Here is a 144179-nt window from a genome sequence, read left to right on the forward strand (position 1 = left end):
CAAGGTCACGATTGGGGTTAAGGTCAGTTTGGGGTCAGGGTTGGGGTCAAGGTCACGATTGGGGTCACGGTCAGTTTGGGGTCAGGGTACCTGCCCAACCAATGCAGACCATTCAGGGGAAACCATCCAGCAGAGGGGTACGGGACCTTCCAGAATGTTCTGTGTCTGCAGATTCTTCACAACACGTACAGTTCACGTTGGAACTGCAACCCCTGCCCGGGCGTTCGTGCCCCACAGCAACAGACCCAGGGGGAGACTTGACATTTCCTGTTGCCATTCTCAGAAAGAAGGAGATGTCGACACAATGCTGGAGTAACTCATCCCCCCCACGGCCTCACAGCTCCACACACCCGGGATCGATCCTGACTACGGGAGCCGTCTGTGTGGATTTTACATATTCTCCCCGTGACCAGCTGGATTTTCTCCTACACCCCAAAGTCATGCAGTTTCTGGGTTAATTGGCTTCTGTAAATTATCCCTCGTGTGTAGGGAGTGGTCAATGTTCAGCATACGCTTAGCGGGCCGAAGGGCCTTTACCATACTATCTCTAAACTAAGCACATGTTTGAAGGATTTTGGAATGGAGGGAGTGGCATGGAGAGGAGGTGAGGCGTGGGGCAGGTGGACAGGTGTGTGGGTGATGGGTCATATTGAACATGGGGTAGGTGGGTGTGTGGTGTTGTCTTTGTAGAGCTAGATCGTTACGTTGACCCCGACTGTACATTCACCGCTGGGCTGCCCCAACGTTTCTTCTCCCACGGTTACAAATCACCTGCTTAACCCAGGATTCATTAAACTGGTTTTAATCTCTCTCCCACATTGCTGGAACACGGCAGACGTCAGTGTACAGTTCACAAATTACTGTAATAATCCCTCGGGCTGCAACAAATAATCCTCCACATCTCTCGTTACAAAGGCTGCCTGCCCGATGCACCATTTGATATATTGTGTATAGATATTCACAATGTTCCATTGCCTACAGCCATTCTTAAACCGGTCTAAACCCCACACTAATCACGTGCCCCACTTTGCCCATTCATTTATTCTTTCTACAAACCCGTCAGGTTTTACGGCCAGCTACATTCGTCACTCCTATCCCATTAACACCTTTCACAAACCTGGCTGTGTCACACTCTCTCTTTCTGATATTTAATTCTTTAATAAATAATTTGAATGGTTCCTCTCCACAGTTGCCTGAGAAAGGCCACATCTCTTTATTTCAGATTTAGTACAGGCACATTATCCTCAACAACTGGCCCTGACCTGATAATCAATCTCCGGACAAGACAACTTGACCAGGCACTAAATCTCCACCATTCCTTCACAGATGTTACATCCTTCGATGCCCTTGAGAATCCGTGAAGAGAGATGATTCTCCAGGACTACCTTCTGGTGCGTGTAGTTGTAGAAACATAGAAGCACAGAAACATAGACAATAGGTGCAGGAAGAGGCTATTCGGCCCTTCGAGCCAGCACCACCACTCAATACGATCATGGCTGATCGTCCCCAATCAATAACCCGTTCCTGCTTTCTCCCCAGATCCCTTCATCCCGTTAGCCCTCGGAGCTGCTGTTGTGGTGACAGACCCAGAGGTCACAAGGAACAGAGGTCAAGTTAAAGTCAGGCTGGTTCAGGTTCATCATTGAATTCTCCCAATTTTGCTGATGGCATGAACGTTGAATTCTCCCAATTTTGCCAGCCCTTGCTGTCTCCTCCCCTTCCTTTACCCTCGAGCTGTCTCCTCCATCCCCCCCGCCCCCGCACTTTGGCTCCTCCTCCTCCCCTTTTCCTTCTTCTTCTCCCCCCCCCACCCCCCATCAGTCTGAAGAGGGGTTTCGGCCCGAAACGTCGCCTATTTCCTTCGCTCCATAGATGCTGCTGCACCCGCTGAGTTTCTCCAGCAATTTTGTGTACTCCTTATGGATAGGTGATGTTGAGTTAGGACCCTTCTTCAGATTTCTTCAGTCTGAGGAAGGGTCCCGGCTCGAAACATCACCCATTCCTTTTCTACATAGATGCTGCCCGACCTGCTGAGTTACTCCAGCATTTTGTGTCTTTCTGTGGTTTAAAACAGCATCTGCAGTTCCTTTTTATTACCCACTGTTTACCTTCTGGAATGGTCTTACAACTTGTATTGCGAGATATTCTTCCAACAACCAGAAAGTTCACTTTTGGAAATGGTCTTTTACGGACCGAGTATACACTGGTGGAACTCCCTCCACCTGTACTAAATAAGGACACTAATATCTATCTGAAGGCACAAGATTGACTTACCCCTTCTCCCCAGGGACTGGGTGTTACAGTTTCACTTGTCTTTAGACATTCAGACGGTTGGGACAGCTTTTGTTAGAACGTGAAGCGTTGCGGAGAATGAACCAGAATTGACGGGGGGAAGTGAAATCTTCAGCAAGTTGTTGCAATCTTCTATTTGAAACAGAACAACAGCCCTTTGCCTCTCCCAATAGCACCGAGGCCAGGCTAGTCTATGCGTGTTGGTCTTCAATCATTTATTCAATCGCTCCACTCGTTTAAACCTCGACTCCAACAGCAGCATTGTTTACTTCACTGTACTTCCTGTATCTGTGCCAATCTCTGTGACCACGTGGGTTTTCTCCAGGTGTTCCAGTTTCTCACACTACAAAAACGTGCAGGTTTGTAGGTTAATTGGCTTCTGTAAATTGTTCCTAGTGAGTAGGATAGCACTAGAGTATGGGTGATTGTAGGTCAGCACGGACTCAGTGGGCCGAAGGGCCTGTTTCCATGCTGAATCTCAAAACTAAACTAAAAATAAAACTAACCTTGCCATTCTTAAAGAAACAGCCCTGGGTTCCATTTCAGTGGTCAGTGGGAAGGGCATTTGTCCAGGCCCTCATGGACTCTGCAATCTGGACAATCACAACAGCACGGGCCGACTTTCACACCTAACCCCTCTCTGGCCTCGGTCAGTCGGTCAGTCAGTTCCCTGATGGTGGGGAAGCAGTCAGTGGGTGGGTGATGGGTGAATGCAGAGGTTGGTGAAACAAGGACTGGTGACAATCCTGAATGGGAGTTGAGCTGGAGTCAGTCTAACCCCTTCAACATGTGCCCACAACTCACATCAAATTAACGCGTTAAGGCAGAAAAGCCTCTTCCATTTAGTTAATTGAAAAGAATAACATTGAAAATCCGGTGTGACAATCAGACATTACTAACTGCTCCATTATATCAGGCTTTAACCTCTGTGTTGGAATCAATAACATAATGTTACAGGTTTGATTTGCTTTCAGATATTCTGGGACATTGGCCTAGTTTCCTCTGCAATTTAATGATTATTGCCGTGTGGAGATTGAACGGGTGCCTGGAGCTAACAGACAGAAGCTGGGAGCAAATCCAGTCAATGTTATCTCTTGTACTCACTGTATCCTCCAACTGTGCATGGCTGGATTGTATTCATTCATTCTCCCTCCCTCTTCCCCCTCTCCCATCATGTACAGTCTCTCATGTTTCCCACTTTAATATTTCCCATTGAAAAGAGATTACTTATTTGGGGTTCATCACTAACTGCCCCAGTGGGGCTGAGAACTGCAGATTACACCAGCAATTAATCTCCATCACCCAGGTTGCAACAAGGGCAATGATTTGTGGCAGCTCCACTCTGACGTAAACTAATATTTCTCGTTACATTACTGACTCATTTTAGTGCTATTGATTTTCTTCCAAACCCACCGCGAAAAGAACTACTTCAATATTATTAAAAATGTCTCGATTGCCAAGGCTAACTCAACTCTGCCATGGCCCACCCGCTATAAACTCTCCTGACCAAACTCTGGGCCATCTCACATGCCTGGTGCTAGACATTCCTATCAAGGGCCATGGGAAGTTTTGCTCTGCCTCAGGCGCTATGTAAATGCAGGTTGTTGATCGTTACACCGGCTACAGAAGAGTTTTTCCTCCATCAGTTTGGACCACACCCTCAGCACCAGAGGTGAAAGGTCAACAAGTAACCATGGCACCTGTCCAGCTGGTCAGTGTGGGGTGGATTTAACATGGTGGCACATGGTGGACATCTATCCAAGGCCTCTACTTCCTCAGAAGACTTGTGAAGTTCGGCATGTCCCCAACAACCCTCACCAACCTCTACAGATGTACCATAGAAACCATTTTATCGGGACACATCACAGCTTGGTTTGGGAACTGCTCCACCACAAGAAATTGTGGACGCAGCCCAGACCAACCTCCCTTCCATCGCCTCCATCTACACCTCACGCTGCCTCGCCAAGGCCAGCAGCATCATCAAGGACCAGTCTCACCCCGGTCACTCCCTCTTCTCCCCTCTCCCATTGGGCAAGAGGTACAGAAGTGTGAAAACACTCACCTCCAGATTCAGGGACAGTTTCTTCCCGGCTGTTATCAGGCAACTGAACCGTCCTCTCACTAACTAGAGAATGGTCCTGACCTCCCATCTACCTCATTGGTGACCCAGGGACTATCTTTAATTGTACTTTCTTTATCTTGCACACCCTTATGTAATCATGTATAGATAGCAACAACAAAATATACTTCAGTAAACGTGATCACAATAAACAAAACTCAATCTAGAATAGCCATAATCTGCCAACCAACATTTAGTTCGTGGAGTTTGTCGCAACAGCAAAATGTTTTATTTCTTCAACATCAGGAGAGATTACTGCGAGTTTCAGTCCTGATTATTTTGGGGCAATACACAAGACAAGTTGGTCTGTCTCCCACCCGTGGCATCTGTCCATGGTTACAAGGAGAGTTTGGACAAACATGGACTGGGTTCTCTGGAGCTTCAGAGGCTGAGAAGAAACTCGACTGGTTGACAAAATTATGAAAGACATGGATAGGGTGGAAGGTCAGAACCTCTTAACCCCCAGGATACAAAGGTCAAAGGCTAGAGGGCATGACTAGAAGGGGAAAAGTTAATGTGTGGAGCAAGATGTTTAAAACAGTGAATGTGGTGCCTGGATCACACTGTGGTGCAAACAGACATGGTGGAAACTTTAATGAGGCTTGTAGACAGAGGGTTGAGGGTCACAGACCACGTGCAGGCAGCTGGGATCTGTTTAAACTGACATCATGGTTAGCACAGAAATACTGGGCCGAAGGGCCTGTTCATGTGCTAGCTGTGATATGTTCCATGTCCAACATTGTCATGGAATGACTGGACTCTATGAGTTGACACACTGGGCTTTGTTCCATGTCTCAGGAGCAGGATGAGAAGTATTCTTGTGAACAGCAGCCTGTTGCTGACATGAAGATGCAGTCTGCAACACAAGGGTGTGGACCACACATTTCACAGAGAGATAGCAAGAGCAACTTCTGCATTCACATGCATACATGAGATAAAACAGAATAACTCTGCGCCCCAAATACACACTGATAGCTGACCCTCCCCCCTCTTTCCACTGAGAGGTTTCTGCAGAAAAGCATTGCTGCTGTTCTCATCACTGCCACTGGCCTATGCCAGGCTAGTAAATGATACACCATGGGTAAAGGTGCAATGAAACAACTGCAGGTGTGACAGGACAAATAGCTGGCAGGGGAAGTGTGACAAGAAAGTACAACGGAACTGGGAAAGACCAACAAAGGCAAAGACAAAATTATAATGAAAGGTAAAGAAAAGCGAAGAGCAAGGTGTACCAAGGTTGTTTGTGTGTAATCCAGCTAAAGATAGACTGGACATGAATCTAACCAAGCCGCCCACAGATGAAGGGTGAAAGCCACAACATTTTGTGCAAACTTATAACAATAGTCCAATTAACAGTTCAAAGGTCTCCAAAGAGGTAGATGGGAAGTCAGGATTGCATATAATTAGATATTACAGTACAATATATAATAGATGATACTAGAATATAATTGTGGAAATATAAAATGATACAGTCATTTTCAAGTGGTCGACATCACAAGATGCCCTGATGCTGGAGGTAAATTAGAGACTTTAAATAAATCATCACTTTTAGAGGCTAAAGCTCTGGTCGACTGACTGCATCTTCACAAGATAGCAAAGGCAATATCATACATATTTAATTAGCCAATGTTTGTGTCAGAGTTCTGAGGGAGAGATAGTGAGGTTCCAGTGAACTACAGACCAGTCAACTTAACACTGGACAAGCTACAGATGGGTAAACGGACAAGGCATTGGAAAGACACAGAGTGCTGGAGTAACTCAGCGGGTAAACAGGCAGCATCTGTGGAGAACATGGATAGGTGACGTTTCACAGAGTGCTGGAGTAACTCAGCGGGTCAGGCAGCATCTGTGGAGAACATGGATAGGTGACGGTTCACAGAGTGCTGGAGTAACTCAGCGGGTCAGGCAGCATCTGTGGAGAACATGGATAGGTGACGTTTCACAGAGTGCTGGAGTAACTCAGCGGGTCAGGCAGCATCTGTGGGGAACATGTATCGGTGATGTTTCGGGTCAGACTGAAGCAGGGTCCCGAGCTGAAACGTCACCGATCCATGTTCTCCAGAGATGCTGCATTCAGCACTGGACCAGAACTGCCCCGAGTATCGACATGCGGCCGAACTAATCTCCCCATCACAATCCCCAAGCATCAACGTGTGAGTCTATGACTCTGAGCACCGATCTATCCCCGTCCACTCATTCAGGGTAGGGTGGAAAATGCCATTCTTTCATTTTATTAACAGATCCCCCCCATTTCCTACAAATGCCACAAGCTCCATGAACATGAATCTGAACATTGCCGCATGTTACTCCACAGGAAACATTACACAACCCTGTCCACATTTCAGTCCAGTTCCTCTCTGCAACATCATTTCTCTGTTGGTCAACATAAGTTTAACTCTTGCTTCGTTAATTGAGGAGAGCTAAAGAGCACATTTCACCAGGATTTATTCTGCGTATTACAACCTGCAACCTTGAGGCACATCATTAAATACTGTAGGTACACAAAAAAGCTGGAGAAACTCAACGGGTGCAGCAGCATCTATGGAGCGAAGGAAATAGGCAATGGCAGTATCATTAAATACTGTGCCGGCACAAACCTCAGGACAATGCAAAGATCAGAGTTTCTGTGCAGACCAGGATTCACCACAGACAGATTCCAGATGGAGATACAGGCGGGAACTCATTTATCCACTGCCTGGGTTTTATAAAATCTTTAAATGTGGAACAGAATGACCTTGCAGTGACACACTGTGCTGTACAAGTCCTCACCTCTGGGAATAATGTGCGTCTCATGGATATTACCCCAAAGAAAACCCAATGCAATAAAGCAAGTCTAGTGATCCAAGAGGAACAGAAATGGAATGTGGTGTAGGAAGGAAGAGCGGAGCACGTCGAACCGCAGTGGGGCAGTAACATGTGCCTGTAGTAAAACAATGACTGAATGTAGCCCACAACCCAAATAATGATACAAAATAAAATGTAACACTCCAGTAACACAGGGCAGGCACTATACAATGCAGACACAACATGCTGGAGTAACTCAGCGGGTCAGGCAGCATCTCTGGAGAGAAGGAATGGGTGATGTTTTGGGTCGAGACCCTTCTTCAGACTGATTTAAACCAGCATCTGCAGTTCTTTCCTACATTATACAGTGTGTTACACCCCGGTAAAAGTGTATTGTTACACCAGGTGTGTAACACTCCAGTACCAGTGTGTTGTACACTAGGTGTGTAACACTCCAGTACCAATGTGTTGTTGTCCAGTACCAGTGTTGTACACTAGGTGTGTAACACTCCAGTACCAGTGTGTTGTACACTAGGTGTGTAACACTCCAGTACCAGTGTGTTGTACCAGTGTGTTGTACACTAGGTGTGTAACACTCCAGTACCAGTGTGTTGTACACTAGGTGTGTAACACTCCAGTACCAGTGTGTTGTACACTAGGTGTGTAACACTCCAGTACCAGTGTGTTGTACACTAGGTGTGTAACACTCCAGTACCAGTGTGTTGTACACTAGGTGTGTAACACTCCAGTACCAGTGTGTTGTACACTAGGTGTGTAACACTCCAGTACCAGTGTGTTGTACACTAGGTGTGTACACTCCAGTACCAGTGTGTTGTACACTAGGTGTGTAACACTCCAGTACCAGTGTGTTGTACACTAGGTGTGTAACACTCCAGTACCAGTGTGCACACTCTACAACTTACACGTGTGTATTATGTTGCAGCTCCACATCACGAGCAATTGTCCAATTACAGAGATGGCAGGCACGCGTGTCAACATCCAGCTGCACGGTGCTGTAGGGCACGTAGACATGAGGCCCAGTGACTGTGAACTTATCACATAGACACTGTCCTCCTGCAGTATCATCAGAGACCTTCTGCAGACACTCCCAAACCCATCACATTCTTGATCAACCTTGCTCCTCCCGACTCCCTGAATGATCAATTACACACAGCCAAATCACACGGATGTGTGAATCTCTCTTCACTGTTTCTCTCAAATAAGGTGACTAACTGACTAAACAAGGTGACCTGGATAGTGAATGCAGAAGGTGTGGCCATAATACCACCCGCTCCTTGTGCAAGTCGACATCAGATACAGAACTCTGCTCAACCACCCCCCCCCCCCCCCCCCCTCCCCCCCCCCACCACCCCCCCCATCCCCTCGTCCCCAACTTGTTCCCCCTGAAGTTGGAATTGATTAGCAAGGTGCCTCTCAATGGGAAGGAGAGTCAGAGCCGACTTCACCACCACAATCATCATCAGCTCATCTTTACTGGTAGCGAGATTTGTAGATACCATAATTATTGCCATAATGGACTCTCAGTTCTTGCACAACATTCATCTGCTGAAGTATAAGCAAATTGTGTAGATTCTGGGCAGATTGTAACAGTTTTGTACCGTCTCACAGAACTGGCCTTTCTTAATGAATCACCCATGGTCATAGAATAAGCTGCTGCCCAGCCCACTTAATTCAGTCCATTTAATTAAAGTGTTTTGTTTGGGGAATCTCTCTTCCAGCGGTTACCTGTCCCATCTCCAGGGTTAGGAGTCTGAGCGGCATTGACACAAATGATCTACGTCACAATAACTCTGTGGTCACAGATGTCGGTCACGCTGCCTGCTCCGTCCACCCGTCACGCTGATCATTGCAAATTCCATTCATCAAGCAGACGAGAATAAACCTGCAGACATCTGTCACTGTGCGACAGGCACAAGGGACTGGAATCTCCAGCAAAGGGTCTGGGCTTCAAAGGACCCTAACCCAATGCTGACAAAGGATTGCCACACTTCAGCAATCTCCAGACACATTGTGAATAATAACACAAGGTCTGGAAGAAAAAGGCCATTGGACTGAGCTTGCCTTCAGCTACTAATTGCTGCGCACAAACTGACCTTTGCCAAGTTATTCCTGGAAGTAGCAATTGGTTTTATCTGGTTTTTAGTTCCATGTGATTATGAAATGTAACCATCACTTTGGTAAAGTACAAATATTCTACTTCAGGCAAGAACGGATTAAAACAACAAGCCACGATGAATCGACCCACAAGGTACACTGTAGGAGTTACAGCAGCATTGATAATGAACAACATAGGGACAGGCAGAAGGGAGATTTACCCCCAAGCAGAGCCCTGCTCTGAAGCAGCTGCTCTACAATACGTTCATCAAATGAAGGCAGGTCTGTCTGTATGTTATTGGTGGGGAGAGAGTGAGAATTATTCTTAATTCGAGGCAATATTTACACCAAATGTAAGCTCTTACAGACAAAAGCAACTGACCAAATGACCGAAACACACAACACATCTCAACAACTCAATCTTGGCCAATTCGGTAACGAATCCTAATCCGAATGAAAACCATCAACAAATACACTTTACATTTTTTTGATGATACTTAAACCAAAATATGATGACATCCTGTGGGAATGTTGCAAATTAAATTGAGTGACACACTTGCCCCCAAAACATTAACAATTCCATTCAAATCACATTTTTTCATTTCAGGAGCCGGTCATCCGTTGTTGTCCAATATTAATCAATTGGATATACTGCCGATAGTTCTGGGCAGTTCTCGAATAGTTGCAGATGCACAAGAATCTGTCGGGCTTTTCATGGCCATCCTAACATGGCTCATTGACGTTCACAGAATCAGTCATATAGCATGGAAACAGGCCCTTCGGCCCAACTCGTCCATGCTGACCAAGATGCCCCATCTAAACTAATTTAATTTGCCAGCATTAGGTCCATATCTCTCTAAACCTTTCCTATCCATGTACCTGTCCAAGTGTATTTTATATGTCGTGTTGTACCTCACGACCTCCTCATTCCATACATCCACTACCCTCCGTGTGACCCCCCCCCATTAGACACTCTGTGACAACACTCCACTGTAATAACAATCTACAATTCAGAGGTCCCCAAATTAACCAAGAGTGAAACAAGGACAAACTATATTCAACATCTGTCGTATGAGATTGTCATCAGGTTGAAATTCTCTAGTACATCTTCACCCGGGAATATGCTTCAATAACTCAAACAGTGAGAGAGATATGGAAATATCTCCAATGAAAGCCAGAGTATTGTCCGATTCACCTCGACCCCTTTGCGGACATTGGACTTTGTCTGTGGAACTGATGCACTACAATGCTGAGAACTATATTCTGCACTCTGTATCTACCCCTTTGCTCCACCTGTTGGACCTGAGTTTTAACTGAATTCTCTGTATGGTACATCTGATCTGTTTGGATAAACAAAGCCTCGATACATGAAACCTAATAACAACTTCACGCATTTTATGCCAACTACAGGTTCCCGATCGCCCTTCGGCCCACAATGTCATTCTGTGCCCCCTGAACCGGGACTTGAATGGAATTGTTGATGTCATGTTGTACACGCCAATTGATTTCACAGGATGTTCAGGTATTTTATAAAACAGTTTTAAATATCACGTTTCCAAATTGAAAATGTAACGGCGTATTTGACGTAAGCGGTCGGGGCGAATTATTCGTCATTCTCCTCCAGAGATGCTGCTGCAACGCGCACGTTAGTAAAAGCGACGATTTACCTCCATATAACACCTCGCTTTATCAATGCCGCTTTAACAAATCACAACGGGCTTTCTTTACAAAAATACATTTTCCTGCAGAAATTCTCGCCAAAGTAAATGAAACGTCAAGTTGTAAATGTACAATTTACCAATAGTCGCCCCAGAGCCGGGCTGTCAGTAATCGGATACAAACCACAGGGACACACAATGTGTAGAAAGAAACCGCAGATGCTGGTTTAAATCAAAGATAGACACAAAATGCTGGAGTAACTCAGCGGGACAGGCAGCGTCTCTGGAGAGAAGGAATGGGTGACGTTTCGGGTCGACACCCTTCTTCAGACTGGTAGATAGACTAGTTATTCGCTGTCCAACAAAGGCTGAGCCTGGAGCGGGGATGGATGCGTCTGCATGATGTCTGCATGATCACCAGGCGTTGCATCAACCCGGCACACACCGGGACATCTATCTCTCTGTGGCATCGTCAATGTTCACAATGCACCAGGTGCTGCAAAAGCTCACGCTCGCAAAGGTACCGACAGCAAACGGTCTTTAAAAAAATGCGTCCAGCGTCCTGTAGTTTTCCTTAATAAATGTCCGCACAGATTGAGAAATAAGGCTCGTAATGGCAACCTCACCTGCAGATGCGTCGCCTGTTAAATCATCGCCCGTCTCACAGTCACAGTCACAGTCTCCCCTTCAGCAGCAATGCGGCGGCTGCAGCATCCCCGGGCAGTGTGTGTGTGTGTGTGTGTTGGGCGGGGCCGGGTTGTGCCGGGCGGGGCCGGGTTGTGCCGGGCGGGGCCGGGTTGTGCCGGGCGGGGCCGGGTTGTGCCGGGTTGTGCCGGGCGGGGCGGGGGGGCGGGTTGTGCCGGGCGGGCGGGGCCGGGTTGCCGTGCCGGGCCGGGTTGTGCCGGGCGGGGCGGGTTGTGCCGGGCCGGGCGGGGCCGGGTTGTGCCGGGCGGGGCCGGGTTGTGCCGGGCCGGGCGGGGGCCGGGCCGGGCCGGGTTTGCCGGCCGGGCGGGGCCGGGCGGGGTTGTGCCGGGCGGGGGCCGGGTTGTGCCGGGCCGGGCCGGGCCGGGCCGGGTTGTGCCGGGCGGGGCCGGGCGGGTTGTGCCGGGCGGGCGGGCCGGGTTGTGCCGGGTTGTGCCGGGCCGGGCGGGGCCGGGTTGTGCCGGGCGGGGCCGGGTTGTGCCGGGCGGGGCCGGGGGTTCGCTGCAGCTTCAGCGCCGCCGACAACACAAAGGCTCCGGGACCCGAGTGTTTACATCAGACGCCCGGCGTTGCCGCGGCCCCGGGACCGGCGCTCCCTCTGCTGGCGGGCGCGGGGAATCACTGAGGGTGGATCAGGGCATCGGCTTCCAGGGCGACGCCTTCACCGCCTTCCCTCATCTCCCCCCCCCCCCCCCCCCCCCTCCCCCCCCCCCCTCCCCCTCTCCCTCCCTCCCCCCCCCCTCCCCCCCCCCATCCCCCCCCCCCCCCCCCCCCCTCCCCCCCCCTTTCTTCACCCCCCCCTCCCTCTTTAAATTAATCTAACGCCAACTTTATCAACAAAACACTCGACCTCCCGCGCCGACCAGCGTTCACGGAAAGTCTCTAAAGTCCCCGTGGACACCGTGTGTTCCCTCTCCAGGGACACGGACATAAGCCCGGATAAAGGGTCAGGCGGTCAACCCCGGTGCGGCCATCGACTACCCGCCGTCTGGACGCGCGAATGGTCATCTTGGCCAAAGGATCTTGGCCAGGCCCAGAAGCAGACGGACAGGGAGATCCCAAATATATAAGTAAGGGGTGGGATGGGATGAGGGATGTGATGCCACTGAGAATAAAACGTTGGACTAATGTTCAATGGGCATTTGAAAGAGGAACTGCTTCAGTGGTAAATCTCGCTATAAATGTGTACAATCCCAGCATGTAATTTGTGGGTAAAACTTTGAAACAAATATCAGCAGCATTTTATATTCATTACAATATGTAACGAAACTTACAAAATTCTTAAGGGGTTGGACAGGCTAGATGCAGGAAGATTATTGGTGGCCGATTGGGAAAGGGGAAGATGCAGCGAGACCTGGGTGTCATGGTACACCAGTCGTTGAAGGTAGGCATGCAGGTGCAGCAGGCAGTAAAGAAAGCGAATGGTATGTTAGCTTTCATTTCAAAAGGATTTGAGTATAGGAGCAGGGAGGTTCTACTGCAGTTGTACAGGGTCTTGGTGAGACCACACCTGGAGTATTGCGTACAGGTTTGGTCTCCAAATCTGAGGAAGGACATTATTGCCATAGAGGGAGTGCAGAGATGGTTCACCAGACTGATTCCTGGGATGTCAGGACTGTCTTATGAAGAAAGACTGGATAGACTTGGTTTATACTCTCTAGAATTTAGGAGTTTGAGAGGGGATCTTATAGAAACTTACAAAATTCTTAAGGGGTTGGATAGGCTAGATGCAGGAAGATTGTTCCCGATGTTAGGGAAGTCCAGGACAAGGGGTCACAGCTTAAGGAGAAGGGGGAAATCCTTTAAAACTGAGATGAGAAGAACTTTTTTCACACAGAGAGTGGTGAATCTCTGGAACTCTCTGCCACAGAGGGTAGTTGAGGCCAGTTCATTGGCTATATTTAAGAGGGAGTTAGATGTGGCCCTTGTGGCTAAGGGGATCAGGGGGTATGGAGAGAAGGCAGGTACGGGATACTGAGTTGGATGATCAGCCATGATCATATTGAATGGCGGTGCAGGCTCGAAGGGCCGAATGGCCTACTCCTGCACCTAATTTCTATGTTTCTAATATAAAGGTGAAAAGTAGAAACCACAAAAAATATACAAAACCCCAAACCGCAAGAATAAACTATGGCAAAATGTTATGTGTCGGAAAGAACTGCAGGTGCTGATTTAAATTGAAAGTAGACATGAAATGCTGGAGTAAGTCAGCGGGACAGGCAGCATCTCTGGAGAGAAGGAATGGGTGACGTTTCGGTCGAGACCCTTCTTCACTACGGCAACTATATTTCCTGACAGTACAAAACATTCAAACTACACAGATTAAAGTGCAACTCGCAAGATAACTGGTCAACACAGGGTGCATAGATACTGGAATCTTCAGCAAAGCACAAAGAGCTGGAGGAGTTTGGTGAGTTCAGGCTGCATTGGTTGCTCCATGGAAGTTGTGAATAGTAGCTTCTTTACATTTACAAGGTATCATCTCAGCATCGATGTAAAGGTGTAGCAGTTTTGTATCCAGACGGCAGGAATTGGTCTTCATGAAACAAGGCGTCAGCCACACAACGTAACTGAAATAGTTGCAAACTTCATTTCTCTTTATTTGAAGTAGTGAACTTGATCTTTGGCACTAGTGAAAGTTTAGAATACCATTGCTTAATGTACAGAGGCATAGTGCAGAAAAAGGTGGCAAGAAGAGGTTTACACTTTATAAAATTTGCAAGACTTTGCTTTAAAAGCAAATGTGAAAGACAGGAATTATTTCAGTGTATAATTTAAAGTCACTTTTTCTAAATTATTCATTAAAAGACATTTTCTTAAAGAATAAATGTCGGTTTTCTTCTTCGCTAGGGACTGAGGATTGCAGACGTCCAGTCTGTCTGGAGATGCAGGGGCCTGCCAGACAGGTAGGTGAAGGTTTAGTTTAGTTTATTAAAGTCACTTGTAGCGACGTACAAAGCTTTTGTGTTGCGTTTTATTTTCTTTGGTCGAATGGGAATATTTACAACATCTTCCATATTTAATATGAAGATCATTGAAACAACACATTAGAAAGAAACATAGAAATTAGGTGCAGGAGTAGGCCATTCGGCCCTTCGAGCCTGCACCGTCATTCAATATGATCATGGCTGATCATATATGATCATGGCTGAACATAACCAACATAATCCAACTAAATGACGTTTTTCCGACAGCCCCAACAATGAGTGTTGATGCTCTTGGCACGCACGTCTATATCAGGTAGACCTCAGTGGGTCATAATTCGCTGCCAACCTACTCATTTCTTCCATTCTCCACCCACAAGCTCCAAAGAGCCCTGCAAATCCTCCACTTAAATTAATTATTCGCATCTCCTAAATGTTGCCATTGAGTGCGTATCGATGAGGTTACAGCTCTGTGCAAGTTTCCTCCACTATCTCCCACAGGACGAGGTGCTTTTTCCTGATGAGAGATGCAAGTATCTGCAGTCAGGGTTAGGATCAGGGGTCAACAGAGGGTTAAAAGTGGCAACTTCCACTATACATTTATGGACCATCCATTTGTCGTTTACTCATTTTGAAACTTCTGTTAAACCTCCCAAATCTCCTCAGAATCCTTCAATATTCCTCAGTGTCCACGTGACAAATTATTGATCAAAGTTGTGACTGAATGCAACCTTGTTTTCACTCCATGTCTGCTCTTCCTTTGTGGTCCCCCCTCCCCTCTGTTCCACAACCCCCACCACTACTAAACTCAGTAACGGGAACAAAACTTAAGCCACTAGTTTGTTATTTTCTGATAGGTCATACTTTGAATCTAAAGATATTATGCAAAGATGACAAAACAAGTTCAAACCAAAATTATTTGATTAAACACAATTTAAATGTCAAACAAATCATGCATGTACTACAAAATGAATGAATTATTTATTTTAATGTTGCACAACTAACATTTACAGTTAAGTCACTTGCAATTTATTCATTTAATCCAGATATTTTCCACCATTCATATCAGTTGTTTTAGGATCTGTAACAAAATTAAGATTAGAACGTTAGATAAAGGATGGTAGGTTGTAAACCACTAGGAGGCATCATTCACTGACAAATGCTACTATCATGGAGATTTCTCAAATCTAAAGCATAAACAACAGATAATATGATAGAAACTTAACTCCAATTGCTTGTGATCTCTGCATGCGCCGTAGAAAACCGATCAGGATGCATCACAGCCTGAGTGGGGAACAGCTCCATCCAAGACCTCAAGAAATTGCAGGCATAACCCAAACCAACCTCCCTTCCATTGACCCCATCTACACTTCACGCTGCCTCGGCAAGGCCACCAACATACTCAAGGACAAGTCTCACCCCAATCACTCCCTCTTCTCCCCTCTCCCATCAGGCAAGAGGTACAGAAATGTGAAATCACACACCTCCAGATTCAGGAACAGCTTCTTCCCAGCTGTTATCAGGCAACTGAACCATCCTATCACCAGCTAGAGCATGGACCTGACCAATCTACTTCATCGGAGACCTTTAAACTAACTATAATCAGACTTTATCTTGAACTAGATGGGTCAGGCAGCATCTCTTGAAACCATAGATAAGGCAATGTTTCAAGATAGGATAGACACAAAATGCTGGAGTAACTCAGCGGGACAGGCAGCATCTCTGGAGAGAAGGAACGGGTGACATTTTTGGTCGGGACCCTTCTTCAGACCTTGAACCGAAATGTCATCCATTCCTTTCCTCCGGAGATGCTGCCTGCCCCGCTAAGTTACTCCAGCATTTTGTGTCTAACTCCGGTGGAAACCAGCATCTGCAGTTCCTGCCTACATGTTCAGGCTAGGACCTTTCTTAAGAAAACAGTTGAAATAGGCTGCAAGGAGGAATGTTATGGAATTGTAAAGTGGGTGGTTGAGGAAGAAAACTGATCCAAAACGTCACCTATCCATGTTCTTCAGCGATGCTGCCTGACCCACTAAGTTTGTCCAGCATTAGATTATGAAGTTTAGTTCTCCATTGAAAGAAAAAGCTGAGCCCTCTCAGAATCTTATACATTTTAATGAGAATCCCTTTGATTCAAACCTACATAAACTGTACTAATCATTCCAGTTGATCAACTCCCTGGAAATCTACCACTCCCCTCCGGTTCACTGACTCCAAGAAAATGTATACCTTGCCACAGACAAGGAATCGCATCATTACTCTAGGTGTGGTCCCGAAGCCTATGTAATGAATGTCAGGCTCCTGCAGGGCTTGATTTCCAAATTCCATTGTCTATTTTCTTTGACTCAATTATAAGGAAGCTCTTTCAGTGGGTTTTCATTCCCTCAAAGTGGCTATTTTACACGTCACCACTGTATATTCCATCTGCCGCCCACCCCCGTAAAGACTGGTCTTTACAACCTCAAACATTTCTCCTCAGTTTACTTTGTGCAGAATGTTCTTTCTTTTACACTTTTCCAATGCAGTAAGTGACTCTATTGAAAGAATTTGCAAATAACTGATTCCAGACACTGACTTTTATGGCACTCCAACAGTTCTACCCTGCTATGTAATTGCTAGAGTTTCCTCCAATATAGAGATACTGAATTTTTTGCACTCATTGTAATTATCCAAATCATTTTGCCCCAATATCTTCTTGTAAGGCATTTTTTATAATAAATACAATGTTGTTATTGGATGCCACTACTAGTGAAGATCATAAAATACTAAGTTACCAGTTTTTGGTATTAATAATTCAGGTATCATTGGACACTGAGCAGAACTAAATAAAATATCTTCCATTTATGAATAACCAGAGTAATCTTTGTCTAATCTTTCCAACAATATTCAGGCCAGCACTGTCTAACATAGAACACACAACAGTGCAGCAGAACAGGCTCTTCCCCTACAACATATATGCAAAACATGAGGCCAAAATAATCTCTTATCTATCTGTGCATAATCCATATCAATATGCCTATCGAAAACCTCTTAAATACAACCGCCTCCACCACATTCCAGGCACTCGCCACCCTGGGTAACAACAGTTTGCATTAGGCACGTCTTCTTCAAACTTCTTTAAACCCTCTCACCTTAAACCATCTACCCTCTCATAATTTTATATACTTGTATCAGGTCTCCCCATAATCTCTGGGGGTGTTCTAGAGAAAACAATCTAAATCCGTCCAACCCCGCCCTGTAGCCAATTCCGCATATTTGTGGCAACATTCTGGTAAACATCCTTGTCACACTTTTTAAAGCCTCCACATCCTTCCTGTAACGAGTTGCTTTTATTGAAGACAGCCTTCATGGTTTTGGTACATATGACGATTATACTTGTCACCTGAATGGATTTTTCCCAATGATTATTTCAGTAGTCCTGCCTTGAATCGAGTAAATAAACGTAGCTGTATTGGATACAATCAGATACAATCACTTTTTGTATCATCTTTTCCAGATGCGAAGATGGATATTTAAGCAACTGGTGGATTTGAAACTAAGAAGTCAGGTGCTCATCATTAAGGGACTATTCCAAGGTTCGACCTCAACCCAATATTCTAAAACTTAAAGATAGATAAAAAAGTTGGAAAGATATATATAATATGGAAAGATACATAATATAGCTGGTAGACAAAAATGCTGGAGAAACTCAGCAGGTGAGGCAGCATCGATGGAGCAAAGGAATAGGTGCCGTTTCGGGTCGAAACCTTTCTTCAGACTGAAGCTTAATGTCATTCTAAAGTCTAATGTCACCAAAGTTCTTTTCAATGCTCCAATGATGTGTGGGGCTGGGGAGCTGCTCACCTTGTGCTAGTCCAGACTTAATCTGATTGCTACATTAGAACCAGATCCTTCATTTGCTTGGAATATCTGAAATGAAATTAGAACATGAAATGAATTAGAACATGTACAACATTGCCCCAGGTACTACAATGAACAGAAGTCATTCAACCCAAGTGGTCTTTGCTGGTTCTCATCCTCCCACACAGACTACATTAAACACTTAATACACAGAACTTTAGTTTAGAGAAACTTAGTCCCACCTTTCCACAATGCTAGTTAAACAAATCCATGTGGTCTGAATTCTAACCACATATAGGATTTGATTGCAAGGTACAACATAAAACAGGCCCTTCAGCCCACCATATCCCTACCGATCATTGATCACTTGTTCACACTATGTCTATGTTATTTCACTTTCTCATCCATAGAAACATAGAAACATAGAAAATTAGGTGCAGGAGTAGGCCATTCGGCCCTTCGAGCCTGCACCGCCATTCAATATGATCATGGCTGATCATCCAACTCAGTATCCCGTACCTGCCTTCTCTCCATACCCCCTGATCCCCTTAGCCACAAGGGCCACATCTAACTCCCTCTTAAATATAGCCAATGAACTGGCCTCAACTACCCTCTGTGGCAGAGAGTTCCAGAGATTCACCACTCTCTGTGTGAAAAAAGTTCTTCTCATCTCGGTTTTAAAGGATTTCCCCTTTATCCTTAAGCTGTGACCCCTTGTCCTGGACTTCCCCAACATCGGGAACAATCTTCCTGCATCTAGCCTGTCCAACCCCTTAAGAATTTTGTAAGTTTCTATAAGATCCCCTCTCAATCTTCTAAATTCTAGAGAGTATAAACCAAGTCTATCCAGTCTTTCTTCATAAGACAGTCCTGACATCCCAGGAATCAGTCTGGTGAACCGTCTCTGCACTCCCTCTATGGCAATAATGTCCTTCCTCAGATTTGGAGACCAAACCTGTACGCAATACTCCAGGTGTGGTCTCACCAAGACCCTGTACAACTGCAGTAGAACCTCCCTGCTCCTATACTCAAATCCTTTTGCAATGAAAGCTAACATACCATTCGCTTTCTTTACTGCCTGCTGCACCTGCATGCCTACCTTCAATGACTGGTGTACCACGACACCCAGGTCTCGCTGCATCTCCCCCTTTCCCAATCGGCCACCATTTAGATAATAGTCTGCTTTCCCGTTTTTGCCACCAAAATGGATAACCTCACATTTATCCACATTATACTGCATCTGCCAAACATTTGCCCACTCACCCAGCCTATCCAAGTCACCTTGCAGTCTCCTAGCATCCTCCTCACAGCTAACACTGCCCCCCAGCTTAGTGTCATCTGCAAACTTGGAGATATTACCTTCAATTCCCTCATCCAGATCATTAATTTATATTGTAAATAGCTGGGGTCCCAGCACTGAGCCTTGGGGTACCCCACTAGTCACTGCCTGCCATTGTGAAAAGGACCCGTTTACTCCTACTCTTTGCTTCCTGTTTGCCAGCCAGTTCTCTATCCACATCAATACTGAACCCCCAATGCCTTGTGCTTTAACACTCCTTACACACTATGGGCAATTTACAGAGGCTAATAAACCCACAAACAAATATGTAATTTGGATGTGGGAGGAAACTCTCTTAGTCACAGGGAGGACGTGAAAACACCACTCAGACAGCACCAGAGTTCAGGATTGAACAGCTTCAGGCAGCAACTCCACCTCTTCTGGGTGAAGAGGTTTTCTTGTTGAATTAAGCAATAGCATTTGTAAAGCAGTGGGGAAAAGGCTGAAGAGCCAGCATGAACATAACAAGTTGTCCGACCTCCCTCTGTGTTAATTAAAAACGAATGATGCTGGGCAAATAGGAAAGAGTTAGTGAATGGTACTAATTCTGCAAAGAGCTAGCATGGATTCAAAGGGCTGAATGGTCCCGTGCTGTAATGATTCCACTTTATGAAGATTATTGAGTTTTTCTCCAATCTCAGAAATGATGTCCCTTTTCTCAATCAACGAATCCATCAATTAATACTTTCAAAAAGTTACTATTTCACATAAGTTTAAACCAGGAACAAACCAACAGTGCTACATATATCAAAACATTTTAAACACATGGATTTGAAGTTACCGATATTATAAATTCATGGTCATGCTTCCTGTTTATTATTTTTTTCTTTTCCCACTTGGTCAATTAAATGTACACTGTACATGCGTGTCCAAAATACACATCATTTTAAATATAGACATTATAGGCAAATATAGGTTTGCAAAATAGGAAAAAAATAGATGTAGTATTAAATACATCACCAAGCTGTCATCATGTAGTTGGACAATTCCAAGAAAGGGCATGACTCCATTATCCCAAACATCGTGTGTATCTTCATAAACCAAGGGCTGGAGGTGACTTTGCACCTGGTCCTCTTGTTGGTGGGGCAGATGCATAGCAAGGTTGCTTCCTGATGGTACATTGTTCACCAACAACTGTGACTCCCCCAAGTTAGGAAGTAGTGAATTATTGTTATTGTCTGCAATCTGTTGTCCCAAAAGTAACAGATATTATGTCACAATATTGTCAAAGACAAATCTATATTTGAATCAAGCAGTGCAGAAACAGACACTTTAATAGAAACTTGACTACTAAGATTCCCTATTTAAGCTTGTCCCATTTGTTTACATTTGGCCCTTATCCCTCCACCTATTTCCAAACGGAATAGAGAAATACAAAGGATTAGAACAGACAACTTGGAAGAAAAAACCCTTTTAATAATGAAGATCTCTTTAACACTTCATATACAAGTTCTTTATTAGCAGAACACACAGAGCAAGTATACATGACTGTTGTAGGTTTGATCTCCTGGATGATGTAAGGTGTTCCTTATCTCTCCACATCACTGTCTATATCTCTCAGTTCCCTTATCCCTAACCAGTCTGAAGAAGGGCTCGACCTGAAACGTCACCCATTCCTTCTCTCCAGAGATGCTGCCTGTCCCGCTGAGTTACGCCAGCATGTTGTGTCTGTCTTTGGTTTAATCCAGCATCTGCAGTTTCTTCTTACATAGACTGATAAATAATGTTGTCATCTTATAGATTCCTTTTATTTACCCATGGAGGACATTGCTGGCCATTTCTTGTTTCTTGGGAACTTTTCAAGAAATACTATACATCTTTATTTTGTGAATAAACAGTTTGAAATAAGGATTATTTGGCTGGCGACAGATAGCACAATGGGCTAAGAGTTCGGCTGGTGACCGGAAGGTAGCCGGTTCAAATCCCGCTTGGAGTGCATACTGTCGTTGTGTCCTTGGGCAAGACACTTCACCCACCTTTGCCTGTAATGGAATGTACGGCGGCAGGCGCGGGCACACCGCGACGCCCTGTGTCTCCCTTTCAAGGGAGATGCTAAAAATGCATTTCGTTGTCTCTGTACTGTACACTGACAATGACAATAAATTGAATCATTTCATTTCATTTTTTTTTTTGAAGCAGACCACAAACGCCATATTCAACTTCACTTCTCATAACCATAGTTCAAAATCATCATTGGTTGTGCAAAGGCCTTGCAACATACAAGCTCAAAGTCTCTGCATCTTTCTCCATATAGGAAATGTTTAGGGGTTTTGAAGTATATGGGCCAAATGCAAGCAGCTGGGACCAGCGTAGATGGGGCATTTCTGTCAGCATGGGGCAAGTTGTACAACTACTCAATTCCATAAGTGAAGAAAGGTACAAATAAAGCCGATAATCCTTACTTCAGTACCTCCGGACTCCTCCAAAATGATATGTAGCAGGCGAATGTATTCTGAAGCAGCTCTGAGCACATGAACTTTGCTTGGTTTTCGATCTTTAGCAATCAAGGGCACAACACTCTTGAGCATTGAAAAACCACCATTTATGCTCTGGATCTGAAATGATTACATATTTTCTCAGAAACTGCACACCAAGAACATTACAGCCTTTACATTTGAGGTTTTCACTAATAATTTAAAGGATAAAATATAATCAAATAGCAAAGTCAGCTATGGTTACTTCCTTGCAGTGAATTTCAATGTGCTACTAGTTTAAATAATATTTAGTGGATATGGCAACTTTTAACTGCTCAAAACATTTTGCTTCCAGGATGAAGAACATTTGAAAACTTCCACTTTACATGCAAAAAAAAAATCAAAATGTAATTGCAGTATTCAAATCTGGACAATTATGTCTCTTTTTGATCAAATCTACACTAACCCCAAAATAATTCATAACCACTCAGATAATAAACAATTTTAAGATTTAAGTTTTTTCCATTTATCCAAATGAGTTTTCGGGATTGAGTTCTGGACATTGATCTAGAAATGCAAGTTCCAATCTCACTCTATCAAAGGACTTTAAAGTCAAATAATGAAATGACTATGGATGTTCTTTAAAATTTTGGAACCTGTAGTTTGAAAAGACTCTTTAATGGGATTAGCAGACTGTCTTTGTAAAGCCCACATTCTGAAACCACAAAAAATTACCAGAGAAACACCTTGCCAATTTAAATACTCGCATCCAATTCACGTGGGTTCCAGGACTTAATTACACGAGCCTCCCCCTACCCAACTTGCTTTTCCTATTCTAATTGTTTGTCACAGTTAGCACACCCAGAACCACCCGCAAAAGGAATTAAATCAAATACCAAGTATAAACTGAGTGTATAATAAGCATGACTGCATCGTTGCTTTCCAATAATCCCATTGGTAGGTTCCTGGCAGTTTCTTATGTACTTCAACTGTAATATAAAAACTGTTACATCTAAGTATTTACTAACTTCTATACAAATTGTTAATACATAAGAGAGGCATTAATAATTATAGAATTAGAATTAGATCCTTTATTTGTCATTCAGACTTTACGGTCTGAACGAGATGTCGTTACCTGCAGCCATACATACAATAAACAACAGAACAGACAGTAAACACAAATTAACATTCACAACAGTGAGTCCACCAAACCTCCTCATTGTGATGGAGGCAAAAATCTTAGGGCTGCAGTCTCTTCACTCCTCTTCTCTCTCTGCGCTGAGGTGATACCCCACCGGGCGATGGTAACCCGAGCTCCGCAAACAGGGCGGTTCAAACTCTGCGGCCCGAGGCGGTCGAAGCTGCCGCCCTCCAGTCCAGCGAACGCAGATGTTGACGATGTCGATGGCCGAACCCCGGATTCAGGCAGCCGCCTGCAAGAATGCCGTCTCAGCCACCGGAGCACCGTTCCAGCCCCGAGCTGGGTCGCCCTCACGGGAGCGTCTCAGCCGTTACCCTCGAGCTGGGCAGCCCTCATGGGAGCGAGCCCAGGGCGAGGCCTGACAGGCTCTGCCTCCGGAGCCTCGAGGTCGCCAGCTCCGCCATTAGGCCTCAGCGCAGACGGAGGCAGAGAAGGGGGATACGACAAGAAAGTTGCATTCCCCCGAAGGGAGAGACAGAAAGCCCTGTTTCAACCCCCCCCACACATAACACAAACCTAAAAACCAAAAACTTAACTAAACAAGACGAAAAAAACAACACAAAAAAGTAAAAACAAACGGACTGCAGGCGAGCCGCAGCCACCACAACACCGCCAGAACATGTTATAGAAGTTAACAGAATATTTTGCCTGTGAACAGCTACTAATCCAGCTATATTATATGTTTAAGAAAGAACTACAGATGCTGAAAAAATCAAAGGTAGACAAAAATGCTGGAGAGACTCCAATTCAAAGTCTGAAGAAGGGTTTCGGCCCAAAACTTTGCCTATTTCCTTTGCTCCATAGATGCTGCTGCAGCCGCTGAGTTTCTCCAGCACTTTTGTCGACCTTCTTACACCCTGCTGGAGAAACTCAGCGGGTGAGGCAGCATCTATGGAGCAAAGGAATAGGCGACGTTTCAGGTCGAGGCCCTTCTTCAGACTGATATCGGTGGGGGGGGGGTAAAAGAAAGGAAGAGGCGGAGACAGTGGGCTGTGGGAGAGCTGAGAAGGGGAGGGGAAGGAGGGAGAAAGCAAGGACTATCTGAAATTGGAGGTCAATGTTCATACCGCTGGGGTGTAAACTACCCAAGCAAAATATGAGGTGCTGCTTTTCCAATTTGCGGTGGGACTCACTCTGACCATGGATGAGACCCAGGACAGAGAGGTCGGATTTGGAAAAGGAGGGGAAGTTGAAGTGCTGAGCCACCAGGAAATCAGGTTGGTTAATGCAAACTGAGCGGGGAGGTGTTGGGCGAAGCGATCACCAAGCCTGCACTTGGTCTCACCGATATAGAGCAGTTGACACCTGGAACAGCAGATGCAATAGATGAGGTTGGAGGAGGTGCAGGTGAACCTCTGCCTCACCTGGAAAGACTTTGGATGGAGTCGGGGGTGGGGGGTAAAGCGACAAGTGTAGCATTTCCAGAGGTTGCAAGGGAAAGTAACAGGGGAGGGGGTGGTTTGGGTGGGAAGGGACAAATTTACCAGGGAGTTACGGAGGGAACGGTCTCTGCGGAAAGCAGAAAGTGGGGGAGATGGGAAGATGTGGCCAGTGGTGGGATCTCGTTGGAGGTGGCGAAAATATAGGATTATATGTTGTATGCGACGGCTGGTAGGGTGGAAGGTGAGGACAAGGGGGACTCTGTCCTTGTTACGAGTGGGGGGGTGGGAATGGGGAGTGTGAGCGAGAGCAGAGCTACTGGATATAGAGGAGACCCTGGTGAGAGCCTCTTCTATAATCAACGAGTGGAACCGAAATGTCACCTATTCCTTCATTCCATAGATGTTGCCTCTCCCGCTGAGTTTCTCCAGCATTTTTGTCTACCAGCTATATTATATATCTTTCCAATTGAGGACACATTTAAGCCATAAATCATTCAGGCATCTCATAATTTTCAAACTTCAAAATTATAGCTCAAGAATAGATAAACTAAAACTAAATTATTGGGGGGAAATAATACTTTTTTTTTGCTCTTCTCACCCTACTGCGCTCTCTTGCATTAGCTGCTCGCCTCTTGCCAAACAAGTCCTGCACATCTTTACTTGTGTAATGGCCAGAGGATTGTCTTTTGAATTTCCTCACAGGAGCCAAAAGAGGCAATGGGCCAAAAGTTTCACCGAGCACCTCATTCATCCTTTCTGCCTCAGGCACAAGAATCAGCTGTGGGCAAACACCTTCTACTGCCTCCTCCTGATGGAGTAGTTCACAGTCTTGCAACTTCTTGAAAGCAACCTGATAACAACTATGCTTCATATCTTTCCCTCTCTCCATTCCAACATCTACCATTCACTGCACATACACTTTTATTCCAGGGCAAAGCCCAGCCTCAAGGAATCCTTTTCATTTGAGTTCATCATTGCCACAGGTGCGCTGATTGAGAGCGCATGGCATTGTGGTAGTTGTAGTCCCATGCAGCGCATCTCCCATACACGAGATAGATAATGGAAACTACATTTCCCATCAGGCAATCTGGTAAGGAGAGCCGGTCTTTGCACACATGCGCACTAAGGCGCGGGGAGCCGGCTCTCGCACGCATGCGTAGTGAGGAGGTGGAGTATGTGTAGTGAGTTCGATTCCGGTTGACGGCGAAAGGCTTTGGATTCCTAGAAAAAGTGTTAAATTAAAACAGAAGGTGCAAAAGTTAACAAAGGAAGCATTAGTAAGTTGAAAGATCGGCTTTATGTGCAGTGAGGCTCTGTGGGGTTGAAGCTGCTCATGGTGTGGGAGGATTGGGTAGAAACAGACAGGACTCACTCACTTTAATCACCATCTGCAACTGAATCATCTTAACCAAGTCGGTCCTTCCATCTGCTTTTACTGCGACAACTTTACAAAAACATCTTGAAGATAGACACAAAAAGCTGGAGTAACTCAGCGGGACGGGCAGCATCTGTGGAGAGAAGGAGTGGGTGACCCTGGCCATCCTGGGATAACCTGCCGTTGTTCCTAGCTGCTCCAGGGTGGTGTTTAGTTGACTCTTTCCCTCTCTCCAAGTGTTCAGTCTTTCACCATGACAACCTATCAAATAATAAACATGAACTCTAGAAATAATCCACTTCAGTTGTCTATTGTCTGTTCTTCCTCCTGAAGTCTCCAACTACATTTACCTTTGACCAGTGGCGGACTGGGTCTAAAAATATTGGTTGCCAGGAGACAAAGGGGGCCCACTTGCCATCGGGCAAGCTGACACCCTGGCCAGTCCGCCACTGCCTTTGACCGTTTGCGTGGTGGACACAGATGGCAAATACTCATTTAAGATCTTGCCGATGTCTGTCCACTTGCACCATCCTCTTTGCTACCAGCTGCCTGACATGCTGAGTATCATCACTGTCACCTTTTCTTGTTTCTTGGTCCTCCAAGATATTCCAAATGGAATTTAAACTGGATGTGGTGGAGGGAAGACTTAAGCCGGAAAGGGTTTTTGGGAAGAAAGAGCTACTTTAAATTTAGTTGTATCTGGTTGGGTAACTATGGTAGGGTGAAGATTATTCCATGCTTTAATTGTGCGGGGGAAGAACGAATTGCTGTACACATCTGTCTTTGTAGGTGGAATTGGTTTGGGTTTGGTGTAGGTTTTGTAATCTATGTCGAGCTGATCATTTAACATTTTGTAAAAACAGGCCAAACGGTGAGCTTCACGTCTGTCTTGGAGAAGGTTCCACCCCAGTGAATTCAGAAGTTTGGTAACACTCGCTTCTCTCTCATTAGTAACAAATCGAGCTGCCTGTCTTTGGGCACGTTCGGTGGAAGAAATGTTTTTATTTGCATATGGGTCCCATGCTGCAACTGCGTAGTCCAAATGTGCAATGTTTGTTTGTGTGAATCAGTGCTGAACGAAGTGACATTTTATTTTGATAAAATGTCTTACCTAATATTAAGCTTCAATTTGTGATTGAAAGTACATATCGGAATCAGAGAAATAGTTTAGAAGTTTAGGAATAGTACTGTACCTTAGGGCGTTTTGAGTTGCTGCAATGCTCTTGACTTGATATAAACTTGACTTGACTTGACTTGACTTGACTTGCTCTCGACCCAAAACGTCACGCATTCCTTCTCTACAGAGATGCTGCCTGTCCCGCTGAGTTACTCCAGCTTTTTGTGTCTGTCTCAAGATTTATGCTTGTCAGGTGATTTAATTTTTGGCTTTCCAAAATATTTGAACTTAAAAAATGCACATAAATACAGCATTGAAAATATGTGGGGTACTGGAAAAAAGTAATTATAAAGTGGATGAGAACAAGAAATAATAGACTAGTCGGCTTCATATTCCTTATTAATCTTGCTTTTCAGTCCCAATAATTTCTCCACTACTAATCTTACTGATGCTGATTTCTTTGAACTTATTCACTCCAGAATTGCAGTTTTCCACTATTTCAGTAGAGACAAATATATCTATTTATTTATTTAATTTATTTGCCTTTCTATTTCCTAGTATAATTTTTCATGCGTCAATCAGTAAAGGACCCTCATTCACTTTTGCAAAAACGTTTTATTTTATATATCGTTAAAAATGTATGCAGTTTGTCTCATCTTCTTTTTGCCTTCTACACTTGCAATTTACTTTCTCTTTCTGCTACCTACACAACCCTCAGGTTTATGTTATTTTGGCAACAATGTAAGCTTTTCTTTTGTTTTAATGCAATGTGAAACTTCTCTTTATCTACGCTGGATCACTTTTCATGTTGGTTTCCTTGATCCTAAAAAGATAAAAACATCATGTAAACTGCATGTTAATCTTTTAGACATTGACCTTTGATCACTATCATATAATCAGTTCATATCTTCTACCTTTATCCTTGTTTGCTTTATCCATACATAAGTTTACAATTGTACAAAATCACTTTCAATTTAAATATATTACATTAAAAAAATGTAAATGTTATAACATAATGATCACTGTAAAACAATTTGTTCTGATGTCCTGAGTTAATTATTTTTTTCTTGAATTATCAAGTGTCATTCTTCCATTCGGGATAAGAATGTCTAAAAGTGTAGCACCAGATGTCCTCGGTGAGCTATTGTACATTGAAAGATGACACCCGATAATATTCTGCTGAACATTAGAAGGTAAGAAACAAAAGCATGTGCTGATCATTTGGCCTTTAGAGCCTGCTGCGTATTTTAACAAATCTTCACCAACTCTACCTCAGACATTATTTTCCTTGATTATTTTTATATTACAAAAGAATAACATAAAACTAGGGTACGGGGATCGATCATCAGCATTGACACGATGGCCCGAAGGGCCTGTTTCCGCGCTGTATCTCTAAACGAAATGCATTGAATCAAGGCAATAACTGTACAGGCATCTGGGGTTAGCAAATTTCAGACTTCACCAGCTCCTGAATGAAGATGTTTCTCCTCATTTCAATCCAGCCGCTTGCTTTACAACTGCTTTCTTAATTCCTTATCCAAATCTGTTTCAACGAAGCCACCTATCAATTGCCTAAAGTGAAGGATATAGAGAGATCCAGCCTTGGTGAAGTCATGAATCAGACCTGGCATTTCAGGATCCCAGTCGGTGAACCTATGCAGCAGTTACTCTACATATAGTTAAGAATCCAGAGGTCTACATCGGTGTAGGATCTGCAGGATCTTGTAGAGGCCTTGAAGATTCTCTGTATATTTGCCCTTCCTAACTGCCTGCTGGATTCCGCAGTGGCGTAGCATGGGGGGGGCAGAGGGGTGGTTGCCCCGGCGCTAAATTTTTAGGGGCACAAAAAAATTGTTGGATAATTCTTTTTTATAAAATGGCAAAAAGATTTGTTCTAAAGGCACGCTGCACCTCTTTGGCAGCATTCCCCTGAATTATTGTAATAAAATGTAAACATTTTTGCATTTTATAATTTTTTTTATCCAACAATTTTAACCAACCAGCGATCTCCGCACACAAACTTGGGACAATTTACACTTATACCAAGCCAATTAGCCTACTGCCTACAAACCAGTACATCTTTGGAGTGTGGGAGGCAACCGAAGATCTCGGAGAAAACCCACGTGGTCATGGGGAGAACGTACAAACTCCATACAGACAGCACCCGTAGTCAGAATATATCTCAGCCATAATGTCTAAAAGAAAGGAATCTGGTGCCCAGGGCAGGAAAAGACGAAAAACAGAACAAGAACAGCTTGCTAAACTAACTGGAAGTCTTGACAGATTTATTGTGAACACTGCTGATAGCACCAGTAATGAAGTAGTACACCAGAATCTGTATGTCCAGGTAATCCACTGCCTGTAAACTGTTCACTTTCTGCTTTAGAAGCAGAGACGGCTTTGCCTGAACATGCTTCAACATCTGGGCAGTCAAGTGCTCTTTCAGAGCATATTGATATGAAAGTTTTCACTGATATTGGTTATTGGCCAGAAAATGTAGATAAAACTTTGAAAAATGAACTTGTTAAGAGAGGGACGTCTGAACTACAGAATAAAGATGCATTTTTTCCAAGAGATAATAATGGCAGATCATTCTCTAAGGATTGGTTTTATATTAATTTAGATAATGGTGAGAGTTTTAAGGACATGGTTGCTGTATTCTCTGGTGAAATGTGCTGTATATTGCTTTCCTTGCATGCTTTTTCAAAAAAATAAAGGAAGAAGTTATTTTGCACAGACAGATGGATTTAAAACATGGAAAAAGCTAAACCCCAGAGTTAGATCATGAAAAAAGTTGCCATCATGTCGAAGCATTTGAAAAGTGGAAAGAACTTGAAATGCGATTACAGAAATGTGAAACAATCGATGCTGCTGTTCAGATAGAACAACAGAAGTCATTTGAGAAATGGAAAGCTGTATTATCAAGAATTCTAGATAGTGTGCTGTATTTAGCCAGACAATCCTTACCCTTGCGTGGTCACTCAGAAGATCTAAGTGCAAGTGATAACTGTGGAAATTTCCTTGAAGTGAAGATGTTTTTTCAAGTTACTTGCCAAATATGACCCAGTTGCTAATCAACATCTTCACAAAGTTCAACAAACAGATGGCTATGTCGTGTCTTATCTTTCTCCACAGAGCCAAAATGAGTTCATTCAACTACTTGGTGATCACATCCAAACAGATATCTTTCAAAGAATTTTAAAGGCCAAGTATTACTCTATCATGTTTGATAGAACACCAGATATTTTGCATACCGACCAAAATAGTACACCAGATTATACCGACCAAATGTCTCAAGTAATTCGGTATGTGCATATTGAAGATACAGAAGTCACAGTTGAGGAGTCCTTTATCGACTTCATTCAGTTACATGGGAAATCGGCTAATGAAATTACAGAACAAATTTGTGACAAGTTGCAAGCAGATGGTCTAAAACTTGAATACTGCTATGGACAAGGATATGATAATGCTGCAACTATGGCTGGCCACATACATGGTGTTCAGAAACGTATTCTAGATGTAAACCCCAAAGCAGTGTTTGTGTCATGTAACAATCACTCACTTAATCTTGCTGGTGTACATGCAGCTAGTGTTGGAACAAAATCTGTGACTTTTTTTGGCACTGTGCAAAAAGTGTACACATTTGTCTCAAGCTCTACACACAGGTGGGATGTTCTTAAAGAACATGTGCCAGTTAATGTGAAGCGATCCTGTGACACAAGATGGAGATCAAAGCATGAAGCTGTACACGTTCTTGCTGAGTACACTGAAAAAATAATAGAAGCTTTGGAAGTCTTGAGGGATGGATTAGAAGAAACCTCAGAAACCAAAGGAGATGCAGGCAGTTTGTTAGTTTGCATTATGACCTATCCTTTCTTTGCATTCCTTTATTTTTGGAGCCCAGTGCTTACTGAAGTGAATGACGCTCAGATATACCTACAACAAAGAGGACTTTGACTTGATCAATGTGTTCAAAAGCTAAAAGCATTGACTCTATTTTGTGAGGAAAAGCGTGATTCTCTAGTCACAGAGGCAGCTGAGAGAGCTATGCAGATATGCAATACAGATGATATTTATACAGAAAGAAGAATTGGAAGACGAAAGAAGATGTCAGGTGGAAAAAGTAGTGATTCTGGCTTGTTTAATTCAGGAAACACGTCGGGAACAACTTGAGGCAGTAGATAAGCTAACAGCTGAAATTACAAAACGTACAGTACAGATGAATACACTTCATGAGCTATTTGCTTTTCTGCAAATTCAAATATTGTTAGATGCAGAAAAAGATGACTTAATTGTTCGACACATTCAGCATTTATGTGTGAAATATTCTGACTTGAATGCTACAGCTATGACTGCTGAAGTACATCGTATTAGACGCCATATTGCTTTATTTAAAGAAGTTCATCCAGAAGAGAGCATTTCTACATGGACAGCTTTAGATTTGCTTTGCTGGATAATTAAGTGGAAGCTGCAAGAAAGTTTAACTAACATTGTTGTGGAACTGAGAATTTTTTTTAACATTTACTGTGTCCAATGCTAATTGTGAAAGGGGTTTCTCCAAATTAAAGTTAATAAAGACATATCAGCGATCAACAATGAGCCAGGAAAGATTAAGTAACCTTGCAATTTTGTCTATTGAGAGAAATTTTCATGTAAATTTTGATAGTGTAATTGAAAAATTTGCAAGAATAAAATCCAGAAGATTTTAAATAAATGCAATATACTGACAATGTCTAACATTTAATGTGTTCTGTTTCCCTATTATTCGAACACTTTGTAATACTTTGGAACCTGTAAAATGTTGTTACAATTTTGAAATAAATATTAATAGCTGCAAATAAGTAATTTTATTTTATAAATAAATAAATAAATGTTATGCAAGTGTAATTATAGTAACAAGTAACAAGTAGCTTTTATTGTCATTCAGACCTTGTGGTCTGAAAGAAATTGTGTTGCCTTGCAGTCCTACATATAGTAAAAATGACAAAACACACAATAAACACAAATTAACATCCACCACAGTGAGTTCACCAGGCACCTCCTCACTATTTTGCTCTACCATAGCTGACCAGTTAATATTTTTCAACACTGTACGCCATCTGCCACTTCTGCCCAGTCACGGCTTGCGTTTAATTCCTTTGAAGTTTCTCAACGGCCTCCTTGCTACCTTTATTTCTGCTTAGTTTTGAGTGAGTAGCAAACTTACAAATGTTACATCTGGTCTCCTGATGTTGATTGTGATTAATAGACACAAAGTACTGGAACTCAACGGGTCAGGCAGCATCTTTGGAGAACATGGATTGGTGACATATTGGTTCAGGACCCTTCCTCAGACATCACCTATCCATGTTCTCCACAGATGCTGCCTGACCCGCTGAGTTACTCCAGCACTCTGTGAAACGTCACCTATCCATGTTCTCCACAGATGCTGCCTGACCCGCTGAGTTACTCCAGCACTCTGTGAAACGTCACCTATCCATGTTCTCCACAGATGCTGCCTGACCCGCTGAGTTACTCCAGCAATTTTTTGTGTCTACATTGGTTGTGATTGGTTGGACTGTGAGAAAGAAATTAATACTCAAGAACCAGAGAGCAAAAATACACAGCGTAGCGTTTTTTGGCTGGTTTAAACAACTTTTTTTTCATTTTGATGGAATATTTCAGCCAGCTCTTGAATAACAACTGGAACTGGTATTATTTTGAAGAGCAATCATTGTTTTGTAGACAAATATAACAGTCTGTAACTGCAATGAGATAAATGATGTCCAATGATAAGCAGAACTTCCTGTTCTTTTACAGAGATACAGTTGATTTAGCATACACCCTTTACAATTTGTTGCTCATTACTGCCGTGGAACATTGGCCTAGATAATGTACTGATATCTGAAAGTGGGGCTTGGATGTAACTTATCGCCACTAACTGAACTAATCTGGTGTTATTAGTAACAACACTATCAAAACAAACTGAGAACCTCATTCAATGTTTGTGTGTTTCATCTGATAGCTTGATTTATTTTCTTGAAATGTATTCAATTATATTTACATTTCCTGAACAACGTCTGAACTTTCCCTTGATCTCTCAACATGTTTGGAGTAAATTTATCACAGTCAGTCAACCAGGCTAATTGTTTACTGATCAAACACCCAATGATGATGTATCATTGCTCATTTTTCATTCCTGTCATCAACATCAGCTGCCTCAAAAAGAACAAACTAGTTGACCTGCACTACACCGATTATTGACACATCGTCAGAGATGAAATGGAATGAATAGATTTTATGGTAATACCTTTTATGTTATTGAAACAGTTGCATCACTAATACCTTTGAAGATACTGAAAGAGTTTGATAGCTTGGGCAAAGTGAAAATATTGCCCAAAAAGGGGAGAGAATTCATAAATCGGAGGTGCAAAGGGACTTGGAAGTGGTGGTGCTGGATTCCCATAAAGTTAATTTGCCAGTCGGATCAATAGTTAGGAAGGCAAATTCAATGCTAGCATTTATTTTGAGAGGACTAGGACGCATTCCCCCCTACATCCATTTTTAAAGTGTTAATGTACATGTCCAAACCTTTGTTACTAGTAATCCAATGGACCCTGTCAAAGGCCATACTGAAATCCATGTAGACTGCATCAAAGACATTGCATCATCAATACATTTTCTCGCTTCCACAAATAAAATTAAAAATCAAACTTTTCACCAGGTACCTCCCTTAACAAAGCAAAGACTATATTTGCCCTTTCCCAAATGGCAATGAATCCTCTCCCTCAGAATTCTTTCCATCTCGTTCTTACCCCTGTCGTTAGACTCAGACCCTCTATGAATGAACTGCTGCATGTGACAGTGAGTGACTGGGGCCTGAGACGTATAGATGGGAGCAGTAGTGGAGTCAGATTTAACTGAAGCATTCAAATGGGTTAGGGTTAGGGAGCTGGATAAGTATCTGAAATGAATGTATTTATGCAACAATGCAGGAGTGGAGGTGTGGGATTGGTAGGTTTATGCTCATAGGGTTGGTACAGACTCAATGGGCCATGTGGACTCTGTGCTTATGAAGACATGAGTAGATGTGAGAGGGATTTGTGGGTAAAGCATTAAACAAGCAGTGAGATTTAGTTTGGATGTGTCCCATATGTCAAACGGTTAGCATTTTAACTGATTAAAATATGGAAATTAAAACAGCAAAAAGAGTTGTAATAAATGGTGGATTCATTATTCAATACAGAGATAAAAGATTAAGGAAGAGATGAAAAGGGAATGAGGATCAAGATGGATTGGTAGGTGACTAATGGGGAGGCACAATGGCAGACCTGGTAGAGAGAGACCCGGGTGTCATCTGTCTGTGGAGAGGGAGGTTGAGAGTTACTTGTTGTGATGTGAAGCTAGGCAGTTAACCATGTTGGGGAGAATTGGGGGAAATGAGTGAGTCCAATATAAATGTCCACAGAAGATTGACTGTGAAGAGTATTAAATATCACAATTACAAAAACAGTTGTTCTAAATAATAAATAAGTTATGGCCTGTGAACATGTGTTGTGGCTGAACAATAAAGAACATGACTTTAATTAAATCTACCATCTAGCATTGTATGAAAATTCACAATATATTTATTCAAACTGTCAAGCTAAGCAGAATCATCTGTTTTAAAAAGAGAAGGTCAGACCATGTCTTAGATTTGTCATGAAATTGAGTTAGCTTCTGTTGTGAAGAAGCTGTGGATTGTGGGCTCCATCGATTTAGATCAATGTGTTGAAGTTCAGCTTGAGTTAGTACCTGAACTGTGTTGTATTCAACAGTGAATATTCATTTGCTGCTGATTTTCCTGGAAAGGTTAGTCATAATGCAAATGAATCATTGTGTTGGGCTAATGTTACCCAAAGATCCTATGCTATAAGATCTTTGATGTTACCGGCATAGTTGTGGATCAAGTTAAACTCTTGAACTTTTCTTTAGTTTCTCTCAAAGTTCTCCTTTGGGAATTACATCACTTTTTTGGTGAGTGGCTGCCCACTTCACCCAAACTAGTTTCTGATCTAATCTTGATAAACAGACATGGAACATACTTCCATGACTGAAGTGTGTAAGAAGGAACTACAGATGCTGGTTTACTCTGAAGAAGACACAAAATGCTGGAGGAGGAGTGAAGTTCTATATCGGTCTCTATTACACCTCTGCATTCATTAAAGAGGTAAGTCTGGCAGAACCTGTTTTGCACAGGGTATTGGCAGCACTCATGTCAATGGCTGATGTTTTGTATACAATTGTGAATGAATGAATCTCTTTATTGTCATTGCACATGGTACAACAAAATTTAAAAGTCAATCCCACGGTGCGATTCACAAGAGCAATTTTAAATATATAAGAAAAGGTAAAAATATATACATATAAAAAAAAATTACAGATAAATAACAATAGCAGCTGAGGTAACCATTCAGTTGAATGTGAGTGTTATTTCTTATTTTGCATTCTTAAGTTCACGTACGGCTATGGGGTAGAAACTGTCTCTGAGTCTGTTTGTGCGAGTTTTGAAAGACCTGGACCGTCTGCCAGAGGGCAGCAGGTGGAACGGGTTGTGTCCAGGGTGGGAAGGGTCCTTCAGGATGTTGGCTGTCCTGCCAAGGCAGCGAGAGCTGAAGATGTCCTTCAGGGAGGGCAGTGGGCAGCCAGTGATTATTTGTGCGGTGTTGATGACCCTTTGAAGGGCTCTCCTGTCCACTGCAGAGCAGCTGGCATACCATGTGGTTATACAGTACGCCAGCACACTCTCGATGGAGCAGCGGTAGAAGGACACCAGCAGCTTCTCCTCCAGGTTGTTTTTCCTGAGGATCCTCAGAAAGTACAGTAGCTGCTGGGCCTTCTTGACTGCTGTGGTGGTGTTTGTAGTCCAGGAGAGATCCTCCGTAATTTGTGTGCCCAGGAATCTGAAGTCTGAGACCCTTTCCACACATTCCCCATTGATGAATAGGGGTTTGGGGGCTGCACTGTTCTTACGGAAGTCTATGATAATTTACTTTGTTTTTGTGGTGTTTAGGATGAGGTTGTTGTCTGAACACCACGCTGCCAGTCTTTGGACTCATCTCCTCCTGAGATACGTCCAACCACAGTCGTGTCATCCGCAAATTTGACAATGGTGTTGGTGGAGTGGGCGGGGGCACAATCGTGGGTGTAGAGAGCGTAGAGGAGGGGGCTCTGACGGTCTGGGGGCGGTTAGACAGAAAGTCCTTGATCCAGAGGCAGATGGGTTGGGAGAGTCCTAAATCCATGAGTTTGGTGACCAGTCTGCTGGGGATGATGGTATTGAAGGCTCCCCTGGTGTTCGAGGTGGGTCAGTGCAGTGTGAAGAGCAGTGGCGATGGCATCTTCAGTGGACCTATTTGCTCTGTAGGCAAACTGGTGTGGATCGAAGGTGGGCGGGAGGCTGGCTTTGATGTGCTGCTGGACCAGCCTCTCGAAACACTTCATGATGACTGGTGTGAGAGCGACCGGTCGGTAGTCGTTAAGGCCGCTGATAACAGGCTTTTTTGGTAGTGGGATGATTGTGGCAGACTTCAGGCACGGTGGGATGATGGATTTGGACAGGGACAGGTTGAAGATTTTCGTGAAGACCTCGGAGAGCTGGTCTGCACATTCCTTCAGAACCCTTCCTGTCACGCCATCTGGGCCGGCAGCCTTCCTCGGGTTCACCGCCCTGAGCACCCGCCTCACTTCATGCCCCTGCACAATGAGGGTGTAGTTGTTGTTGTTAGGGGCTGGTGGGAGAATGGTGACAAACTCTTCTGGTTCTGCCTCGAAGCGAGCAAAGAAGCAGTTCAGCTCCTCTGCCAGTGAGGCGTAGCTGTCGGCCGTCGTGCTGTTGCTGGGCTTGTAGTTGGTGATGTGCTGGATGCCCTGCCACACCCGCCGTGGATCGTTGTTGTTAAAGTGGTCCTCTATCTTCCTCTTGTGAGCCGCTTTAGCATCCCTGATGCCTTTGGCTCTAGCAGCGCTGCACAGGGCTCTGTCGCCAGACCTGAAGGCAGTGTTGTGGTCCTTGAGGAGAGTTTGGATCTCTTTTGTCATCCACGGCTTCTGGTTGTGAAGTGTGTTCGACACTGGAGCCATGTTTCAGCAAGAAATCAATCATTTGGAACTTCACCTGGTTTTAACACACAATCAATCTGAAGAAGGGACTCGACCTGAAACGTTATATATTCTTTCACTCGATAGATGCTGCCTCACCCGCTGAGTTTCTCCAGCATTTTCTATCTAACTTTAATATTTTATGTGCAGTTTCTAGATTGCTGATTTAAAAAAACCTATTCATGCAACATGTCTTGTGCAACATGTCTTTTTTCTGATCAAGAGTTGAATGGCACGATTGTAATCGTGTATTGTCTTTCCGCTGGCCGGTTGGCATGCAACAAAATCTTTTCACGGTACCTCGGTACACATGACAATAAACTAAACTGAAGATTTGCGTCTCAGATGTGATTGTGGCAGCTGTTTATTGTCCATCCTTCATTACCCTGAGAAGGTGGTGGTATTGGTTTGTGAACCTTAGCTGTGCTCATGATGAAGATGCTCTAACGTTGATAGTTTGGGAGAGGATTCCATGACTCTGACCTAAGGAACACAATTGACTGAATTCCGGGTTTAATGTGCGCGATGGAGCAAATGATGTCCCTGCATCTGTCATTGTTATTTTCAGCTGGGGCACAAACAGATATGAAGAACATTTGCCCCAATTTCTGTTCTATTCAAGAGAGGGACTGGTATATAGCAGATTGTACTTGATTTGGAGGCACATTCCAATCACAGCAGCTGAACAATTTAAAATAAAATATTTAAACAAATAAAAGCCTTGTATCAGCAGTGGTGACCATGAATCTACAGACTGTTATAAAACTAATCTAGTTCACTGATGTCCTTCAGGAAAGGAAATGTTCCATCCTTACATGTTTGGTTCATGCACTAATCCCATTTCATTCTCCCCACATTGTCATCAAGTACAAGTTATCTGAGCACCATGGGTGATCTACAGTGGACTATTCATTTACAAACCTATATGTCTTTAGAAAATGGGAATGATTCAGAGCACCTGGGGGGAACCAACAAAGTCACAGTGTGGAAACAGGCTCTTTAGCCCAACCTGCCCGCACCGACCAACATACCCCACTAGTCCCACCTGCCAGTGTTTGGCCAACTGTTCAAGATCCTGCTATAATCTTTGACATCCATCTTCACTATCTACAATGCCACCCACTTCAGTGTCATCTGCAAACTTACTGACCATGCCATGTACGTTCTCATCCAAATCATTGATATAGATGACAAACAACAATGGGCCCAGCACCAAACCCTGAGGCACACACCAGTCACAGGCCTCCAGTCCGAAAAGCAACCTTCCACCATCACCCTCTGCTTCTTCCATGAAGCCAATTTTCTATCCATTCAGCTATGTCACCTAGGCCCGATGCATTCTAATCTTCCAGAACAACCTACCGTGTGAGCATCAGAAGATGAAGACAATGGCCTGGATTTGGAGAGCACAGTGAAGCAACTGAACTTAAAGCAAAGGCACCAAAGAGATGCTGCATTCCTGCAGTGTGAGGTTTAGCAGGTGAGGTTGGCTGACATCAGCAGGTTTCAGAAGATCCCAGCATCCATGAAGGTGCTTTCACATCAAACATTTCTGGTATTTACATATTGTGCTTTTTACCTCCAACATGATATTATGGAATAAAAGATGAAATTTGAGATTAATGTTAGGCTGATCTTTTAATTTTAATTTATGTTCCATTTTAATTTTAACGTGTATCATTTTGAATTTAAAAAAACTGCAAATTGCTGGATATCTAAAATAGAAGCAGATACTGGAGCTACCCATCTAATCAGCTTGGTGTCCACGGAAATATCAATGACCCATCATCGTGTGGGGGGGGGGGGGGGAAGGCAGGCATAGGGGGGAGGGAGGGTAGGGAGGAGGGGCAGAAAGGGGGGGCAGAGGGCATGGTGGGGGGGGGGGGGGGGGGGGGGGTGGTGGGCGTGGGAGGGGGGGATAGGGTGGGAGGAAGGCGGATGGGGGGGAGGAAAGAGGGGGGAGGCAGCTGGGGGGAGGCCTGCTGAGAATTTCAAGCATTTTGGTTTTATTCTATTTTGAGATCTTTTCCATCGAATCGTAGCACGTCATCCTGTAAATAGTCATCACTAATAAGTATCTACTCTTGTCATCAGTCCAACATTCATAACTTGGACTTGTGGCAACTATCCATAAAAGACAAGGATTTTAATCAATTTGCCATATTCTGGACAGGCATTGTTCCCTTGATATTAATATTTGCATTTGCATGTTTAATTGTAAATATGCAATAATTTGGCAGTGTAATGATACTGAATATTAATATTTTGCAATTTTACCAAATCTCAGACTGCCGTTATCATCTGCCAATCTTCAGACATAGTCCATGAGTCATAGAGTACAGATACAGGCCCTTTGGCCAACTAGTCTCTGCCAACCAAGGTGTTCCATCTAAGCTCTATCCACATCTGCTTTGGCACATATCCCTCCGTTATCCCATCCCCATGCTGTTCCTCATTGTCTATATATCCATTTCCCTTAAGATCACATTGTCTTTCCCATTTTCCTTCTCCCATCTGTGCTTCCTACCTCAGAGGAACTTTGGATCAGAAATGGACCAGAATATTGTCAAAAACAAATTGAACTCTGGATGTGGAAGATATGAAGTTGAGAAAACATTGGCAATGCTCAGCAGGTGAAGCAGCACCAGTGGAGAGTGCTAAAAATAAACATTGGCTTTTAATTACAACTACTTGCTTAGTCCCACGAGCCACATGAACATTGATCATGGTTGATGTGTGACTCAGTGCCATTATTGGCCTTGTTTGAGCTTGATAGATTTTAATTACATTTTAATTGAACAAGTGACCCAGCATCATTTGCCACGTCTAAAATAGGTTTGCAAACTTCAATCAGCCTCTGTCAGAGTTTCCTGAGCACATCTAACTGAGCCATTGCCTTACCGTGCCAGAGACCCACATTCAACCCTCACATTGGATATTGCCTGTATGGAGTTTGTTCTCGTTGTCACCCAAAGATGCACAGGTTGGGAAGTTAATTGGTCACTGTAATTTGGCAGAGTTTGATGGAAATAAGTATAAAATAGGATTGTTATAAATAGATGTGCTGGACCACAGAACATACAGAACAGAAGCAGCACAGAACCAGGCCCTTCGGTCCAACTCCAGATATCAGAGGTTATGGGGAGAAGGCAGGAAAATGGGATTAGGAGCGATAGATCAGCCATGATTGAATAGCAGAGTAGACTTGATGGGCCGAATGGCCTAATTCTACTCGTATCGATTATGATTTTATGAACTCATCCACGCTGACCAAGATGCCCCGTGTAAGGCAGTCTTGCAACTATTTGGCCACATCTGGCCCATATACATTTCAAAGAATCTGAACCTGATGTTTGTAATTGCTGAAGAAGTATGGTCTAATACTTGGAGCAACCCCGATTAGAAATAATGCTCTCATCTCCTGTCTCTCGCTCTCTTCCCTCAAATTCATGGCTCTTCAACTTCTCTCCATTCCCTCTCTCTTCCCTGATCTCCCCCCCCCAGTTCAACAACACACTTCCAACCAGAAACGTTCTGCCCATTCCCTCCACAGATGCTGCCTGACCCGCTGAGTTCCTCCAGCACTTTATGCTTTGCTCAAGATTCCAGCATCTGCAATTCCTTGTGTGTCTGTTGCTAATGCTATGATCAGCCATGATCACAATGAATGGCAGTGCTGGCTTGAAGGGCCGAATGGCCTCCTCCTGCACCTAGTTTCTTATGTAATGCTATGTAGGTAGCCAGTAATTATGACTAATTTAGATGCATTAAAATAATTGATGGGCAGCTGCCGACATTTCCAGCGTTGCATTCCGCATGGATTGAAGTGCAGCAGCCCCGCCCGCTATAGGCTGTGGGCCGAGGGACTTTATCGTTCAAGTTCATGACCCAACTCACGGAACTACCTGAATGTTTAACATATTGTGTACAAATATGATCTAAAACACAGCTGAATGTTTAACATATTGTGTACAAATATGATCTAAAACACAGCTGAATGTTTAACATATTGTGTACAAATATGATCTAAAACACAGCTGAATGTTTAACATTGTGTACAAATATGATCTAAAACATAGCTGAATGTTTAACATATTGTGTACAAATATGATCTAAAACAGCTGAATGTTTAACATATTGTGTACAAATATGATCTAAAACACAGCTGAATGTTTAACATATTGTGTACAAATATGATCTAAAACATAGCTGAATGTTTAACATATTGTGTACAAATATGATCTAAAACACAGCTGAATGTTTAACATATTGTGTACAAATATGATATAAAACACAGCTGAATGTTTAACATATTGTGTACAAATATGATCTAAAACACAGCTGAATGTTTAACATATTGTGTACAAATATGATCTAAAACACAGCTGAATGTTTAACATATTGTGTACAAATATGATCTAAAACACAGCTGAATGTTTAACATATTGTGTACAAATATGATCTAAAACATAGCTGAATGTTTAACATATTGTGTACAAATATGATCTAAAACATAGCTGAATGTTTAACATATTGTGTACAAATATGATCTAAAACATAGCTGAATGTTTAACATATTGTGTACAAATATGATCTAAAACACAGCTGAATGTTTAACATATTGTGTACAAATATGATCTAAAACACAGCTGAATGTTTAACATATTGTGTACAAATATGATATAAAACACAGCTGAATGTTTAACATATTGTGTACAAATATGATCTAAAACACAGCTGAATGTTTAACATATTGTGTACAAATATGATCTAAAACACAGCTGAATGTTTAACATATTGTGTACAAATATGATCTAAAACACAGCTGAATGTTTAACATATTGTGTACAAATATGATCTAAAACATAGCTGAATGTTTAACATATTGTGTACAAATATGATCTAAAACATAGCTGAATGTTTAACATATTGTGTACAAATATGATCTAAAACACAGCTGAATGTTTAACATATTGTGTACAAATATGATCTAAAACACACGTGAAACTCGTCAACAACAAAAACCTACAGATTGGTTTAAAATAGGAGAAAAAGCGCCAATTATCCGAGTAGTAATTGTCCAATCAATGCACGTTTGACATTGAGGTCGGATGCAAATTGACCAATCCCGTGTTTTGTTTTATGATCGCTAGGCAACAAGGGCCCTGGGATAATGGCTGCCTCAGCATTACATCAAAACAATAACAAGGTTTCCAAGGAATAAAGGTATTGCTCACCTTGCTGATCATTTGTTTTACAATTGACATATCTTTATAAAGTTATGATGTGAACTGTTAAATAAAAATGATAAATAACAAATGTAGAGCTAGGGTTAGGATTAGGATCAGTCAATCGGTCAGTCTGTCAGCCGGGCTTGTAGGTAGGCCGATGGATGCTGTGGAGGATCGGTCGGGCTGTTGGGCCGTCGGTGGGTGCTGCGAGGGGTTGGACAGCCGCTGGGTGCTGCGAGGGGTTGGACAGCCGCTGGGTGCTGTGAGGGGTTGGACAGCCGATGGGTGCTGCAAGGGGTCACACAGCTGATGGGTGCTGCGAGGGGTCGGGCAGCCGCTGGGTGCTGTGAGGGGTCGGTCGGGCTTGTCGGTAGGCCGGAGTTGCAGCGAGCGAGCGAGCGTGCGGACTGACAGAGCCAGCGCTATGGGGTGCTGAAGGCGGCCTGGGTGGCGTGCAGAGCAGTGCTGCTCCCCACCATCATCACAACAATGATCCAGAAGGGCATGCTGGCCTAGGTGGATGCGCTGTGGGGTCACACGTACGGAGCCCGCAGTCGGTCCCAAAGCGGCTCCAGCTCCAGCCGTGGACAGCTCTGGAAGGGGGGGGGGGGGTGTGTTAGGGTTTGGCATTTTCCTGTTTGTGGAAGATGCCTTGGCCTTCCCCCAGCCTGGCACTGCCCCAGTCCCACTGTGGCCATGACCCATCACTCTGCACACTGGCAGTCATTGGGGTTCAGTTAACGGGGGAACTCAGAGGAACTGCCCTCACCCATTAATTAGGCTGGTTCAGGAGCCGGACCTCTGCGGCAGTCTCATTCAAATTACACACTCACAATTATATTCATATTATTATTTTTATATAATATAATTATACATAACTACAGTCATATTCATGTTATATAATATATATATATATATTAGGAATTAGACGCCCCATAGTGGAATCTGGGCATTGGACACTAGATGACGCTTACTTTTTCTATCTCATTTTCTAATTAGTTTAATTAATTAATGTGCAACCTTTGTCACTGACGAGTTATGACTTCCTTCTAAATTATATTTTATCTAAATCTGTGCAAAAGTTCATGTAGTTCCGAGACATGGGTCACGAAAGTTAAATTCCAGACACATTTTTGATGCATGGCCCACAGCCTAATGTGCCATCTAAAATATTTTATTAGATCAGTCATCTAGTGTTTGCCCACTTCCTCATTTACTGTTGGTGACTATATTATAAAATAGTAAGATTAAACGAGAACTTACCAGTTTGAAGTTTGATCTTTATTTTATGAGGAGTAACGTTGAGGGGTTTGAGGGAGGATTCTTTGCCTTGTTTGAATCTGGAACACACTGTGGAGATGCCCTCTTCGCCATGGAGGCAAGAGGCTGTATATGCTGGAATATGGGCAAAGAAACAAACTGCTGGGAGAAGTCAATGCATGGAGTGGCATCTGTGGAGGGAAATGTGGATGACCAAGGCGTGGAGTAATGGCAGGAGGGCTGAGGGGTGAGTGGGCATGGACATGGTGTGGCAAAGGGCCTGTATCTGTGCTGTGTGACTCTGTAATCATATCCCATGTCATAGCTAGTGGCCATGTCGTACGTGATATGGGTGGACCTGCTCATTTAATCCCAGGGGACTTACTATATGTGGAATGAAATCTCTGTGCCACTTTTACTTGGGAGGAAGCAGTATCAGCAACTATTGACAGCTTTATTTTACTTGTAGACTGTTTTGGTATAGTCCATTGGAGATATCTTCTTTAGTCAGAGGGTGGCGAATCTGTGGAATTCTTTTTGATATTTTTAAGGCAGAGACAGATAAATTCTTGATTAGTACGGGTGTCAGGGGGTATGGGGAGAAGGCAGGAGAATGGGGTTAGGAGGGAAAGATAGATTAGCCATGATTGAATGGCAGAGTAGACTTGATGGGCTGAATGGCCTATTTCTGCTCCTATCACTTATGACCTTATGATAAATGTTTGGATTGGTGAACCCTGTATTGAAGCAGTTGCCTCGTGGATGATGCAGTGGCTCGGATGGTTCAGAAAGGTCATGTGTCACATAATTATCATTGAATCAGTTCCAGACCCATCCGGCTCCAAGCATTTATGAATCAAATTAAAATTCTGGAAGAAATATTAGCTACAGTGTCATAGAAACATAGAAACATAGAAATTAGGTGCAGGAGTAGGCCATTCAGCCCTTCGAGCCTGCACCGCCATTTAATATGATCATAGCTGATCGTAATCTCAAGGTCAATCTCAAGGTTATTGGACTGAAAAGCTGTTTGTTTTTCTCCACACATTCTGCCTGACCTGACCTACATATCCCCAGCATTTCATGCTTATGTTTGTTACCATTTACATTCTTGTACCCGAGGCCCAAAGCCAATATTCAATGAAACATTTTGAATCGCAAATCAGTTAAATTTGAATCTCTTAAACTTAAAAGCTCAACCTCACTGTTTGATGCAGGAACAGTTGACCCCAATCTGATTCTGCATTCTCTCCTAAAATGTACATAAACTCAACTCCAATCTAGATTGATCATTCTGTTTTTATAAGTACAAGTACAAGTGTTTGGCAGAACGGCCGCTGAGTACGCTTGGTCTCATTGATGTACAGGAGATAACGTCATAGATAAGGTTAGAGGAGGTGCTCGTGAACCTCTGTGTCATTTGGAAGGACTGCTTGGGTACCTGGATCTATGTTATCCCACTTTCTCATCTACTTCCAATTAACTTACAAAACCACACATCTTTTGGATGTGGGATGGCAGTGGGTCACCCGGAGAAACCCACGTGGTCACAGTGAGAATGTACAAACTCCACGTAATCAGCACCCGATGTCAGGATCGAACTTCCTACGTAAAACCCTCTGTGTTAAATGGTCGCCCCTCAGGTCCCTTAAATTATTTCCACTCTCCCCATAAATGTCTTCTCTTTAGTTTTAGACTTGCCTCCGCTGTGACAAAGGCTATGACTATTCACTGCCTCCATGCCCTTCATTCTAAAAATCATAATGTTCAACCTCCTGCACCGCAGAGAAAAAAACTGTTGCCAAGCTACTCTCTTGTAAAACTCAAGCCCTTCTATCCCAGTAAGAACCTTGTCAACCATTGGAGACAGATTTGAGATAGTCCATATCTCCAAGGCCTGTAGAAAAAATCACTGCTGCCTGCTCATGAGTTCCGTGTGGAGTGGGAGATTGCAACATTCACATGCACAATCAAATAAGATCAAATAGAACAAGTTGTCCTACAACTTTAGACTGTGCACACCATACGCAAGAAGAAGATGTTCAGTGTGGCCTTTAGGGGGTTCAGCTCTGTAAACACTTCTTCAGACTCTGCTGGGTTCAATGCTAAGATTCATCCTTACTGAACGTGATACACACCTCTCTGAATCTAACAGTAGTTATTTGTTATTAGAGGCAGTATTGCAACCATGTTTACAGGTTAGTTTGGTGATACTTAGTGGAAGATGTTCTCTTGTCTGCTGCAGTCTGTGATGATCTGATGCTGCTAATGTAAAGGGAGTTGGTTGCTAACATTGAGTCAGGCTTCATAAGGAGAACAGTTCAATTCCCAAATGCACATGTTGCAAAACACATATTTAAAATATAGATCTGAAGGATGTCCTTGAGTACACGTACCCCATGGCACCACAATGACAAGGTCACAGAGGGCAGTTTGATTGCTCAGCTTTTTCCTGTTGCCCTGCAGATGTGTGAGCATCTGTGTCATGATTGCGTGCCAGAAGATGTCACATGTTTGTACATAACATGCTGCTTTACCAGACGGCAGCTCGACAGAAGACGGAATCATTCCCCAGCAAAGTACAGTGAGTGTGGAATGTGGACATCAAACCAATCCCATCTCATTCAGCTCACTGCTCTCAGTATAAATACTCTGAAATCTACCTCACAACTCATTCTTAACCATTTAATATAAAACAAGATAAAAAATGAAATCTTTCTGGGTGATGTGGGGGGTGACCATGACAATGTAACATGGGCAATTGTGTGCAGTTCTGGTTGCCTAGCGATAGGAAGGATGTCATTAAGCTGAAAGGGGGCAGAGAAGATATGCAAGGATGTGAGTGGGACAACAAGGCACCAGTAATAAGGCAAGTGGCTAGGCTGCGGTATTTTTCCAGAGCCTTATAGAGATATATGTTCATAAGGGGTATAGATAATGTGAATAATCACAGCCTTTTCACCATGTATGGGGAGATTTAAGATGAAAGGGGAAAGGACCCTGATGGGCTACTGTTTCACACCAAAGGTGGTAGGTAGTGGCCAGAAGAAGCCATAGCGATGGGAACAATTACAATGTTTAAAGACTGTAGGGACTGGAAAGGGATGTGAGCCAAATAAATGGGACTTGCACAGGGAGATCTCAGTCAGAGAGCCTTTCTCATTGTTGTAAAAAAAGGGAAAAAAGTCTGACACACTGTAACCTTTACTGAGTCTTTAATTAAGGCACATGTTACACACGTCCCAGTACTGACTGCATCTAGTCTTCAGGTGTACTGGAACAAACAGGGAGGAACAAGGGGAGGATATCACCATTATACTGATATGGCTGGGCGTGGTTAGTGGTATTGAGGTAGCTACATTATAGGTTGCATGCATAAACCATCTACAGGGCATTTTGGTCGGCAAGGATGAGTTGGCTGAACAACCTGTTTCCGTGCCGTGTGACTCTATGATTTTGAAGAAGGGTCCCGAACTGAAAAGCCATCTGTCCATTTTCTTTACAGGTTGCATGACCTGCTGAGTTCCTCCGGCACTTTGTTTTTGACTCAAGATTCTGGCATCTGCATTTTGTTGTGTCCCATGATGTGACTTTTGTGCCGTTTAAAGGCCAGTTTTATATGAAATTTGTGAAGATCATTTTAACAACACAAGGATGATAGATAAAGAAATTAACTTTAATTTTGAGAGCTGAATCATAACAAAGCATTAACAAAGAATATTTCCAGAAATGTTATTGCTCCACTTTAACGAGATGTTACAACACAATTTTTGCAAAGTTTCATAAGTGAGGCAATAACTATTTTCTAAGTATCTGTTCTGATGTGTGGCAAGTAACATACTCATATTCTGCCTATATTTACATACTGTTCAGGGTTACCCAAGAAGATTAGGAAATGACTTCCTCGGCTGCTTCTGCTAGCAAAAGAGCCAGCTGCTATTTCCCTTTGATTTAGATTTGATATAAAATTGGTAAAAGATGAAAAACCTCAGCTGGTTAGGCAGCATTTACGGAAAGAGGAACAATATTAGTGTTTTAGTTTGAAGATCATTTATTAGAGATGGTGGTGGGATGGCCTCAACTCGGGTGTCCACCACTGATTCTGAGCAGCTTTATCAGAAGTAACATCATCACGCCTGCCTGCCACAGTTGATCTCTAGTCAATGCAAAGCCAAGGATGTCACAGGTAACATAGATCAGATCATCATTACTAGAGATAGTAGATGATGGAATCTTGAGCAAAACAAACAAAGGAGAAATTCAACGCATCAGGCAGCATTTTTGGAGAGAAGTGGAGAAATTATGTTTTGGGTCAGGACCCTATTTCAAAATGATGGAGGGCAGAAAACTAAAAGCAACGTAAAGGGAAGTGTGGCTCTTTCCTTTCTCTGAAGAATAATGGGATGTACTTGAACTTCTCTGAAGATGTTATCCTTTTTGTAATCCACATTCTTGACCATCGATGTGGAACAGCTCGTGCAAATCATTTGATGGAACTTACTGCAGACACTGGGACCTTGTAGAGATATCAGCATAAACCATGTCAATCAATGTTGGTTCAGTTCTCACAGATACTGCCTGACCAGCAGGGTGGTTCCAGCAACAAAAAAAGTGTTTTATAGAAGTTGCTGTGTGTGTTTGACCCACTCACTGCCATAGCTAAAGGAAAATTACTGTGCAAACATTTATTCATGAGTTGTAACTTGTAAAAACGTTCATTATAATACAGTTAGAAGTTTAGAATTGGGGTGGTGGGGGGTATATATTAATTCCCTAGAGAAGGGAATAGTTGTGAAGCTTTCAGACTGTTGAGAGAATCAATGTAGGTGCAAGGTCTTCCCCTTTGCTTATGGCTAAGATGCCAGGCACCTGAATACATTTGCACAGTTCACCATAAGGAACAGAACATTCAATACTGATCTTCCTCAAGAACACAATGTACCCTTATTCTGAAGGTTGATTTACTTTTATGATTACAAAAATGCCTTGTAGCATGCTGCAGCTTGCATTATAGTATGTTGTTCTCTTCTGAGTGTATACACTCATTTACATAGGAGTCAGATACTGAGCTGTATCCTGACCCATTGCCTTTTCTTTAATTCATTTTAATTCAATTTAATTGTCATTAATTTACATTGATCTGGGCAAAGAGGCAGACAAATGGTTTGTTTGTTGATCTGCTGCACCATTAATCCTTGCTATTATTTCTTTCTCAGCTCCCCACCCCCCCCTCCACCCCCACCCCAACCCCTATCTCAGGAGCCTTGAGCTTAAATGCGCGCTTTGCTAACCTCGCTCAAGTTTCAGATATCTTTGACAAAACACAAACAATATGTTATAATCTGTTGTGTTATTTTACACCCACTCTTTAAATAAACAAGTTCATAGTTCACAGAAAATGTATGAACAACGATATCAGATGAAAAGATGAGACTTATAATGTGGCCAAAAAAGTTGTAAATGTAAGATTTTGGGAAGATTTAGAAAGCAGTATGTTCATACTATCAACATACGACAAACAGTTGATAGTATGAAAATAATATAGGAAAACCAATTAATAAGATAAATAAAATAATTGTAAGAACTCCACAACTTTGTAAAGGAGAAAAGAATGGTAAAGTTAATGGTAAATGTGTTGAGATAATGACAGGCAAGATCATAGTGGAGGAAATGATGGAGGTGCTGAATTCATATTTTCCATATTTTTTGATGTAGAAAGCATTATAAATGTAGCATAAATAATTGGATACAGGGGGATTATTGTCAGTGAGGAACTTAAAATAAATTACAGGTTTTAAAAGAAAAGTGATGAGTTATTGATGACCTTCCAAAGTTTGTCATGTTCTGGACCAATCTCAGTAAGTTGAGAGAAATCAATTGATGCTCTCAAAGTCACAGAGAGATACGGCCCCCATCCATCACGCAACCATTTACACTAATATCAGTTTATTCTCCCAGTACTTCCATCAACTCCCCCCCAAATTCTAACTTGCATCCACACATAAACTAGAAAACTGCACATTTTTGGGATGTTATAGAAAATTGGAGCACACAGTGGAAACTCATGCGGTCACTGGAAGAAAGTGCGGACTCCACACAGACAGCATTTGAGGTCAGAATCAAACCCAGGTCACTAAGCTGAGGAGTAGCAGCACAAATAACCCCGGCACTGAACCATCATTTTAACATTTTCAATATTTATTTCATACTGGTGTGCCTTCCCTTGTAATTACATTTCCAGGGGTGGTCATGGCTGCTGAAACTGTCATTGAAGAAAGGAAAGAGACGGGAAAGTAAAGGAACTGCCATCCAGTTGGTCTCACATCAGTTGTTAAAATAATCAAATCAATATTAAGGTCATTTCTGCATTGAAGTAGGTGGAAGATCAAGGCTAGTTCATAGCTTATGGTTGGAATGTTCACGTCTGATTATAGCGAGGAAGAAGCTGTTCTTGAATTGGCTTTCAATCTTTTATATCTTCTGTTTGACGGAGACGGGACATGAGGGAATGACTTGGGTGAAAAACATCCTTGATTATGTCGGCTGCTCTCCTGAAGCAGTGTGATGTGTAGATGGTGTCAATGGGTGTTGGAATGGGCTACATCTACAATTCTCTGCCATTTCAAGATTCAAGTGATTCAAGAGAGTTTATTGTCATGTGTCCCAGATAGGACAATGACATTCTTGCTTTGCTTCAGCACAACAGAATATAGTAGGCATGAATACAGAACAGATCAGTGTGTCCATATACCATTATATAAATATATACACACATAAATAAATAAACAGATAAAGTGCAAATAAACAGATAATTGTCTATTAATCTTCACAGTTTCATTTGAGTTGAGTTTAATAGCCTAATGGCTGTGGGGAAGTAGCTATTCCTGAACCTGGACGTTGCAGTCTTCAGGCTCCTGTACCACCTTCTACCTGAAGGTAGCGGGGAGATGAGTGTGTGGCCAGGATGGTGTCGGTCCTTGATGATGCTGCCAGCCTTTTTGAGGCAGCGACATTGATCGATCCCCTCGATGGAAGGGAGGTCAGAGCTAATGATGGACTGGGCAGTGTTTACTACCTTTTGTAGTCTTTTCTGCTCCTGGGCGCTCAAATTGCCGAACCAATCCACGATGCAACTGGTCAGCATGCTCTTTACTGTACACCTGTAGAAGTTAGAGAGAGTCCTCCTTGACAAACCGTTTCTCCGTAATCTTCTCAGGAAGTAGAGGCGCTGATGTGCTTTCTTTATAGTTGCATCAGTGTTCTCGGACCAGGAGAGATCTTCAGGGATGTGCACGCCCAGGAATTTGAAGCTCTTGACATTTTCCACCATCGACCAATTGATATAAACGGGACTGTGGGTCCCCATCCTACCTCTTCCAAAGTCCACAATCAGTTCCTTGGTTTTGCTGGTGTTGAGGGCCAGGTTATTGTGCTGGCACCATTTGGTCAGTCGGTCGATCTCTCTCCTTTACTCTGATTAGTCCCCATGAGTGATACATCCCACAACAGTGGTGTCGTCAGTGAACTTGATGATGGAGTTCGCACCATGACCAGCTATGCAGTCATGATTATAGAGTGAGTACAGCAAGGGGCTGGGCATTCATTAGTATAGAGTGAGTACAGCAGGGGGCTGAGCATTCATGAGTATAGAGTGAGTACAGCAGGGGTCTGAGCATTCATGAGTATAGAGTGAGTACAGCAGGGGGCTGAGCACGCAGCCTTGAGGTGCTCCCGTGCTGATTGTTCAAGTCAAGTCACTTTTATTTATATAGCACATTTAAAAAACAACTCTCCGATTGGCCAAAGTGCTTTACATTGGTGGAGGTACTAACGTTATCGAGGCTGAAACATTTGCACCAATACGAACAGTCTGTGGTCTGTGAATGAGGAAGTCGAGGATCCAGTTGCAGAGGGATGCGCAGAGACCCAGTTCTGCGAGTTTGGTATCCAGTTTGGAGGGGATGATTGTATTAAATGCTGAGCTGTAATCAATGAATAACAGCCTGACATATGAGTTTTTGTTGTCCAAGTGGTCCAGAGCGGAGTGGAGAGCCAGTGAGATCGCATCCACCGGTAAGCGCCACAACAGATTATTTCTTATTGTCTTGAGCAGAGATGTTCCCAAACCAACCTGTGATGCAACCCACTGGTACTGTATGCATTAGGGTTTGTAAGAGTCATTGTAGACATGCTGAGATTTCTCAGTCAACTGATGAAGTAGAGCTGTTGGTCTGCTTATCTTTGGCTGTAGTTTCAGTGGGGTTAAACAAGGATTGATGGTTGGGAATATTTATGCCGAAGAACCTGAAGCTCTCAACCATTTCCACTTTGGTGCCATTGATGCTGATTGGTGCACCAACACATCCCACTATTCCACGCTACACCAGGAGTTTTTCTTCTCTGCAATGATCTTTGATGCAACATCTTAACAAATATTTTCTGGAAAACTAAGTGAACTACATTGATTGATCCCATTTAACCAGAAACTCTCTAACTGAAGATCCACCAAGTGAGGCTACATCAATTAGTGCTAACTAAGACCTCAAATTGTTGCTCATATTAATCATTAAGAAAACTCCAGTAAATTGGTCAAACATGACTTCCCTTCACAAAACCACACTGACCTTCATTGATTACCTTGAATTTTCTTTTAATAATACTGGTGACAATAATACTCCGACAGGTTATACACTTGCAGTTTCCAGCTTTTTGTTGAAGAAAAGCATTACTTTTGCTACTTTTGTCCAATTCACCTTCAAACAATAGAAGAATATCTGATCATATTTTTAGAATCCTACTTGCAAGACACACCCAATTTGATAGCTCTTGCCAAGATGACTATGTTTAATTAGCTGTGAAGAATTTCAGGGAACCGCAGTGATGGTGTTATATTAATGCAACTTTTATGCTACAAAATAGATTATCCCTGTGAACAATGAGAAGAAATTATTGAATTGCACACTTAGAACATAGGACATGTCATTTGTCAACCATGTCTGGTGTTATAAGGACTGCTGTAATGACAGTTGAGGATGTTACCTGTAACTGTACCTGTTTGTCACTATCTGCATTATATGGCACTAGTGTCATGATAACAGAGGCTCGATGATTCTATGATACATTTACGAGAAAGTCATTTCAGTTACAGGAGACGGGACATGAGAGACTTTCTCGTAAATGTATAATAAAGTTCACATTGAGCACTGGCAATTCATTGACCATAAAGTTTTGAAAGAATAATACATATCTTAATCAAGCCTTTTGAAATAGAAGCTAGCTCATCTGAGATGAAATATTTGCATATTTCCTTGTGACATGGTGGCAGATATTTGATCAATGTTGATCCATCTCATAGTATCATAGAATCATCGAGGCATGTGGCACAGAACAAGCCATTCAGCCCATCCTGTCCATGCCAGCCAATGAGTACCCATCTCCATTTACTGATGTTTGACCTGTAATCTCGAAATACTCATCTAGATTCCTCTTGAATGTCGTTACAGTATCTCTCTCCACCATCTCCAGAAGCAATGGATTGCAGATTCGGACAGTATTGGACAGCATAATGGTAGAAAAGTGGAGTTGCTGTCTGTCAGCGCCAAAGGCCCAGGTTAGATCCTAACTACGGCTGCTGCCTATACAGAATTTATATATTCTCCATGTGATTGCGTGGGTTTTCCCCAGGCGCTCTGGTTTCCTCCCACATTCCAGGGATGTCAATTCAACTTTAATGTCATCGCACAAATACAAGTATCAGTACAACGAAATGCAGTTTTGCGTCAGTCCGTAGTAGTTGTACATAAAGAAAAACAAAAAAAAAAATAGAAAGAGGGAAGATACAGAATAATCAGGAAATACAGAATAATTAAACAAAGGGGACGGAGGGACCAGAGAAATCTATCGTCGGGACTCCGAGTTCAGCAGTGTGATTGTGTTGTTGTAGAAGCTTTTCCTCATCATACTAGTACGTGACCTGAGGCTCCTGTACCGCCTCCCTAATGGGAGGAGGGCAAACAGTCCATGGTTGGGGTGTGAGGGGTCTTTGATGATCTTCCCAGCCCGTCTCAGACACCGTTTTCGGTGGAGGGCATCCATGGCAGGGAGCGGGGCACCGATGATGTGCTGCGCCGTTTTCACCACCCGTTGTAGTGCCTTCCTGTCCGCAGCAGTGCAGCTGCTGTACCATACCGTGAAGCAGGTGGTCAGGATACTCTCTATGGTACAGCGGTAAAAGTTGGTCAGGATCTGGGGGGACAGGTGAGCTTTCTTGAGCCTCCTCAGGAAGTAAAGGCGCTCCTGTGCCTTTGTGATCAGCTTGGAGGTGTTGAGGGACCAGGACAAGTCCTCCGAGATATGTACTCCAAGGAATTTATAGCTGGAGACGCGCTCCACCTCAGTCCCGTTTATATGGATGGCGGTATGACTGCCTCCTCTGGTCTGCCTGAAGTCAACAATAATCTCCTTCGTCTTTTTGGAGTTGAGGACGAGGTTATTGTTGGCACACCAGGTTGTCAGGTGCTGGACCTCCTCCCTGTAGGCTGACTCGTCGTTGTCACTGATCAGTCCTACTACCGTGGTATCGTCAGCAAACTTAATAATGGCGTTGGATCCGTACTTTGGGATGCAGTCGTGGGTGAAGAGGGAGTAGAGGAGAGGGCTGAGCACACAGCCCTGTGGCACTCCGGTGTTCAGTGTTATAGTGGAGGAGGTGAGGTTATTGACCCTAACAGACTGTGGTCTGTTAGTGAGGAAGTCCAGTGTCCAATTGCAGAGGGAGGTGGAGATGCCAAGTCCACTGAGTTTGGTGATCAAGCTGGCTGGGATGACGGTGTTAAAGGCAGAGCTGAAATCAATGAACAGCAGCCTGATGTAGGAGTTGTTGTAGTCCAGGTGGGTCAGGGCAGAGTGTAGGGCCATCGATATGGCGTCCTGTGTAGACCTGTTGGTCCGGTAGGCAAACTGGTGGGGGTCCAGTTTGGGGGGGAGGCAGGCTTTGAGGTGAGCCAAGATCAGCCGCTCAAAGCACTTTGCAATGACAGGGGTGAGTGCCACTGGGCGGAAATCGTTGAGACTCCCTGTAGCTGACTGTTTGGGCACTGGCACGATGGTTGATGTCTTGAGGCAAGTGGGGACAACACCCTGGGCCAGTGAGAGATTGAAAATGTTGGCGAGGACTGGGGATAGTTGTCCAGCACATGCCCTAAGCACCCGGCCAGGGATGCCATCGGGGCCGGCAGCTTTGCGCTCATTCACCTTGCTCAGTGCATCTTGTACAGCAGAGGTGGAGAGGCTGAGAGGTTGTTCCTTCGGGGGTGGAGCAACTTTAATGGCTGGGGTTTTGTTGTCCCGGTCAAAGCGAGCATAGAAGTGGTTTAGCTCGTCAGGCAGGGTGGCGTTGTCTGGGGGAGGGGTGTTAACTTTCTGATAATCGGCAAGGGATTTGATTCCTTGCCACATGCGCCCGGGGTCAGAGTTGTTGTGGAAATGCTCCTCAATCCGCCGTTTATGATTGAGTTTAGCAATCCTAATTCCCATTTTCAGATTGGCCCTGGATGAGCTGTATCCCTCAGCGTCGCCAGATCTGAAAGCGGCATCGCGAGCCTTCAGTAGGAGTCTGACCTCCCTGCTCATCCACGGCTTCTGGTTAGGGGTATGGGTTTGTTGGTTAATTGGCTTCTGTAAACTGTTCCTAGTGTGTAGGACTAGAACTAGTGTACGGGTGATCGATGGTTGTCATGGGCTCCAAGGGCCCTTGTTCGGTTCAGTTCAGTTTAGTTGCTTTTGTTGCATGCTAACCAGCCCGTACAAAGACAATACATGCTTCCAATGAACCATTACAGTGTATAGATGCATGATAAGGGAATAACGTTTCGTGCAAGGTTAAGCCAGCAAAGTCCGATCAAGGATAGTCCAAGGATCACCAAAGAGGTAGATGGCAGTTGAGCACTGCTGTCTGGTTGTGGTAGGATGATTCAGTTGCCTGATACCAGCTGGGAAGAAATTGTCCCTGAATCTGGAGGTGTGCGTGCGTTTTCACACTTTTATACCTTTTGCCTGATGGGAGAGGGGAGAAGAGGGAGTGATCAGGGTGCGACTCGTCCTTGATGATGCTGTTGGCATTGCTGAAGCATCGTGAGGTATAAACTGAGTCAATAGAAGGGAAGTTGGTTTGTGTTGACGGTCTGGGCTGTGTCCACAATTCGCTGCAATTTCTTGCGGTCTTGGATGGAGATGTTCCCAAACCAAGTTGTGATGCATCCGGATAAAATGCTTTCTGTGGCGCATCTGTAGAGGTTGGTGAGAGTTGTAGGGGACATGCCAAACTTCCTAAGCCTTCTAAGGAACTAGAGGTGTTGGTGTGCCTTCTTGGTCGTTGCTTCAATATTGGTGGGCTAGGAAAAGTTGTTGGTGATATTGACTCTAGGAATTTGAAGTTTTCTACCATTGCTACTTCAGCAAACTGGGGAATGTGAACCGCTTTGTTTCCTGAAGCCAATCACTATCTCCTTTGTCTCGGTGTCATTGAGAGAAAGGTTGTTGGCTCAACACCAGGACACGAGGTTCTCAATCTCATTCCTGTACTCTGTCTCATCATTATTTGATATCCAGCCCACAATGGTGGTGTCGTCTGCGAATTTGAAAATGGAATTAGATTTGTACTTGGCTGCAGAGTGGTAAGGAATACCAGGTACAAGGAGCAAGGAACGGGGCTGAGAACACATCCTTGTGGAGCACTAGTGGGAGGATTATTGTGGATGAGGATTTGTTCCCTATCCTCATGAAAAGGGTCTGTTGGTCAGGAAAGGGAGGATCCAGTTGCAGAGATGCCATGTTGCAGTTGTATAAGACGTTGGTGAGGCCGCATTTAGAGTATTATGTTCAGTTCTGGGCACCATGTTATAGGAAAGATGTTGTTGAGCTGGAAAGGGTACAGAGAAGATTTATGAAGATGTTGCCAGGACGAGAGGGTGTGAGCTATACGGGGAGGTATTAAGTAGGCTGGGAATCTATTCCTTGGAGCGCAGGAGGATGAGGGGGTGATAGTGTATAAAATCATGAGAGGAATAGATTGGGTAGATGCACAGATTCTCTTGCCCAGAGTGGGTGAATCGAGGACCAAAGGACATAGGTTTAAGGTGAAGGGGAAAAGATTTAATAGGAATCTTGAGGGGTAATTTTTTCACACAAAGTGTGGTGGGTGTATGGAACAAGCTGCCAGAGGAGGCAGTTGAGGCATGGACTATCCCAACGTTTAAGATGTACAGGTACATGGATAGGACAGGTTTGGAGGGATATCGACCAAACATGGGCAGCTGGGACTAATGTAGATGGGACATGTTGGGCAGAAGGCTTTGGAGGCCGAGTCCTGATGTGTTTAAGGCAGAGATAGATTAGTACAAGTGTCAGTGGTTATGGGGAGAAGGCAGGAGAATGGGGTTAGGAAGGAGATTTAGATCAGCCATGACTGAATGGCATAGTGGAGTAACTTGATGGGCCGAATGGCCTAATTCTGACATCATCCATTGATCATTTTTCCTCCATATTATTTTGTCTGTTTGTCCGCCCTCTCCGCCTTGTCCAATTAAATGACAGCTGGTGCGTGTTCAAGACCTGTTTTACAAGCGATATGTAATGGGCCTGTCCCACTTCGCGACCTTTACAGGCGACTGCTGACACCCGTGATAGGTCGCCAACTTTTTCAACATGACGTGTGCCGGCAGTCGCCTGTAAAAGTCGCGAAGTGGGACAGGCCCATTACATAACACTTGTAAAACAGGTCTTGAACACGCACCAGCTGTCATTTAATTGGACAGCTGGGATTTTACTAATTCTCACTCAACTTGGACGGACGCTGAGGGACAGCAGCGTGTGTGGCCCTTCTCCCGGGGGGGGGGGGGGGGGGGGGGGGGGGGGGGGGGGGGGGGGGGGGCAGGTGGACAGGGGGGGGCCAGGTAGAGAGGGAGAGGGTGGAGATGTGAGGGGCGGAGAGACGGGAGGCGGGGATGGCGACACACCCACAGCGGGCAGCCAATAGCCGGGTAATCGCAACAGGATGGTGTGACGTGAGGTGGAGGCTGGGCTGAGCCACAGATGGAATGAACTAAAATAGGAAGCCGGCATCTCGCCTCAGTGGTCAAGTCTCGTCCCATCGCCAAGAGCTCGTGCCTTGGAACAAAACCAAGATGATCGCTTCTCATCTCATCGCGTATCTCTTCACGGAACTGAAACATGACCAACTGCAGAAGGTGTGAATTCCCTCATGCTTGTATGGTTTGGTAAATATCTAAGAACCTCATGACGTCAGAACAGGCTCAGTATTTCTTTTAAAATAATTAATTTGAACAGTGTACGATGGGGATGTTGTGGAGTTTGTAGCGAAGGGGAAAGTTGTTTCGGAGTTGGCGCCTACTCTCTGACAGAGGGCATGATTGGGGGGGGGGGTCTGCCTTTTAAATACTTGTCGGTAAATACAACTTTGACCGATTTGACTAAAGTGTCAGATATGTGGTTTCATCGGGTTGTGAGAATGCGGAACTCCGCGCGTAATTCATTCCTGTTCGTTGCGAGGAGACGGAATGAATGAGGACGTTTCGTGTCGTTCAGTCTTTGGCGAGTTGTCTTTGTGAAACAAATACTGCCAATCCCCGGGGCTTCTGAAGAACGATTGCTTTCGGTTTTCTCTTCCGTGTTGACTGATCTGTCCGGAGTTTATCTTAAGCCGCCGTGTTTTGAGGAGCGGTTGGTCAGGAGATGCAAGTCTTCAGAACCAATGTTCATCCAACGAGACACAAGGTCTATCTCAGATTCAGATTGGACTAACCCTATCTCCACATCTCCAGGAATAATAAAAAATGCTGGTGTAACTCAGCGGGCCAGGCAGTATCTCTGGAGAGAAGGAATGGTGACGTTTCAGGCCGAGACCCTTCCCATAATTACTCGATCCGAAACGTCACCATTCCTTCTCTCCAGAGATACTGCCTGTCCCGCTGAGTTACTCCAGCTTTTTGTGTCTATCTTCGGTTTAAACCAGCATCTGCAGTTCCTTCCTCCGCATTACATCCAGGAATAGTTATCCGATTAATGATAACAGGGAAAAGGGTGGTTGTTTTTCTTGCGCGGGCTCAAGATGTTGCCTAATTGGCGTCTGAGTGAACTTGGACCTTGGGCCAAACTGTTCCCTGACAGCCAAGACAAGTGAGAGACATACAGGAATTATTATTTTGTAAACCAGCATCTACAGCTACTTGTTTCCACACGAGCCCCGTCCCTAAGTGATCCTCGATAGCAACAGAAAGGGTGGAAATCATGTCATCTTCCCAAATCTCTGTCTGTAACTCTGGGCAGTGATCTCAATGGAACCATCTGCATTCCAGGTGGCTGCCATCGAAGCCCAGCGTGAGGGATCGGTACCTCAAACGCCAGAGATCGGGTACGATCATGACCTCGGTGCTGTCTGTGTGGAGTTTGCACATTCTCTTTGTGGCCGCGTGGGTCACATGCCACGGACGCGCGGGTTTGTGGATGAATTGGCCCCTTGTTTGTAGGGAGTGGATGAGAAAGTGAGATACATAGAACTAGTGTGAACGGGTGATCGGTGGTCAGCGTGCTCGGTGGGCCGAAGGGCCTGTTTCCATGCTGTATCTCTAAACTAAAGTGTGCCCGCTCGGCCTGGAGTTACCGAGGTGTGTGCGCTCATTAGAGGAACAGAGGCAGCGACCGCTCCACTCCCGGGCTCTGCGAATGCGGGTGAAATACTCTGGCATATTTCACAAGGCATTTGCGGACAGCTCGTCAAATGTAATTTGCGAAATATATTAGATATAATTTAATTCCGCTATCAGCTGGGCTTTAGACCTCCCGGGATAACAATCCTATAAATACACAAAATATTGCCCTGGGAACAACATACACGCGATTCACACGTTGGCGGGATAAACCTGTCCATGAAATAAATCCCTCCCAGCGCCCTGCTCACTCGCTCCTCCTCAAAGGCCAGGTCCCCGCTGCACCTCCACCCCTAACCCCCCCCAGTCGGTCGGTGTCCCTCCTCTCCGGACACCGGACAACATATCCCAGCTACACTAGTCATAGAGTGATACTGTGTAGAAACAGGGCCATCGGCCCAACTTGTCCACACCGGTCAACAGTTGCATTTGAATAGTTCCTCTCTCACCGTAAACATGTGCCTTCGGATTGTGGGCTCCTCTGGGAGGAAGACTATGACAAGCAGAACTGCACCCGATATTCCAGTTGTGCCATCACAAAGCTCCAGCATGACGTTACAACGCTGATGGATGTAAATATGCATATGCCGCCTTCATCACTTTGTCTACCTGTATTTGGCACTTTCAGCAAACTATGTACTTGAGATAATTAAAAGTGATGTGAGGAAAATCTTTGTAGTTGGAATCTGGAAATAAATGGTGGAGGCAGCAGGCAGGTCTCATTGTGGTTTTGAAGAAGGAATAAGATGGTGCAGAAAGTTCCCAATGTATAGAGCTCATGCAGTGATGATGGACTAGTGAATGTCTAACCTCCCCTTTCTTTCAAAAACCCTGGAGCTTATCGTTGCGTCGCAACTTCATTCCCACCTCCTTGCGTATAACCTACTTGAACACTTCCAATCTGGTTTTCGCCCCCTCCATAGCACAGAAACTGCTCTCCTCAAAGTCCTCAACGACCTCCTCATCTCTGCTGACACTGGTTCCCTCAACATCTTCATCCTACTCGACCTGAGCGCAGCCTTTGATACCGTGAACCATAACATCCTGCTCACCAGACTCAAGGACCTCGGCATTGAAGGCTCTGCACTCAGCTGGCTCCGTTCCTACCTTTCCAACAGATCCCACTTCATCTCTCTCCACAACCACACCTCTGCTACAGCCACAGTCACTCAAGGCGTTCCCCAAGGCTCCGTACTCGGCCCCCTCCTCTTCATCATCTACATCCTCCCCCTTGGTCAGATACTCCGCCACTTCATTCTGGACTTCCACTGTTACGCCGATGACACCCAGATCTACCTCGGCACCAAATCCCCCCACACCCCCCCCCCCCCCCCTCCCATATCAACTCCTGGTTGTCAGCTATAAAAACCTGGATGCAACATAACTTCCTCAAACTCAACAGCGATAAGACAGAATTCCTCCTCATAGGCTCCAAAGCCACACTCAGCAAAATCAATAACCCCACTCTCACCATCGACGGCACCACTGTCTCCCCATCTCCCCAGGCCCGCAACCTTGGTGTGATCTTTGATTCCACCCTCTCCCTTGAGCCTCACATCCGCCATGTCATTAAAACCTCCTTCTTTCATCTCCGCAACATCGCCAAATTCAGACCCTCTCTCACACCTCCCACTGCTGAAAGACTCATCCATGCCCTCATCTCCTCCCGACTGGACTATTGCAACTCACTTCTCCTTGGCATCAGCTCCACCTACATCAACCGACTCCAACTGGTCCAGAACGCAGCCGCCCGACTCATCACCCACACCAAATCCTGGCATCACATCACTCCAGTCCTCAAACAACTTCACTGGCTTCCCATCTCCCACCGGATCACCTACAAAATCCTGATCCTCACCTACAAAGCCCTCCACCATCTGCCCCCCCCATATCTCATTGACCTCCTCTCCCCCTACCAACCCTCACAGTCCCTCAGATCCACATCAGCCGGTCTCCTCTTCATCCACAAGTCCAACCTCCGCAGTTTTGGGGACAGAGCCTTCTCCAGGGCAGCTCCCAGACTCTGGAACTCCCTCCCCCAACTGATCCGCAATTCCGTGACCCTCACCATCTTCCAGTCCCGCCTCAAGACCCATCTCTTCACCTCTGCCTATCCTTAGCCCCACGTCCCCCTCCCTTTTCATCTGTGCATTAATTGCCTCATATTGTGTTTTGAATTGTATTCTGTCTTTACTTTGTGTACTAGTCATGTCTCTACTATTTATTTCATTCCCCTTACATTTTTTTCCTCTACCTGCTAAATTTTTGTAAGGTGTCCTTGAGACTCTTGAAAGGCGCCCATAAATAAAATGTATTATTATTATTAATGAATTCCTGTCTTGCATATATTCTATGATGTTCATAAGTCATAGGAGCAGAATTAGGCCATTTGGCCCAACCAGAATGGTTGATCTATCTTCACCCCATTCTCCTGTCCTCCGTAACTTTTGACACCCTAATGCCCCTGTCCCACTTAGGAAACCTGAACGGAAACCTCTGGAGACTTTGCGCCCAACCCAAGGTTTCCGTGCGGTTCCCGGAGGTTGCAGGTGGTGGAAGCAGGTAGGGAGACTGACAAAAACCTCCGGGAACCGCACGGAAACCTTGGGTGGGGCACAAAGTCTCCAGAGGTTTCCGTTCAGGTTTCCTAAGTGGGACAGGGGCATAAGTTGGACAGGGGCAATACTAATCACGAATTTGTCAATCTGTGCTTTAAAAATGACCCAAATGACTTGGCCTCCATATCCGCCTGTGGCACGAAAAGGGGTTGAGCAGTTTTGGCCATTTGGCTTGAATCTAGAGTACCTGGCCTTGAGAAGGGGGGGGGCGCTGAGAACAAAGTGGGGCCATTGGGGCTTAGATGGAATACTTTGTAACGTTGTCGGCACCCTGTATGTTGCGACTCTTTGTATACTTGTGCGAAACCAAATATCTCACTGTGACATGCCACAAGTGACAATAATGTATCATTCATTCATTCATACATTCAATCATTCATTCATTCATTCATTCAGGATTACCCATTATCTTGATGAATGACGGGGCAGATGGGACATATCTCCTCCTAAAGGTTCCCCCAGCCCTGGGATCATGTGTCCTGGCGCGTACGCAGAACAAGGTTGCCGACCCCTGCCCTAGCCCAAGGGCAAAACCATTGTTTCCTCACTCTATCCATGTTATTGCAACTTTGCAATCCTCTAATGATTTTTGTGAATCTCTTCTCTATCCCGGCCTGTTTCACGTCCTTCAACTACGTTTAACTGTAACACTTTAATGTAAAGTTCCAACATTAAAACAAATATAATACAGCCAATCTTGCCAATAATAGTCTGAGGAAGGATCCCAACCTGAAACATCACCTGTCCATTCCCTGACCCGCTGAGTTCTGCCAGCACATCATCTTTTGCCAATTATCTTATTCACTTCATTATCACTTTGCTGATGTTTGAAGATATTCCCAGAAACAACTATTGTCCTATTTTGAAAACCTTAGTTCTAAATATAACAAACCATGCTTCTTGAATCTCAGCGTTGGTATCACCTAAACCAGCCTACCTTGCCTGAGGCCTTTCTGAAGTCTCCCCTGTCCTTGTCATCAGTAATCCTGCAAATTTACTTCCTGCTCAGAATAAAGTGTTATAATTTCAACATACCAGGTGCACAACAAAAATCCCTTCTCTCCCCAAGTACTTATTTGTTTTTAGATCATTTAAATATTCATGTTGTGTTTGATGTTGATTTAAGCCATTGTGTCAGGCAAGCAGCACTTGCAACAATATGCAAGAACAAGACATAACCTAAATGATCAACGTATTTAAAACTTTGTCATGAACTAATTCTTTCATTAGGTTGTTATGTGTACTTTTCAATGATTGTACCACAAAACCACTTCAACTGATCTGTTTGAAGCTGAACTTTTCATTTCTTTGCAATGAACATTAAAAATGTTGTAGAAAATGTCATTGAAATACCATTACATCAATTTTCTTTGAACATTTTGAGATGAAGGTGAGAAAAAGACAGACAAGCGGAGCCGTGAGTTTGGAGGCGGGATGTTATGTCATAAACTCTCCAGGAAGAAATCCAATCAGCATCAGCAATCCTAATTTAAACTGCTGAGTTGTGGTATCGTGAAGCAGCACAGTGTGTGCTGGAAATATGTACATTCAAAAACTAATGTGTTGCTTTAGCAGCAAGCAGGGTAGAAGACATACCGTAGAGAGATACCGTATAGAAACACTGTTTGGCTCACTGAGTCCGTAGCTGACCATCAGGCCGACATTAATCCCATTTTATTCTCTGTAGTCCCATCAGTTCCTCCGATTCTACCACTCACCTACCTCACTAGGTACAATTTATACTGATTGATTAACCTACCAATATGCGCACCTTTAGGACATGGCAACAGATAGGAACACTTGGTGAAAACCCATGGGTACAAACTGCACACATGTCATGATTAAACCCGGGTCTCTGGCGCTGTGAGGTATTGATTGTACTAGTTGCTGCACTCTGCTTCCTGAACTTTATAAGCTTCAGAATGTAGTGCAGAAGCAATTCTGTTTCTTAAACACTAAATTGGTGCAAATCTCTTTAGAAGAATACTCATTGCGTCAGTTTTGTCGCAGGCTTGTTGTCATTACAGAGTCATGCAGTACAGAACAGGCCTTTCGGCCCATCATGCCCACGTGTTCACCATGTTTTTCAGGGACCAACTCAAACTATTCAATAAATTAATGAGTATTGACAACGGAATCAATGTATGTGGGAGAAAGCGGGAACGGGGTACAAATTTTAGTTGAGCAACTATGATCATATTGAATGGCAGTGCTGGCGCGAAGGGCCGAATGGCCTGCACCATTTCTATGTTTTATGTTCCTTCAGGTGGCTGGGCCACATGTATTGAAAAATACCTCTTTCTCTGTCTCCCAGATCCCTCTCTCTCTCTCTCTCTCTCTCTCTCTCTCTCTCTCTCTCTCTCTCTCTCTCTCTCTCCTCCCTCTCTCTCTCTCTCTCTCTCTCTCTCTCTCTCCCTCTCTCTCCCTCTCTCTCTCTCCCTCCCTCTCCCTCTCCCTCTCCCTCTCCTGCTTCTATCTTTCTTCATCATTTCCCTCCCTCCCCTCTCTGCTTTCCCCTTTAAAACCTGAAACGTCCCTGTTAACTGGGAGCTCTAAGCATTTCCTTATGTAGCTTAAAGTCACATTTTCTTTGAGAAGAGGTGTGAAATGCTTCAGGAGGTATCACTTCATTAAAGATGCTATATAAACACAGGTTGAAAGAATAGCCATTTGCCTCAGAAAAGATTTGCAAATTGCATGTTTATTCTCGTGCCACTCAGCACCCAAGTCGAGAGGTCACATACATCTCTTTGTCCCTGACCCTAATGATGCTGAGGATTTTTCTACTTTACCTCATTCGATCACCAGTCTGTTTTATTTCCCACACCAGATACTTCACTCATATCAGATTATTACTCAATTGCAAACTAACTGGGAGATGATTAAAACAAAATGTATTGGTGCACAAGGAAACAAGTGTGGCACAGAGGATCTGTTAACAATGGGGTAATTGATTTGGGAAACAATAACAGGTGCTGTCCCAGATTTAGGTTACCTCAGAGAGGTATTTTGTCAGTGGATGTCACTGGTGTAGATTATTTGTGATCCATTCAAAATGCTTTGCTTACTTTCAAACATGTTGGCAGAAGGCAGTCTTCTGACAGTTGATGTGGTTCTTATACAAAGGAAGCTATTGGGAAGCCTTACCTGTATGGAATGTCGTTTACAACAGAAATTGTGCTCTGTTTATTCCTTCGCTCCATAGAAGCTGCCTCTCCCGCTGAGTTTCTCCAGCATTTTTGTCTACCTTTGAGATCGTTCTATTGGAATGATGCACCTGCCATGATTCAGTGGAAGTCCAGGTCCAATATGCTGGACAATGCTCTGAGGTAGTACACTTTTGCCTCTGCCACTCGCCTGCTGAGATTCTATCCTTCACATTTCACATCCACCCATGAGTACAGATGTTCAAAGTTTCTTGAGTCACTGTTTTCCTGGCATATGTAATGCTCAATAGAAGGGTCTCGACCCGAAACATCACCTATTCCTTCTCTCCAGTGATACTGCCTGTCCCACTGAGTTACTCCACCATTTTGTGTCTATCTTCAGTTTACACCAGCATCTGCAGATTCTTCCAACACAAGCTTTTGACCTCTCTGTTTAATAATGTTAATTCATTCCACCTCACACCTGCCCAGGCTCACATTTCCACTTCATCCCCTTTCTGCTTCAATGATATACCTCTTACCTTTTGGGTAACAAAGCTTGCAGATCTTCCCTCTCTAGTCCTTGTCAGAGGCTAGCATCATTCCCCTCAATCCCCATCTCCAAGAACTCCAAACCCAGGCTGTTGTTGACTGTTACATTAGACATGACCTCTCGCCCCATATTGAGGATTGATGTTACTTCTTGCTCTCTTACAGAACTAGTGGTTCATCCCCACTCACCATTTCCACATGTCCCTTATCCGTGTCTTCCCTTTCCTTTCCACACTTCTCCAACTTCACCTTGGAACTCAACTTTATCTCTCGAATTTCCTGCACTTCTGCTCTCAGCCCTATTCCCACCCAGAGCGGAAACAGGGGTACCTTTGGTCCTTGCATTCCACACCCCATCAGCCTTAACAATAAATGAATCATCGCCTGTCATTTCTACCGGCTTCAGAATGCAGATACACAGGGCACATCTTCCCCACCCGCACCGTTCAAGATTCTGCAGAAAAAGTTCTCTCTAGATTAGATTAGATTAGAAAGCCTTTATTGTCATTCAGACCGAAGTCTGAACGAAATTGCAGCAGTCATACATATAATACAATACAATAAAACAACAATAAACACATATTAACATCCACCACAGTGAGTCCACCCAGCATCTCCTCACTGTGATGGAGGCAAAAGTCTTAGGTCTGCAGTCTCTTCCCTCCTCTTCTCCCTCTGCGCTGAGGCTGATACCCCACGGGCGATGTTACAAATCAGTCCCGCGGCTCAAACACCGCGGCCCGGGGCGGTTGAAGCTGCCGCCCACCAGTCCTGCAGCCACTGGCCCGCGGCCGAACCCCCTGTCCACACCGCTCTCCGTTTCAATCACCTTCCCATATGATTGTATCAGCTGCAATGCCTAGTCATATTCCATTCCATTTCCGCCATTCTGGGACCTAAGAACCATGCAAGATAAAGCAGCAATTGATGTGCTTCTTCCAGTCTAATAGTCATAGAGTGATACAGTGTTGAAACAGGCCCTTCGGCCCAACTTGCCCACACCGGCCAACATGTCCAGCTACACTGGTCCCACCTGCCAGCTTTTGGTCCATATCCCTCCAAACCTGTCCTATCCATGTACCTGTCTAACTGTTTCTTAAATGTTGGGATAGTCCCAGCCTCAACTACCGCCTCTGGCAGCTTGTTCCATACACCCACCACCCTTTGTGTGAAAAAGTTACCTCTCAGATTCCTATTAAATCTTTCCCCCTTCATCTTAAACCTGAATTTGATCCTTGATTCCCCTATTCTGGGCAAGAGACTTTGCAGCTACCCAATCTATTCCATTACTGTTCACAATATGCAATAAATGTAGTAGCATATGGTAACATGTCCATTGCCAACAGAGTTGTATAATTGTCATGGACTAAAAACTTTGTTACGCTTGGTGACAGCAAAGGAGGTATTTTTATTCATGTCCATTTGGCACGATCACTACCAGGGTGATTCCTGGGAAGGACAGCCTGCAGCTGCCAGTCATTTATGCTGAATTAAGCTTCTAATTGATGCATTCTGATTAAATGAACATTACCATTTCATACTTGAGCTCAGTTTGACAATGTACTGCTTTCAAATTCTTGTTATAATCATCCAGCTTCTATTCAAACATAACAACTTGGGCAGATTAACACTGGATTCCTTCTTTCACCACCACCCCCACGGCAATTGGTTCATGTCTCACCACACGTACCACAGCAGCCCATTCTACACAGCAGTCTGCTCTCCTGACCTGCCCTCTCTCAGGAAACTTCCCACACACACTGCTCTCAATTTCACCATCTGACTGAATGCTCTCAGGATTTCTATTATGAATTACATTGCCCAGTTACATAAAAACATAGAAAATGGGTGCAGGAGGAGGCCATTCGGCCCTTCAAGCCAGCTCCGCCATTCAATATGATCATGGCTGATCATCCAAAATCAGTACCTGTTCTGGCTTTTCCCATTATCCATTGATTCCCTTAGCCTTAAGCCCCTGTCCCACGATGCAGGTTTACCCAAGAGCTCAAACTCGTGGTATTCTACGAACTCCTACGACCTTCCACGATTATGTTCACGAGCTCCTACGAGTAAAAAGTAACAATTTTTTCATCACGAGTATTTTTTTACTCGTGGCCATTTTTCACAGTGTTGAAAAAGCTTCACGAGCAAAAAAATACTCGCGATGAAAACAATTGTTACTTTTTACTTGTAGGAGCTCGTGAACATACTCGTAGAAGGTCGTAGGAGTTCGTAGAATTCCATGAGTTTGATTTTTTTGAACTCGGGAGAGCTCTTGGGTAAACTCGCATCGTGGGACAGGGCCTTCAAGAGCTAAATCTACTGTAACTCTAGAAAACAACGCTGAGACGACTATTACCTCACAATGTTTATATTTCAATGTGACAGAATCTAAACTATAATGGAAGGGTTTGGTGGTTTTAGCTGAGCTGACTGAATCCTCTTTGCACCTCATCCTTGACTCTCTCACTGCAACTAATGAGCCATGTGTGCAAGCTGATGGTTTCTATTGATGAGATTGATTTTCCCATCATTCTTCTCACTGCTCCCGTTGTTATTTATCTGATACCCTTTCGAGTCCTGTTCATCCCTAGCCTTTGTCCACCCATCTTCCAATCAAAACCCAGCGAAGTATCCATCCATCACTTGCCAGGCTTTGTTCCACCCCATCTCTTTTCTGCTTTCTCCCATCACAATCAGTCTGAAGAAGGGCCCCAACCCCAAACGTTGCCTATCCATTCCCTCCACAGATGCTGCCTGACCTCATGAGTTCTTCTAGTACTTTGGTTTTTGCTCCAGATTCTTGTGTCTCCAGATATTACTCGAAACATAAGAACATAAGAATAGGAAAAGGAAGATGTAATTTGGTCCATTAAGCTTGCTCCACCATTCATCAAAAGATGATGGGCCATCTGTGTTTCAAGCGACTTTCCTGTAGCGCCAATGCTGTAGATAATCACGTCTGAAACAAAGGACAAACCATCATATTTGAAATCTTAAAGTTGATCAATTTCTGTTTTGAATGAACTTGGTGACTTAGAATGAATCTGTTGTAGATTCCAAAAATTCATCAATGTGAAGAAGTTTCTCCTCGTGAATGGTTTATTCTTTATCCTCTAATAATTGTGTAGGAATTCTTCTAAATTTAAGAGAATAGAAGGTTATCCAACTTAATCTCTCCACACATTACAGAACTATTGTCCGAGGAACCAATGAAGAGATTATCTCTTAGCACCCCCAGGCTTCACCGAAGGCAGCCCTTATTATAAGTTACAGCTGCTTCAGCTGCACTTCCTCCAAGACCAATATTTCCTCTTTAAAGTAAGCAACATTTCTAAAATAGGTCTAAATGGTAGTTTTGGTGATCAATGGTAGTTTTAGTGATCAATACTAAAATTACCTCTTCACCACATCATTAACTTATTGGATTATTGAATGGCTTGTTTCTATGTCTGTTTAACTGGAGCAAAACCTCCTTACATATTTAACATCCTATTTAACATCCTAACAATAAAGGGTAGGAGAGGGTAGACAAAAATGCTGGAGAAACTCAGCAGGTGAGGTAGCATCTATGGAGTGAAGGAAATAGTCAACGTTTCGGGCTGAACCTTTCTTCAGACAAATGAGATGCTGTTTGCTTTCCTGGTTTTCTTTACGACTATGTGGGGGATGAATGTAGTTGGTGAGCTGGTGAGTTGGTGAGCTGGTGATCGATCATCTGTCACTGTGGGTCTTTCCAGCAGTTTCTGATTCATTTATGAAATACATTATTTATTGAAACATAGAAACATAGAAACATAGAAATTAGGTGCAGGAGTAGGCCATTCGGCCCTTCGAGCCTGCACCGCCATTTAATATGATCATGGCTGATCATCCAACTCAGTATCCCGTACCTGCCTTTTCTCCATACCCTCTGATCCCCTTGGCCACAAGGGCCACATCTAACTCCCTCTTAAATATAGCCAATGAACTGGCCTCAACTACCCTCTGTGGCAGAGAGTTCCAGAGATTCACCACTCTCTGTGTGAAAAAAGTTCTCCTCATCTCAGTTTTAAAGGATTTCCCCCTTATCCTTAAGCTGTGACCCCTTGTCCTGGACTTCCCCAACATCGGAAACAATCTTCCTGCATCTAGCCTGTCCAACCCCTTAAGAATTTTGTAAGTTTCTATAAGATCCCCTCTCAATCTCCTAAACTCTAGAGAGTATAAACCAAGTCTGATGATGAAGTGTATCGTGTACGTGTTCCTCTGCCTCGACTAACGCTGCTGATATAATGCTGATGTAAATGTGGGAAGTCAAACTGGTTTTGATGAGGAATGTATGACTCAAACAGTAAATGCACATTGCATCATTATCAGGATTGCTTTGTGGGAAGTCATGTGGATTTGTAAGAATTATTCACGTATGCAGTGAAATGCCTTTCTTAGTTACTGAATCACTATGATCTCAATATAAATAGTCAGGAACGTTATGCTTGTTTTGCAATCAAGGTGTCAGCCCAGCTGGGTTGACTTCTGATCAGACTCTCTCCTGCGTGCTTCCGAGCAGTGGCGGACTGGGTCTAAAAATATTGGTTGCCAGGATACAAAGGGGGCCACTTGATATAGGGGGCCACTTCATCAGGGGCCCACTTGCCATTGGGCAATCTGACACCCTGGCCAGTCCGCCACTGCTTCCGAGCAAGTTACTGGCAGTGATTTCCCAGTGGTTGAAGAGCTGTTGTCCACAGTCTGGACACTGACCATCTAAAGGCAGAGTGAACATGATCTTTATCATGTGACACCTCCAGTAAAAATAGAGGGACAAACAGCATCAGTCTTTGAAAATGCACACATCCCGATTCAGGGCCAGTTTGTCCCTATACTAGCTGTAATCAGGCAACTGAACTGTCCTCTCGTCCCATCCACCTCACAGGAGACCTTTGAACTATCTTTAATCAGACTTTATTGGACTTTATCTTGCCCTACGTGGTATACATGTTATTGTGGATGATGATTGTAATCATATATAGTCATTCACATGACAATCATAAACTCATCTAAATAAACTGATCTTCTCTAATGCGACTACCCACAGAGGTTTATCTGCAAGTCATGTTTGCTCCACCAGCCATGCTAGTAGCCAATTGAGCTATGAAAGAACCATTCTTGGTAAAGATTGTTCCCAAACAGGTTAATTCACCATCCAATACATTTCTCCACAGACCTCATCTCAAGTATAAATTGGAAGATGTTCAGCCTGTGGCCACTAAATCATCAAAGTTATATACAGCTCAACAATTAGGTTGTGGTATGCAGTTAATGCTTTGCTGCCCAGAGGCTGACGTCCTGGTTTTTTGTTGCGAGTTACTAAAACATAAGAGAGGCCTTTTCACTCAGGACAAACACATCTCTGTTGCACCAACTCTATTCCTGCCGTCCAATACCAAGGTTTACGGTGAGACCCTGGTGTCCTCACGGTAGGTTTCACACGTCTGATCAGAGGTGTGTATTTGGGGAGCAGGAACAGAGAGAGGTGGTCAGATTGTCCAAGGTGGGGGAGGGGGAGGGCTTTGTAGGCTTCAGTAATATTAGTATATATATATTAAGTCCAGAATATTGTTTCCTCCGGTTGGGCAGGAAACATGCTGATGGAACCTGGGGAGTACAGTTTTAAGGTTGGAGTGGTTGAAATCACCCGCAACAATAAATGTCTCCTTTGGGTGTGCAGTTAGTTGTTTGCTGATAGCAGCTTGCAGCTCTTCCATTGATAGCCTGGCATTAACGTCCGGGGGTACATAGACTGCAGTGATAACAGTCGATGTGAATTCTCTGGGCAGATAGAAGGGCCTGCACTTTAAAATCAGGTATTCCAGGTCAGCAGAGCAGTGACTACCAATCCTAACAACGTCTGTACATCATGTGTTGTTCACATAAATGCACAGTCCGCCGCCCTTGATCTTATGGCCCTGAAGACAGTGCGCCCCTCCAGCTCGATGGTGTTGTCCGGGATGTAGTCATTGAGCCATGTTTCGGTGAAGACCATGGCGTTGCAGTCGGCAATCCGTCTGTATGTGGTGATCCGCCATGATTGAATGGCGGAGTAGACTTGATGGGCCGAATGGCCTAATTCTGCTCCTATCAATTATGATTTTATGATCTTATGATGTTGAGATTTATTACCATTTGCAATGCACTAATCACAGTTTCAGACGAATGAGGAAAAGGGTGTTTGAAGATATTTGGACCTTGGATCTGATTGCAAATTCTATGGTCTACCGGGCAGCAGTGATCACTACCTATATGTTCAAAGAGCTGGACTACCTAGAGCAAGCTACTCATGGGGCTGTGTCTGCAAGATTCTCCAAATACACTGGGCATGCCACATTGTAGGGATTAGTTAAACACCATTTCACAAACTGACTGAGAAGCTACCACTTGCTCCATTGTGGAGTCTTCAATTCCTACTTTAGCCTCATCAGCCACCGTAGAACCCGCAAGGCTGGATTTCAAGCAAGCTTTGTTCCCAAGTTTCTGCCTGAGAAGAAGAGAACTAAAGGACTTCAGCAAATTCGGTCCTAAGGAGGGGAAGTGACGAAACATTAACTCTGTTTCTGAAGGTGCTGCCTGAATAGTTGAATATTCCTTGTGCCCATTATCTTAGCTACAGTATTTCTTGTTTGATTTTCACTAAGAACAGATGTGATGATTTTTATAGTTTGCTTTGAATTATATAAAATTTACAATGTCATTTGTCAGCAGGTTTATGCTGCCTTGTGGTCTTCATTCCACATCTTTTAATCTTTACTCTCAGTAGTTTATTTGCAGCAGTTCTGGTCGCCTCATTATAGGTAGGTCTATGTTTAGAAAGTGTGAAGAGGAGGTTTACCAGAATGATAGCTGGATTAGAGGGCATTAGCTACAGGGGGAGGTTGAACAGACTTGGATTGTTTTGTCTGGAATGTCAGAGGTTGCTGGGAGACCTGGTGGAAGTATATAAATTCATGAGAGGTGTAGATAGTGTGGACACTCAGAACATATTTCCCAGGATGGGAATACCAAACACAAGAAGGCATAGTTTTAAGGTGAGAGGAGCAAAGTTTAAAGGAGATATGTAGTGAGTTTTGTAATACATAGGGTGGTAAGTTCCTGGAACATGCTTGCTGCGAGGCGTAGTGGTGAATACAGATGCGATAGTGGGTCTGTTCCTGGGCTTAACGTTCTCTATATATTTATATATATGTTATTCCTTGTTCCCTCAGGTATTTATCCATTGGCCAGAGAACCAGGAAGTCAAACCTGAAAGATAATCCTAACCCTAATGAATGAACATGCAATACTTCCTCAGATACACACTGAGGGGCACAGGCTACACTATGTACACATCCTGTTGCACTCAGTCTGGTAACTGATACCACTGAACAATAGCCAACATCTTGGACCTTTTCACAAAAGAATACGAGCTCACCTTCACTTACTGTTGCATGCAGTTTTAGTTATAACTTTGAAGAAACTCATTCATCTTTTTTCATCTCTCATCCCATTTACCTAAGCATTTAGATGTCAGCCAAGCTTCTTTGTCACCTAGTTACAAGATGGGAGGAAGTATAAAAATATCATCACATCCCCAAAAAAGTGCAATTTGATCCATTCATTTATATTTAAGACCCTCAAGATCAGTGGCAGTGCTGTAAGGTTTTCTTTTGTATCCATCTTCCATGTTTCAAATGATGACGTCGCTGTCATCATCCGTCCTGTACAGGACGCAAGCCACCGGCAACAATCAGTGGGAGCCATCACTTGTTGCAATAGACAATGGTGGTAACAGAACTAGTTCAGGATACTTCCAGTTTCCAGCCCCGTGATGTGGACACTTCTGCTGTTAACGGCCCTCTCTTGGAAAAGCTTCTCAGTCAGTCTGCGTCTATAAGGAGGATTTCAACGCTATCAGGAGTTCGCGAGTGCTCGCTCCATTCAAGAGACATCAGCGTAATGTAGACTGATGCCTCTGTCAGATTTTTAGGGAGTGCCTATTTTTTGGAAGTTAAAAACATTTTTTAACCTCCAAAAAGTGGTCAGACCACAGAGCTTATTTATACCCTGCTCTATAACAAAATAAATGAATTTTAAATGCATATAAAATACATTTCACTTTGATATAGAGCAAGGTATAATTCCTATGGTCTGATCACTTACATTTGGTTTCCACCCTCGAGAACAAATTAAACAATGCATGAATGTTGAATGTTGTTTTTGTGGGGTTAAGTGTTTCTCAGATTGGCTACCCAATAATGAGATATTTTACGGACTGTAGGAAGCTTTGAGATGTCTCCAATTTTAGTCAAGGTTATTTATTACACATGCTGGCATTTGTCTTGGCTCGTAGTAAGTTGAGTGCTTCTAATTGTTTTTTAATGGATGGATATTCACCAGCCAAAGCAGGAATAAATATACATCAGGTTATTCCCTCCCGGAGATGTTGGGAATGGTGTTGGTAATACCATTCACCTGGAGAATCATGTGTTTTAGTGAGCAACATGGATCTATATTCTCTCTGTTAAAATACCAGATCCATCAGAAGCAAATGACTCTTCTTTGATTCCAGACAGACAAATTCCTCTACCACATGCGGTTGTCAGATGAAGTTCTGCATGGTATATCTGAACGCTTTCTAAAAGAGATGAAGCGAGGACTTGGCAAAGATACCAATCCGACGTCATCGGTCAAGATGCTGCCTAGCTTTGTCAGGTCAACTCCTGATGGGACAGGTAAGGTCAAGTTTGGAGGGCGTATTGCACGAGCACTCAAGCCCCCTTCCTTGGTGTTGGTATCCCTTTAAACTAATAGCCTAAATCCATTCTTTTAGATTGACTTCTACATAAAATGAATTTAGTAAATAGTACACATAGTTGCAAATTGGTGAGGGTGTTAGCCCACGATTGGCTAATGTCCACAAAAAAACGCAGTTGGAAGATCACAATCCATCGGCCATTTGATACCAGTCCCAGTTAATAGTTTGTAAATGACACATTGGCATTATCTGCACGTATGTTTGAGACTGGTTGATTTCGTGATGCAAGGTACACATTTCTCTACATCTGCAAGATTCCACGAGAGGAACCGTGCCTGGTAGCAAGCTTGACTTCAATATTTTACACAAAATAATTGATCCCAAATGTGACCAAGGCAATTGGAGTTTGACATGGTGTGCAGCGTGCAGGATAAATGTGCAGAGAATACCACAGTGCATCCAGAGACGAGGAATGAGAGAAGTTTCAGCAAGAGGGCATATTCACCCAGGGGGATTCAAAGGGACAATTGTCCAAACTTGGTGTGCAGGCCATCTGTGTAATTGTTGCTGCTTCCTATTCACAGCTGCATGGTGAGGATCACATTGCCCATAGCTGTTACACTAAACTACATGATCAATACTGGGCTACAAGTTCTCCACTCTGATCTCTTTATGCAGTATTCTATTTACCAAGATCATTTTACACAGAAGACACAATGGTGGAAGGGTTTAGTGCCCAACAACAACATGCATACCCACACCTACAGGCATGTGTACAAACACCTCCCTCTTGACTGGTGTGGAAGTCCTGTACTAACATGGTGTCTTATTGGTGTTGAGTCATGTCCACTCTGTTATTGTCACTACTGCAGCCACAGAAATGTTTGCAAAAGTCCAGATTGCCTGACTATAAGATACTTTGAACACTGAACATCTTATTCATCTAATGACCTGAGCATCATGTCAGGTGGTGAACTTTTTTTTTGATTTGCAGAGAGGCTGCCAAAGTCCCACAATTGTCAACATATGATGGCCATCAGCCTCTTTCAGTGGGTTAATATTCTCAGAATCCTCTGGTGCAGAACTTGTTTCCCTTTGCTACAGACACCTTTGCATAAAAGTTCTGAAAGATTAGCGTCTGTTCCCTGGTCTTTCAGTTCCTCCCATTGAAGCAGACAACTTGCAGGCAGGTTGTTTTCATGCAGATGAACAATCCAGTAGGGAACGACAAAGACTATTTCTAAGTTCCTCGTGGCAAAAGTTAAAAGGACAACAGTATACAATGTCCTCGGCAAGTATGGAGAATATTACAGATACACCTGCTCCAGGTGAGAAGAGTCTGCTCCCAGATAGAGTTCCTCAACATAAAACCCACCAATGTCATATGGTTATAAGTGATAGGAGCAGAATTAGGCCATTCACCCCCTCAAGTCTACCCTCCCATTTAATCACGGCTAATCTATCTCTCCTTCCTAAACCCATTCTCCAGCCTTCTCCCCATAACCCCTCTCACCCATACTAATCAGGAATCTATCTATTTCTGCCTTTAAAATATCCATTGATGGCCTTCTGTGGTAAATACATTTCCTGTCCTCCCCTGAATCATCCTTGAAACTCCAGCGAGTACAGGCCCAGAACCATCAAAGCCTCATCACAGGTTAACCCAATTATTGCTGAAATGTTTTCTGCAAAATGTGGCGTTTACTTCATTCCCTGCCTTCATGAACACTCTGATCTCCTCAAGAACCCATGGAGGCTAGTCAAACGTGTCGAAGGTAGACACAACATGCTGGAGTAACTCATTGGGTCAGCGGCAGCATCTCCGGAGAGAAGGAATGGGTGATGTTTTGGGTCGACACCCTTCTTCAGACAAACATCTTTCCTTTAAAAAATCACTATGGGCTCCCCCTTATTGACTAACATTTCTCTGTGTGTCTGTTAATGTTCCCCTAATTATTACTTCTGAAAGTTTTGAGGTTGGACTGACTGACCTATATTTGCAGGCCATCAACTTACAACTCATTTTGAAACAATTTCACGTATCAGATGTCCTGTCCTCTGGCACTTCCCTGGTGCCCAAGAGGAACAGAAAGACCATGACAAGCAATTTTGTGACCCCTCCCCCACTCCCACTTCCTTCAGATGACTTGCTACATGCAAGCATAAATAAACCTCTCTTATAAATACTTTAACGTCTACCATTATTCTCAACTATCTCCTTTTTACTGAGACTTGGTGACGGACATTTCTTCAATCTGGTGACGGACATTTCTGGAGTTTTGCAGGGCAGTCTCGTAGTTTTCATCCTTTTCCTTAAATACAATTTATTCATTTCATTTTCGCTTTACTCCCCACTTCTCCTTCACCTCACCTCTCACACAATTATGTATTGTTCATGTCTCTAAATCTGGATCCTTTCTTTGCAAGTCTTAATGTTCAGTATACATCCCAATGGAAGGATATGATCATTGTGCAAGCAGACCAGATTATTTTATCTTCGCATTATATTCGACACAGACTACATTGTGGTTCGAAGGGCCTGTCGCTGGGCTGTACTGTTGTATATTTCATGTTAATGGCTATGCAGCACGCTCCTGCATTGGAAATGTTTCTGGTCTCTAGCACTGCCATGCTGTTGTGCTTTTTGGATATTTATCCTGTTGTCCCACATGTCCTACAGCAGCCGTTGCTGCCCACTGCAGAAATGCTCCTTCAGCACAGTGGACATTAAATACATGAAATGTGCTGTGTTAGATAGATTTGTGACAATCACATCCCGCCCTGTGAGCATTGCCACACAATGGAATTACTGTAATCAAAAAACAGATGTAATCGAGCTTAGGCCAGTGCACTGAAAGTCTCAATACAGCTCGACGCCATTCACATTTTCCTTCCTGAATCTTGTTCCTTTTGAAGTCAGTTGTAGGATTTATACAGTGAATGGTCATCCTCACAAGAATGTTGTTGAACAGTGAGACTCTGGCAGGTAGGTGGTGTAGAAGGCTGATGGCTTGCTTGCTTGACAGGTTGGTTATGATGTTATGTTGCAAAATGCTGCTGAGACAGCACTTGGAGTATAGTGTGCAGTTCAGGTCACCATAGTGCAGGAAGGATGGAGAAAGTGCATGGGAGATTCACCAGGATAATAGACAATAGGTGCAGGAGAGGCCATTCGGCCCTTTGACATTCAATGTGATCATGGCTGTGGCCTGAGTGGCAGACTTTAGTTATGGGGAGAGATTGGATAGGCTAGGATTTGTTTTCCCTTGAGTGAAGGAAGCTGAAAGGTGATCTGATGGAGGTATATAAAATGGTAAGAACTGTAGATGGGGTATATGGTCAGCTGTTTTATGGCAGGATTATCAAAAACAAGAGCGCATATGTTTAAAATGTGAGGAAGGAGATTTAAAAGAGATTTGTGGTGGAGTCAGATACTATTTTTGAGCATTTAGCCCGGCACTTCAATACACAAGGCATAGAAAGGTGCTGATTAAATGTGGGCAAAAGGGATGAATGTAGTTGGGCAATAAAGATTCCCATGGCGGTGGTGGAAGGACTCATTTCTATGCTGTACAACTCCAAGCATTATGACTATTTCACCAAACCTGTGCAATAATGAAATCAATGGGAATCAAGGACAAAATTCTCCACTGCTTGGAGAATGTACAGAATAGGCATGGGCCATTCTACCATTCCAGCTTGCTTAACATTCAATATGCTCCCAGTTGATCATCCAAATTTATTAACCTGATCAAGTTTTCTTCCCATATCTCTGATTCTTTTTGCCCTAAGAATAATTCTGCACTCCTTAGTCATGATTAGTGATTTCTCTTCAACTGCTTTCTATGGGAGAGAATCACCAACTACAATGACAATAAAGGCATCATTATTATTATTATTATTATTATTATTATTATAGAATGTTTCAGGTTTTCCACTCCCTGGGGGAAGAAAGTTCTCCTTATCTCATTCCTAAATGGCATCTTCCTTGTCCTTATACTGCATCCCTTGGGTGTGGACTCACGGTCATCGGGAATATCCTTCCTGCCTCTGATCTGTAGTCGAATGGACAATGCTTGTAGGCCAACAGCAAAGACTTATTGGTGCCCTAAGATATAATGGCAAGAATGGTTCACTCACGACTCTCTTGAACTGCTGCATCACTGATCCTCCCTCCATAATATCAACGATGGGGTTCGCTGAATATAGTCTACTGTACAACTCCATTCACAACGTTTCAAATGATGAAGCAGTTCCTGCGCTCAGGCTGCTTGACCTGGCCAACAAGCACACGTGAGCTAATAGGTGGCAAGTGATGTTTGCGGTACACAAAAGCCACATAATCACAATCTCCAAGAAAATGAAGCATGTTACATTGACATCCCAATAGCATTGCATGTTGCCAGCAGCATTAACCAAATTAACCCCTTGATCGTATAATGAGCCAGAATGGATGGATGATGGAATGCAACTTCTCCCAAATCCCATCAAACATCTCATGCCCAGATGTTGAAGAGTTTGTGCATTCCACAATGGCCTCATGTCAGAATGCACAACCAGAAGCTTTGAAAAGAACACGGGATTAGTTTGCAAAAATCTGTTGGGCCTATTAGAATGAAGTGTTTTTTTCTGAAAATACTGACTCATTTTTTTGATGATACTAGAGAATGCTGTCTGCATACCTGTACCTCTGTAAGGTGTGTGTACCTCTGTAAGGTGTGTGTACCTCTGTAAGGTGTGTGTACCTCTGTAAGGTGTGTGTACCTCTGTAAGGTGTGTGTACCTCTGTAAGGTGTGTGTACCTCTGTAAGGTGTGTGAATCTGGCGAGGGAATGTTGGCTGACTGCCCGACTTTGGGTGAATCACAAACTAGTTTGGCCATTTTCAATAATGTAACAAATGCAGTTTCTGTCAGGTGACATTGCAGGGTGCTCAAGGTGCATCTTCACAATCAGATATTGACATCAATCTTCATGTCCATGGTGCCAATCTGAATAAAATTTGCTAACTTGGCCTAGATCAGGGATTGGGAAACTTTATGGCAGGTTAGATATGAATCATGAAGTATTGCTCATTGAGTTTTGTTACAATAGCCAGTGCTGGGAATTTAATGTCAAATCCTTTCACAGCCAAAGGCATAATCAAGGTCAGCGTTGACACTGGACAACTATCTGCTGCTCAAATAGTCATTATTCTGACAAGGAGGCAAAAGCCTCTTTGCTGGAAGTTAGCAACAACAATCAATTCTCTGCTATGCTGGCTGCTTGCCAAGAAATACAAATGGATTCTCTGGTCTACTCCAATATTAGGAAGCACGGGTTAGTCGCAAAATGTTACTCAGCGACATAGACTAACTGAATATGTGAGTTTTGAGGAGGCAGTAGCAGGAGCAAATGGATTTGTATGTCTGGTGAGTGAGACACAAAATGACAGCCCGTGTGGAGGCTGTAAAGTCCATAGTACTTCACCAAGAAATAATAAAACAAAATGTCTTTGAACTTGGCTTGGCCATGGAAGACGTAGATGGGTGTATCGCTGACTAGCGGTCTGTGATATTGTAGTACATTTGCAGATGACACAAACATTGGTGGAGTTTGTGTGGAATGTGCACGTTCTACCTGTAACCGCGTTTGTTTCCTAAAGGAGTGCGGATCTGTAAACCGAATGAAAAGGGAGAAAGTGGAATTACATAGAATTAGTGTGAATTTGTCATAGATATTTTTGTTTACTATGGTGTGTTCAGAGTACGATTTTTACATATCGTTTGTGCTGCTGCAAGAATGTCATTGTTCCATCTTGGGACATAAAACAATAAATAAATCACTCTGGACTCAATGGTTGGTGTGGACTCAGTGGGCTGAAGGACCCGGTTCTATGCTGTATCTCTAAACAAAATTAAACTAAATTGAACGTATTTTTATTTTGTTTTTGTGAGAATAGGCTCCTTGTCCTCGCTGTGTTATTGAGAATGTGTAATATAGTTGCAACAGTACAACACCAGAGTTTGAAAGGTTGAAATACAAGGACGGATGATGTGTCCGTGATATCTTTACATTTGGCAGGCTGAGGGATCTTACAATCTTAGATCATTGTAAGATCACATTGCAATAAGATTACAATTTTAGATGCAACAAGATGCTGCAGATGTTCTACCAATCGGTGGTAGCCAGTGCCATCTCCTTTGCTGCTGTGTCCTAGGGTAGTAGGGCCACCAGAATTAACAAACTCATCAGGAAGTCTGGCACCGTCCTGGGAACATTGTTGGATTCACTGGAGATGGTCTTGGAGGGGAGAATGCTCCTCAAACTGCACAGCATCTTGGACAATACAGCTCACCCCCTCCACTGGTCAACCTGAGGAGCACCTTCAGCAACAGACTGGTTTCACCAAGATTCAGTACAGAACGCCACAGGAGATCATTCTTCCCTGTGGCTGTCAAACTGTACAACTCCTCCCCCTTCTGTCGTGGGATAGACTGAGACTGAGACTTCCCCCCAACCCCTTCCCCAATCTTTGCACATCCCCTAATCTTTTCCACTCGTCACTTTAATTTCATGTTTCAGATATCTTGTGCTTTTATGACTGTTGGCAGATAAATTTCCCTCCTGGGATAAATAAAGTTCTATCATGTCATATCGTATCGTATCAATTAATATGTTTGAGATTCAATAGATTGATATTTTGATACTCAGATTACTTTTATCATGCAAACTAAGATATGGGTTAACACTGGCGAACGAGGGCCCAGAAGACTATCCCTGTCCCTTGATACTTGTTTAATCCATGTTTGTTTCAGATCAATTAATAAATTCACAACAAATTACCTATGTCCAGTATGGTGAGCTAAGGGTATTGGATCAACATTGATTTATTTTAATTAATTTTATAGCAAAATGACTGTAAAACATACAAGGATCCAAGCTTCACAAATAAAGGATAAAATGGTAACTTCATAAATAAAGCTTGCATTCGCTTTGCGCTTTTTGAAATCACCCAATCTAAGACCAGGGTTAGACTCGGTTCCTGAATCTGTACTTCTCGTTTAGCTTCAGTTCAGTTCTGTTTATTGTCACGTGTTCCGTGGTACAGTGAAAAGCTTTTGTTACGGGCTGACCCGTTGGCAGAAAGACAATCATCCCTCAGTGAATGCGTTGAGCCAAGTTATTGAGTGTTCTTGCTATCTAATCATGTGAAAGTGTAACCTAAGGGAAGTAACAGTAGGTAGACACACAATGCTGGAGTAACTCAGTGGGACTGGCAGCATCTCTGGAGAGCAGGAATGAGTGACGTTTCAGACCGTGACCCTTCTTCAGTAACAGTAACAGTCGTATAGCTCACATACACTTGTACTCGCTGGCTATCGTGCTGTCAACAAACAGACGTGTCAATTATAATCAAAACTCTCTTCATTTTTATAATGCGAATAAAATTAACTTAAAACATGCAACACTGTCCCAGGTAAAATAACATCATTGGAGATGGCAGCATTTAACTTGTCTCCGCGTTTAATAATGGACCAATGGTTGATTGCCTTTCAATTGACCATTCAGACTTAACGAGCCTCAAATTTGGGCTTCACTTTTCCTCTTTTACTTTCCACAGCAGCAGGTGATTAAGCTCTGTCATCTCTTTCACTGCAGCATACTATCTGGTCTGGTCTGGTCTGGGCTGGGCTGGAGTGAGGTGTCAGATGGAGGATAGGACCCCTTGCTACAATATGAGATGGACCAGAACAGTTCTTCAGCTAGCGGACGATCATCCCTCAGTGAATGCGTTGAGCCAAGTTATTTGATCCCTTTTCTCATTGCAGGTTGTGGTCACCTGCTGAATGAAACACTTTGGCCCCACTTCAATCCTGCAGGCTTTGCTCTATCCTTCCTTGTCTTCCTCCTTCAATGCCATATTGACCTCGAACAACTTGTACTTCTGATGAAAGGCCATTGGGCTGAAATGTAAACTCTTTATCTCACAATTAATACCTGTAGATATTTCACAGCAATACCCAATCACATTTTCAGATTTTCAGAAGTTACCATACTTTTCTTTTCTTCTATAAGTAGGTTCAGTCCTCACGGTTTCCTGGAAGAACAATCAAAGAATCTCAGCATGTATCCACTGACGAATGTCCATCTAGAATGAGCTGTTAGAAACAAAATCCCCTGATGTAGCTTTGCCACTATAAAGTGCACTCGGATGTTCTGCTGAGTTAAATACGATTTGTTGAAGTCTGACTGTAAATTTTTTTAGGTCTTTGTGTCAATTAAGAGCTTAAAATATTTTAGGCAGAAATGCTGAGGTTAGTAGAAGCAATTCAGAATGATGTCATTAAATATAAGATTAAACTGAGTAAGTTCATTGCTCTCACATCTTTATATGTCCCTGAATAAAACACTGAGCTATTTCACAGATAAGGGACGTGGATACATTGATACATGTTTCAAACCTAGAATCACCTTTACTACTATCTGCTGCATCAGTCCAATCGACAATGGGGGTCAAGGACTGTATCACGGAGACCACCAGTTATTCTGGGTGCTCAAATTTTGGCAATGCTGGTTCAAGATTAAAATCAAATGTTTCCTCTCCATGTCTTTTGGATTAATCACTTAGGAATATAATCAATAAAATGAGTGATTTGTGCACATACACACACACATGTATACACACACACATACACATATACACACACACACACGCGCGTATACACACACACACACACACACACACGTATATACACACACACACACACATGTATATACACACACACGTATACACACACACACACACGTATAACACACACACGTATACACACACACACACACACACACACGTATACACACACACTAAAAATGGTCTAAGCTGTTTGACTGACACCATGTTCATTAATCTTGGCAGAGAGTGGAGATTTCCTAGCACTAGACCTGGGTGGCACTAACTTCCGTGTGCTGAGAGTGAAGGTTTCGGATAATGGCAAGCAAAAGGTGGCGATTGAGAATCGGATTTGTTCCATTCCAGAGGAAGTCATGCACGGCACGGGCACACAGGTGGGAGCTCTTGATGCTGCTCGTTTAAAGTCCTGGCAAGTTTCCCATCTTCCATAAATTCCGCTTATTTGAGTGATTCCCAGCTTTGCACCAAGTCCTATTTATTTATCACTCTAACATCCTTGGCAATATAAATCTCTGGTGTCCCTACAACGTTGATGTTAAATTGTTAGGCCTTTATTTAAGTCCCTTTGCGATACTGACAATCTTTGGCACCACATCTCTGGCATGTACCTCTGACCCCGAGCCAACCCAACAAAGTCTCTTGGTCTGAAGGGTCTCGACCCGAAACATCACCCATTCTTCTCCAGGTGCTGCCTGGCCCACTGAGTTACTCCTGCATTTTGTGTCAACCAAACATAGCCTCTAACTTTAATCATCAGTTTTATAACTCACCCATTGAGTCTGCATTCTTTCCCAGAACAGTTCTCCTTTGTCAACCCCTAAATCACACCCACTCATTTGCATTCGTCTGTGAAGCCTTTCGCCATTGGCCAAGGTTTTGATCACCTCTTAATTTCATCTGTTTTGATGTTCATTTTCATTAGATTATTCATATAAGAAACACCTAAATAAAAGACACTTTAAATTGACAAACCTGGCATATCAATTATTGTTACCAATTAAAAGAGAACAAATTATCTAATTGCTTCAAGACACTTAATATGAATCCAACACATGTTTATGATGTTCCGATCATCTTCAGAATCCCATGCACTCCAACAGCACTATATTGAAAACATTTATGGGCTTTAATGGTGCTACATAGGAGGATATGGGAAGTTGCGACGAATCTCGTCTTTGTTCATAGTATTATCATAACGTCATAGCGAGTCACAGAGTTGTAGTTATTCAGCACATAAGCAGGCCCTTTGGCCCATCTTGCTGACCTAAATGCACCATTTACATAAGTTGCACCTGCCCACATTTGGGCTTTGCCCCAATAATCGTTCCGTCCATGTAGCTGTCCAAATGTTTAGGACCAAAGCACATGGAAACACATACACTGCCTGCCCCCTGCTGGCAGCGCCTGCAAATCTCATATTGTCCGCATCCACTCTCAACACTGAGGATATTCAGGAACAGAGAGAGACAGAATTCTGTAGTAAAAATATATCCAATGTCATTTCTCTTCTACACGTTTTCTGTAACTATCATTAGCATTGATAACCTACAGTGAGTGACATAAGAAGGGCCTCGAACCAAAACATCCACCATTCCTTCACTCCAGAAATGCTGCCTGTCCCTCTGAATTACTCCAGCTGTTTGTGTCTATCTTTGACATACAACTATTGTTTTGTGCAGAAAGAGTCACCATAAGGTTCAGCTGTCAATATTTTGCCATTGGGAACTCTTAAGTATGATGGGGATGCTATATGTAAATAGGTGCAGCAGTAAGCCATTCGGCCCTTCGAGTCAGAACCGCCATTCAATGTGATCATGGCTGATCATCCCCAATGCCACTCTTCTATGAATAACACATCATTACTTAAAGTTTTTTTTTTAAGTTGAGAAGGGTAGGAAAAGGTTGATGATTTGAAGTGTAAGACAAAACTGACTTTGAAAGGAGGTGCCATAGAAAGTGAGTTAATTTAAGAAAACTAGATTCATTTTCCTAGTTTGGAAGGTGATCAATAAGGGGAATCTTAGAAATTGAATTAGGAGTAGGGAATTGGGTGTCCTGACAGTAAAGGCGGAATGACTGAAGGACCTCAACAACAATTTGTTCTCCATCTCAAGTCTCTTGAATCGCTTAGTGCTGAAGAATAAACTCAATTACTGAATATACACATGGTTCTGCGATGGAAAACTCCAAAGATTGACAACAGCATGAGTGGTCAATTGCCACTCCTATACATCTAATCCCAATCCCAATATAATGGTCCCTGGGTCCTCATTCTCCAGTCAGAGGAAGCCACCTCTCCTCACATCCTATCAGGACCTGAAATAACTTTTTACCTATTATTCTATCTATGTTTTGTACTTCAAACTCCAAAAAGTATATTATATTTAAAATCTGATGCCTGCTGTCTCTCTGCACCTAAAAATTGCAGGATTGATTTTATGTAATAACTGCTGCAGATCATTTTTATCTGCTACATCGATGACTTCTGCACCCGTTATTCTGGCTCCTCTCTCCCCTAACTCCATCCACCAATCTACCCAGTGCTAGTGCCTGCCCCCTCTATTAATATTTTATCTCTCCTCCACTCATTCAGAGGAACGGCTCGACCCAAAACATTGATCGTCCATTTTCCTCCACGGACACTGCCTGACCTGTTGATTTCCTCCAGAATATTATCTTTTGTTCTAGTTTCCAGCATTTACAGTCTTGTCTATCTCAATGTATTAGAATGTGGTTTTGCCTCTTTGCCTCAATTAAAATGCAGGATCTGGCTACTAATTATGTTCACACTCGGGCATCACATTTTATTGGTCAGCATGGTGAAATACTGAGAACTTCACAACAAGATTAATATATTCTAATATGAGAAATATGTATTTTATTCTGGTCTAACAGCGACAAGATGTGAATCACATGATGATGTCATTACACCTGCTGTCATGTCACCTATTTACACAGATATAATTACTCCACAGCTGTTTGTCATCTACATCAATGATTTGGATGAGAACACACAGGGCAAGATTAGCAAGTTTGTTGATGATACAAAAGTGAGTGGTTTTGCAGATAGTGAAGATGGTTGTGAAAGATTGCAGCAGGATCTGGATCGATTGGCCAGGTGAGGGGAGGAATGGTTGATGGAATTTAATACAGAGAAGTGTGAGGTGTTGCATTTTGGGATGTCGAACAAGGGCAAGACCTATACAGTGAATGGTAAGTCTCTGGGTAGTGTTGGAGAGCTGAGGGATTTAGGAATACAGGTGCATGGTTCCTTGAAGGTCAAGTCGCAGGTGGATAAGGTGGTCAAAAAGGCTTTTGACACTTTGGCCTTCATCAGCCAGAGGATTGAGTATAGAGGTTGGAGGTCATGTTGCAGTTGTATATGACGTTGGTGAGACTGTGTTTAGACTATTGTGTTCACTTCTGGTCACCATGTTATAGGAAGATATTGTCAAGCTTGAAAGGGTTCAGGAAATATTTATGAGGATGTTGCCAGGAACTAGAGGGTGTGAGCTATAGGGAGAGGTTGAGTAGGCTGGGTCTCTGTTCCATGGAGTGCAGGAGGATGAGGGGTGATCTTATAGAGGTGTACAAAATCATGAGAGGAATAGATCGGGTAGATGCACAAGGGTGTCTTGCCCAGAGTAGGGAAATTGAGGACCAGAGGACATAGGTTCAAGGTGAAGGGGAAAAGATTTAATAAGAATGAAGAAAGAACTCTCTGCCACAGAGGGTAGTTGAGGCCAGTTCATTGGCTATATTTAAGAGGGAGTTAGATGTGGCCCTTGTGGCCAAGGGGATCAGAGGGTATGGAGAGAAGGCAGGTACGGGATACTGAGCTGGATGATCAGCCATGATCATATTGAATGGCGGTGCAGGCTCGAAGGGCCAAATGGCCTACTCCTGCACCTAATTTCTATGTTTCTATGTTTCTATGAATCTGAGAGGTAACTTTTTCAGACAAAGGGTGGTGGGTGTATGGAACAAGCTGCCAGAGTAGGTAGTTTTGGCTGGGATTATTCCATCATTTAAAAACGGTTAGACAGGTACATGTAAGAAAGAACTGCACATGCTGGTTTAAATCAAAGGTAGACACAAAATGCTGGAGTAACTCAGCCGGTGAGGCAGCATTGCTGGAGAGAAGGAATGGGCAACGTTTCAGGTCCAGACTGATGTCAGGGGAGGGGGCAGGACAAAGATAGAATGTAGGTGGAGACAGTGAGACTAGTGGGAGAACTGGGAAGGGGATGGAGAGGGAAAGCAAGGGCTATCTGAAGTTAGAGAAGTCAATGTTCATACTGCTGGGGTGTAAACTACCCAAGCAAAATATGAGGTGCTGTTCCTCCAATTTGCGCTGGGCCTCACTCTGACAATGGAGGAGGCCCAGGAAAGATCAGATTGGGAATGGGAGGGGGAGTTGAAGTGCTGGGCCACCGGGAGATCAGGTAGGTTAAGGGACTGAACAGAGGTGTTCGGTGAAACGATCGCCGAGCCTGCGCTTGGTCTCGCCGATGTAGAGAACTTGACACCTGGAACAGCAGATACAGTAGATGAGGTTGGAGGAGGTGCAGGTGAACCTCTGCCTCACCTGGAAATACTTTTTGGGTCCTTGGATGGAGTTGAGGGGGGGGGCGGTTAAAAGGACAGGTGTTGCATCTCCTGCGGTTGCAGGGGAAAGTACCTGTGGAGGGGGTGGTTTGGGTCGGAAGGGTTGACCAGGGAGGTTCGGAGGGAACAGTCTATGTGGAAAGCAGAAAGGGGTGGAGATGAGAAGATGTGGCCAGTAGTGGGATCCCATTGGAGGTAGTGAAAATGTTGGAGGATTATATGCTGTATGCGACAGAGTTTTCAACCTGATGGGGTGGAAGGTGAGGACAAGGGGCACTTTGTCCTTGTTACGAGGGGAGGGGGAGTGAGAGCGGAACTGCGGGATATCAAGGAGACCCTGGTGAGGGCCTCATATATAATGGAAGAGGAGAACCCCAGTTTCCTAAAGAAGTCAGACAGGTACATGGATAGGACAGGTTTGGAGGGATATGGACCAAGCGGAGGCAAGTTGGACTAGTGTAGCTGGGACATTGTTGGTGGTGTGGGCGAGTTGGGCCGAAGGGCCTGTTTCCACACTGTATCACTCTATGACTCTATGGCAGGCAGAATTTGTGGGGAAAAAATAACATTTCAGGTCCATGATCCAGACCTGTTAACTGCTGAGTGTTAACGGTTTCTCTTTCCATAGATGCTGCTTGACCAGCTAGGTGTTCTGGCATTTTGTTATTAGCATTTGCAGTGGCCAAACATTGTATCATTTCTATTGCTTGCCACATGATGCAATGTTATTAACAATTATTTTCTGTTTAGCTGTTTGATCACATTGCAAAGTGCCTAGCGGATTACATGCGAGAACTGGACATCAAGGATACAAAGCTTCCTCTGGGCTTCACATTTTCCTTTCCCTGCCAACAGTCCAAGCTTGATGAGGTGAGCTCACAATTTTAGCATTTGCATGAAGGTCTCATTTCACCATTTGACAGCAGGCTTCCACTGAGACTGAGAGTCTCCAAGTGGTCAGCAGCTCACGTTAAACATTGTATTCTCCAATTTTAGGTAACCTCCTACTAAACACCACACAAGCCCCCTTTCCCCCCAAAACCTCCCCTGTTCTCTCCCCCTCTCATGTGCCCCACCTATTTCTGCCCTCTTTCTCTCCCCCCCCCCCCCCCCCCCCCCTCCTTATGTTACTTTCCACCATCTAGCTTTGCAATTCACAACTCTTCAACACTCACACACATTCTGCTTTTATCTCTGGCCTTTGTTCAAACCATCTGCCGATCAAAGAAAACCCCTTGCCTGTGTCCACCTATGTCCCCTCTTCTGGTATTCGTCTCCCACCTACAATCCGTCTGAAGAAGGCTCTCAACCTGAAATGCCACTAATCCATATTCTCCAGCGATGCTGCATGACCTGCTGAGTTATTCCAGCACTTTGGGTCCTTTTGGTAATTTTCCTGCATGGTTGCAGGCATCATGGTTGGGCAAGACCAGAAGCTACTGCTCATCCTCATTACCTTTGAAGTGAATGGGTCAGACCACCTCAGAGGGTAGTTGACAATCACATAGTTGTGTGTATGCAATTATATATATGTCAGCAAATATCATTTCCTAAGCAACATCAGTAAATAGAAGAGTGTTTATGGTTACCAATTTTAGCTTTTTGATGCTGTTAATGTAATTAAGTTCTCTTGAATTCCTTCATCTATATTGAGGCCTATATATTACTGGTACAATTCTGTAATCGGTCCTCAACTTGACCTTGAATTCGGAATAGTCCAGTTATAGACTGTGGGCCGAGGTGCTTTTTCGTTTCATTTTTTGACCCACATCCCATATCTACCTGTATTTATAACATATTCATTAATGAATACGGCCCACATCTGTATATATGTATATATGTATGTAGCGCCGCAGAATTTGTGCACCTATTCCCCCCCCCCCCCATCTCCCTTCTGTTTTTTGTTTTTTCTGTTTCTTGTTTTTTGTGCTAAATTGTATGTATGCACTGAGTACGAGCAGCTTTCAGTTTCACTGTACATGTATAGTGACAATAAATGGCATATCTATATCTATATCTAAATACAAGTTGGTGGTGGTTTGTTGAAGCAGTATCAGTCACTAAATCAACAGAGATGTTTGCATCATAGTTCATCTGAGTATAGATGGAGCAATTGGAACAATTTCCCTGCCTTTTTTTTCAGTGAAGGAACAGAAGAGTAAAATATATGAACAAAAAAATAAAGACTTTGAATATGTAGCATAATTCTGTTGGTGGAGGCTTTGTTTTGGATCTAACTTTATTATTTAAATCTTGGTCCATTGGTCTGGTATGTTTTATATTATCCAATTCTATTTTCTTATTTTCTGCTGCAGAGTATTTTGCTTACTTGGACCAAAGGATTTAAGGCAAGCGGTGTTGAAGGACAAGACGTAGTCGGCCTATTGCATAAAGCTATCGAGAGGCGTGGGGTATGTATCAGTATTGAGACAACCATCAAGCTTAACCTTATCAGCTGCCTCAAGGATATAAAATGTTGGATGGCCCAGAACTTCCTCCAACTAAACGAGAGTAAGTCTGAGGTCATCCTTCTCGGCCCCTCGGACTCAATTAAAATGATAGCAGGCAGCCTTGGAAGCCTTACCCCACTACTCAAACCTCACGTCAAAAACCTTGGCGTGATATTTGACTCAGCATAGAAATTTGACAAACAAGTCAATGCTGTGGTAAAAGCTAGCTTCTTCCAGCTTTGGACGATAGCTAAAATAAAACAATTCCTCCACTTTGATGACCTCGAAAAGATCATCCACACATTTATCTCCTCCCGCCTAGATTACTGCAACTCCCTTTACACTGGCATCAGCCAATCTTCCCTGTCCCGCCTGCAACTGGTCCAAAACGCCGCAGCGAGACTCCTGACGGGCACCCGAAAAAGGGACCACATCACCCCGATCCTGGCCTCTCTGCACTGACTCCCTGTGCGGTTCCGAATAAATTTCAAGATCCTCCTTTATGTCTACAAAGCCCTTAATGGGCTTCCCCCCACCTACATCAAAAGTCTCCTCACCCACCACACCACCTCCAGGTCCCTCAGATCGGCCGACTTGGGGTTTCTGAACATCCCGCGGTCTAGGCATAAGCTCAGGGGTGACCGCTCCTTTGCGGTTGCAGCTTCTAGACTGTGGAACAGCAGCATCCCTCTTCCCATCAGAACTGCCCCCTCCATCGACTCCTTTAAGTTGAGACTTAAAACTCACCTCTACTCCCAAGCCTTTCTTGACATCCTCTGAGCGAGGGCTACATGTATGTAGTGATGTTTGTATCTAATCTATGAACCACTGTTGTATAACATTAGTACCTCCACCAATGTAAAGCACTTTGGCAAACGAGAGATGCTTTTTAAATGTGCTATATAAATAAAAGTGACTTGACTTGACCAAGCGGTTTGTTTTCCTGAAACATGGAGAAATGTACATACATAGAAACATAGAAACATAGAAAGTAGGTGCGAAAGTAGACCACCAGGTCCGTCGAGCCCACACCGCCACTCGCTCATGGCTGAACACTAAACAGACACACTTACCCACAAACAGTAGACACAAGACACAGAACACAAGACACTACCCTCCCCCTTATACCGCTATCACCCCTCTCCACCCCAAGAACCTCGTGATCTCCTGGGGGAGGCAAAAAACCGGATAAAAACCCAGGTCCAATTCGGGAAAAAAATCTGGGAAATTCCTCTCCGACCCCAATCTAGGCGATCGACACTTGTCCAGGAGATCACTCGGGTCTTACTATACTAACCATACCTAGGTCCATATCCCTGCCCTCTCCCCGTAGCCCCTTATCCCCTTGGCAGCTAAAAAACCATCTATTTTAGTCTTAAATATATTTAAAGTTTCTGCTTCCACTGCTCCCTGGGGCAGTGAATTCCATAAATTAACCACCCTCTGGGTGAAGAAGTTCTTCCTCATCTCAGTTTTAAAAGAGCCCCCCCCTTATTCTGCAACTATGTCCCTAGTTCTAGTTTCCCCGATCATTGGGAACATCCTCGGTGCATCCACCCGATCAAGGCCCCTCACGATCTTATATGTTTCAATGAGATCGCCTCTCATTCTTCTAAACTCCAAAGAGTAGAGTTCCAGCCTACTTAACCTTTCCTCATATGTCAATCCCCTCATTGCAGGAATTAATCTTGTAAACCTTCGCTGCACTGCCTCCAGGGCTAGTACATCCTTTCTTAAGTATGGACCCCAGAACTGTACACAGTATTCCAAATGTGGTCTCACTAATACTGTGTACAGCTGCAGCAAGACCTCCGTGTTTTTATACTCAATCCCCCTAGCAATAAAGGCCAAAACTCCATTGGCCTTCCTGATTGCTTGCTGCACCTGCATACTAACTTTCAGTGATTCATGTACTAATACCCCTAGATCCCTTTGCGTTGCATTACAACGCAGCTCCTCCTCATTTAGAAAAATACTTGCCCTATCATTTTTTTTCCCAAAGTGAATGACTTCACATTTATTAGTATTAAATTTCATCTGCCAAGTTGTTGCCCACTCACCTAGCTTATCTATATCCTTTTGCAGACTCTTCCTATCCTCCTCATCCCCTACTTTTCCTCCCATTTTTGTATCGTCCGCAAATTTTGATATATTACACTTGGTTCCCTCCTCCAAATCATTTATATAAATTGTGAACAACTGGGGTCCCAGCACCGACCCTTGCGGAACCCCGCTAGTTACCGGTTGCCATCCCGAGTATGAACCATTTATCCCCACTCTCTGCTTCCTATTTGTTAGCCAATCCTCTACCCATGCTAATATATTACCCCCAATCCCATAATTTTTTATTTTTAGCAATAGTCTCTTATGTGGCACCTTGTCAAAAGCCTTTTGGAAGTCCAAGTATACCACATCCACCGGTTCCCCTTTATCCACCCGGGTTGTTACTTCCTCAAAGAATTCGAGCAGATTCGTTAAATAGGACTTCCCCTTCACAAAACCATGCTGGTTCTGTCCGATGAAGTCATGTTTATCCAAGTGCCCCGTTAGTGTTTCTTTAATAATTGTCTCTAACATTTTACCCACCACCGATGTTAGACTAACCGGTCTATAGTTACCCGCCTTCTGTTTACTTCCTTTTTTAAATATAGGTGTTACATTGGCCATTTTCCAATCCACTGGGACCGTTCCTGCCTCCAGGGAGTTTTGGAAAATTATCACCAATGCATCCACAATCCCCACCGCTATCTCCCTCAAGACCCTTGGATGTAATCCATCAGGCCCAGGGGATTTATCCTCCTTCAGTCTCATTAATTTCCCTAATACCACCTCCTTGGTGATCTTAATAGTATTTAGCTCCTCCATTCCTACCGCCCCCTGTTTATCCAGCGTTGGAATATTTTTTGTGTCTTCTATGGTGAAGACTGATACAAAATACTCGTTTAATGCCTTTGCCATTTCCATGTTCCCCACCAACAACTCTCCAGTCTCACCCTCCAATGGACCAACGTTCACCTTAGCCACCCTTTTTCTTTTTATATAGCTATAAAAACTCTTACTATTAGTTTTTTATGTTGTTCGCTAAATTCCTTTCATAGTCTATTTTCCCCGTCTTAATTAATCTCTTAGTTTTTTTTTGCTGACCTTTAAATGCTTCCCAATCCTCTACCCTCCCACTATCTCTGGCTACCTTATATGCCCTTGCTTTCAGCCGAATACTATCCTTTATAGTTTTACTGAGCCATGGCTGACTGTTCTTACCCTTACCCCTTTTTTTCTTCATAGGAATAAATTTTTCTTGAAGATTATACAGTATACCCTTAAACGTACACCACTGCTCATGTACCGTCTTATTCTTGAGTCTGCTATCCCAGTCAACTTTGATCAGCTCAGTCCTCATACCTTCATAATCCCCCTTATTTAGACTAAGCACCCTAGCCTGAGTTTCAACCTGCTCCCCTTCTATTTGAATATGGAATTCGACCATATTGTGGTCACTTGTTCCCAACGAGTCCCTAACTATGACATTTTTAATTAATCCTGCTTCATTACACAGGACCAGATCCAAGATTGCCTCCCCCCTTGTCGGTTCTGTGACATACTGTTCTAGGAACCCGTCTCTAATACATTCTATAAACTCTTCCTCTATCGGTGAGCTGTTCTTCCAGGGAAAGTGTTGAACTGTTTGTTGTCTTTTTGTTTTTTGGACAGGATTTTGATATCGATGTTGTTGCTGTGGTGAATGACACAGTGGGCACTATGATGTCGTGTGGCTATGAAGACCACAACTGTGAGATAGGACTCATTGTTGGTAGGTGGACATGTTTCTTGTTGTTTGTGGTTGAATGTGGCTTTGCATTTGCAGTCTGGCAGGACACAGTTCTGTCAAAGATCAAGATTTTGTCTGTGTGATGGGTAGAGGAAAAATGTAAATGCAACTAGTTCAGTCAATTTGTCCTTTATCTTGAATGGGAAGGCTGGAGGAGACCATGCGTTTATAGCTCACTGCAAGCGCTGTTTTATTTGCCACATTCCTCTGCAATATAGAACTTGCAAGTTTAGCCTTCATGATCATTAATGCCAATTGCCTAATTGCTTCCCAACTCTCCTCGGTTTGCTTTGATCTTTTATCATTCCTCCACAAATGTTCTTCATGATAGTGAGTTGGTGCACAGGAAATGTGTATGAAGAATGCTGATTCACACTGAAGATAGACACAAAATGCTGGAGAAACTCAGCGGGTGAGGCAGCATCTATGGAGCGAACGTCGCCTATTTCTTTTGCTCCATAGATGCTGCCTCACCCGCTGAGTTTCTCCAGTATTAACGTGTTTCTCACTTGACTGTTAGACTGTTAGGTTGTGATCGGGTCATGCAGGTACAAGCCCTTCGGCCCATCATAATCATGCTGACCATCAAGTACCTATCCATACCATGCCATTTATCAATATTTGATAATTGCCTTGACCATTCCAGTGCTTGTCCAGTTACATCCATTCAAGCAGTGTGTTCCAGATTCTAAATGTTCTCTGGGTGAAACAGTTCTTCCTATAACCTATAGGATGTTGCTGCTCAGCCTGCTTGGCTCCAAGGAAACACCATCTATCCAGTCTCTCCACCCAGGCACCATTCTCCCCAGTATTATCACATCATTCCCATTATGTGGTGACCAGAACTGTACAAAGTACTCCATCTCTGGCCTACAAGACATTTTTATAGAGTTTATCATGGCCTCCATGCTATCATATTTTATGCCCTGTCTAATGAAGGCAAAGATCACGTTCCTTACTACCTGTACAGCCACTTTCACACAACCTTGGACTTGTACACAAAATGGAATTCTTGTTTAATTTTAGTGGCATTTAGTGGCATTATACCTCAGCAAACCTTCAGTACCTCAACCAAACAATCATCCTCCTCCCATGAGGTAATTGAGTAGATGTGGCAAGACTGCAGATCTTTGATAGAGTCAGAGTCATAGAGAGATACAACGTGGAAACAGGGCCTTTGGCCTAACTTACCAACATTGGCCAACATGTCCCAGCTAAACTAATCCCACCTGCCTGTGCTTGATCCATATCCCTCCAAACGGGGTGTGAGACTGCAACCTTCACGTGGTCCGCCCTGTTTCGATGAATGCAATCAACCTGGCATGCACACTCATGAAATATCAAATAGAACAAGTTGTCCTACAACTTTAGGCTGTGCAACCCATACGCAAGAAGAAGATCCCTCCAAACCTGTCCTATCCATAAATCTGGATCTGATCTGATGTGTTGGTTGGGAGATGGCTTTATTTTGTCCATTACAGTCTCTGTCAGTTCACACGTTGAACCTTGTTTATTTTAGGTACAGCTGATGTTGCTCCTGTCATATCCTCTGAGCTCAATGCTCCAGCCTTAACCCACAAGCTCCACATCAGCTCCAAACCTCTTGCTATCTCCACCTTTCCTTTCCCCCCATGACTGTTACCCACCAGTCAACCTCCCCCCACTTCATTCTGGTAACTTCCCCTGCAATCTTTGTCGAGATGAAACAGCAACTGTCCACTTCCCTCCACAGATGCTGCCTGACCCACTGAATTCCTCCAGCTGCTCTTCCACTTTTTGCTACAGATTCCAACATCTGCATTTCCTTACATTAATTCACAAGGTTACTACCTATAGTAGAGTTAGGGGTGTGCTGGGCCATAGCATTATAGATTTTATTGACAGTGTGTTCTCACAACATAGAGGAGCACTAATTCATCATTTGAGGGAACATAGGAGGTGGTAATCAGATTAAGCTGTCCATACTCACATTTGAACAGGTGACATGAGATTTCATTTATCTAGCATCAACACTGCTCACTCCCATCTGTATGCAGTCTTGTGATGAGCTGGCATATTGAGTAAAGGTATAACTCTATGAGCACAGCTGTATCAAGCTGTTGAGGTAATTGTCTCAAATTAGACACCACTTCCTGCTAGGTCTGCTCCAAGTCACACTCCACCTTGCCTTACCGAGCCTTTGTCATTGCTAAACCAAAACACAGGGATTCTCTTCCCAAAAGTCCTGTAATCCAGAGTCATGTATCGGCCGTACTATCTTCCTCTGAAGAAGGGCATGTGAGCTTGATATTTACAACAGTGCCAAGGGCTGTGGAACTCTGTCTCAGATAGTGTTTAAAACAGACCAATACATTTCTGGATATTATAGAACTTATTGCCTCTGGGTTTCAGTAGATGACATGGGGAAGCAGTTTAAAGCGGTACAGTGATAATCATGATATATATGTTCATCAATATGACAGTCTCCACATCTTGACTCTTTGGGAGGAGCTGGTCTCTTCCTCCCCTGATTATATGAATTGCAAGAATTACTTTTATGGAGACATTGCAGGGAAATTATGGTCAGCTATATCTACATTGACCATGTGGAATGGTGCAACAGGCTCAAGGGTTAATGGCTTATCCTTATTATAATGTTTAAGGTCTTGAACTTTTTTGAATCCCAGGTTTTTGACAATTCAAATTCTGCGAATAGACTTGGGATTTAAAATCATTTATCTGAATTGATAGCCCAGGGTTCTAGAATACTATCCTGGTAATTTAATCACTGTAGCTCAGGGTCTTCTGTTACTGTGTTGTGTTTATAATGTGCATTGTGGTATTTTCTGTGTAACATTTTGCTTGTATTTCTACAGGTACTGGCACAAATGCTTGTTACATGGAAGAGATGCGGCACATTGACTTAGTAGAAGGAGACGAAGGGAGGATGTGCATCAATATGGAGTGGGGCGCGTTTGGTGATCAGGGAGAACTGGCTGATGTTAGAACAGATTTTGACACAGAGATTGACAGTGGGTCCATCAATCCAGGAAAACAGCTGTAAGTCATAAACATAGTTCCTCTTAAGATGCAGGGTAGGAAACATTTGTTACCCTTGCATCTGTTTTGCTTCATGCCTGTGAAGTCCATGCGATGAACATGGATCTCACTTTTGGTGCTAATTGGGGAATAGCATTTTGACACTGGGACAATCATGGGGAATGTGATCCAACCCTGATTGGTGTGACTTAGAAGCCAGCCTTGGTACCAGCAATAACGTCTGTAGTTCTAATGAGCGGCTCTCTCCATTCCATTATCTTGTTCACCACAAGAATTCATAAAAAACTGAATGAAATCTGTGAGGTCATAATATAGGTCATGGTGATATGGTTATCCTCTCTGTATCTCTGAAGGTGTCATGCCATCAGGGACATGTTGATAGGTCGGTGGGCTCTATAATGGTACAATCTGTTAACATCCAATGTTTAGATTAGCGCATGAACATTAGCTGAAGTGATACGTATTAGTGATGCTGGTGCATTTCAACATTTACCTCAGCACCCAGGACAACAAGGCTGAGTTTGCAGAAGTTACATAAACTGTAAGTTTAAACTCAGAACTGATTCTTGCCAAATGGTTGCACAAAGGATGAAGCACTTTTTTTTAAATGTTCTGATTCATAATGGAATATTTGAAAGAATACAGCTCAGAACTCAAATGCTAAATCACCCTGGCCATTTTCCATGTTGGTTTAGGATTTCTTTCCTGTCTCATGGGGCAGCAGGTTGTGGCATAGGAAGGATGTTGCTATTACCACTATGTAAGTATTGGTGAGAATGGACGGGCTTATTGGGACACCTAGTCTTTTCCTACCTGTCATTTTTCTGCTGATATTAATTGCAAGTATAAAAATGTGGCTCTAGCTTAAACAAAGAATCCAATACTGTATGGCCAGAACAAACATGTGCTTTCAAACTGTCTTATTTCTGCAGGTTTGAGAAGATGATTAGTGGAATGTATATGGGCGAACTTGTTCGACTTATCTTAGTGAAGATGACAAAGGATGGTCTGCTGTTTAGGGGAAAGCTCACGCCAGAACTGCTCCTCAAAAACAACTTTGATACGGAATATGTCTCAGCAATAGAGAAGTAAGCAAAACCTTTCTTGTAAACAGCTGTCAGTTGGTGAGGGTGAGGAACTATCTGCCAGATGATTCACAGATTATTTTTATATATTGATTTGGGGAATTGAGGAAGGAATTAACAAAATTAACAAACATTTTTTTACCAATGGAAGCGGATCAAATAACTAAGCACATCAAACAAGACTGATCAAGAAACAAAACAAAATGGTTTTTCCAGCAGTTTGTTTTGTGTTCGAGATTCCAGCAACTGCAGTCTCTTGTATCTCAAAAACAACATTATTGGGAAATTAAAGAGAGCGACGGGAGAGTATTTGTTAACTTATGTCAAACTAATTTATAGAAAAGTCATCACAGAAAACCATAGAATAAGAAATATCTTGCAGCTAGACACATTTGAAGAAACTCTGGCAGTTGTGTGTGTCACTGGGAGGTCCAGCATTTATTGCCCATTGCTAGCTCCTATTGGCCCTTCACAGAACATGGTAGTCAACCATGTTGGGACATATGCCAGACCAGGTAGAGGTGACAGGCTTATTTCTTTCAAAAGTTACCATGAACCAAGTGAGTTATGCAAATTAAAAATATTGAGTTCACATTCTCATTTCAACGTTATCCATCTGATGTTATCAATTAAGATTTAAATCTGAATCACAGACTAATATATTGCCACATCAAATTCTAATGATAAGGGAAGACACAAGACACTGCAAATGCAGTGAGAAACAATGTGCTGGAGGAACAGTGGATTCGGCAGCATCTGGGGAGGGAATGGACAGACAGCGTTTTGGATTGTCGCCCTTGTTCAGACTGATGGGGTTCCAACGTGAAAAGTCCATTCCCTCCACAGATGTTGTTTGATCTGCTCAGTTCTTCAAGCACTTTGCTTTTACTCAAGAAACAAATGCACCATTCTCAAAAATTCTTAAGTGGAAGTTGAATTTATGGAATTAAAAAGTAAAATCTTGGGAGTTATTAATATTTACCAACTTCCTCTCTGCCTCTGATTTCAGGAACTCTGATGGACTGCAGAGGGCACATGGTATTCTAACCGAACTGGGTCTGGAGCCAACATCAAATGACTGTATATCATTACGCCGGATTTGTAGCATAGTATCGACCCGGTCGTCTGACCTCTGTGCTGCTGCACTTGCCGCTGTGCTGAGGCGCATCCAAGAAAACAAAGGGCTCCAGAGAATGCAGACCACGATTGGTGTGGATGGGTCTGTGTACAAGATGCACCCCCAGTGAGAATAGTTTGTGCTTACTTTATGCAACACTACAAATGTTAAAAATGGTTGAAAGGAATGGATCGAATTTCAGCTCTTACTCGATTATGCAGTGAGGGTACAGGGCTGATCATCATTTTCATCCCTTTTCAACAGGTTTGCCAGACGGTTAAGCAAGACAGTGAAAAAATTGGTCCCCTCCTGTGAAGTTCGTTTCCTGCTCTCTGAAGATGGCAGTGGAAAGGGTGCTGCCATGGTAACAGCAGTGGCCCACAGGCTGGCTAAGCAACAAAAGATGAGGGACGCGAGTCTGTCCACATTCAAACTGAGTGAGAAGCAACAACTGGAGGTGAAGAGTAGGATGAAGTTGGAAATGGAACGGGGCCTGAAGAAAGAAACACACTCTATTGCAACTGTAAAAATGTTGGCAACTTATGTGCGGGCAACACCGGATGGAACAGGTACACAGTTTGAAAAGCCTGAATTCTATAATGGTCAGGTGTACTGTCTTCAGGATTTAAACAAAGTCCAATATTTTCCCATCTTTCCGTGGACTGTAATTGTCATAATTGGAATCACTTCAGTTTACTTGTTCCGCAAGGTTTATAGGTTAAATGGCTTGGTGTGCGTAGGATAGTGTAAGTGTGTGGAGATCGCTGGCCGGTGCGGATTCAATGGGCCGAAGGGCCTGTTTCTGCATTGTATCTCTAAAAGTAAATAAACTAAACTAGAAGAACAGTTGTTACATTGGCAGTGTTCCAATTCTCTTCTCCAAAATCTCTAAGGATTTTTGGAAGATTGCAACCAATGTCTAGAAACTCATGAAACATTGTGAGAGTAGTTGATTCCACCACTTGTCAGGCAGTATATTCCAACCATCCTCTGGGTGAAAAAAACAAATTCAGATCCTTTCTAAACCTTTTACTCCTCACGTTAAACCTACGTTCTCTGATTTTGCATACATGCTTAGGAGAAAGTTTCTTGTCCCCTGCTATAAAACATGGGATCAGAATTAGGCCATTCAACCCTTCGAGTCTGCTCTGCCATTCGATCATGGCATCCATTTTTCCCTCCTGCCTTTTCCCCATAAGCTTTGACTCCCTTACTAATCACAAACCCATCAATCTCTCCTTTAAAAATACCTGATGACGTCCTCCACCACCATCTGTGGCAATGAATTCACATATTCACCCCTCTCTGATCAAATAAATTCCTTCTCATGTCTTTCCTCTCTTTCCAGAAAAGGGTGACTACTTGGCACTGGACCTTGGGGGTACAAATTTCCGTGTGCTGCTTGTGAAGATTCGTGATGGGAACCGTCGAGCTGTGGAATTGCACAACAAGATCTACACTATTCCTAAGCGTGCAATGGAAGGAACAGGGGAGGAGGTGAGCAAATCAAAAGGGCACTGTGTGTAAAAGGTACTATGTGGATGGTGGATTTGCTGTCTGAGGGGAGATTGAGTGGACTGACTATATTCTCTTACAGTATGCAATTCTTGTGGGTTTGACAGGCTGAACGTGGAGGGTGATTGAGGAATTTAGGAAAAGGGGCGCAGTTTCTGAATCAGAGATCGTCCATTTACGACTGAAATAAGAAGAAACGTCCGTTCCAGATTGTAAAACTTTAGAATCTCTAACTCCAGAGAGATTGGAGGTTCAGTGTGTTCATTCAAAACAGAGATTGATGTATTTCTGGATACCAAGGATATTAAGGGTTATAACATATGTATTACAACACAGAGACTAACATGGATACCAGGGGTGGGGAATCTTTTCATGTTGGAATGCCACATTATATAGCTGTAATCTAATAAGGCCCTATCCAAGAAACTTCAATTAGATAAACTTCTCGACATTCATCTTGAAAGTTGTTGAAGAAATCTATTCCTCGTGTTCTACCTGTAAGAGTGCCCAAAGCAAGTAACTCTTTGTGGCAATAAAATAGCCCTCATCACTTACTAATGTTTTAATTGTGGCCGTCAGTCGGGGAGGATTATTTTAGAAACATAGAAACATAGAAATTATGTGCAGGAGTAGGCCATTCGGCCCTTCGAGCCTGCACCGCCATTCAATATGATCATGGCTGATCATCCAACTCAGTATCCCGTACCTGCCTTCTCTCCATACACCCCCTGATCCCCTTAGCCACAAGGGCCACATCTAACTCCCTCTTAAATATAGCCAATGAACTGGCCTCAACTACCCTCTGTGGCAGAGAGTTCCAGAGATTCACCACTCTCTGTGTGAAAAAAGTTCTTCTCATCTCGGTTTTAAAGGATTTCCCCCTTATCCTTAAGCTGTGACCCCTTGTCCTGGACTTCCCTAACATCGGGAACAATCTTCCTGCATCTAGCCTGTCCAACCCCTTAAGAATTTTGTAAGTTTCTATAAGATCCCCTCTCAATCTTCTAAATTCTAGAGAGTATAAACCAAGTCTATCCAGTCTTTCTTCATAAGACAGTCCTGACATCCCAGGAATCAGTCTGGTGAACCGTCTCTGCACTCCCTCTATGGCAATAATGTCCTTCCTCAGATTTGGAGACCAAAACTGTACGCAATACTCCAGGTGTGGTCTCACCAAGACCCTGTACAACTGCAGTAGAACCTCCCTGCTCCTATACTCAAATCCTTTTGCAATGAAAGCTAACATACCATTCGCTTTCTTTACTGCCTGCTGCACCTGCATGCCTACCTTCAATGACTGGTGTACCATGACACCCAGGTCTCGCTGCATCTCCCCCTTTCCCAATCGGCCACCATTTAGATAATAGTCTGCTTTCCCGTTTTTGCCACCAAAATGGATAACCTCACATTTATCCACATTATACTGCATCTGCCAAACATTTGCCCACTCACCCAGCCTATCCAAGTCACCTTGCAGCCTCCTAGCATCCTCCTCACAGCTAACACTGCCCCCCAGCTTAGTGTCATCCGCAAACTTGGAGATATTGCCTTCAATTCCCTCATCCAGATCATTAATATATATTGTAAATAGCTGGGGTCCCAGCACTGAGCCTTGCGGTACCCCACTAGTCACTGCCTGCCATTGTGAAAAGGACCCGTTTACTGCTACTCTTTGCTTCCTGTTTGCCAGCCAGTTCTCTATCCACATCAATACTGAACCCCCAATGCCTTGTGCTTTAAGTTTGTATACTAATCTCTTATGTGGGACCTTGTCGAAAGCCTTCTGGAAGTCCAGATACACCACATCCACTGGTTCTCCCCTATCCACGCTACTAGTTACATCCTCGAAAAATTCTATAAGATTCGTCAGACATGATTTACCTTTCGTAAATCCATGCTGACTTTGTCCAATGATTTCACCACTTTCCAAATGTGCTGCTATCCCATCTTTAATAACTGACTCTAGCAGTTTCCCCACTACCGATGTTAGACTAACTGGTCTGTAATTCCCCATTTTCTCTCTCCCTCCCTTCTTAAAAAGTGGGGTTACGTTTGCTACCCGCCAATCCTCAGGAACTACTCCAGAATCTAAAGAGTTTTGAAAGATTATTACTAATGCATCCACTATTTCTGGAGCTACTTCCTTAAGTACTCTGGGATGCAGCCTATCTGGCCCTGGGGATTTATCGGCCTTTAATCCATTCAATTTACCCAACACCACTTCCCGGCTAACCTGGATTTCACTCAATTCCTCCAACTCCTTTGACCCGCGGTCCCCTGCTATTTCCGGCAAATTATTTATGTCTTCCTTAGTGAAGACGGAACCAAAGTAGTTATTCAATTGTTCCGCCATATCCTTGTTCCCCATGATCAACTCACCTGTTTCTGACTGCAAGGGACCTACATTTGTTTTAACTAATCTCTTTCTTTTCACATATCTATAAAAACTTTTGCAGTCAGTTTTTATGTTCCCTGCCAGTTTTCTTTCATAATCTATTTTTCCTTTCCTAATTAAGCCCTTTGCCCTCCTCTGCTGGTCTTTGAATTTCTCCCAGTCCTTCGGTATGCTGCTTTTTCTGGCTAATTTGTACGCATCATCCTTCGCTTTGATACTATCCCTGATTTCCCTTGTTATCCATGGATCACCTTCCCTGATTTATTCTTTTGCCAAACTGGGATGAACAATTTTTGTAGTTCATCCATGCAGTCTTTAAATGTCTTCCATTGCATATCCACCGTCAACCCTTTTAGAATTAATTGCCAGTCAATCTTGGCCAATTCACGTCTCATACCCTCAAAGTTACCTTTCTTTAAGTTCAGAACCATTGTTTCTGAATTAACAATGTTACTCTCCATCCTAATGAAGAACTCAACCATATTATGGTCACTCTTGCCCAAGGGGGCACGTACAACAAGATTGCTAACTAACCCTTCCTCATTACTCAATACCCAGTCTAAAATAGCCTGCTCTCTCGTTGGTTCCTCTACATGTTGATTTAGATAACTATCCCGCATACATTCCAAGAAATCCTCTTCCTCAGCACCCCTGCCAATTTGATTCACCCAATCTATATGTAGATTGAAGTCACCCATTATAACTGTTTTGCCTTTGTCGCACGCATTCCTAATTTCCTGTTTGATACCATCTCCAACTTCACTACTACTGTTAGGTGGCCTGTACACAACACCCACCAGCGTTTTCTGCCCCTTAGTGTTTTGCAGCTCTACCCATACCGATTCCACATCCTCCAAACTAATGTCCTTCCTTTCCATTGCATTAATCCCCTCTCTAATCGGTAACGCTACCCCACCTCCTTTTCCTTTCTGTCTATCCCTCCTGAATATTGAATATCCCTGGATGTTCAGCTCCCAACCTTGGTCACCCTGGAGCCATGTCTCCGTGATCCCAACTATATCATAGTCATTAATAGCTATCTGCACATTCAACTCATCCACCTTATTACGAATGCTCCTTGCATTGAGACACAAAGCCTTCAGGCTTTACCACCTTATACAATTATGTTGAAAAGTGGCCCTTTTTGATTTTTGCCCTGGTTTTGTCTGCCTGCCACTTTTACTTTTCACCTTGCTACCTATTTCTTCTACCCTCATTTTACACCTCTCGGTCTCTACTCTCACACATTTAAGAAACCCTTTCCCTTTAACTCCATCCTCCACTATCCCATTCGACACCCCACCCCCCTTATTCAGTTTAAAGCCACCCGTGTAGCAGTGGCAAACCTGCCTGCCAGAATGCTGGTCCCACACCTGTTAAGATGCAATCCGTCCCTTTTGTACAGTTCCCCCTTACCCCAAAACAGATCCCAGTGATCTAAGAATCTAAATCCCTGCCCCGTGCACCAGTTCCTCAGCCACACGTTCAGGTCCCGTATCTCCCTGTTCCTGCTCTCGCCAGCACGGGGAACTGGAAGCAAACCGGACATAACAACCCTGGAGGTCCTGCTTTTCAACATTTTTCCGAGCTCTCTATAGTCACGCTGCAGAATATTCATCCCCTTTTTTCCGACATCGTTTGTGCCGACATGCACTACCACTTCCGGATGTTCACCTTTGCCCTTGAGGATTTTCTGCACTCTCTCCGTGACATCCTGGATCCTGGCACCGGGAAGACAGCAACTTTTACTTTTCACCTTGCTACCTATTTCTTCTACCCTCATTTTACACCCCTCGGTCTCTACGCTCACACATTTAAGAAACCCTTTCCCTTTAACTCCATCCTCCACTATCCCATTCGACACCCCACCCCCCTTATTCAGTTTAAAGCCACCCGTGTAGCAGTGGCAAACCTGCCTGCCAGAATGCTGGTCCCACACCTGTTAAGATGCAATCCGTCCCTTTTGTTGAATCTTCTTTTACTTTGGTATTTTAAATGCGTTCATTTTAAGATTAAAATAAAAATAATAAAAGACAAACTAAAACATATTAATTAAAGTAAAATAATTTATTCTACAAGATTTGGATTCATTCAAAAGGCCACACTTAATGCCTTAAGGCCGCAGGTTCCCCACCCCTGATTTAGCCCATTGAGTCCATGCCAGCTTCCTGCAGAACAATCCCATTGAGATAATGCTGGAAAATGGTGCTGAGTGGGGGATCTCCCATGATCTTATTGAATGATGGGATTGGGGCAAGTGGGGGAGCAGGAGGATAAAGGGAGAGGAGGGGGTAGGGAGGGAGAGAGTGACTGAGGGTGGGGGAAAGGAGAGGGAGGGAGTGGGGGAGGGGAGGAGGGGGCAAAGAAGGTGAAGAGGCCAGGCATGGGCCGAGCTTCGGGGCTGTAGCCGGGTCTGGGCTTTGGGCGCTGAGGGGCAAACACAGACACGGACTGGGCCCTGAACTGAACGTGGCTCTGGGCCCTGGCGGGAGAGGAGCGTGACCTGGGGCAACGACTAGGCCGCAGCCGCGGCCTCTCCTTCCCCCTTCCGTGGCTCCAGGCCATTCGGCCCGTCCCCCCCTGACAGCCCCTGCATCAACTCCAGCCGACGTGGTGGAGCAAACGGTGGTGGTTTACATCGAAATCCTGGGGGAGGGATAGAGGGAGGGGAAGGGGGGGCGGGGGTAGGGAGGGAGAGTGGGGGAGGGGGGGGAGGGATAAAGGGAGGGGTGGGATAGGGGAGGTTAGGAGTGGGGGGGGGAGTAGGGGGATAGAGGGAGGGAGAGGGAGGGGAAAGTTGGAGAGGTGTGAGGGAGAATGGGAATGAGGGGGGGATAGAGGGAGAATTGGGGGTGGGATAGGGGGGTGGTGAATGTGGGAGCAGGGGGGTAGAGGGAGGTAGGGAGGGGAGAGGGGTTAAGGAGGGAGGGAGGGAGTGATGGTAGGGGAAAGGAGGGAGGAAGTGGAAGAGGGTAGGGAGAAGTGTGGGGATGAAGCAGAGCAGTGTTGGTGGAGGGTGGAAGAGGGGAATAAGGGACTGAAGAGGGAGAGTGAGATGCATTCACATTGATCTCATATTTTTCAAACTATTGCCATTTTAAACTTTAAAAACATCCCAATCACGCTCCCCCTTGCTGGCTGCACCTGCGCTGTTAGGTGAGGGTTGCCGTGGCAACGGAGATCTCTGGTGTCACAATGGGAACCTGTCAGTCACCCCTGCAGAGTTGGGGGCTATGGGTGAGAGGTGGAATATTGCGTTGGGGGAACGGGCTTGGTCTAGTAAGTATATAAATGTAGAATGTTTATTAGGGAATTGATCATAAGTGCATACAAATTGTAATACTTTTGGCTATTGTTTTGTTTAATAGCTCTTTGATCACATTGTGCAGTGTATTGCTGATTTCCTGAAGTATATGGGGATTCAGGGCTCCAGGCTTCCACTTGGCTTCACCTTCTCTTTCCCGTGCGAGCAAAGAACCTTGGATCAGGTCAGTACTGTGGGCGGTGCAGCCAGACATGACTGTACAGCAGAATATTGTAGACCAAGACCAAATGGGCAAATCAACTGCCTTTGGTCCTATCAGCTGCAAATGAACCAGATAGCACAAGAGTCCTGTGGACCAAATACTTTCCTGACTTTATTAATCTATACATTTTGGTTTAAATTCAAACTTATAAATGAAAATGTCCTATTGGCATAAAGATCCTAAGTGAAATGAATCTGAGAAATTGCAGCCTAGTTAAAAGTAGTCTGTAAAAAATATTATCAATGTTGTACAGTTAGTGACTGCTTCAGTTCTCCATTTTGAGTGAGATCGCTAACTGTGGTACTCTGATAATATTGTTTTGCAGATTAAAATGTCCCTCAAACAAAAACACTAAATCTCATTGAAAGCAAAATTAAGCTTTCTCCCCTGTATTTTGATGAAAATTTGTGTTTTTGCTTGAGAGAGGCTGGAGTTTTTCTCTGCTTCTGATCTAAAGTTGATATGAATGTGATAGTTTGGGTGGCCAGATAATACCACCATTAACTCGTTTTGAATTATGGCCAATGTCAGAATGCTCTTAGAGCTGATGATTTAATTCAAAATTATAATTTGAAGGCAATAACTTTGTTTCTAATCTGCAGAATTATAGGAGATGAGGGAAGATGGGGGAGGGCATGGATTTATCCAGATGAAAAACATGTTTGTGCGTAGCAGTGTATTCTGTGAATCAATGGCTATCTGTGCACTAATGTTCGTATGCTTACATTTTGCAGGGAATTCTTTTAAATTGGACGAAAGGATTTAAAGCTACTGGCTGTGAAGGTAAAGATGTCGTAATCCTCCTTCGAGAAGCCATCAAGAGAAGAGAGGTAAGGAAGAAGTTAGAACCTGTTGTTTTTGGCTGCTCCTTTGACCGTCATAGTCTGAAGACCCAAGAAAGAAATTAATTTAAATACATTGCCATAAATAGGGGGAGGGGAAGACATTTCACTCCTTAGAAGCTGAGTTTTGCCATTTATTCAGCTCAAGGTTAATCATAAGTTGATAAGTTGTAGCAGCAGAATTAGGTAATTCGTTCCATCGTCTACTCCGCCATTCAATCGCGGCTGATGTATCTTTCACTCTTAATCCCATTCTCCTGCCTTCTCCCCTTATCCCCTGATAACCAGTCAAGTACAATCAGCATGGACTCGTTTGGGCAAAGAGCATATTCCCACTCAGTCATTGTCACAATTTAACTAAAAGATCCAAGTAACAGTTTTAATTCTTGTTTCATTGGCTGGATGGATGATTGGCAAAGATCTGTGTAATTTTTAACTTAATAAATATATAAAAGGTTGAAAAGGAATCGCAATCTCCTCTCTGATTTTCTGCTTTTACACATTCATCTAATGGCTGCAAGTTGAAGTGTAAATAAGTTTGTTTCATGATCCCATCCAGGAGTTTGAATTGGATGTTGTGGCCATCGTTAATGACACAGTGGGAACAATGATGTCCTGTGGCTATGATGATCCCCTCTGTGAAGTTGGTCTCATTGTAGGTGAGTACTGGACAGGAGCAAAGCTTCCAGTTGCTGCCGTTGAAGAAACGTCAGCCAATAGACAATAGTAGTAGGAGTAGGCCATTCTGTCCTTCGAGCCAGCAAGGACTAGCGAACGTTGAGCTATTTAAAGAAGTTAGTTTGTATCTTGTGCTTTCACCAATTATCTGTCCAGTGTTCTGTCAATAAATGTCTGAAATGTTGTGCCTCTATTCAAGATGAGCTGCAGGGGAAATGCTGGGAACTATAGGCCAGTGATCTTAACATCTGTAGTTGGAAGGTTACTAGAGGGTATTCTGATGGATAGCTATACAGGCATTTAGACAGACAAACGCTGATTAGTGATAGTTGGCATGGTTTTGTATGTGTGAGGTCATGCCTCACAAATCTGAGTTTTTGAAGACGTGACCAAAAGGTTGATGACCTCAGAGCTGTAGATGTATATATAGACTTCAGCAAAGCGTTCAATAAGGTTTCACATGTTAGGCTGCTCTGGAAGGTTAGATCGCATGGGGGAGATCCAAAGTGAGATAATGTATGGATAGAAAATTGGCTGATGGAAGGAAGCAGAGAGTGAAGGTTGCTTCTCGGACTGGAGGCCTGTGACAAGTGGTGTGCCTCAGGGCTCGGTGCGAGGCCCATTATTGTTTGTCATTTACAGTGCCCTCCAAAATGTTTGGAACAATGACCCATCATTTATTTATTTGCCTCTGTACTCCACAATTTGAGATATGTAATAGAAAAAAAAATCACATGTGGTTAAACATGTGTGCACATTGTCAGATGTTAATAAAGGCCATTTTTATACATTTTGGTTTCACCATGTAGAAATTAGAGCAGTGTTTATACATTGTTCTAGGGTGTCAAGGGTCTTTATTGCAAACATTATGGAGGGCATTGTATATCAATGATTTGGATGAGAACATAAACGGCAAGATTAGCAAGTTTGCAGATAATACAAAGGTGGGTGAAGATGGTTTTGCAGATGGTGAAGATGGTTGTGAAAAATTGCAGCAGGACCTTAATTGATTGGCCGGGTAGGCTGAGGAATGGTCGATGGAATTTAATACACATAAATGTGAGGTGTTGCATTTGGGAAGTCTAACGAGGGAATGACCTACACAATGAATGGTAGGGTCTGGGATTTTTGTAGCGCAGAGGGATCTCGAGGTGCAGGTGCATGGTTCTGAAGGTGGAGTCGCAGGTAGATAGATTGGTCAAAAGGCTTTAGGCACATTGGTCATCATCAGTCAGAGTATTGAGTCTAAAAGTTGGGAGGTCGTGTGGCAGTTGTATAAGATGTTGGTGAGTCCGCATTTAGAGTATGGTGTTCAGTTCTGGGCAACATGTTATAAGAAAGATGTTGTCAAGCTAGAAAGAGTACAGAGAAGATTTACGAGGATGTTGCCAGGACTAGAGGGTCTGATCTTTGGGAGAGGTTTTTGTAGACTGGGTCTCTATTCCTTGGAGCGCAACAGGATGAGGGGTGATCTTATAGAGGTATATCAAAACATGAGAGGAATAGATCGGGTAAATGCACAGAGTATCTTGCCCAGAGTAGGTGAATCGAGGACCAGGTGACATAGCTTTAAGGTGAAGGGGAAAAGATTTAACAGGAATTTGATGGATAACCTTTTCACTCAAAGGGTGGCGGGTGTACGGAGTAAGTTGTCAGAGGAGGTAGTTGAGGCAGGAACTATCCCAACATTTAAGGAACAGGTAGACAGGCACATGGCTAGGACAGGCTTGGTGGGATATGGACCAAATGTGGGCAGATGGGACTAGCATAGCTGGGACATGTTGGTCAGTATGGACACGTGGGCCGAAGGTTCTGTTTCCACCCAGTATCACTATGTCTCTATGATTTTAAATGATGAATACTTTATGGGAGTAATTTACAGCCCATCTGCTCAGTATATCAAGGAGGTGACTGAATCCAAGGGAAAGGTTCAATAAATGGAAGATTAGGATTCACTGATCAACAACATTTTGTACTTTAAATCAGGAATTGTGATCAGTTTTACTGTAACTCTAAAGCTGGACTTTGATTCCAAATGCTCTGATCGATGCGACAAAGACAGGATTTTAAACTGCACTTGAAGAGTGGGCAATCTCAACCCAGGGAAATATATACACAGAGCATTAAAGTTTGCAGCAATAATGGTGGCTATGAAACTACCAGCATGTGGTAAAAATCCCAGCTCATATTTTAGCTCGGGAAAGCTGTCATCTTTGGCTTTGTTTATCATCTGAACATTTGTGATCTATATTCTCCATTATAAAAATGCCAGAATTTCTAATTTCCTCATCTATAAACTTCAGGTCATTCCAAACTCCATTGCCCGCATGCTGCCTTCCATCTTAGCTTGGTTCACCTCATGTGATTATTCTTTCCTGCAGGAACTGGGAGTAATGCCTGCTACATGGAAGAAATGAAGAATGTGGAAATGGTTGATGGAGATGAAGGAAGGATGTGTGTTAACATGGAATGGGGAGCATTTGGTGACAATGGCTGCTTGGATGACATCAGGACTGAATTTGATCTGGAAGTGGATAAAAATTCACTCTACGCTGGGAAGCAGAGGTATTTTCCAGGCACACAAACCTCTGTAACGGACTGTTGGTGGTGGGACATCAGATAAACTATAGCACTTTGAGAACAGGGACACCAGTTGCCAGGACGTTCAGATACATGAGTTATGGATTCTTATTTGCATCCAATTGCTGTTGAAAAGCATGGACTATGTGTATACACATAGCTGGGGTCAGTTACCTGTGTACACATGGTGCTACTCCATGAAGAATTGTTACTTGTGGTGTAGTGTTGCAAGATCACTGGAAGAAAGGAAAATGGGAAAATATTAAAAAATGACAAACTGAGAGCTGCCTCATAGATATTGAAACCAATATGCAATTGTCCTCTAGAGAGGTGAATTAATGTAAAGTACAACATTGGGTTTTTGAGTCGACTATGACCTCTGTCCATTCTAGTTCAGTTTGGTTACACTTATGTTTGAAAGTCATTTGTGAATTCACAGATTGCAGTATAACTGGGCTTAACTTCTCAACTTGAGATGAGGGTGAGCATTTCTTTCATTGCTATCCTCACTCCTGCCTATGGATTATTGCTCCTCTCTTCACATTCTTCCCCTCTGGCCCCATGCTCTCCAGATCTATTCTCTTCTTACTTACTGTGTGACATTGTCTTCATTGTCATTATTCACTCCATTTCTGTCCCCTGCTCTAAACTTGAGGCAATCCTCACACTAAGGACTGTCATCAGACCTAGGTAGACACAAAATGTTTGAGCAACTCAGTGGGATAGGCAGCATCTCTGGAGTGAAGGAATGGATGACGTTTCAGGTCGTGACCCTTCTTCAGACAGAGCAATGCTGATGAAGCTGAGTTGCCGACAAGGGTGATGCTGGTGTTGTTTGGCAAGTTGACCCTTGGTTTACAGAAGTTAGATGTTAGTCGACAGGCAGGGGATAGGAGATTCTTATTATAGGCAATGTACTGCACTTTTTCAATGGTTTTTGTGTAAATTCTCTTTCATGGAGATATTTTGATTGTTCTCCAGATTTGAAAAGATGATCAGTGGGATGTATTTGGGAGAGATTGTCCGTAACATCCTAATCAAATTCACAAAGCAAGGTCTGCTGTTTCGAGGGAAGATCTCAGAAAGGCTCAAGACACAAGGCATTTTTGAAACTAAATTCTTGTCTCAGATTGAGAGGTATGTTATATGTGAACAGTTGTATCATTGTCAATAAATGTACCGTTGCCAATTCACCATGAGTTGTTCAATTTCTAGAACCCAATCATGAAGACGCTGTCTATGCATAGCAGATAGTGCTTTGAAGAAACTAGATGAGGGGCAGCAGAATGGTAACCCAGTTGGACTTTTAACAGTTAGTCACCCGACTCTTCCCAAATCCCAATATCAATCCTTACACCCTGTCCCCCTACACCCCACTCCCAGTCTGAGACTGGTGTTTACACCTAGAATAAGCTTATCTCTCGTCATAACTGTAATTGTCCTAGCCTGGTACATCTGTGTAAGATTCCCTTGTACTTTTTGTACCTCTAATAACTCCTTCCTGAAGCTTGACCAGAATATATCCACTGCTTTAGCTGTGGCCTAACTAGTGCTTTATACATAACGTGCACAACTCGTGCGTGTTTTACACTTGATCCCTTTCTGTCAGACCTGCCACTTTTAACAATGTGTGGACATGTACTCCAAGGCCCCTCTGCAGATCTTGCAAGCTTGACCATTTATTGTTCCTTGTTTACTCTTCCCAAATGTGTTATCTTGTTTTACGTATATTTCCTCACAAAATAGAAAAAGCTCTTATTTATATTTAGAACATTCTGAACAAACTGGACAAAATAAATGAATGTATTCAGTATGAAGAAGGGTTTCGGCCCGAAACATTACCTATCTTCTTTGCTCCATAGATGCTGCTGCACCCGCTGAGTTTCTCCAGCATTTTTGTGTACCTTGGACAAAATAAATGCTGGGTATATTTCCTTTTGTGGAGGAGTATAAAACTAAAGGGAATAATCACAGAATAATGGGGTGCCTATTTGGCACTGAGATAAGGAAACATTTATTCTCTTTTTATATTTATTTGTGCCACCAAGCTGTGGAGACTGAATCCTTGAATGTATTCAGGGTAAAACTTTATTCAGTAGGCATATTGAGGGTTGGAGATAATGCAGAAAAGTGGACGAACAAATTTGGATCAGCTATGATTTTATTGAACGACACATCAGGCTCGAAGGGCTGAATGAAAGGTCTTCTCTTCTCGTAGAGAGTGTGGCAAATCTCTGGGATTCTCTGCCTTGGTGGGTGGTGGGAGTTGGATCATTAAAGGTATTTAAAGTGGCGTGTGCAGAAATGAGTTGTGGTTCAAATCCCCAACTTTCTTGGAAACTTAGCTGCATATTTGCTCGTCAAAACTGGTTGATGGTCAGGGAACCAGTGGTATAGCAATAATATAACAATATGATTGCTTACATTTGTGTTCCCTAATTCTGTTTGTGTGGCTTTATCTATTGATCATGTAAGCATTGTAATCAAGGATCACATCATCACCTCAACAATGACATTGTGTCCTCAGAACATTTGCTGGACTATATATTAACCTACAAATAATTAAGGCCCATTATAAAACTTTGTTTTCTTTTCTCAGTGCCTCCAAGCTAGTATTCCCAAGTCTACACCTTCCACGTCCAATTTAGTTTCTCTCTCTTCTGAAGCTATAGTCACTTTTGGTGCTGTCTGGCTTCCTTTGTTGCTTTATTCTGGTCATGCTCTTGTTCTGGATTCAATGTTCTTGATATTACCTAGACTGGACATGATAGTATTTGTACAGTAATGCCTTCACTGCCTTCCTGCTTTTCCAGCGATCGACTGGCATTGCTTCAGGTCCGAGCCATACTGCAACAGTTGGGACTTGAGAGCACCTGTGATGACAGCATCATTGTCAAGGAGGTGTGTGGGGTAGTCTCACGTAGAGCGGCTCAACTCTGTGGTATTGGATTGGCGGCAATCGTCGACAAGATCAGAGTAAACCGTAACTTGGACAACCTCAAGGTCACTGTCGGAATTGATGGAACGTTGTACAAACTGCATCCACAGTAAGTCATACTGGGAAAGGGGTTCTCTGTGCAGATTCCTTGATCGGTCAATCTGAGATTGCTAATTACAAGGTTCATTGATAGGTCAATCTGACAGCACCAGACACCCATGTACGATCCTAAACTTGAGTGCTGTTTACTTGAAGTTTGCACGTGTTCTCCCTGTGATTGTATGGGGGCACAGGTTTCCTGCCACACCTGAAAGACATGTGGGTTTGTAGGCTCATTGTGTAGGGAATAGATGCAAAAGTGGGATAACATTGAGCTAGTATGAACGGGTGGTTGATAGTCGGCATGGACTCAATGGACTGAAAGTCCTGTTTCCATGTGGTATGTTTCAAATCAATTTGTGACACTAACACTTGATCTTAAACTAATATCACCCACATCCTGGCTTAATGATTTAATTGAAGCTCAAAATCACAGCTGTTCTCACTTATTCATTTCCCTAAAAGAAAACATTTGAGATAAGAATGTAACTTAAATTGTTATGTTATTTCTTAATATACAAAGCAGATTACAATAGTAGCTGTTTCTGTGGGTTGCATGCTGTAGGTTGGGAACAAATTGAACATCCATTTAATTCATCCATAAAAGGGATATAGGCTTGAAATACCTGAGCCCATTTAGTTTTAACATTCATCTTGCAGATTCTTGTTTAACTAATGTATTTTTCTCTTCCTTGTTTGCAGCTTCTCTACAATAATGCACGAGACTGTCGAACGCATGTCCCCAAAGTGTAAGGTGTTGTTCGTGCAGTCACAAGATGGCAGTGGCAAGGGAGCAGCTCTAATCACTGCTGTTGCCTGTCGCCTCCGGGAGGCTGGCCAACACTAAACGTAAACTAGATGTTTCTGCTCCATCTGCACTAGGAACATCCCCTCCTTTTTTCCAAACCATGTCTCTTAAAAATATTACTGAGCGCAGTTGAGGTGTGCAGTTTGTACTGTATGTCAGAATGGAATTACGATTGCTGCTGTCATTCTCTAACGCGTCAACACTTGGCCAATGAGGGATGCTGACTAGAAGCTGCTCTCCCTCTCCACCCAGATCTCAGCCTCCTTCATCAAGTCAATACCAATTCCATCTTGCCCTTCTCTTTGTGGTGACGAGCTAAACATGATTGGGACTTTGCAGTCACTACTTTTAGCTAAACAGAACTGGTTTTGGGTAATAAGTTATAAATATTTCAGATCTACACTTGTTATGAATGGGAAAGGGGTGGGTGAGGGAACAGTGATAGTGGGAAGTGTGCTCATAAGACCATGTTCTGCATAAGGCAGCTCTGGAGTTTAAGGTAATCTTTTCGAAAATAATTTGTTTGTAAGGTATGAAATTGTATTTTAGTTCCTGATGATGCACATTGGTTCTGAACATAAATAGTGTCATCGGCAAGTTCAGAAGATGAGGGACTTTCTTGGATAGACTCTCAAATTAAATTCTATCTTCCACGATGTTGCGTCAAACATTGATGGCTAATCGGAGTGTTAATTAATCTCCCATTCTTACTTGTTTACATTAACAACCTATTGTCTTGAATAGGTGAGTTCCAAAGATCATTACAGCGTTGGTGTCAAGATTGGAAGCCAAGGTCAGATTATATCAACTGGTTGTGTATGGGGCAACTTTGAGGCTTTTACTTCACACTGGCAAATGAGGAAGTTTATATTGTTGACAGTGGAGTGATTTAATAGCACACAGTCATCTCAAAGGCCATCTATGTTTATAAAATGATTGATTCACAAATCTTTGAATATGCCACCCACACAAGAAATTGTGGGGACATTCTGTGTCACCTTGCCATTTACTGCTGGGATATTTGACAAATTTGGTGAAAATCTGCAAAGAAAGGCGATTCAGATGTTAATATCTTTAAAAGTATTGCTTATTATATGTTCAATAAGTGCAGAACAAATGTGTGGAATCATCCTCAGCTAGGCACAACTTTCTCTTATACCCACAGTATATTTTCATGTGATTGTAACTGATGCAATGGAACTTCAATTGTGCTTGTGTATGCAGTGAGTTATTACTGACTCACTTGAATTTGAGCATTGCACATTTACAATTCTAGTGCATTGTATCTAAATCCAAAGGATATCTCGGCTACACATTATGATCAACCAGTTTTTGATTTTTGTTGATGTATTGAAGGCAGTTTTGAATTTCAAGGACAATTTACAAAAGGGAGAAAAGCGAATACATGTATTTTTGTACCAATGCAAAAATCATTGTTAATTCCTTCATGAACCTGTATGAGGTATGTTACCAAAATATTACCACTGTAGCCAGCAATCGCTGAAAAGTCATGTAAAGTTTGTACATTGTTGTTTAAGTAAATCCTGTTTCTATGTGGCAACTTGGCACAAATAATACTACCCACATGGGAAAGAGGCAATCCATTAGTCCATTTAAAAACATGTTAATAATTCCAAAATAGATGTTGTATTTTGTCTGGTGCTGGCTGTGGATGTAAAACAAGTACAGGCAACTGAGGCAAGTTGAACAGATAATGATTCAATCCTTGTCAGTTTGAAAACCCTGGTATATTTATTTACCATTTAAAGGATATTTCTACAATACAATATGGACAAGAATCTGTCAGTAGCAATCAAGGAACCTATCATTGTCAAAATTCTCTTAACCATATAACAATTACAGCACGGAAACAGGCCATCTCGGCCCTACAAGTCCGTGCCGAACAATTATTTTCCCTTAGTCCCACCTGCCTGCACTCATACCATAACCCTCCATTCCCTTCTCATCCATATGCCTATCCAATTTATTTTTAAATGATACCAACGAACCTGCCTCCACCACTTCCACTGGAAGCTCATTCCACACCGCTACCACTCTCTGTGTAAAGAAGTTCCCCCTCATGTTACCCCTAAACTTCTGTCCCTTAATTCTGAAGTCATGTCCTCTTGTTTGAGCTTCTCTGTATAAGAGAATATTGCTTAAGCTTCTCTGTATAAATGTATCTACACAACTACATTAAATTACAATGCTATTGTAGCCGAGGGTTGCAGATTGTGCTTGTGTGCAGAAGGTGATGCCAAGGTACATATTCCCATCTGTATAAAGGCTGCCCATTCAGATGTTGTCAGTGAATTCTAAACATTAACTCGATTGTACAGAAAATGTTATTGGAGATGAAACATTCCTTCCACCCACAGCCACTTTGCTTTTCTTTCTGACCTGCTGCTGGTCAGCAATCTATGCCCAAATAAAGTACCACTATTTCAAATTCTTCAAAACAGAGATTGTTTGAAAGAATGAATTGAATTAAATTGAATAAATTTTATTTGCCAAGTAGGTATGCATACAAGGAATTTGCCTTGGTGCTTTGCTCGCAAGTAACAACACGATATACAGTCGACAAGTGAACCGTATCAAAGAAAATGCATGTAAATTTGTACAATGACACCCCCTTAAGTTCATCTTCAGGTGGTTTCAACTTTTTTGTATTATTTTGTTCCAAGAATCTTTTCATTGATTTCCAATGGTTGCTTTGTGGATAACTTGGAATATTTTATTTTGTTATTTTTTGATTGAGATAAAACTGCCACATTCTCTGGTTATACCTGTTGGATCCTAGAGAAGGATAAAAAATCATCTCTTTAGAATCTGTGCTGGTATCGTGTCACAGGAACATGACAGTGGGAGTGGGGAGGGAGGTTTTCAGTGCCATGATATATCCTTTGAATGCATTGGCAGTAGTGTTGTTTTTGATTGCATCTCTAACCACCATTAGAATAATGTCGAATGCAGGGGCACATAATTAATGCAGAACTAAAAAAGATCTTGAAACCAGTGGATGCCAAACTTGTCAAATTTAGTAATACATTATTCAGTGAGAAAAGAGGGGGGGGGAATTGTAGTAGTAACAAGTAATTACAGATTAAAACACTTTCTTGCTCGTTTTTGCAAGAGTATTTGATAGCCAGGGCACAGTTGTCTGGTTCCAAGTATGTTGGGCATGGGTGATATTGCATCTGGAATACTATGCATGGATTGGTTACCCAAACAGAAATATTCTGACGTAAAGAGAGCTCATCAAATTGATTCCTAGTAGACAATAGGTGCAGGAGTAGGCCATTCGGCCCTTTGAGCCAGCACTGCCATTCAATGTGATCATGGCTGATCATCCACAATCAGTACCTCATTCCTGCCTTCTCCCCATATCCTCCGACTCGGCTATCTTTAATAGTCCTATCTAACTCTCTCTTGAAAGTATCCGGAGAACCGGCCTCCACCGCCCTCTGAGGCAGAGAATACCACAGACTCAAAACTCTCTGTGTGAAAAAGTGTTTCTTCATATCCGTTCAAAATGGCTTACCCCTTATTCTTAAACCATGGCCCCTGGTTCTGGACTCCCCCAACATCAGGAATATGTTTCCTGCCTCAAGCATGTCCAAACCCTAAATAATCTTATATGCTTCAATGAGATACCCTCTCATCCTTCTACATTCCAGAATAAACAAGCCCAGGTAATCCATTCTCTCAGCATATGGCAGTCCCGCCATCCTGGGAATTAACCTTGTAATCCTACGCTGCACTCCCTCAATAGCAAGAATGCACTTCCTCAAATAAGGGTACCAAAACTGCACACAATACTCCAGAGGTGGTCTCACTAGAGCCATGTACAACTGCAGAAGGACCTCTTTGCTCAACTCTTGTTATGAAGGACAACATGCATTTGCTTTCTTCACAGCCTGCTGTACCTGCATTCTTACTTTCATTGACTGATGAACAAGGACCCCCAGATCTCGTTGTACTTCCCCTTTTCCCAACTTGACACCATTTAGATAGTAATCTGCCTTCCTGTTTTTGCTACGAAAGTGGATAACCTCACATTTATCCACATTAAACTGCATCTGCCATGCATCTGCCCACTCACCCAACCTGTCCAAGTCATCCTGCATCCTCATAGCATCCTCCTCACAGTTCACACTGCCACCCAGCTTTGTGTCATCTTTGTGTCATCTGCAAATTTGCAAATGTTACTTTGAAACCCTTGTTTCGGCCCGATACGTTGCCTATTTCCTTCGCTCCATAGATGCTGCTGCACCTGCTGAGTTTCTCCAGCATTTTTGTCTACCTAAGAATTTTTTTTACTTTAAGTCATTGAGCCATTATAGAAACATAGAAAATAGGTGCAGGAGGAGGACGTCATTCGGCCCTTCGAGCCAGTACAGCCATTCATTGTGATCATGGCTGGTCGTCCCCAATCAATAACCCGTGCCTGCCTTCTCCCCATATCCCTAGATTCCACTAGCTCATAGAGCTCTATCTAACTCTTTCTTAAATCCATCCAGTGACTTGGCCTCCACTGCCCTCTGTGGCAGGGAACTCCACAAATTCAAACTCTCTGGGTGAAAAAGTTTTTCTCACCTCAGTCTTAAATGGCTTCCCCTTTATTCTAAGACTGTGGCGCCTGGTTCTGGATTCGCCCAACATTGGGAACATTACCTTTTATAATTTTATATGTTTCTATAAGATTCCCCCTAACCCTTCTAAACTCCAGTGAATGCAAGCCTAGTCTTTTCAATCTTTCCTCATATTACAGTCCCGCCATCCCAGGGATCAATCTTGTGAACCTATGCTGCACTGCCTCAATCACAAGGATGTCCTTCCTCAAATTAGGAGACCAAAACTGTACACAATACTCCAGGTGTGGTCTCACCAGAGTCCTATACAACTGCAGAAGAACCTCTTTACTCCTGTACTGAAATCCTCTTGTTATGAAGGCCTACATTTCATTAGCTTTCTTCACTGCCTGCTGTACCTGCACGCCAACTTTCAGTGACTGGTGTACAAGGACGCCCAGGTTTTGCTGCACCTCCCCCATACCTAACCTAACCCCATTGAGATAATAATCTGCGCCCTTGTTTTTGCCGCCAAAGTGGATAACCTCACATTTATCTATATTATACAGGTGCACAACCTTTTATCCGGAGTTCCGGAAACCGAAAAGCTCCGAAAACCGGACATTTTTTCCAGGATGTCGTCTGCACACCAAACCTCGCGTTTGGTGCCAAACTTGACCCGAAACGACCCACGGTCAACCCAGGTCTGTACTACTGTAGCGGCTGCCTCCTCCCCGGAGACCGGGGAGACACTTAAACATCTGTAAATAATTGCTTAAATGTTAGTCAGTTAGTTTGGAGGGTTTTTATGTGAAGGGGGGGGGTGTGAAGGGCGAAACTTTAATTCTTAGTCCCCTACCTGGTCGGAGTGGCGGGGAGCAGGCAATGCCTTACCGGGTCGCCGTGCAGTAAGCTCCGGAGCGCTGTGGCCGTCGACTCCCAACATCGCGGCGCTGGTTCGAGCTCCGACCCCGGCAACTCTACCCCTGGCTGCGCGGCGCTCCAAATCCAGCACGGCCCGCAGCTCCGCGATGTTGTGAGTCGGCGGCCACAGCGCTCCGGAGCTTACCTGCATGGCGACCCGGTAAGGCATTGCCCACTCCCCGCCTCTCCGACCAGGTAGGGGACTAAGAATTAATGTTTCCCCCTTCACCCCCCCCCCCCCCCCCCCCCCCAACCACATAAAATCCCTCCAAACTAACTGACTAACATTTAAGGAATGATTTACAATGATTCCCTGGTCTCCGGGGTGAGGCAGCCGCTCCAGACTTTTCAAGCCGCCAGTGCTACCTACCTAATCTACGCTAAAAATCTTCTTCTGAAATCCGAAAAATTCCGAAATCCGAGAAGTGTCTGGTCCCAAGGCTTTCGGATAAAAGGTTGTGCATCTGCCACGCATCTGCCCACTCACTCAACCTGTCCAGGTCACTCTGCAACCTCCTAACATCCTCTTCACAGTTCACACATGCGATCAAAACATTACTGTGATATATCGCTGGTGAAGGAACATATCTTCTTTGTTTTGTATTTCTTTATAAAATGCATCTGGGGTTTGTTTTTCTTATAACTCCCATATATAGACCTCTTATCAACACCAAACGATAACAATTACTTCAAATGGTGGTCAGAAATTTACAGACAAGAGCCAATGAATTGTGTTGGTGTTCATTTGAAGTGTAGAAAAACAATTATATTTAACTTTAGGTCTCATCGCATGTTGAAAGTAATATTTTAACTCGGAAAAAATATTTTCTAAGCAATGCTGGATGAAACTGAAAATTGCAACCACTTATTTTTGGCCAATTAGGTGTTTAGGGTTAGGCAATTAAAAGCAATTGATACATTGTAAAGTCCTATATGGGTTATAAAATCAGCAATCCTTACCTGGTCTGGCCTATATGTGATTTCAAATTCATCCAATTTGTTTGACTTAAATTACTCAATTGTAAATAGCTCAACACCTCCTTGAGGGCAATGAGGAGTGGACAATAAATGCTGACCTTGCCAGCAATGCCCATATCTTGTAAAAAACAGTATTTTCAGTGCATTAAATCTGGTGAAATTATTTCTTGACATTAAATTTAATAACATTGAAATTAAAATTGTTGCTTACACTGTTTTGGCATTTCTTCTGGCTCCTTATTCTAAGATGTTGGGGCATGGAATTATTTTATAAATGGCGTCTCAGGAACTAATTAGGTATGGCAGTTGTGATTTGTACAACCAGCATCAGAAATGGAAATGGCTGAAAGGTGTTGTTATTTTTGAATATGAAATTCACGCCTGCTTCTAACATGTGATTGATCTCAATAAAGAAGTGAATGGGTGTAAAGTGAGACAATTCCATTTCTCAGTACAACATTCAGAGCAACAAAAAGATATAATCCACAGTGGTTTAAAGAATAAGATTAAATTAAAAAATGACTGATCATAGAAACAGAGACATGATATTCCCTTGGTTCATCATGTACATGCTGACTATCTGGCAACCATCTATACTAATCCTAATTACTAGAATCTGGTCCATAGACTTGTAATGCCTTGGTGTTTCAAGTGCTTGTTTGGTTTACTTTTGAACACATTAAGTCTCTGCCTCCCTCACACATGCAGGCATTATATTCCACATCCCAACCATCCCTTGGGAGAGAACATTCCTCCTCGGATTCCTTCCAAACCCTCGTCCCCACCCTAAACCTATGTCCTCTAGTTTGGGCCTCTTCAGCTCTGTGGGTAATTTGTTACTATCCACGCAATCTGACCAACAGTTCAACAATAATTTGTGGAGTTGCTGAGCAGTGCTATATTGTGTCGTGTCAAATCTATCCATAATTCATCACCGAATGAATCATCTTTAAACTAACAATCCTCCTCCAAAGGTTGTATTGAATGTCCTGTTTTGACACAAACTTAGGAAACAAGATAGTAATTAAAGCATTTTATATTCGATGAATTGCAATGATTTCTGTGGATTAATGATGTATCTATTAGAAATACAGTCCTGATGTGACCATCTAATCTCAGCTGTAGACAACTCAGTTTTAAAATGGGTGGTGCCTTCTCAACTCAGACGGCTCCCTTTCTCCCAGACAATGGATGCTATTAAGGTGCTGATTTCTAGTATCAGTAATGATACAATGGCCTGAGATGATGCCATACTGTAAGCATGCATTGAAGCACTGTGACTGTAGATGGAGATACCTAGTCCTTAGCTGTCACCCATCTTCTGTCCATCACGTTTTTGCTTTCCCCCCTCTTCTTCCCACATCTCCGTTGACTGAGTATAATGCCGGGAGTACTCAGCAGGTCAGACAGAAACTGGAGAGAGAACGAGTGATGCTTCAAGTTAATGACTTTTCTTTCTGATCAGGTGCTACCTAACCAACTGAGGGTTTCCAGTATTCACTGATTTTTTCCCCCAGAATTTCAGCATCTGCAGTAATTTGCTTTTGGGATATTGGTAGTAACTTGCTGATCAAGTTGCATACGAAAGTCATCCACTCGAAATGTGAGCTCTGTTTCTCTCTACAGAGCCCGACTGACCGACTGAGTTTATCCAACTTTTTATTTTGATTTAAGATTTTCTGTGTTCGCTATGCCTTGCTTTCCTAAAATATGCTGGTTTTGGTTAGGGTGTTGTAAACATTAAGCTTATTTCCTGAAATATGGGTGTAACTCAAACTACTGAGAATTTCTGTACAAATAACTACTTTAATAAAGCTAATTATTTTGTGTTTTATAAATCAACCTCATGTGAATAGATGTAATAAAACAGAATGGTGTTTTTTAAATCAATGTATTTGTAATATTTCACTATCAATAGTAAATTATTCCACAAAATAACATTTCCTTCCTAAAATAAAATGCTATATTTAAATCACAACAACTGCATCACCTCTTTAAAAGCAATACATTATTACATCCCAGACAAGGAGAATATTCTCAAACTGGGCATGGAGTAACAACCAAACTAGCTGCAAATTGTGCAATAGATTTGAGCCACGCATCGCAAATTATGAAATGTCTTTAGGCAGCACTGTAATATATTAACATTTATTTATTTTGATTGCTAATGCAATAGAGCAAGGCTGTTATTTTATATAGGGCCTGGGTTGTTTCTAAGGCTGCTATTACTGTTAGATTGGGTGCTTCTTCATTTCTGAATGAATGTTAAGATGCAAATTAAATATTTCCCATAAAAAAATGTCTGTCTCTCATATTTCATTATGTAGTAGACCACAATGCTTCAGAAATGTATTTACTTAAATCTGATTTTATAGATACTGAAGGCAGATTGACAAACTGAGGTTTAATGTTCTTTGGTTCTTCATTTCATTAAAGAACCAGCTGTATTTATCTGGCACTTTTCAGAAAAAATGATGAAGTGTTTCATTACTGATCAGGTGCTTTTGAAATGGAAACTATTTTAATCAAAAGAATCACAGTATAAAATTGTGTAGATGCCAGAAAGAACAATGACCTAAAAGATGTGATTATCTATTGGCTGAGGAATATCTGTTCACCAGAAGAGAGCGAATGGCATGTTGGCCTTTATAACAAGAGGAATCGAATATAGGACCAAAGAGGTCCTTCTGCAGTGTACAGAGCCCTAGTGAGACCACATCTGGAGTATTGTGTGCAGTTTTGGTCACCTAATTTGAGGAAGGACATTCTTGCTATTGAGGGAGTGCAGCGTAGGTTTACAAGGTTAATTCCCGTGCTGGCTGGTCTGTCATATGCTGCGAGAATGCACCAGCTGGGCTGGTACTCTGGAGTTTAGAAGGATGACAGGGGACCTCATTGAGACATATAAGATTGTTAAGGGTTAGGACACACTAGAGGCAAGAAACATGTTCCCGATGTTGGGGGAGTCCAGAACCAGGGCCCACAGTTTAAGAATAAGGAGTAAGCCATTTAGAATGTAGACGAGGAAACACTTTTTCTCACGGGGCTGGAGGAAGGTTTTCTGGATGCTTTCAAGAGAGAGCTAGATATGGTTCTTAAAAATAGTGGAGTCAGGGCATATGGGGAGAAGGCAGGAACGGGGTACTGATTGGGGATGATCAGCCATGATCACATTGAATGGCGGTGCTGGCTCGAAGGGCCGAATGGCCTACTCTTGCACCTATTGTCTATTGAGCCCCAGACACAGTTAAAGACACTCAAGAGTATTTTATATTCGTATGTCCCTGATAGAACAATTAAATTCTTACTTGCAGCAGCACGACAGAATGTATAAACAAAGCACCCGGTGAACAATATAACAAACAAAAGTTCAGTAAATATATATATATATACACACACACAAATATGTATACATACCGACACACATATATGCATAAACATAAAACTAACTATAATAGTGCAAAAAGACAAAACCAATTACCCCAAATCTATGTAGTTCAGAGCTTATTTGGAGGATGTAGTATTTAATAGTCTAATGGCGGTAGGGAAGAAACTATTCCTGAACCTGAACGTTACAGTTTTCTTCTCGATGGCAGGAGTGAAATGAGCGTGTGGACAGGTTGGTGTGGGTCTCTGATGATGTTGACCAAAGATCACCCCCTCCCCCCGGGCCGCACACCCCCTCCCCCGGGCCGCACACCCCCTCTCCCCGGGCCGCACACCCCCTCTCCCCGGGCCGCACACCCCCTCTCCCCGGGCCGCACACCCCCTCTCCCCGGGCCGCACACCCCCTCTCCCCGCCCAAGTCAAAGACCAAAGCGAAGATAAGCGGATGGAAGCAAAGATCCGATCTTTGGCCGGAAGCAAGATGGCGGAGGCTGGTTGCTAAAATGGGTCCATGACCGTACTACGCGTTCCGTCTCGCTCTGCTATAGGATCTTTGCTCTAGTGCAGATGCTGGTTGAAGCCGTAGACAACACAATGCTGGAGTAACAGTGGGGCCGGGCAGCCCCTGTGGAGCAGGACTGGGCGGACACACAATGCTGGAGTAACAGTGGGCAGGACAGGACTGGGCGGACACACAATGGACCAGAACAAAAACCATATTTAGACCAGACTGAGGGTCAAGGGTTCGGGGCGAGACCCGGGAACGCGGCCCTGATTGGCCCGGCGCACTTGAGGCCGGGCTCCCATTGGTCCGCGGCGTTGGAGTGCGGGACTTCCGGTGCGAGACCAGCCGGGACTTCCGGCGCAGCGAACGCCAGTTTGAAGGAAAATCTGGCGCCCATTTTGTCCGTTCCCGCCCGGTCCCGTCTAGTCTAGTCCAGTCTAGTCTAGTCCAGTCCAGTCTAGCCGCCCGGTCCCGTCTAGTCCAGTCTAGTCTAGCCGCCCGGTCCCGTTTAGTTCAGTCCAGTCTAGTCCAGTCTAGCCGCCTGGTCCGGTCCTGTCCGGGTTTGTCCTGTCCCGTCTAGTCTAGTCTAGCCGCCCTGTCTGTCCGGGCGGGATGGCGGAGCCGCGGGCCCCTCGCTTCAGTGACGCTGCGTTGCGGGTGTTGGTGGAGCAGGTGCGGGCCCACAAGGAGCTGCTGTTCCCCGCAGACGGCAGGAAGATGCCGCGACAGACGCTGCGCCAGGCGTGGAGGGAGGTGGCGATCGGTGTCAACTTACAGAGCGGAACCCCACGATCATGGCTTCAGTGCCGCAAGAAGTTCAACGACCTGACCCGCACGGCCAGGGTGAGTACTCGCTCACATCGCCAATACAAACGCCGGCCATCCGGCCCTTACACATCGTGCTGGTCTGCATTCTCCAGCAACGCTAACGCTCATTATAACTAATCTGTCAATTGTCCCACCCACGTGTTTGAGCATTGCCAAAATATGCTCTTGAGGACAGAACATGTTGGAAATTGTCACTTCGCAGGTCGAGCAGCATCTGTGGAGTTGGTGTATGAAGTTGATGAACTTTCATCAGATTCTCCTGGTATTCTCCCAAACTTTAGATAAAATAACTTTTCCTTAAATCCCATGCTGACTTTTTCTTGTCTACTTTGTATTTATGTTGCTCTTCCTCACACGTGAAATAATACACAGATGAACATCAATTCATTCTATTTTGTTGAATATAACGTAGTTCTGGTACTTGTAATTGATTTGAGCACCTCCAGTGACCATATATCCTTTACATAATATGATGAGCAAATGTTGGTAAACCATGTTCAATGCGTTTGCTCTGCTCTTCTTTACTCTATAATATTATTTTACTAAACTAACAGTGTTAGCTTAATATGTTGGACGTGTTAGTTTTACTTTCATGGTCCTCCAGAAGGATTTAATGAAATTTAGTCACAAGAAACATTGACAACAAAAGAGACATGTAGAATTTGAATAATTAGACACTACGTTTGGCCAACATAGGCACAGTGAGTCAAATGGCCTTTTTCTGTATTGTATATTTTAGTGTTTGCATTAATAAATGAGTTCAAAAGCAGCAGAAAGTAAGTATGAATTAGAATTAGAGACTTCTAATGATCCACCCCTTTCCAACTACAGCCTCACCACAACACAGGTGTGCACTTTGTTTCGGCCTTTCGAATCATCTAGAAATATTTTGAGTAAATCATTAGAAATATGTATTCATGTTTGCTGAGGACTTAATCAAGTTCTGTTGTCAGGAACAGATTACAAAACATTCTGAACCAAATACAATTATTTACTGTCTGCAGAAAAATAAATCTAACTAATCCTATCTGCTTGCACATGATATGTATCCCTCTGTCCTTTTCTGTTCATTTGTTGGTCTAAATGTCTCATAAATGTTGACGTAGTGTCCACATGTACCACCTCCCCTGGCAGGCACTCCAAGCACCTACCACTCTTTAATTAAAATAAACCTTGCAAATCTCTTTTTAAACTTCCCTATCTCATCTTAAACCTAGCCATAATATTTCTTATTTCCCCCCTTGGCCTTTCGACCCAACTTGGCCATGCCAAGTGAGATGCCCCATCTACAATAGTCCCACCTGCCTTCCTTTTGCCCATAATGTTCCAAGCCTTTCCTATCCATGTACCGTTCCAAATTTCTTTTAAATGTTGTTAGAATATCCACCACCTCTGGCAGCTCATTCCATATACCCACCACCCTCCGTGAGGAAAAAGTTGCCCCTTGGGCTCCTGTTGAATCTTTCCCCTTTCACCTTAAACTTGTGTTCCCTAGTTTGTGATTTCCCCTAGACTGGGTAAAAGACTGTACATTCACCGAAAGATAGACACAAAAAGCTGTAGTAACTCAGCGGGACAGACAGCTTCTCTGGAGAGAAGTAATGGGTGACGTTTCGGGCCGAGACCCTTCTTCAGTCTGAAGATGCTGTCTGTCCCATTGAGTTACTCCAGCTTTTTGTGTCTATCTTCGGTTTAAACCAGCATCTGCAGTTCCTTCTTACACATCTTGTATTCATGATCTTGTAAACCTCTTTTTTTGTTGTTGTTTTTTTTGTTTATTTTATTAGAAGTTAATACAGCACAAAACAGTACAGTGGAACCTAATTTTAGGTGCCAACTATGTAATACCGTAATCCATTCTATGTACAACCTCTAGTTTTATGTTATAAGAAGGAAGTAAGCAGGACAAGAAAAAGAAAACAATAGAAAGAGGAAAAAGTGGAAAAATAGATGGTAGAGAGTAGAAAAACGTGAAGTGTGTATATGAAAAATAAAAAAGGAAGAGAGAAAGTGGAAAGAAGCAATAGAAGAGAAGGCCCCTTAAAAGAGAATTTTTCAAATCTGTATTCGGAGATGTAGATCTATCCGCGTCATGAACTGAAATCAGCAATCTTTACGGTACCGCTGCATCACATGATTCCAAAAAGTCGATGAAAGGAGACCAACTCCTTAAGAATTGGTCATATTTATCTATTAGTCGGAGTCTCATTTCTTCAAGGCGTGCTATGTCCATCATATTCCTAATCCACATTTTAACAGTTGGTGTGGTTGTATTTTTCCAAAATTTAAGTATCAATTTCTTTCCAATTATTAACCCATAATTAAAAAAAACATTTTGATCTTTATTTAAATTGGTATCTTCTCCTATTATTCCAAAAATATAATCCATTCCGTTTTGGGTTCTATTCTTGACTTGAAAAGCTTTGTAAATATATCAAATATATCACTCCAAAATTTATTCAACTTTGTACATCCTACAAATGAATGTGTTATATTAGCGTTTTGAAACAAACATTTATCGCATCTGGGAGAGACGTTTGGATAAAATTTATTCAACCTCGTTTTTGAATAATATAGTCTATGTAATAATTTGAATTGAATTAAATTATGTCTTGCATTAATAGAACAGTTATGTGTATTCATCAAATACTTTTCGCATCTATCCTTCGAGATCTTTATCATTAGCTCATGTAAACCTCTAAGATCACTCTTCATCTAAAGAATAAAGACCTAGCTTGCTCTACCTCTCCATATAGTTCAGGTTTCAAGTCCTGGCAACATCCTCATAAATCTTCTCTGCACTATTTCCAGCTTAACAACATCCTTCCTATAAATAGCTGAACTCTAAATGTGGCCTCACCAACTACTTGTACATAACATTCCAACTTCTATACTTATTGCTTTGACTGATGAAGGCCAATGTGCCAAAAGCCACCGTCAACACCCTATCTCTCTGTGCCGCTACTTTCAACGAACTATGTACCTACACTCCTAGATCCCTCTGCTCTACAAAGGGAGGTTAGCAGAGTAAATAAATGGGCTAAGATAAAGGGTGTAGTTCCAAATTAGATCAGTCGCATGGACCTCAATGAGCAAACAGAATGCTTTCTAAATGGAGCAGCCCAGGCTTGGGGAGAAACCAAGTGACTGCAAGCATTCAAGTACTCTGTCCTTGGAGAGAGTGTACTACAGTTTCGTAAACTTGATAAATACAACAAAAGTAAAATGATGGATTGCTTAAATAAATTATTGTGTACAAAAATTGAGGCATTATCTAATTGAGATATTGAAAAAGATTTGATTTTCACTTGGAAAACCTTTTTTAATGGGAAAGCACACAACAAGCAGGTGTGTCCACGTAATGAGAGCTAGGCCTTTAACCATCCTGAAAATTCAACAGTAATTTGTGACTTGAGATTGTGGGTTCAGAGATTTCTGTTTAATCATCTGAATTGATACAGAAGTGCCTGTCAGTGGTAGCAACTTCTTTTTTGCTTAAGGCCTCAAGCTAAGGCTAGTAATGGTGGAAACACTCAGCAGGTCAGGCAGCATCTGGGCCATTCTTTGGAAAGTGAACCAAAATGTCACATACGTTAGCAAATGGCATCACATAAAGTAATACATCAAAAAATTATTGAGCTAAATTGCTGACATGTCTGAAGGGGGCCTCTGGCAGTCTGCATATTGCAAGCAATTACATCCTGGGGGAAAAAAGACGCAAAGTGCTGGAGTAACTCAGCGGGTCAGGCAGCATCCCTGGAGAACATGGATAGGTGATGTTTCAGGTCGGGACCCTTCTTCAGATTGATCTTAGAGAGGTGGGGGGGAAGAGGAGAAAGCGGAAAGAGAGGAGGGGCGGGTCAAATTGAGGCAGGTAATAAGTGAATATTGGCTAGGGGAGGCAGATGGATACAGGTTAGAGATGAAACAAAATGTGCGAGACTTCTTGAACTTGTCCAATGAACTGAGGAATATGCCTTTGTGAACCTCTATTTTCTCAAAGCTCACTTAGAGAATTGCTCTAATTTCAAGTAACACCTGCATTCCCTCTCCTTCCCGTCCTCCTAGTTCCATTGTTCACATCCTTGTACCCCTGTGTTATGACCTCTTCCTCAGCCAAAAATGGGCCATTATGGGCTCCAACCTTCCTTGGTCGCCTGTTGCCGACCCTGCTTTGTTCTGACCTTTACTTACGACCAGTTCCCTCCCCTGAGTCTGAGGAAGGATCCCAAATGAAAACATCACCAATCTTTTTTCTCCAAAGATGCTGCCTGACCTGCTGAGTTACTCCAGCACTTTGTGGTGATCTTCAGTGTAAACCAGCATCTGCAGTTCCTTTCTTCACATACCTTATTCATTTGTTGGTAGTTCGCCCCTAGAGATTAGGAGAACAAAATATTTGTTATGTTGTACTTTTTTTATAGGTTTTCATTGTTTAAATGTTATGGTGTTTTTTTAAATTTAGTTTTACCCACCGCACTTTTAGAAAATGTATCAGATGCCATTTAAAACAGTTTAAAAATACATTCCAGCTCTAACAGGAGGTAAGGTGCTCCTCTCCAGTCAGTGCCAGGAGTTCTGATGGAAGGGGTCCAGCAATATACTGGCTGAGTGAGGCTTGATCACTGTGGGCTCTTTGATATCCTCTACTGCCCAACTCAGTGGTTGACATTATGCTTCTTTGACCCCCTGGAGCAGTTACAGATGTTAGCCAGGTTCATTGACAGTGAGTCTAGGCAACGGGCATTTCTGTTTGGCTCAATATCTACTTCTCAGTAGGTGATCTGCTAATGTTTGCTGTTTTGGGGAATTGTATGCATTTAAGGTGTATTATTTCTAATGTTAGGGCAGTGACTCCACTTCAAAAGAAATGTAATTGATTGTCATGTGCCTTGGTAAGACCTGATCTCATGAAAGGTGCTTTAAGTGCACATCCCTCTTTGAATTAATAATTAAAAAACTGAGATTCTTAGCCTTTTGAATGGGAGTGCAAGATGGAGTTAAGATTCAGATCAGTGATGATTTAATTGAATAGACATGCTCCTGCGCTTTTCTCCCTACATCCACGTGTCTTTTTTACAATCACAGATTTACCTTCTGCTCGATCTAATTGTAAGCTCACCAAACATTTTCACCACAGGTATAATTCAGCTTCGACCTGGTAACTGTACAATTCCCATTCAATAGTTAAATGTTTTCACCTGTCTGCAAGCAAACACCTTGGCTACCTTGTGCAACTCCTTCCATACATATGACGTGAAGCTGCCTCACACCACCATAATTATTACAGTAACCATATGCTAACTCATTGCCACTCTTTCCACAGGACAAGTTGGCACACAAAGCAAGGAATCTGACTTGTACTGGGGAACGGCCACCCTCCATTCAAGCCACCACTCAGATGGAGCAGGAAGCTCTGGACATCGTTGAGATATACAGCAGCAGAAGCATTGAGAATGGCGAGGCTGGAGGCCAAGGACCACAGGGTGTCTGCCTATTTCCCTCACCTACTCTGTTCTTGAGCATCACTCAGGCAGTGTGATCACCCTGGAATAAAACCAGAACATGCTGGAAACATTCAGATGGCAGACAGCATCCTAGTGAAGTGAGAGAGAGATAGAAATTGGTTGACGTTTCAGTATAGTCATCTTTGATTGGAACTGGACAAAAAAAACAATATTATGTTGTTCCTAAGCCCATCTACTTCTTTCTAGTTTTGTATTCCTTTATGGGGTATTAGTTTTGCTAATAAAATCAGCATTTATTACTGAGTGATTTGATACAAGTGAGCAGCTTGCCATCGAATTACTGACGGGATTTGAGAGTGGAAAAGGGAATAGTTATATCTCAAGCTGAGTGTTGAGCAGCCAGGTTGTTGTCTCTGCACAGTAATGGGTCCTTTGACCCAACCTGTCCATGCTGCTGTGTTGCCCTTGCATACCAATCCCATTTGTCTGTAATAAGCTAGTTCCATCTGCTGCTTGTCTATCCACGCATCAGCAACCAACTGCATTTTAAATGTTGTCATTACATGTTCCTCTGGCAGCTTGTTCCATATCAGAAATAGGCTCTTGAACCTTACTCTTCCATGCAAACTGACTATCTATTTATGTTAATCACATTTGGCTCATGTCCCTCCATTCCTTTCCTATCCACGTGGTTTTTGAATGCTGTGATTGTACCTTCTGCTCCCAACAATAATGGGAGCTTTGTTCCCTTTGTCCACCACCTACCGTGTGGAACCTCTTGCCCCTTAGAACTCATTTAAATATTCCCCCTCTCAACTTCAATGTAAGCACTCAAGTAATATAAACAATGAACATTCATTAGATGCAGAGTCTCTTGCCCAGAGTAGGTAAATCGAGGACCAGAGGAAATAGGTTTAAGGTGAAGAGGAAAAAGATTTAATAGGAATCTGAGAGGTAACTTTTTCACACAAAAGGTGCTGGGTTTATGGAACAAGCTGCCAGAAGAGGTAGTTGAGGCTGGGACTATCCCAACATTTAAGAAGCAGTTAGACAGGTACATGGAAAGAACAGGTTTGGAGGGATATGGACCAAATGCTGGCAGGTGGGACTAGTGTAGCTTGGACATTTTGGTCGGCAAGTTGGGCCAAAGGGCCTGTTTCAACACTCACTCTATGACTATGAAAGTGGAGCTCAGATGTGCAGCTTACAATTTACAAGGAATGAAAGCCAGACTACATGCCAGTCAGACTTGAGTTAAAGTGTACCTCTGTTCAGTAGCTGATATTTTGCTCTGTGGGCAGTACACTGGTGCAGCAACTAGACATTTTGTATCACTGCGCCAGATGCATGGGTTCAATCCTAATCATGGAAACATAGAAAATAGGTGCAGGAGTAGGCCATTCGGCACTTTGAGCCTGCACCGCCATTCAATATGATCATGGCTGATCATCCAACTCAGTATCCTGTACCTGCCTTCTCTCCATACCCCCTGATCCCTTTAGCCACAAGGGCCACAGCTAACTCTCTCTTAAATATAGCCAATTAACTGGCCTCAACTACCTTCTGTGGCAGAGAATTCCAGAGATTCACCACTCTCTGTGTGAAAAATGTTTTTCTCATCTCGGTCCTAAAAGATTTCCCCCTTATCCTTAAACTGTGACCCCTTGTTCTGGACTTCCCTAACATCGGGAACAATCTTCCTGCATCTAGCCTGTCCAACCCCTTAAGAATTTTGTAAGTTTCTGTAAGATCCCCCCTCAATCTTCTAAATTCTAGCGAGTACAAGCCGAGTCTATCCAGTCTTTCTTCATATGAAAGTCCTGACATCCCAGGAATCAGTCTGGTGAAACTTCTCTGTACTCCCTCTATGGCAAAAATGTATTTCCTTAGATTAGGAGACCAAAACTGTACGCAATACTCCAGGTGTGGTCTCACCAAGACCCTGTACAACTGCAGTAGAACCTCCCTGCTCCTATACTCAAATCCTTTTGCTATGAATGCTAACATACCATTCGCTTTCTCATCATTGATGCTTTCAGTGTGGAGTTTGCATTTCTCTCTGTAACCACATTGGTTTCCCCCTTACATCCCCCAAATATGTGGGTTGTGGGCTAATTTGTTACTGTAAACAGTCCCTAATGCTTGGAATAGTGATTGAATCTGTGGGGGGGTTGATGAGAATGTGGTGAGAATGAAAGAAAATGTAGCATAGAGGAAAATGATTTGTGTAGATTTGATGGACTGAAGGGTGTGTTGCTGTGCTTCATCACTCCTGCTATGCCTGCTTGATTGCCGAACTGCTACAGTTGAAGATCATGCCTTTCTCTCTGAGGACTAGCACCAGAGGCAGGCTTCTGAATGAAGCTGCAGCTGTGACATTGGGAATTGTGCACGTTGTATTTCAGTGTATTGTACAGGGGGAAATCCAATTTTGAGCCAGTTTTCTCTTTGAAACCTACAATTTCAAAGAATGAACATTTCCAGCATTCTCTGATTTTTATTTCAGATGTCGAGCACTTTCAGTTTTATAATTTCGGATAATGTCACTATTTGGCATTTGAGTCTCCTGTAGAAAGATCTTTTTAATTTATCCCATTACTGCCTTGTGCTGTCATCTTTTGTTAATCACTACTAACTAGCCTAACGTTATTTGCTCCTCTTGCCTTATTATCTTAAAACATATCAGTTTTGCCATTTTGATGAAAGATCATTGATTTCAAGCATTCTTTTTCTCCATCCACAGATGCCATCTGACTGTCTGATTATTTCTAACATTTTCTATTTTTATGTTGGATTTCCAGCACCCAAAGGATTTAGATGTTGTGATTGCTGTGGATTCATATTTACCAGTGTTGCCTGCTCTTCTCAATACTCGCTGACTGTTGCCTTTTCTTCCCCAGATGTATCCCATTATTTGGGCCTTTCTGGGCAGGAGATGGTGGTGGATCACTTGACTGAAGATACATTGTCAGTGGCTGCATCCTTCCAATACACCACTGAACTCAATGTTTCCAGTGGGAGAGATGGGACAGATGGATCAGTTCGGGGCGAATTATTCGGTAATAGTGAGCAAGACCTGACCATAATGGAAAGGACAGTGCAGGAGACAGATGGCCGAAGGGCAAGCTCTGAATCGAGTTACTCGGAGGAACACAGAGATCTGAATTTGAGTGGTCCAGCATTTAAAAGAAAAATATTCCATGTTCATCATCAGTTACTCGAAGCTTTGGACAGTCTGTCCAGGAGCTGTCTGACCCTGTCAGAGAGTGTAGAGGAGTCTGCTTCTATACTGTGTGGTGTTCTGCCACAAGGATTTGCTACTCTGCAAGCTACCATGGACAATGTGGCCAACACATTAGATGCTGCAGTGAAGCCTCATGTTCAAGAGTCTGTGGGCCCTGCAATAACAACATTGATTGAGGCTCAGACTGATGCCATTCAGGCTTTGGCTTGCACTATTTCCTCTGGCTTAGAGAGGTTGGGGGGATGTATTGATAGAGGTTTTAATCATGTAACAGTACTCCTACAGTCTGCCTTCCCACATGTGAGTGGGAATGTTGACTCCCAGACCTGTGGTTCTGCTGCATTGGGAGAGACATATGCTGCTGCTTCTCGTAACGACAGAATAGCTGGCTCTTTGCCATGCCCTGACTTCCAGGCCCGACAGACCGCACAATTACTACAGTCTCCAGTTAGGCCCCCTCATGCTCCAACCCTTTGAGATCGGCAATCATGAGAATGGCCCAGTCTGCTGCACAAGCTGCAACCACTGGGGAATCCGTGTGAAGGTGTAGCAAGGAAAGCACTTCAAAAGACCTGTAGGAAGGCACCTGAGTGCTAATGTGGGTTCCATGATATCAATAAAGTGTAAAACGGGGGGGGGGGACTTATGTTTGGCTCGGGGAGGGAACAGTGGCGTGGTCTGCTCTGATAAAAAAAAATGCCATAAAGGATGATTCTGGTCACCTTTTTGGTGAGAAAACCGCAACCTCAGACCGTGTCGGGAATGGTGCCAGGTGATCTTGAAAGAGATATCCTGCGGCATGCTGTGATGAGTTTGCCAGTGCGTACAGGTTTATGTTAGTGCATGTAGAAACACCCTGGGGCGTGCTCTGCTGTGTACTTGGAGTTTGTGAGTGTGTTTGGGGATATTCGGCGTTACGTGAGTGTATGTGTCTTATAAATTACTGAGGGAATCATTATTATCTGAATCCAGTGATTTATCAAACACAACACTCCCCCCTCTTCCTTCCCACTCCCCCCTCCCCTCACCACCCCCTCCCCACCTCCCTCACACTTCCCCTCTCCTTTCTCTCTCCCCCTCTCTCTCCACCCTCTGCCTTCCCCCTCTCTCTCCCCTTCTTCATCGCCCATCTCTCTGCCCCTCTTTCCTCTCTCCCCCCTCTTTCTTCCCCCATCTCTTGCATCCCCTCTCACATTTCCCCCCTCTCCCCGCCCTCTCTCTCCAGCCTATCGGTCTCCGCCATCTCTCCCCCTCTTGGTTTTTAATAAATTATTAAACAAATACAAGCCTTGTGTTGATAGGCATAAAAAGGCATGTATTTCCACCAAAATATGGTTAAAAATGTTGATGCAAAGATGAAGTGTGCGTATGTGTGGGGCTTTTCCAGAGTGCGTATGTGCGGGGTTTGGTGCCGGCGAGGCCTGTAGAATCAGCAATATTTTCCAGACGCTTTGAAGTTATTTACTACACAAATGAGTTGCTTAAAGCTTAAATAAAGTTTAAGTAAATTACGAGTAGTGTAAAAGTTTCATTTTCCTCACAAAATTAATGAATGGATGATTGAATAATTATATGCAGATAATTCAATCCTCCATTCATGAATTTTACTGTTTTTAATCTTCGTTCCTTTCCATAGAAGGATGAGGGGGAATCTTATAGAAACATATAAAATTATAAAAGGACAGGACAAGGTAGATGCAGGCAAAATGTTCCCAATGTTGGGCGAATCCAGAACCAGGGGCCACCGCCTTAGAATAAAAGGGAGGCCATTTAAGACTGAGGTGAGAAAAAACGTTTTCACCCAGAGAGTTATGAATTTGTGGAATTCCCTGCCACAGAAGGCAGTGGAGGCCAAATCACTGGATGGATTTAAGAGAGAGTTTGATAGAGCTCTAGGGGATAGTGGAGTCAAGGGATATGGGGAGAAGGCAGGCACGGGTTATTGATTGGGGACAATCAGCCATGATCATAATGAATGGCGGTGCTGGCTCGAAGGGCCGAATGGCTTCCTCCTGCACCTATTTTCTATGGTTGACCCACACACAGTGGGCAGTGGTGGGATTCAAATCCTCGCCTCTGCAGAAACAGCCTGGATCCAGAGATCAGTGACCAGTGCGATGGCTGCAGTGGCCAAAGGGCCAGATTTCTGTGCTGTACGACAGTGAGGTGAAGGTCTGTGCAGACTTGCCCATCGAATCGATGTTCCAGTCACAGCTTCATGGACAAGTCCAGTGACACCCCCCCTCCCCCTCACACATTCCTCCTCTCCCCCCTCTGCCCTGTCCCCTCACACACTCCCTTCCCCCCTCCCTTCCTCTCTCCGCCCCAAAGAAGTGGCAGGTGGAACATCGTGCAGCAAAGTGGAGTCGTGCATGCTGGTCGCAGGAATGAAGGCAAAGACCATTTTGTTAATAAATACAAATAAAAAATTATTCGTTTTTAATAAATTATTAAACAAACTCGAGCCTGGTGTTGATGTTCTCTGCTGTGTGCGGACCCCACCACAGGTCTGTGGGGGTTAGAGGGGGGAGGGGAGAACTGCAGGTACCTGATGACCACCACACCCGTGTGTCCAGGTGCAGTTCCTTAAAGCCCACGTTAGGGAACGAGGTGCAGCTGGTTGACCTCAGGACCATCCTGGAGACAGACTCTCTTGGACAGGACGTAGAGAGAGGTCGTCACGTGGATGCCCAGCAAGAGAGAAGGTGGTTCCTCGAGGTAGGGAATGAGACGGTGCTGTGACACTCAAGAATGGAGGGTGATGAGGGGAAGTATCGGGGATAGAATAGGCAGCGAGGAAGGCAGAACTGCAGGTGCTGCTTAAACCGGAGACAGACACAAAAAGCTGGAGTAACTCTGGGTCAGGCAGCATTGGGGCCTGGATAGGTACATTGTACCTGGTTCAGGGAGTGGAGACTGGCAGCTTGGGGCATGGATAGGTACATTGTACCTGGTTCAGGGAGTGGAGACTGGCAGCTTGGGGCATGGATAGGTACATTGTACCTGGTTCAGGGAGGAGCAGGTCTGGAAGCTCAATGTTCTGGGGTACAGGAGCTTCAGGGGAGACAAGGGTGAGGGTAAAGGAGTGGGAGGTTGCATTGTTGGTTAAGGAGGATGTCACGGCTGTGTTCAGAGGTGACATTACAGACGGTTTGTCTAGTATAGTCAACGGGAATTAGAACAAATAGGCCGGGAGATTGCAGGTGAATGGCTGTTGTAGATGGGGATGTCGACATTCCCAATATTGACTGGGATAGTCATAGTGTGAATGATTTAGATGGGGTGGAAATTGTCAAATGTGTTCAGCAGTCAGAGCCTGACATGTGAGTGGCTGGTTAGGGTGGCACAACGGTAGAGTTGCTGCCTTGATCCCGACTACGGGTGCTGTCTGTATGGTGGAGTTTGTACGTTTTCCCCGTGACCTGCGTAGGGTTTCTCCAAGATCTCCAGTTTCCTCCCACACTCCAAAGACGTACAGGTTTGTAGGTTAATTGGTTTGGTGTAAATGTAAAAATTGTCCCTAGTGGGTGTAGGATAGTGTTAATGTGCAGGGATCGTTGGTCGGCACGGACCCGGTGGGCCGAAGGGCCTGTTTCCCAGCTATATCTCTAAACTAAAACTCTAAAACTAAAATTTGATGGGACATTGGGAAGGGCAAGTGGATGAAGTGTTCATGGAGCAATAACCACTTTGATTAGGTTTAAGATAGTTCTGGACAAGGCCCATGTGTTCAAATTCTAAATTGGGACAAGGCCCATGTGTTCAAATTCTAAATTGGGACAAGGCCAACTTTCTTCTTGTGTTTGGCGTGCACAGCCTAAAGCTGTAGGACAACTTGTTCTATTTGATTGTGCACGCCGGGTTGATTGCATTCGTTGAAACAGGGCGGACCACGTGAAGGTTGCAACCTCCCATCCCCAAGGCCAACTTTGAGGGGATGAGACAGGAACTCACTCGTTGACCGGAGCAGGTTGTTGGAAGGAAAAGGAACGTCAGGGAAGTGGGATGTTTTAAAAAGTGCTGACAAGAGTTCAGGACATACATGTCCTTGTTAGAGTGAGGGGTAAAGCAAGCTGGGCTGACGAGGGAAATTGAGGCTTTGGCCAAGAATACGAATTGGGACAGCTGGGATCAGGTGCATCCCTGGAGGAGTTTTGGCAACTAAGGTATTAGCTAAAAAAGGAAATAAGGAGATCATATAGCTCTATAACTTTGGCAGATGTGCAAAGGGCAATCTCAAGAGATTGTTTAAAGGGTAGTCAGAGAGAGTCAAGTCGTCAAGAGAGTTTATCGTCATGTGTCTCAAATAGGACAATGAAATTCTTGCTTGCTGCAGCACAACAGAATATCTTAGGCATAAATACAGATCAGTGTGTCCACATACCACAGAATATATATAAACACACATACAGTGGCTTGCAAAAGTATTCATACCCCTTGAACATTTCCACATTTTGGCACGTTACAACCACAAACGTAAATGTATTTTATTGGGATTTTATGTGATAGACCAACACAAAATGGCACATAATTGTGAAGTGGAAGAAAAATGATACATGGTTTTCAAAATTTTTTACAAATAAAAAACTGAAAAGTATGGTGTGCAAAAGTATTCAGCCCCCTTTACTCTGATACCCCTAAATAAAATCCAGTGCAACCAATTGCCTTCAGAAGTCACCTAATTAGTAAATAGAGTCCACTTGTGTGTAATCCAATCTCAGTATAAATACAGCTGTTCTGTGAAGGCCTCAGAGGTTTGTTAGAGAACATCAGTGAACAAACAGCATCATGAAGCCCAAGGAACACACCAGACACGTCAGGGATAAAGTTGTGGAGAAGTTTAAAGCAGAGTTAGGTTATAAAAAAATACCCCAAGCTTTGCATGCTTTTAATGTTTTAGGTAAAGCACTTTGAATTACGTTGTTGGTGAAAGGTGCTATACAAATAAACTTGCCTTGCCTTGCCTTGCCTTGCCTTGAACATCTCACGGAGCACTGTTCAATCCATCATCCAAAAATGGAAAGAGTATGGCACAACTGCAAACCTACCAAGACATGGCCGTCCACGTAAACTGACAGGCCGGGCAAGGAGAGCATTGATCAGAGAAGCAGCCAAGAGTCCCATGATAAATCTGGAGGAGCTGCAGAGATTCACAGCTCAGGTGGAATGTCAAAAAAATAGAGAGCGTACAGAGGAGATTTACTAGAATGTTGCCTGGGTTTCAACAACTAAGTTACAGAGATAGGTTGAATAAGTTAGGTCTTTATTCTCTGGAGCGCAGAAGGTTAAGGGGGGACTTGATAGAGGTCTTTAAAATGATGAGAGGGATAGGCAGAGTTGATGTGGACAAGCTTTTCCCTTTGAGAATAGAGAAGATTCAAACAAGAGGACATGACTTCAGAATTAAGGGACAGAAGTTTAGGGGTAATATGAGGGGGAACGTCTTTACTCAGAGAGTGGTAGCGGTGTGGAATGAGCTTCCAGTGGAAGTGGTGGAGGCAGGTTCATTGGTATCATTTAAAAATAAATTGGATAGGCATATGGATTAGAAGGGAATGGAGGGTTATGGTATGGGTGCAGGCAGGTGGGACTAAGGGGAAAAAAAAAAAATTGTTCGGCACGGACTTGTAGGGCCGAGATGGCCTGTTTCCGTGCTGTAATTGTTATATGGTTATATGGTTAGGTGGGAGAATCTGTCCACAGGACAACTATTAGTCGTGCACCCCACAAATCGGGCCTTTATGGAAGAGTGGCAAGAAGAAAGCCATTGTTGAAATAAAGCCATAAGAAGTCCCGTTTGCAGTTTGCCACAAGCCATGTGGGGGACACAGCAAACATGTGGAGGAAGGTGCTCTGGTCAGATGAGACCAAAATTGAAGTTTTTGGCCTAAATGCAAAACACTATGTGTGGCGGAAAACTAACACTGCACATCACCCTGAACACACCATCCCCACTGTGAAACATGGTGGTGGCAGCATCATGCTGTGGGGATGCTTTTCTTCAGCAGGAACAGGGAAGCTGGTCAGAGTTGATGGGAAGATGGATGGAGCCAAATACAGGGCAATCTTGGAAGAAAACCTGTTAGAGTCTGCAAAAGACTTGAGACTGGGGCGGAGGTTCACCTTCCAGCAGGACAACGACCCTAAACATACAGCTAGAGCTACAATGGAATGGTTTAGATCAAAGCATATTCATGTGTTAGAATGGCCCAGTCAAAGTCCAGACCTAAATCGAATTGAGAATCTCTGGCAAGACTTGAAAATTGCTGTTCACAGACGCTCTCCATCCAATCTGACTGAGCTTGAGCTATTTTGCAAAGAAGAATGGGCAAAAATTTCAGTCTCTAGATGTGCAAAGCTGGTGGAGACATACCTCAAAAGACTTGCAGCTGTAATTGCAGCGAAATGTGGTTCTGCAAAGTATTGACTCAGGGGGGCTGAATACTTTTGCATGCCACACTTTTCAGTTTTTTATTTGTAAAAAAATGTGAAAACCATGTATCATTTTCCTTCCACTTCACAATTATGCACCACTTTGTGTTGGTCTATCACATAAAATCCCAATAAAATACATTTACGTTTGTGGTTGTAATGTGACAAAATGTGGAAAAGTTCAAGGGGTATGAACACTTTTGCAAGCCACTGTAAACACACAGATAAAGTGCAATAGGCTGTTATAGTTCAGACTTTGTTTGAAGTTGTGTTTAATAGTCTGATGGCTTGAACACTCTGGAATTTAGAAGGATGAGAGGGTATCTTATTGAAACATAAAAGATTGTTAAGGGTTTGGGCACGCTAGAGACAGAAAACATGTTCCCGATATTGAGGGAGACCAGAACCAGGGGCCACAGTTTAAGAATAAGGGCTCGGCCATTTAGAAAGGAGTCGAGGAAACACTTTTTCACCCAGAGAGTTGTGAGTCTGTGGGATTCTCTACCTCAGAAGGCAGTGGAGGCCGGTTCTCTGGATACTTTCAAGAGAGAGCTAGATAGGGCATTTAAAGATAGCGGAGTTAGGAGATATGGGGAGAAGGCAGGAATGGGGTACTGATAGGGGATGATCAGCCATGATCACATTGAATGGTGGTGCTGGCTTGAAGGGCCGAATGGCCTCGACTCCTGCCCCTATTGTCTATTGTATATTGGCTGTGGGGAAGAGGCTGTTCCTGAACCTGGATGTTGCAGATTTCAGGCTCCTGTACCTTCTACCTGAAGGCAGCTGAGAGATGCGTGAGTGGCTAGGATCGTGTGGGTCCTTGATGATGCTGGCAGCCTTTTTGAGGCAGTGACTGCGATAGATAGATCTCCTCGAGAGTGGGACCTCTCATCTCTGTGTGGAACCACAGGAGATGGGCAAGGTTTTACCATGGACGGAGGAACTTGGGGCAGTCAATGGAAGTGTCTTGAGAGCTGACAGTGTTACTGTTGAAGTACTGCAGGTACTATCGTGTATGAAGGTAGACAAATCTCGAGCCTGATCGGATATATCCAAGGACATGGTGGGAAAGTAGAGAGGATCTAAGGAGATTTATGAGAATTATCCCAGGAACAAGTGGGTTAACATATGATGAGCGTTTGACGGCACTGGGCTTGTACTCGCTGGAGTTTAGAAGAATTAGGGGGGATCTCATTGAAACTTATAGAATAGTGAATGGCCTGGACAGAGTGGATGTGGAGAGGATGTTTCCACTAGTGGAAGAGTCTAGAACCAGAGGTCACAGCCTCAGAATTAAAGGACGTTCCTTTAGGAAGGAGATGAGGAGGAATTTCTTTAGCCAGAAGGTGGTGAATTTGTGGGATTCTTTGCCACAGACGGCTGTCACACACGGGTTAAACCAACTGTGAGGACAGTTAAAGTCTGGTCAGAGGAAGCAGACTCCACACTTCAGCAGTGTTTTGGAAACACTGACTGAAGGCGTTTGCAGCCCAGGCCACCCTTGACTCCCACACGGACATTAATTCCTACACATCCTCTGTTCTGGACTTTATAAACTCCACCATCAATAGTGTCACCTCCCTCAAACAAGTGACCATATTCCCAAATCAGAAGCCATGGATGAACAGCGAGGTCAGGCTACTGCTGAAAGCTCGGGACACCGCTTTTAGGTCAGGCGATGCTCGAGCCTACAGTTCATCCAGGGCTAACCTGAAGAGGGGCATCAGGAAGGCCAAGCACTGCTACAAGCTCAGGATTGAGGAGCACTTCAACAACAACTCCGACCCCCGACGCATGTGGCAAGGCATCCAGGCCATCACGGACTATAGACCCACCAACACCACCCCCACATCCAGCGACGCCTCCTTCCTTGAGGAGCTTACCCACTTCTATAGCCGCTCCGACAGGGACAATCTAGAGACAGCCATCAAGGCTGTGCTACCTGCCGATCACCAACCCCTCACATTCACCCCCTACGACGTGTACGTGGCACTGAGTAGGACTAATGCACGTAAGGCTGCTGGCCCTGACGGCATCCCCGGGCGCGTGCTCAGTGCCTGTGCTGCGCAGCTGACAGACGTCTGGACTGAGATCTTCAACCTGTCACTTGCCCAAGCAGTTGTCCCCACGTGCCTTAAAACCACCTCCATCGTACCGGTGCCAAAACACTCCACTGCGGCAAGCCTCAACGACTTCCGCCCAGTTGCACTTACCCCCCATCATCACCAAGTGCTTCGAGAGGCTGGTCCTGGCACACCTCAAAAGCTGCCTACCCCCCACATTGGATCCCTATCAGTTTGCCTACCGCAAGAATAGGAGTACGGAGGATGCCATCTCAACGGCACTTCACTCCACCCTCTCCCACCTCGACAACAGAGACACTTACGTAAGAATGCTGTTCATCGATTACAGCTCAGCATTCAACACCGTTATACCATCTAAGCTGATCACCAAACTCGGTAACCTGGGCATCGACCCCTCCCTCTGCAACTGGATACTGGACTTTCTAACCAACAGATCCCAGTCAACCCTCACCCTGAACACCGGCGTTCCACAGGGCTGTGTGCTGAGCCTCCTCTACTCCCTCTTCACCTACGACTGCACACCTGTACATAGTACTAACACCATCATCAAGTATGCAGATGATACAACGGTGATTGGCCTCATCAGCAACAATGATGAGTCGGCCTACAGGGAGGAGGTCCAGCTCCTAGCAGCATGGTGCGCTGACAACAACCTGGCCCTTAACGCCAAGAAGACCAAGGAGCTCATTGTAGACTTCAGGAAGTCTAGGGGCAGCAGGGGGTGGGTGAGGGGGGGTAGATTTAAAGTTTCATTAATTCAAGGTAGGGAACAGATTTAATAGGAACCTGATGGGTAACTTTTCCACACATTGGGTGGTGGGTGTATGGAATGAGCTGCCGGAGGAGGTAGTTGAGGCTGGGACTTTCCCAATGTTTAAGAAACAGTTAAACA

At 43.5% G+C, this 144179-nt stretch overlaps 4 protein-coding genes and 1 long non-coding RNA gene across 13 annotated transcripts in view; 3 read left to right on the forward strand and 2 right to left on the reverse strand.

Moving 5' to 3' along the window:
- Positions 1-11783, reverse strand: part of add2 (adducin 2 (beta)) — a 34001-nt gene extending 22218 nt beyond the window's left edge. For 4 of the 5 annotated variants that reach the window (XM_055662478.1, XM_055662480.1, XM_055662482.1 and 1 more), the window contains exon 1: positions 11595-11783. The gene's annotated coding sequence lies outside the window, so the exon portion shown is untranslated. The remainder of the gene's footprint in view (positions 1-11594) is intronic. The other variant, XM_055662477.1, reaches the window with a different exon arrangement.
- Positions 11784-12470: 687 nt separating this feature from the next.
- Positions 12471-32344, forward strand: LOC129713435 (uncharacterized). 2 transcript variants are annotated; one of them, XR_008726241.1, is made up of 5 exons: positions 12471-12740; positions 14521-14576; positions 18091-18169; positions 28343-28455; positions 30398-32344. It is a non-coding gene; the product is annotated as an uncharacterized LOC129713435 (long non-coding RNA). The 2 variants fall into 2 exon arrangements; XR_008726240.1 differs by lacking the exons at positions 28343-28455; positions 30398-32344 and having other exon boundaries at positions 18091-20722.
- On the reverse strand, positions 15548-27142 carry figla (folliculogenesis specific bHLH transcription factor). 3 transcript variants are annotated; one of them, XM_055662486.1, is made up of 5 exons: positions 26147-27142; positions 22176-22328; positions 20734-20958; positions 18438-18503; positions 15548-15675 (listed from the first exon to the last, which is right to left on the reverse strand). In XM_055662486.1, the coding sequence occupies exons 1-4, from the start codon at positions 26309-26311 to the stop codon at positions 18444-18446; spliced, it is 603 nt and encodes a 200-aa protein (XP_055518461.1). In that variant the 5' UTR covers positions 26312-27142; the 3' UTR covers positions 15548-15675; positions 18438-18443. The 3 variants fall into 3 exon arrangements, with proteins under 3 accessions (XP_055518461.1, XP_055518460.1, XP_055518459.1); XM_055662485.1 differs by lacking the exon at positions 26147-27142 and adding an exon at positions 25369-26096 and having other exon boundaries at positions 20729-20958; XM_055662484.1 differs by lacking the exon at positions 26147-27142 and adding an exon at positions 25369-26089.
- A 19102-nt stretch (positions 32345-51446) lies between the features above and the next one.
- hk2 (hexokinase 2) lies at positions 51447-116470 on the forward strand. Of its 2 annotated transcripts, none has more exons than XM_055662476.1 (18): positions 51447-53482; positions 74498-74660; positions 83579-83727; positions 88712-88831; positions 90277-90372; positions 94123-94222; positions 97096-97279; positions 98212-98367; positions 99374-99607; positions 99746-100050; positions 100830-100978; positions 106760-106879; positions 107653-107748; positions 108320-108419; positions 110820-111003; positions 112000-112155; positions 113832-114065; positions 114758-116470. In XM_055662476.1, the coding sequence occupies exons 1-18, from the start codon at positions 53438-53440 to the stop codon at positions 114900-114902; spliced, it is 2736 nt and encodes a 911-aa protein (XP_055518451.1). In that variant the 5' UTR covers positions 51447-53437; the 3' UTR covers positions 114903-116470. The 2 variants fall into 2 exon arrangements, with proteins under 2 accessions (XP_055518451.1, XP_055518450.1); XM_055662475.1 differs by lacking the exon at positions 51447-53482 and adding an exon at positions 57971-58118.
- An 8982-nt stretch (positions 116471-125452) lies between these two features.
- LOC129713430 (uncharacterized) lies at positions 125453-136279 on the forward strand. Its single transcript, XM_055662483.1, has 3 exons — positions 125453-126071; positions 131383-131542; positions 134425-136279. The coding sequence occupies exons 1-3, from the start codon at positions 125841-125843 to the stop codon at positions 135243-135245; spliced, it is 1212 nt and encodes a 403-aa protein (XP_055518458.1). The 5' UTR covers positions 125453-125840; the 3' UTR covers positions 135246-136279.
- Positions 136280-144179: the final 7900 nt, after the last annotated feature.

Source organism: Leucoraja erinacea, chromosome 35 (assembly GCF_028641065.1).
Source record: "Leucoraja erinacea ecotype New England chromosome 35, Leri_hhj_1, whole genome shotgun sequence".
NCBI lineage: Eukaryota > Metazoa > Chordata > Chondrichthyes > Rajiformes > Rajidae > Leucoraja > Leucoraja erinaceus.

What these genes read in the sequence shown, in the direction of transcription:
- hk2 (XM_055662475.1), top strand. Translation starts at nt 58,056, where the DNA reads ATGATCGCTTCTCATCTCATCGCGTATCTCTTCACGGAACTGAAACAT. An exon ending in TATGTCTCAGCAATAGAGAA is followed by an intron (nt 98,368 to 99,373) that starts GTAAGCAAAACC and finishes CTCTGATTTCAG; the next exon opens with GAACTCTGATGGACTGCAGA. An exon ending in AAGCCATCAAGAGAAGAGAG is followed by an intron (nt 107,749 to 108,319) that starts GTAAGGAAGAAG and finishes GATCCCATCCAG; the next exon opens with GAGTTTGAATTGGATGTTGT.
- LOC129713430 (XM_055662483.1), top strand. Translation starts at nt 125,841, where the DNA reads ATGGCGGAGCCGCGGGCCCCTCGCTTCAGTGACGCTGCGTTGCGGGTG. An exon ending in ACCTGACCCGCACGGCCAGG is followed by an intron (nt 126,072 to 131,382) that starts GTGAGTACTCGC and finishes CTCTTTCCACAG; the next exon opens with GACAAGTTGGCACACAAAGC. An exon ending in TGGAGGCCAAGGACCACAGG is followed by an intron (nt 131,543 to 134,424) that starts GTGTCTGCCTAT and finishes TTTCTTCCCCAG; the next exon opens with ATGTATCCCATTATTTGGGC.
- figla (XM_055662484.1), bottom strand. Translation starts at nt 25,674, where the DNA reads ATGGTAGATGTTGGAATGGAGAGAGGGAAAGATATGAAGCATAGTTGT. An exon ending in AGGAGTCCGGAGGTACTGAA is followed by an intron (nt 20,959 to 22,175) that starts GTAAGGATTATC and finishes TTGGGACAACAG; the next exon opens with ATTGCAGACAATAACAATAA. An exon ending in AACTACATGATGACAGCTTG is followed by an intron (nt 18,504 to 20,733) that starts GTGATGTATTTA and finishes ATTTCATTTCAG; the next exon opens with ATATTCCAAGCAAATGAAGG.